This window comes from Salvia splendens, chromosome 2 (assembly GCF_004379255.2).
Source record: "Salvia splendens isolate huo1 chromosome 2, SspV2, whole genome shotgun sequence".
Classification (NCBI taxonomy): domain Eukaryota; kingdom Viridiplantae; phylum Streptophyta; class Magnoliopsida; order Lamiales; family Lamiaceae; genus Salvia; species Salvia splendens.
Window position 1 is genome coordinate 43,005,328 of NC_056033.1, and position 136,733 is coordinate 43,142,060.

A 136,733-nucleotide genomic window follows, 5' to 3' on the forward strand; every position below is an offset into this window, starting at 1 on the left:
CACCTCATCAAGAGCCCTCGCCTTTTCCTTCTCGACTGAATCCAACTTCTCATTCGCCTTCTTCAGCTCCTCCTGCGCTTGACTCAGCTCCACCTGAAGCTCCGAAGACGGCCTCACCATACGTGTTGGCTTTCTCTGACATGAAACACAAGATCAGCACAATGCAACTACACATTTAAAACATAGTTGCTTCGGCTTACATCAGTTGGGGTGCTGGGCTTAGGGGACATCCTCTCCATTTTAGCCTTGGGCGTGACTGATCCCGGGGATCGATCCATGGAGAGGCGGCCATTTTGCAACGAGGAAATCGCTTCTCCACTAGGCCTAGCAACTCCCCTGCTGATTCGAGGAGTTGCCGGTGATCCTTTAGCATTTGGAGTTCCAGATAAGCTAGATCTACACAAATCAGAAATTCTTCAACTGTTTCAACTTTAAATTTTCTAACTATAGCTAAAAATGCAAGATCCACAAATGCACTATTCATTGCACAATTCAGGCATGAAATCCAATTTCACAAAAATACTACTATAATCCAAAATCCCAAATAAAGAATATTCTCTGTGAATTCCATTTCTACAGCAAATCCACCCAAAAAAATTGAAGCATAAAACCTAAATAAAATAAACAGGATACTATACAAATTCCAAAAACAAGAAATTAAAGTAACAATTTCTAGCTCCAATGTGTGTTTTTCTTCTCAATAAACACATATCTGATCACCAAACACGAAAATGTCAGATTCAATTATGTTCTAAAAACGAAATTCAAACACACAAAAATCAAATCATCAGATCCACCACAAAAGTAGAGCTACGCTTACTTCGATTTAGCAGACATGGCGCAAAATCGAGAATCTATTGCTGCAATTCCTTCAAAAAGATTAGAAACTGGGGTTTATCTATAATGTCGACATCGTGGAAGGGAAGAGAAGAGAAGTGAAAATTATGACTCCATACTCTGGGAATAAACCTGAATCCAAAATCTGTACTTGGACTGGAGTTACCACAGAGTGATAATAGGAAAGAAAAAAGTAAATTAAAAAAAATGGGAATGGAAATATTTGGGGAGGTGGATTTGAGTTGGGGTGTTCTTGTCGCAGATTGAATCAAACAACCGCTGCTCTTTCTCTTTTATTTTTTCTCTACCATCTTTAATTAGACGTGGAATTACCATATTACCCCTGCTTTTCCTCCATTGCAAAGCTGGTCTCAGGTTAGATAAACTGTGAAAGACAAAACGAAGAGAGAGACTGTGAATCTGCTTTTTTAAAACTAAAAAGAAGGTTGACGGAGAACTCTCATGAAGTAGATAAACTTGCAAGATTGAAAATTGTTTCCTTGAAAAAAATGTTTGAAAACCACTAAATTTGATTATATATGGTGAATCTCACAACTTTCGAAATAATTACTAGTACCTAATATTAAATTTACTTATTCCTATAATAGATACTCCCTCCGTCCGCGAATAGGAGTCCCGTTTTTCCATTTTTGTCCGTCCGCGAATAGGAGTCCCGGATCATAATTACCATAAATGGTAAAAAGGCCTCACATTCCACCAACTCATTTCACTCAAATATCATTTAAAACTAATATATATAAGTGGGACACATATTCAACTAACTTTTTTCCACCCACTTTTCTTAACATTTCTTAAAACTCGTGCCGGGTAGAAATGAGACTCCTATTCGTGGACGTTGGGAGTATCATACTTTGCTAATATCATAAAATTTTAGAACATACTCCCTCCGTCCTATTTTAGAAGTGCCAATCACTTTTGCCCACTTTTTTTTTATAAAAATGATAATAAATATTAGTTAAAATGAAGAAATAATGAAGTAAGACATATAATACTGTTGAGAAGAGATAATATTTTTCAAAAAAATGTGACATTTTTTTGTGGAACTAAAAAAAAGTATGACATCTATTATGAGACAAAGAGAGTATAATGGAATAGTCAATATCAATTACTCTTTTATAATTTTATACTCCCCCAGTTCCATGTTAATAGAGTAAAGTTCTAAGTTAATTGAGTCATTTCTATTTTTAGCAAAAAGTAATTCTCTCTCTTACTTTATTCTCTTTTACTTTTTTGACTATCCATTTACACACACTATTCTTAAACTTCATGCTTTAAAGAAATGTCTCTATTAACAAAGAACGAAGGGAGTACTTGATAGAAATGCTCGACTGCTTAATTACACTCAGTCAGTCACTTGAGCCCTTCAACAATTTAAATTTTTAAGTACTACTCTCTTCATCCCAATTAAGATGACACATTTTCATTTTTAGTTGTCACAACCAAGATGACACATTTCTATTTTTGGTAACTTTCTCTCTTCGATTAATACTCTCTCCTATTGAATATTCAACTCTTATTTTCTCCCCATTTAGTATATATACCTACTCTTTATCTTTCCAATTAACAAAATTAGCAAACAACTTCTAAAAATCTCGTGTCGACTAAGAGACGTGTGATCTTAGTATATACTAGTACTAGTATTGTGTATATTTATTCTACAAGTGTAGGTGGTCAGTTGTTCGTCTCATGCACATAGTATGTTGTTTAATAGTACACATTTTTATAAGTTGTGTGATTAATAAAAAATTGTCCAAACTTTGTGGGTTTTTATGACATTTTGCAAAGTTTGTATGTCAAGGTTATGATTAATATGTGGAGTAAGTTTTCATTGGAAGTTTTGTTATAAAAGACATAATTAAATGTTTTCGATTGATGTTTATTGAGATAGGAATAAATTCAAGAAAAAGAAAGAAAATCTTATACTACTCCACTATGCTTCAAGATTCAATTTTTAGACTTTATTAAGAGAGAAACTTTTAATCAAGAATGAACATTTTCTTTTGTTTATTGTGAAATTGAGATTAATGTGTGGATTTATTTGGTTTAATTTGGAAAGTTTTGTTGGAGAAGACATAATTAATTGAGGTAAGATGTGCTATTAATAACTTGGAATAAAATTCAAGAAAAAAGTATGTTACTAATTGATGGGGGTACGAACTAAACCCTAATGGCAAGCCCAATAAACAGTGACGCCCATCAGCCCAGAGCCCAAGAAAGAGTATCTGTTCGGCACCAAAGAGTTTCGGCACGACCAAAGAGTTCGGACTCAGCCTACAAGCTCGGTAAAAGCCGACCAGTCAAGCTCTCCTCTCAGATCGGCAAGAGCTGATCGGTAAAGTCCAGCAGTTCGGTCTCAGCATTCGACCGAACTAGGAGTTAGTGGACTCATGAAAGGCCTCCACGACCTCCGCTATACCCAACGATCTATTTAGTGGTACGAAGCAGTTATTGAGCAGTTATTGCTCACCCACGATCTTGTTAGTGGGGCTGCAAACCACGACCTTAGTTCAATGTATAAATAGAACTTAGATCAGATAGAAAAGGGTTAAGCTCTCTAGAGATAAAAGCATATAGCAAGTCTGTGTTGTAAGCTGTAATCCCAGATCAAGCAATACAATCTTGCCCTCCCTTCTTCCCGTGGACGTAGATTTACTTCAGTAAATCGAACCACGTAAATTCACCGTGTCGTAATTTATTTTTACGAGCATTCATCATCATCAATAATTCGCGGATTCATCACTGGCGCCGTCTGTGGGAAACAGAGAACAAAATTTGTGATAAAGCGAATTTTTGATCCATTTTTTTCCACCCAAAAAATGCATACCAGATCGCAGAGTACCCGTATTTCCTGCCCGTGAGAACCAGGAGGAAGCCAATCCATCCCACAGGTCTGGAAAACAGCCTAGGGATAAATCCACCACCAGTTCTCATGGCGAAGGAACAAGCCGCTCCTCCAAAAATCGTCCCACTGAGTCTTCCCAGCGCCCGATTTGAATGAGGCTGTCAAGCAGTTTTTGGAGGCGAAGCAGGAGGAATTCTTAACCTTCCTGCGAAGAAGCCAAAAGCAGCCGGAGACGAAAACGACGGATTCTCCTTCCCCCTCCGCACAAGAAGTCACTACCGCAGTAGTGTCGCATCTCCAGGAGAAAGAATCCCCGTCCCCCACATATTCCCGCTCCTCCTGCGGTACCGGAATCACAGGAGAACTCAATCTCCTCCATACCGACGAGATATCGGATTCGCCGTGTACGGAGCACTGAAGACTCCGTTCTCGGACGACATCACCCGAACTCCCCTACCACAGAACTACCGAACTCCGTCGATGACTTACGACGGGCTCGTGGACCCTCACGATTTCTTGGGGCGCTATCAATATAACATGGCGAACCAGGGTCTCAACGAGGTCCACATGTGCAAGCTGTTTCCCGAGCTGCTCATCGGAACGCGAGAAGGTGGTTCGATAGCCTCTCCCACAGGGCAGCATCAGATCTTACCGAGATCTAATGGATGCCTTCCACAGGAGGTTCTTTCAGAAAGCGGAAGCCCGAATCACTTCGGCTCAGCTGCTTTCCATTCGTCAAGGTCGCGACGAAAAAATTAGCGACTTTATGACAAGATTCCACAAGGAATGCCTGCAAGTAGACGATCTCAACGATCTGCTTGTCATCTCGGCATTCCAAAATGGAATCCTGCCCGGAGCTCTCTACAGGAAGCTCGTTGAGTGCGGTCCGCAGACAGCTCAGGAAATGTGGGACATTGCGGACCAGTACTCCCGGGCCGATGAGGCAGACCGTCGCAAACGGTCGTTAGACAGCTCATCGTCCCGAGGAGACAGAAGGAAGCCCGATCATAGCGATCAGGGGCATCCTCGCCGGACTCCATTTGAAAGAATTCAAAGGGCTCCGGTGCAAGACAGATTGGGACCTCGTCTCAATCCCGAGAAGCCCGCCCGCCTCAGTTCGTACCGCTGAACAAGCCGAGAGCGGAAATTTTCGAACTGCACTCTGACCTGTTCGAAAAGCCAAAGCGGATGACGAAATCAGCCGCGCGCCGACCACAGGATAACTACTGCTCCTACCATCAAGACCACGGTCACGATACCGAGGAGTGCAGAAACTTGGCTGCAGGTATCGATGTTCTTGTGAGGGCAGGGACATTGAAAAATACCAAAGCAAGCAGGCAAGAAGAATAAAAAGCAGAGTGGTGCGAACTGCGCTCCTCAGGATCCGAAAAGGCAGCCGGATCCCGAAGACGATGACGAGCCGCAATATGATGGAGTAATCCAGACTATTGATGCGCTTCCTGCCGGGAAGACCAAGTCGTCCCTAAAGTCAGAACGCAGAGGCTCCAATCGAGAGGAGCCAACGCATAAAAGGCTGAAGCAGGACGAAGTGATTACGTTCTCGGCTGCTGATCCCGTCCCGGCCATCTCTCCTCACCAAGACGCCATTGTCATCCAAGCCGGAGTGGCAAACAAACTGATCCACAGGGTGTTTGTGGATACAGGAGCGTCGGTTAGCATTCTTTTTAAAGAGTGCTTCGACAAACTAGAAGTGGACCCAGCTCGGCTCAGTCCGGCTCCGCTTCCCCTGAAGAGCTTCACCCAGGAGGACACCCGCCCTGAAGGTATTATCAGCCTTCCGATCACGGTGGGGAAAGCGCCTACTAGCTCCAGTACGATGATTGAGTTTTTCGTGGTGAAAGCTCGGTCCCCGTACAACGTCATCCTGGGAAGAGACTGGCTCAACACAGTTCGGGCCGTTTGCTCCACCTATCACCTCACCATCAAGATCCCTACTAAAGGAGGGATAGCGGTCATCCGAGGTGACCAAAAGAGAGCAAAAGAATGTCTGCAAATTGCGCTTAGAAGTGCCGATCAGTCAGATCGGCACCACCAAGCATAGCAATCACAGCAGCCGGAGTCAGAGGCGATGACCGAAGTCATACCGGAGCCGAACTCGATGACAGTTCAGCTGTACGAAGACGATCCATCCAGAACGGTTAAGATCGGTTTCGCGGGAACGCCCCTACTTCGGGAAAAAACCATCCAGCTCCTCAAGGAGTATAAAGACGTCTTTGCATGGTCTCCGTTGGACATGACCGGAGTGCCCCCCGAGGTAATCACTCATCGGTTAAATATTGATCCTTCAGTCCGGCCGATAAAACAGAAGCAAAGACTCTTTGCGGCAGAACGAAGTCAAGTCATCCATGACGAAGTCCGTCAATTATTGAAGGCGGATGTGTTATTCGAAGTGAAGTATCCTTCGTGGGTGGCCAATCCTGTCATGATCAAGAAAAAGGAAGGAGGATGGCGGATGTGCATAGATTTCACCGATCTAAATAAGCACTGTCCCAAAGATTGCTATCCCCTTCCGAACATAGATAAAAAAGTAGAAGCTTTGATAGGCTTTGAAATTTTTTGTTTTCTTGATCTGTACAAAGGATACCATCAAGTTTTAATGGATGAGATTGAAGCTTCAAAAACGGCCTTCATTACTGATTTCGGCATTTTCGCTTATAAAAAGATGCCATTCGGTTTAAAGAATGCCGGAGCCACTTATCAAAGGATGGTAGACAAGCTTTTTCGGCACCTGATTGGAAAGGAGGTCGAAGTGTATGTTGACGATATAGTCGTCAAAAGCAAAAGCACTTCGGAGTACGAGCACAACCTCAAGTCCACTCTCAACGTGCTCAAGAAAGCCAACCTCAAACTTAATCCCCAAAAGTGTACCTTTTTGGTAGATTCGGGAAAGTTTCTGGGTTGTTGGGTTTCAAAGGACGGACTCAAGGCAAACCCCTCAAAAGTTCAAATCGTTCAGAACATGGCAATGCCGAAGTCCATACATGACGTGCAAAGGCTAACCGGATGTCTAGCCGCACTGAATCGATTCCTTTCCCAAGCAGCCGAAAAGCAACTGCCGTTCTTCAAGGTGTTGAAAAAGGCACCAAAGTTCGAGTGGGGAGCCGAGCAGAAAAAGGCCTTTGACGAGCTCAAAAGTTATCTAGCCGAGCTTCCTATTCTCTCTGCTCCAACCGAAGCCGAAGTAATATTCTTATACTTAGCGGCATCGGATCAAACCATCAGCGCGGTGCTTGTACGAGAAGAAGGCCTAAAGCAGCTTCCCATCTACTTTACAAGCCGAGCATTAAGAGGTCCAGAAACAAGGTATCAACCTCTGGAAAAAATTGCTCTGGCATTAGTAAATGCAGCAAGGAGACTGCGGCCATACTTCTATGCTCACAAGGTATGCGTCTTAACTGATCTGCCACTTCGGCAAGTGTTGACCAAACCAGAAGCATCAGGCAGAATCGCCAAGTGGGCTATAGAGTTGGGAGAGCACACAATTGAATACCTACCTCGGAAAGCCATCAAGGGACAAGCCTTAGCAGATTTTCTTGCAGAAGCAAAGTTCGATCAAGCAATTCCTGTTATTGCCGAACAGAAGAATTCTGCCAATGCCGAACTAGCACAGCCCTTGGAATCCGAAATAGAGCCGCCGGACTGCTGGAGCGGATTCGTAGATGGAGCTTCAAACAAGATGGGAAGTGGAGCTGGTATTTTACTTGTCGCTCCCGACGGACACGAGGTAACCTACTCACTTCGGTTCCTATTCCCCACTACTAATAATGAAGCCGAGTACGAAGCCCTCCTGGCCGGACTCCAGTTAGCGCAAAGTCTGCTCGTCAAATCTCTCAAAGTCCATTGTGATTCACAAGTCATAGTAAATCACATGTTGGGTACAAGTGAAGCCCGTGACGAGAGAATGAAGAAGTATTTGGACAAAGCGCAAAGCATCAGCCGAAGTTTCTCCTATTTTCGGATAATCCGTATTCCCAGAGCGGAAAATAGCCGAGCAGATACCTTAAGTAAGTTGGCCTCAGATCCGAGCTCAAAGGCGGAAGAATTAATGCATCGAAGCATTGATGAAGCCGAGGTACATTCAGTATCCAGCTCGCCGAACTGGATGACGCCGATCTTGCAGTATCTGGATCAAGGACAATTGCCCGAGGATAAGAGAGAAGCTCGGAAGATTACGTGCCGAGCACTTCGGTACGAACTTCATGAAGGAGTCCTCTTTAGAAAGTCTTACCTCCAGCCGTTATTGCGGTGCGTAGGACCAGAAGAGACGGACTACATCCTCAGAGAAGTTCATGAAGGATCGTGCGGTAGCCACATCGGAGCCAGAGCTTTAGCTAAAAAAGTTCTGAGATGGGGATATTATTGGCCAACCATGGTACAAGAGGCAGTGCAGCTCGTCAAGAAGTGTACGAAGTGCCAAATTCATGCAAATGTCCCAAGGATGCCGCAGACCGATCTATACACTATGCAAAGCCCTTGGCCTTTCATGCAATGGGGCATAGACATAGTGGGACCACTTCCTCAAGCTCCTCGGCAAATGAAATTCCTTATCGTTGCCGTGGACTACTTCACGAAGTGGGTGGAGGCGGAACCATTAGCTACGATAACGAGCTCAAAGGCATTGGACTTCGTCTGGAAGAACATAGTGTGCCGATTTGGCATACCCCACATCCTCATCTCGGATAATGGGACTCAGTTCACCGACAAGACGTTCAAGAATTGGTGCCAAGAGCTGAACATTCAACAGCGGTTCACTTCGGTCTCCCATCCCCAAGCAAACGGACAAACGGAAGTAACGAACCGGATTCTGGTGAAAGGGTTAAAAGCTCGGTTAGAACAAGCCAAAGGACAATGGGTAGAAAATCTCCCTCAAGTCCTATGGTCCTATCGAACTACACCCAAAACCTCCAACGGTGAAACTCCGTATAGTCTGGTGTACGGCACTGAGGCCGTAATTCCGGTGGAGATCGGCGTACCCAGTCCCCGAACTCTAAATTTCTCCTCAGAAATGAATGACGACGGACTGAGAGCAGAACTAGATCTCGCCGAAGAAAGAAGAGAATTGGCGTGCATAAAAGCAGCCAAGTATAAGGAGCAAGTAGCCCGGTATTATAACCAAAGGGTGAAAAAAGCTTCAATTTCAAGTGGGAGATCTCGTCTTGAGAAACAACGAAGTAAGCCGAGCAGAAAAGCTGGGCAAACTCGAGCCCACATGGGAGGGTCCGTATCGGGTGTCAGAAGTCCTCGGCAAAGGGTCTTATAAATTGACTCACATGTCAGGAGAACAAGTACCCCGAACATGGCACGTCTCCAACCTCAAGAAGTTCCACTTGTAAGAGACAAAGTCCGGTCAGTCTGTCTTGTGTCTAGTTCGGTCATAGGGGTACATGTTTTTATTTGTTTGTTTTTACTTGTACCTTTTACTTGTCGTTTTATAAAAAGTTTAAAGTTTTTTTCTTTCGTCTTTTTCATTTTTTCCCTATGTGTTTTGTCTCTATGTGCTTGTCGTCTCTTACAAATGGTACCAAGGTATATCGTTCTTTAAAGACTGATCCCCTTTTTAGATCGATTATTAAAGACTATTGTGAGTCCAAGCTTCTAAGGAGGATATAAGACCACAATTCAGCTTAACAAGCAGTCCGTCTGAAACGAACTGCAATAAGCCAACGATTGTGAGTCCAAGCTTCCAAGGAGGATACAAGACCGCAATTCAGCTTAACAAGCACTTCGTCTGAAACGAACTGCAGTAAGCCAACGATTGTGAGTCCAAGCTTCTCAGGAAGATACGAGACCACAATTCGGCTTAAGAAATAAGCACTTCGTCTGAAACGAACTGCAATAAGGGAAAGTCCGATCCACGCGATAAACCTCGCCGAATTAGGACGACCAAGTTCGGTCAAAGAAGTTTACCTCATAAGACCGGGGACGACCATGTCTAGTCAAAGAGGTTTACTGCATAAGACCACTTCGGTTAAATGGGAAAGTCCGATCCACGCGATAAAACTCGCCGAATTAGGACAAGGGAAAGTTCGATCCCGGCGACAAAAATCGCCAAATTAGAACACAAACCAAGTCTGGTCAAAGATGTTTATTTCATCAGACCAAAGACGAGTCCGGTCAAAGATGTTTATTTCATCAGACCAAAGACGAGTCCGGTCAAAGATGTTTATTTCATCAGACCAAAGACGAGTCCGGTCAAAGATGTTTATTTCATCAGACCAAAGACGAGTCCGGTCAAAGATGTTTATTTCATCAGACCAAAGACGAGTCCGGTCAAAGAAGTTTACTTCATAAGACCAAGGACCAAGTCCGGTCAAAGAAGTTTACTTCATAAGACCGAGGACAAGTACGATGAAATTTTTTCGCTAAGCTGTAAATACAGTGTTAGAAGCGAAAACAAAATTTCATTTTTCAAATCTTGTTCGGCATACAACTCAGCTACCCTACAAAATGGCGTTACGCTATTACAAAGGACTATTCTACTGTCCAGGGTTGCTGAAGTTAAGCCACCTATCTGCAAAATCCTCTGGAAGCCGAGTTCGGTTGTTCCGAGCAGATGAAGAATAAGCAGGTTGACGAGATGCTATCCTCGACCCAATGCCTCTTCCCCGAGCCCGAGAAGTCCTAACACCTCGGCGATGAAGAGTCTCTGCAATAATCATCTGCTGATCCTGCTCGCTCATAGTCACAACTCCTCGGCGAATTTCAGTCTGTCCCTGTCTTGACGATACCGGTTGCTCCTGAGCCCGTTCTCGTCTTGACGTTTCCGGCTGTTCCGGAGTTCGTTGTTGACTGGAAGTAGGATTTTGAACAAGGGAACCAGAGGCTTGATCTGGAGTGCGAGCATCTGTTGGCACGACATGCCGAAGGAATCTTTCTATGGAGGGGCGCCGAGAAAGAACAATGTCGTACCGAGAAGCCCAGCGCCGTAATGATTTCACAACTTGTTGGCAAGCCGAGCTCTCCAGCGCATTGTTCCTCCGGAGTACATGATATTCCTCCCACAGTTCGTCAACTCGACTCTGAACATCTGATATGGTCAATCCCCCGCGCACACGGATGTAATCCTCGTACGCAGTCCTCTCAGCAACGGTCGTATTCAGCTCGGCCTCCAGATCCTTCTTATCGGACTCTAAGTCCTTATTATCGGCCTCCAGCTTCACTAAACGAGCCAGAAGCTCGTCATTCTTCGTCTGATCGGCTATAGCTCTTTGCTCAGCTTCGTCTAAAGCCGAAGAGTACAGCCGTTTCCAGTGAAGTATCTCCATCTCCTTGAGTACAAAGCAGCTATATTAGTTCGGCAGCTGTACCGAGCAGATAGTAAAATACAACAGGAATAAAGGCGAGTACGAAAAGCTATACGAAGACAAGTGTAGAGAATTTTTCATTCACAAGGAAAATTTTTACACTAGGAGGGCTTCAAGGCCATTTTACAAGGAAGAAACTAGACTAAGAGAAGGGAGACGAAATCATACTCCAACAGCTTCGTCTCCGGCTCCTTGGTCTGGTTCAGCTTCTTTCTCCTGAGCTACCTCAGCCTCGGCCTCGCCTCCTGCCGGCCTCGCCTCCGCCTCCTGATCGGCTTCCTTCTCCGGATGCCCGGCCCGCTCGACTTCGGCCTCCAGCTCCAGCGGCTCGGCCTCACCCTCTCCGTTGTAAGTCGAAGCGGGTGAAACGGGTCCCACGGAGGCAAAGATAGCCTCCAGGTTCTCGTCCCGATCAGCTCGACAACTCCGGACTCGGTCTGCAGAAAGCAGGACCGAGGATGAAGCGAGCTCCTCAAGGAGCGGCAGATTCTGAAGCCGAGCTGCTATCTCTCGGCTGTACAGAGGCAGCACGACGTCGGCCCCCTGCTCGCCCTTATCGGCAATTAGCCTTACCAGACTACCGACAAAGGCCGAGAACTGGCTGCTCAAAAAGAGTTTCTCCGTGTAAACACGGAGAGTCTCCCCCTGGGCAGCCACGGCGGCAGCATCCCTCCGTTTCGTCTGCTCTCGCTGGATGACGAGCTGGTTTTTGGCAAACTGAGCTTCATCCTGGGCCGAAATCCTAGCAGCTCTGGCTTTCTCAAAGTTAGCCTCAGCCTGTTCGGCCCGATGACAAGCAGCCGCCAACTTCCTCTGCATCTCAGCATAGTCATTGGACGCTTTGGAGAGTTCGACGGCGACGAGCTTGGAGAGCATATCGTTCCTCTGAAAATGGATAAAGAAAAAAGTCAACAAAGGGGCCACAAAAAATACAGGAAAAAAGCAAGGCCAGAAAATCAAGAAGAGAATTCACCTCGGCGAAGTCCGTGGGCCATAAAAACGGCTCACAGATATGTTCCGAAGGAGGCGCCAAGACCACGTCTTTCTCTGGCGCTCTCGGGGGCTTCTGGGCCTTCCCCCTCCCCTTTGCCGAAGTCGACTCCGGCTTCTTCGGATCCGAAGAGGTTTTTTGCCTTTTCGGAGTCCTCTCGGCATCAGACGCCGAGCTGGTGGTTTTCGGCCTCTCCGGCTCCTTGGACTCCGAAGATTTGCGGCTAGCCTTACTCAGCATGTACACTGCCAAAAAGCAAGAAAGCAAAGTCAGATTTTCTTCGTTAAAGCAGTAGAGCATAAAGATAAAGAGAAATCCTCACCCTCGGCCTCTTCGTCCGAAGACGAGATGTTGAACACGACGTCGCCCTTGACGAGCTCAGACTCCGTGTATTGTTTCCTAACTATGGGAATCTTGTTGAGCTCGCCATCGAGCGCGTCCAACGGTTCAGGCCGAGGGTGACGGATAACGGACTCCGGCCCTCTCCAGGGAAAACTAGGAGCCGCGGTCCTATCATAGTAGAAGAAGCGATTTTGCCACTTCGGCCACTTCGTTTTACAAAAGGCCCTAAAGGGCTGTAAAGGGATCAAGTAAAACCAAGACCCCTTCCTCTTAAATTGAAAAAATTTAAGGATCGCCTTCAAAGACAAATCCCTTCCTAACCTACGGAGTTCGGCAGCGAAGGCCGACAAGTGCCTCCAAGAGTTCGGAGTCACTTGGCCTAAAGGAAGCTGAAAAAAATCTAGTAAATCTATAAAGGCGGAAGGGAGGGGGAAACGAAGCCCGCATTCTAAGCAGGCCTCGTACACGGTGGCGTACCCCTCCGGCGGGGAGTCAGCCCTATGATCACCGTCAGGTACCACCGCCTTCCCCCCAGGAAAAAAGTATTTTTCGGGTAGGGATATCACAGTATCCTTACTCAAAATACTATGGAAATACTCTACGGTCTTCTCCCCGGACTCTTTCCGGCCAGAAGACCCCTTATCCCCTTTCCTACCGCTACCCGACTCCGAAGAAGAAGAAGACATTTTTCTTACTTTTTGAAGGTGAAGAAAGTCTGAAGAAGCTCGTGAAAGCGGAAGAAAATTTCTCGAGAAAGAGAGAGTATAGAAGACGCAACAGCAAAGGTGTTCAAATGAGGAAAAAGGAGCATATTTATCAGATTCGGGAAAGATTTCGAGATCGTTGCGCCGTTTCGAATCCCACCTTTTCAGGATTCAACGGCCGGATTTTACTGTCGCATTTAATGCAGGCACGCGCAAGGCACGTCCCCTGACGTCAGCCTCCCCCTTACCATTATCCAGAATGCCGAAGTGACTCACCTCGCCGAAGTGATTCACTCCGCTTTTCGGGGGGGGTAGTGATGGGGTACGAACTAAACCCTAATGGCAAGCCCAATAACAGTGACGGCCCATCAGCCCAGAGCCCAAGAAAGAGTATCTGTTCGGCACCAAAGAGTTCGGCACGACCAAAGAGTTCGGACTCAGCCTACAGCTCGGTAAAAGCCGACCAGTCAAGCTCTCCTCTCAGATCGGCAAGAGCTGATCGGTAAAGTCCAGCAGTTCGGTCTCAGCATTCGACCGAACTAGGAGTTAGTGGACTCATGAAAGGCCTCCACGACCTCCGCTATACCCACGATCTATTTAGTGGTACGAAGCAGTTATTGAGCAGTTATTGCTCACCCACGATCTTGTTAGTGGGGCTGCAAACCACGACCTTAGTTCAATGTATAAATAGAACTTAGATCAGATAGAAAATGGTTAAGCTCTCTAGAGATAAAAGCATATAGCAAGTCTGTGTTGTAAGCTGTAATCCCAGATCAAGCAATACAATCTTGCCCTCCCTTCTTCCCGTGGACGTAGATTTACTTCAGTAAATCGAACCACGTAAATTCACCGTGTCGTAATTTATTTTTACGAGCATTCATCATCATCAATAATTCGCGGATTCATCACTAATGCTTCAAGATTCAATTTTTAGACTTTATTCCCATTACGTTATTATCTCATAATCATGTACAAGTGGGGAAACATGTTTTTTTTGTTTTTATTGGTTAAAAGGTTACGAAGATATTAATCCTATTAATTGAAGATTATATTGATATCGTTATGATATATACTAAATGATATGATCATAATGTTATTGAATTGAATGTTTAAATTGATGGGTCCTCAATCTTTTTCTCTAATCTTAATGGGCCACCATTGTTTCATTTTTAATATTGAGGAATTTATTAGTATGATTTGCATGGTTGCTCAAAAACGAAATTTATTCCAATTTTTGTTGTTAAATAGTGCTCCAACCGTCCCATAATAAGAGTCATATTTTTCCATTTTAGTTTGTCTCGAAATAAGAGTCATATTTAATTTTTATCATAAATGGTAAGTAAGTCTCACATTTCATCAACTTATTCTACTCTCATTTTATTATAAAATAAAACTAATATATATGAGTAAGATTCATATTTCACTAATTTAGTCAACTTAATTTTTTTACATTTCTTAAAATTCGTACCATAATCAAATAACTCTGACGGAGGGAGTAATTGTATGTTCAACTTTCTTCCAATTTAATGTTCTAGAATTAGTAGAGAAATAAAGGAAAATAACTTTGAATTCCCATCCCCTTTTTACTTTTTCACTTTTATAATTATTAATCGTGTTTATTACCATTAAATAATTAACGCATAAATTATATTCGTCAATAGAAGTTGGTAGAGGACTTCACCTACAAACAGTGGCGGACGCAGAAATAAATTTTGGCAGGGGCTTCATAAAAAATTTTCATACTCCCTCCGTCCCCTAAAAATAGAAATTCTTTTGTTTTTTTGTCAGTCCCCTAAAAATAGAAACTTTCCATTTTAGGAAAAAAAATTTCTCTCATTAGGGATCCATTTTCCACTAACACATTTTATTTCTATTCATTTCTTATTTTACCAATTTTGCATTAAAATTCGAGCAGGTGAACAATAGGACATTTATTCATTTATGAATATAATTTTATATTAACAAAAAGAAAAATAAAATTGTTGTGTTTGTTTTGCTAAAGCAATAAGTATCTAATATTACATAAAAAATGCATAATTATCTCGTAAATTTTAAAATTTGAATATAAATATATGAACTTTTGATTTTTATAACTTTTCTCCTAGATCTAAAATCAAAACATAGGTGGCAAATTAAAGCTTATGTGGCAATAAAACTATACAAATATGTTTATATTAATTAAAAATATGAATTTGAATTTGTGAACTATGACAAAAGAAAAGGAAAAAACTGACCTGACCTAACCCATTAAAGTGGTAAAGAAGACAAGTTGTAATTCTCGTTTGAAATTTGTGGGAGAAAAATTCAATATTTTTTTGTTCTACCGTTTGGAATAAATTTAAATGGAGTGTGGCTGTATAAGGGAAATTTTTTTTAGTTTTCGGTAAATTACGTTGTTCAATAGAAAAATGTTTCTTGCAAATTTAGGAAACAATATTTAAAGTTTTATTATTATAAGTAAGATCATTAAAATGTAGTTACACTTGCAAGATCGTGCCACCGTTTAACTAGGGAATAGAGATTCACTTTTTCAATATTATTATCATATTGTATTCATTTAAGTTTAACAACTTTTATTTATTTCTATCTTCTTCTTCCCATTATATGCGGTTGCCATGGTTCCAAGACGTTTTCTCGGTGATTTTATTTTTTCAGCCCCTCCTTCCCATTAAATCTTCTTTCCATTAAACCCCAAAGATATTAGCTTGGGAAGGGCTTAAGATAATTTCTAAGAAAGTTGAAATTTTTTATAGTATAAATTTATTATAAAAAAAAAGTTTGGGAGGGGCTTAAGCCCCTCACCCCCTCCACTTGTGTCCGCCACTGCCTACAAAGATTAGGGAAAGGAAAAAATTGTACTACGTACTCCATATATTTGCTAAACAAAATAAGTAAAGTCAAATTATATAATTTCGTAAAACAGTTATATATGGTGGCATAGTCAATAATCTCAACATTATTTTAAGTTGTGCATAGTATTAGTCAATAAACTCAACATTATTTTAAGTTGTGCATAGTATTAACTAGTTGTAACTTTTATTTTTATACTACTACTATTACGAAATATGAATATTGTTTTATCGAATTAAAGTTTGATTCCATACCTATTCATTGAGGAGCGTGCCAACGAAATAGAACAAATTCATGGAATATGATCAAATGTAAACTCATATATTGTACAAATTCCAAACTATGATTTAGACTATTATAAAAAATATCAACAGAGCAACATAAAATGTCAACACAATGTCAACGGTTGATGCTGTGTTGAAATTGTGTTGACATTATATTGATATTGTGTTGACATCAACGTCTTGAAATTTTACACTGTATTAACATTGTGTTAACGTTGTGTTGATACTGTGTTGAAAAGTTTGAAGTTTATAGATTAAGTTTGCATTTTATCACTACCATTTATCTATAATTATCTAACTTTTATTGTGTCATTGAATAAGCATCACAATTCGACGTTTTACAGACATAGTTTGCGACCATTAAATTTATGATGCGTTTTTATTTTTAAGAAGTGTTTGACGACAATATATATGCGTGTAGTACAACATGATCATTAAAGAAAAATGAATGCTTGTAATTATATAAAGGAGTAAGAAATAACCAAAAAAATTATTGGGGGACTTGTCATAGTTAATAAAATGAATAATCAATAATGTCTGGTCATGATATAGAAAGTGACGTGGAATTAATAAATAAATAATGAGATTATTTATTTCCCACCTCATTTCAACCGACCAAACAGGAAATAACGGTGTGGATGGCCGCTCTGCTGCTTCCAGCCGCCACAGGCCACCTCTTTCTTGTTCATATTTTAGAGCATCCATAGTGATGAGCAGGACGGCGTCCGTCCATCCGTACCAGCGATACGGCACCGCTGTCCGCCGCTGCGCTCTTGCCGCTGGCGCGGCGCTGCTCGATGCATCGAGCATGTCCGTGCCAGCGACAGCATACACGACAGCCTCCCATTGGCGAACGGCATAGCCGTTGCCAATTAAATTATTTTTTAAAAAAATCGGATTTTAATTAAAAAATTCGATAAAAAATGAAAAAAAAAATATTTTTCCACTTCCCAGAAAATTATATCCATTTTCTACCAACTTTTAATTTATTTTTCAATTTTTCCCCAAAAAATACACATTTTCATCTATAAATACCCCCACTTCCACACCCAAAAATTCACACCACACTACAAAATTATCATCTAAATTCTCTCATTCCATTCTCAATTCTCAATCTTTCTTTCACTCTTACTCTTACAACAAAACAATGTCCGGCCACGGCGATCACCCATCCGGCTCCCACGGTTGGAACCCCGATTGGTTCGGTTCACAACCATTTCCTAGTCCGGAAACGAAATATTCAGCCCCTCCTCAAACCCAAGGTTCGCAAGTTTCGGGTGGCTACCGGCCTTACCCGGTCGACGACCAAGATGCCCCCGAAGGGCAATACGGGTGGACACCAAAGCCATCCGTGCCTAGAGCGGGAGGGAGCGGCCCCTCTTAAACTCCTCCTCTTCCTACTCGTGGTGTCCGCACCCTGTACACTCCGGGGGAGATGGAACAATTGTTCAAAGCGTTCTTGTCAATCTCCGAAGGTCTGGAGGTTGGCACGAACCAATCCGATGACCATTATTGGTGGCGCATTTGTCGCCGGTACAATCAAAACTGGCCGGTTGGAACAATTGAGCGCAGCGAGAGTATGGTGCGCAATGCCATATACAGAGCCAACGAAGAAATCCAAAAGTTCCAGGGGTATTACCTCCAGGAAGAGCGGTCGGCGGGGAGCGGCCGGAGTGAGCTTGACATCATCAGTTCCGCCTTGGCGACCTACCAATCCATGAACTACAAGCCGTTCAAGTACCTCAACATTTGGCAGGAGACGCGGTTGATGCGAATCAAATTGTACATTTTCATTCCCATAACTTTACATGATTTATATAGTTTGATGCTTGCAAAAGTATGTTTTATGGTGTAGGAAGAGGAATGAAGCTCGGATGGTGAAAAAGTTGTGCAAAATTGCGTCAGGAAGCTCACAGAATTAGGCACCCGGCCGGGTGATTTTGTGGAGCTAAAATTCCACCCGGCCGGGTGATATCGGCAGAGCATGCGGAGTCCAGATTTACCGCCCGGTCGGGCGTTTCCCGCGATGCACCCAGTAGCAGTTCGCCCGGTCGGGCGAATTTCCTTTTTAATTTCGCCCGGTCGGGCGTTTCGGAGCTTCAACCGCTAATTGGCAGTTTACTCGGCAGTTGAAGAATAAAAAGAAGGAAAAGAATCAGACGAAGGGGGATGATTCAGAGAGATACGGAAATTGGAGAAGGAAGAAAGAAAAGAGAGGAGGAAGCCACTATCCAAATCTCCCTTTGGGAGATCATCCATCATCCTAGAGTTGGATAACACCATGGAGTTCACGGTTCACGGTTCTTTTGGTGTAATTCATTTTAGTATGTTTGGATAGATCTCATTTGTTGCTCCGAACATGTTGTAGGGTGAATTGTTGGATACTTTGATGATTTTTATGGTTTAATTTATGTGTGATTCTTGTTTATGAATTGTTTAATCATTCTACTAATCTTGAGACGTCTAGATAGGTAGAATTTTGTAGCCATTATTCTAATGCCTCTTTAGCTTAGATTTTGGCCAATACTCATATGCAAGGAACTCGAGATTTGATACTTGTTCAGAGAGATAGTCTCGAGTGGATCGATAGTTTTTATCTGTAAATTTGGTTTGGTGTTTGCTGCGCTTCCGCGTGGGCATTAAGTTAATATGATTTAATTATCGTGTTTGACAATTGAATAAACTAATCTAAAGCTTGCTACGCGACCTAGTAGTGATCATAGGTTAGTGAGTAGAACTTGGGAGACGTGTTCAGCTTATCCTAGGTATACAATTCCCTTGAAGTGTTCAACGGATAGGGAGCGTAAAACAAACTTAATCCTCTTAAGCATAGTCTTGATCGTAGTAATCCATCGAAGTATCCCAATTCGTATGCCCGAGACATATAGGAGCAATGCTTTCTTCTTATCCTATTTTCTAATTTTTGTATTTTTTTTTATCTTTGTTTGTTTTATGATCTCTTTATTTTATCTTTATCAAATTAAATAACCTACGCCTCTCTGTGGTTCGACACTCTTTTACTACAACTACATCTGTACTCTTGCAGAAAGGTTGTAATTTTAGAGCTCATTTATTAAGCTTGTGTGTTATTAGTCCATTGATATAAAAGCTCGAAAATTACACATCAGCGGTCGCATCCGAAGTATAGGGGAGGCGTAACATCCTCCTCTAGCTCCTCCTCCAAACGGTTGAGGTCGGTATCCCTATCCGACGCCGGCTCCGAAGATGTGGCTAGCCAATTTACCGAAGCTAACTTGGGTAGCCCCGACGCTGGCCCGAGCGATTTTCAACGCCGGCCGCAAGGAAGGAAGAAGGCGGCGGCCAACCGCCGTCGCGCCGCGACTCCATCCGCCCCCGCTCCCTATGTGCCACCTCAACCCCCCACCAACTCGTTGTGGGGGATTTTGGCCCAACTCAATTTGGCTGATAGGTCAAATATGACCCCCGAACAACTTCGATCGCACATGGCGATGATACGGGGTTTCCAAATAACATTGGGGGTAGAGGCGGATGAATAGTCTTCCACGGGGGTAATTTTTATTTTTTAGGTGTTTAATTATGTAATTTTTATTTTTTAGGATTTTAATTATGTAATTTTTAATTTTTAGTATTTAATTATGTAATTTTTAAATTTTTTTGTAATTTGTAATATTATTCTGGGTATTTTTAATGCATTTTAATTTTGTGGAAATGTTTTTATTTAAATTGAATAATATAATAGTGGGACCCTTGAGCTTGTCCTTGCGTAAAAGCACGAATGTGAGTGTTGTGCTCTTGCCTAAGAGCAGATAGTAAAAGTGGAATCAGGTCCACATCCATGCTCGTTGGCAAGAGCACGGATGTGGATGCTCTCAAGTAGTTTTTATAGAATACCAAAGAAAATTGTAAACAAAGTTAAATGCCGATATAATGAAACATTCAACCTTAGTAATAAATTTTTTTAACTAAACACTAAAACCTTTATAAATCATAATCAAATAGTACTCCTATAACTAATTCTGATGAATAAATACAAAATTAATCCAGAATAATAATAATAATAATAATAATAATAATAATAATGATAATGATAATGATAATAATAATAATACACATGCAAATCATAAGATATATTCCAAATAAAAAGTTTTAAAAAATATAAGCTTATAAACACACATAAAATTATGCCGTATAAAAACAAATCTATTTTCTCCATCGTTATTAATACTACTAGTATAAACTTTAATTTACCCGCCATTTTTGAGAAATGAAGAAGTTTCCTTTTTCCCGCATTCAACCCTCCGCCGCCAACTCCTCCACAAGATTCAACAGCCTCGCCGCGATTTCCCCGGCGCCAGGCCGCGCCGCCGCGTCCTCTTCCACACAACGCCTCGCGAGCCTCGCCATCTCCACCGCCGCATCAATCGAGAACCTTTCCCCCATCTTACAATCCACCCACCCCCTCAATTCCTCTTCCGATGCCAAAACCCTCTCTATCTCATCGGAAATACTCCCTCCGCCGCCGACACTCGCAGGAGCCCGCCCCGACACGACCTCCAGCACCACCACACCGAACGCGAACACATCGCCGCTTGGTGAAACAATCCTCTCTCTCTCATACTCCGGCGCCGCCACCAAACATCCTTTTCCCTCTCCCCTGTTTTCCACAGAGAGAGAAATCCCCAAACATCCGATTTTCGCGCCAAATTCGCCGTCGAGGAATATATTCCCCACGCTCAATCCTATGTGGAAGAGATTAACCGCGTCGTGAAGAAACCGCATCGCATTCGCTACATCCAGACATATCTTCAACCTCCGGTTCCAATCCAAAAACCGATCGCACGACGCGATGAATTGATTTTTCATCGCCAATCCTCCATGGATCCAATCCCTCACCGATCCGTTGCTTGCGTATTCGAGAATCAGGAACGAATTCGATCCATTATCCTCCGCGGTGCCATAAACCCTGATTAAATTAGGGTGATCGATCGCCCTCTGATTCGCGATCCTCGAAACCACATGCCTCGGGAGGCGGCGGATCGCGACGTCTCCACCGTCGAGGCGGCCGCGGTGGACGGCGCCGGAGATGAGGTTGCTCGAGCTGAAATGCTGCGTGGCCTTCTGCAGCTGCTCGAAGCTGTAGGTTCGGAGGAGATTTCTGTTTGCTTCGTAGCTTGGTTCGTCGAAGCTGTGGCGAGATCCGTCGAAGGAGACTTTGTTGTCTGTCGCGGTGCGGAAGCTCAAGCTCAGCCTCTGCAGCTCGGAATCCGCCTCGTGCTTGATCGAATCCTCTCTCCTCAGCTTCTTCATGTTGTTGATGAGAAAGAAAACTGTTGCTGCAATGGCGGTTATGAGGAGAATCCCGGCCGCGGCAACGGCCACGTAATCTGCCGTCATCCACATTTTGGGGGGATGGGCAAATCCAAACCCGGTCCCGATCAATATTTTTCTGCGTCCGGCCCTATATGTACACTAATGGGCGAGTCTATACTCGACCGATATTTCCGTCCCTATATATATAGACACCAATGACCGAGTTGAACTTGAGTGATAGTTTTTCTGCGCCGTCACGATATGGACACTAATGGGTGAGTTCGAAATCGATTGAATTTTTTTCTGTGTCCGTCTCTGTCTCGACAATCGTCTGAGGTGACATTTAACTCAAGATGGGCTAGTTAGAGCAATGAAAAAAAAATTCTTGATTTCGAGATTGGCGATTGAATTGGATCTATAACCTGGATTTAGAAGGGAGTTGGGAGACAGAAATCTTGGATTTAGCTCTAACAATATTTCTATATGCATTGATAAATGTGAGAATGATTATTCATTTAGGTTTAAGAAATGATGGGGGGAGGGGGTTGCTCTTAGTAAATCTTTGATATATGAAATTGATTGGTTGTTATAACTTATGTGATTCTTACATGGGGTGTAGTTAGGGATGTCAATCGGGCCAGCCCACCGGGTTTCGGGCCAACCCTATTCGGGTTGCGGGTCAATCGGGTGCGGGCTAATCGGGTTGTTATTTTTTCGGGTTATAAAAGTTCAGCCCTAACCCTAAAAGCTCGGGTTTCGGGCTAGCCCATCGGGTTAATCGGGTTGCTACCGATAAAATTAACATGCGATCAATCCAATAAATAATGGTGAAAATTAGTTATATTTATAAAATATAAAATATTTCATTATGATAAATTTGAGATATATGCGTAAACTCAAATATTAACATGATCAAATACTAATATTTGAGATTTATGCAACATAAAACATAAACATCAAGAAATTTTAAAGCATGTTTAGAAATTTAAATATATTTTTTTAGTGAATTTGAAGTTTCTAATTCATTTATCTATTATTATATTAATAAAAACTTAATATATAATTTATATATTTAATATATAAAATGGAAAGTTATTTTTTCAGTAATCTATATTATAAAATAATCAATGAAGTGTCGAATTAGAGTCAAACAAATAGAACAATATAAATTTTATCGGGTTTCCGGGCCAGCCCATTGGGTTTTCGGGTCTGGCCCTAACGGGTTGCGGGTTAATCGGATGCGGGCTAATCGGGCTGTAATTTTATCGGGCTGGAAATTTTCAGCCCTAACCCTATAAATTTGGCGGGCTATTCGGGTCAGCCCACGGGTTGCGGGCTAAATTGACATCCCTAGGTGTAGTAATTAATAATCAAGCACACATATAGAGATATCTCAACAGATCTATCCAGGGACGGATGTACATGCATCCTACTAGGGGCAAATGCCTCACCTCAAAAAATTTCATTTGTGCTATTTTGATCATTATTTTTAAATTTTTTTTGAAATACCTTTATAAATGCCCCTTCTAAAATCCTTAAAATGTCTTTGTTTGGAATTTTGCCCCACCTATATAGAATTTCTGGCCCGTCCCTGGATCTATCAATACTTGTCGAAAATATGGTGATTTTATAATGTTAGAATCAAGAATTATACACCATAATATATTAGCTCATGATCTGTTACGTTTTGAACATGATCCAATGGACGAGGGTGATGTATGGGGCCAATTTCACATAGATGTCGGTTTAGCCGAAACCCCACTTGTCGGTTTAGCTAAAAAATTATAACCTGACAAAATTTAAGTCCAATTAGCCACAATCGAAAAGCTAGACCTGATCATTAGAATGTGATCTGATTTCACAGAGATGTTTGGTAAAGATGCCAATACACTCTGAAACCCAATTCCTAACTTGAATTGTTTGCTAAATTTAGAAAGTTAATGTAAAAAAAAATCAGTTAGCCCACGAGTGAGTAGAGCCCTTAACTTTATAACACTGATATAAATATGTGAACATGGTAATAAACTTGACATAGAGGTATATTAATTATTAAATAACTATAATCCCAAAATAGACAGTAATAATACAGTTCAAAACAATCGATTATAGGTCGCCATCCTCGTCCCCCGGAGTAGCTAACTACTTTTCTGGGCATTCTCTACACTCTTGTACAGTAGTGATATAACATGAGCAGGATCTGGAGCTCCAAATACTGAGCTACCTGCAACAATGCAGTTTGCTCCTGCTGAAGCAGCCAGATCGATTGTCGAAGGTCCTAAACCGCCATCGACCTACGGAGAATCAAATTTTCATCATTGATCAAGTGGTTAGATTTATAACGCAGACGACTCAATCATACTGCATGCCATCTGACAATAAATGCTTCTGAGTTATAAACTATGAATGGGCATAACTCATGCTGATATTCATTTCTTTCTGAGAGTATAGCTATGAATTCTCTAGCTTTAGTTCTAAGGTAAATGTTGGCAAGCCTAGTAAGAAAATATAATTCAATTTAAAATACAAATATTTTTGTACCAAGTAGTGGATTTGAAAATAAAAGCTCTGAATGTAAATCCACACCCTCAATTCCAGGGTTGTAAATCAAACAAAACTACATATAATTATATAATGTATATAATATATATTTATACAATTATACAGCTTGAATTCTTAGGTAAATGCTGGCAAGCCTAGTAATCACTGGCTGTCAAAACTATGGTAATATTTCATTGAAATAAAATAATATTATGATGAATACTAACATAATTTAGGGACAGGCAGTCACCTCTATGTCGAGTGATGGATACTTCTTCCGCAGAACACGAACCTGAAATTTGATAGTTATTGTGTTATGTGCCACAAAAAAATGGTCCGCAGGAAATAAAACGTTGGAGTGGGGAATGATGGTTCACTTACCTTATCCATCATTTCTGGCATAAACTTTTGCCCACCAAATCCAGGTTCTACTGTCATAATGAGAACCATCTCCACAGGATTTTCACACTCAAGCTGTCAAAGTGGAAAGCCAAGTTAAAGACGAAATCTTACTCATGAACTCATTTATATGGAGTACCACCTAAGTAACTATATTCAGAATCACATACCAGTGGGAAGACCTCTTCAACTGGGGTTCCAGGCTTCAAGGAAATGCCAGGCTTCATACCCTTTGCCTTGATCTTCTGCACAAGTTCTTGCCAATTATCTGCAGGACTTGACATGTTTAATTAATCAATCATCACTATCAGCAGAATCCGATTATAATTCTAGACATAGAGTATCCAGAATAAGAGGAACAGAGAAAGTTCAGAGAGCAAAAATCCACCTTTAGAGACTTCTACATGAAACGTAAAACCAGAAGCACCTGCTTTTCCAAACGGCTCAACATAATCTATAGGATTTGTTACCATCAGGTGGCAATCTAAATACGCTCTGTAAAGTAAGAATTTCCAATATGATCGTCAAAGGGAAAACATCAGATATTCAGAATGTGAGAGTTGATATTTGAGGAAGAGATGAAGTCATTACTTTGTGTGCTTTCTCAGGCTCTCTATCACTGGAGCCCCAATTGTGAGGTTTGGCACGAAATGACTGTAAAACACAACACCGGTATCAGTTCAAATAATCAAATAGTTAAATTCTGATTGAGGTCAAAGATTCAGTAACATCTTGATTATTTTGCAGGCTTGGTATATGATCATCAGCAGCAGAATGTGAGATAGATGACTCTTTAAACGAGTAACAAGTAAGAACCTACCCATCCTGCAATAAACCAGAAATCAGTTATAGCGCATGCCAAATTCACAGCGAACGTTCATTGCTACAACTAAGTTAGCTGCAGAAACTAGCATAAGATTCGCAAAAATATGCAACACAGCAAGATCAACATCATCAGTCTCTCACATTTTAATGCCATAAATCGATGATGTGTACTGATTTATTGCACCTTTCCATGTGTAAATAATGCCACGATCTATGAACAATCATCAGTCAATCATTTCAGAATTTTGATCCAAATGTTGGACCGGTTAGAGAATTATCAAATAGGTATTTCAAACTCTAACTTAAGGATGAGGTGGTCATTTAACAGTATATTCTTCATCAAAACAATTTGAAGAGATGTAAACCTCGACCCTGTTGAAATTAATCGAATTGAATACTAACTCGAACTGTTCGAACTCAATTTCAGTTCAGTTCAATAACAATAAGCTAACTACTATTAAGCTACAAAATGCAAACGATTCTAGCTCAATTTCTCTTGGCTCTATTCAAAGTGATTTCTGGAATAACTCGTGCTTTAAACCTCAAATTTCAGTTCAATTCAATAACAATAAGCTAGATAGGGAGTATTAAGTTACAGAACGCAAATTATTCTAGCTCAGTATCTCGAATAAATCGTGCTTTAAACCTCAAATTTCAGTTCAATTCAATAACAATAAGCTAAATATTAAGTTACAAAATGCAAATGATTCTAGCTCGATTGCACTTCGTTCTATTCAAAGTGATTTCTCGAATAACTCGTGCTTTAAACCTCAACTTCAGTGGAATACCAAAAATCAACCGGATCAATACACACAAATCGAGATATAGAAAATGAAAATACCATAATATCCATATGCAGCCAATCCGCGCCGCATCGGATCATCCGTTCCGCCTCCGACGCTAGATTTGCGAAGTCCGACGATAGCATAGACGGCGCGATTTTTGGCTGCACCATTTCGTTGATTTTCTTCAGCTTCTACCAACTTCGCCGCAGCTACCAAACTAGAAAGAGATTTAGAGAGGACAGTTAATGAAGATTGCAATTACAAATGGATTTAAACTTTTTCAGCCGATATTACGAAATTGATCTGATTGGGCCGAATGTATTTTGGTATGATTGGGCCATTGATGTAAGTTTAAGACCCAAATATAATCAATTTTTTGGGCTAATATAATGATTTATTTATCAATGTCATCTTTTGATATACTAGTAGTTAAATTTGAATCGATCTGAAAATTCGAATTTTCATGAAGAATAATTCTGAACTGAACCAAATTGTTTGAAAGCCCGAATCCAAAATTATAAACTTGTCCAAATCTAGTTAGTAAGTGATTTTACCCAAATTAAGTGAATCTTTGGTGAGATTTCAAGTATCTCTCTTTATAGGACATATTATGAATTATGGAAGTTCTTCAACTTTCATACTTTTTCCGTCCACTAAATAATATCCACATTTAGCATTTTGGTCTGTCTATAATTATTTCTTTTTATTTTTAATAAATGGATCTCACTTTTCATTAACTCATTAGTCATTACACTCAAATTTTATTATAAAATTAATATATAAAGTGAGACTCACATTTTACTAACTTTTTCAATTCAATTTCCTTCATATTTCTTGAAACCAGCATTGAGTTAAAATGAGACTTTAAACCATGGATGAAAGGAATACATCATTATATACCGTCACTGGTGTGAATAAAGAATAAAGCATGCTAATCAAACCTCGTTTCGAGCTCCTCTTGTGGATGTTATCAAACGAGACTCTCCTCGCGCACGGTTCAACATAATAGCAATCCTAGCACCTCTAGATAATGATCACTACTACCCAATATACCTGGATCGTTGAGTTACGAAAAACCCGCACCTTTGGTAAGTCAAAGTAGTGGATACTCAATATCGTATGCTCAATGCTAACGTACATTGATTAAGAAATTAATTCTCAAGACCTCGTCTTTCAGTAGATAGCATAAAGACTCGTCTTGCTGTTAGATCCATTCAGTGCTATACCACACCAACGTCATCTTATTTCAATAAGGTTTAGAAATAATCGGACTGACATTGCAACCTTTCGCGATAGGTAGTCTAGGCCTATCTAGGTTGTGAAATTCTTATTTTTTCTTTGTTTAGAACTGACCGTGTTACCTTAAATTGGACGACGCCCACAACCGGTCTACTAAAACAAAGACTTAGACTTTGTTACGTTTGCTCATACATTTAAATATGCAATAAACAACCATTAAATGTAAAACATAACAACATTATGACAAAAATAATCTGTTGCATTTATTGGAAAATAACCATTAGAGTTTTACAATATCCAATCACTCGAAAGGTGATTTCTAGTATACAAAACCCTAACAAGACTATTGGTCAACTCTATTAATAAGAAAATTATTTTTATCATATTTCATAGATTTAGTTTGTGTCTCAAATTTTAGTTTTTCAACACTATCTAAATTTTTTAAATTAAAGCTTAATTAATCTATTGGAACTTAGGTAAATCAAATATAATTCTCAATGGTCAATTGGAGTTTCATTTAATTATTTAAGAAAATTTATAATTTCAATCTTATATTGAATATAGACAGTATATTGTTACTTCATACTCCACAACTTATTATATAAATTATTATTCAGTAAATATGATATAGTGAAAATAAAATAAATTGAAATGAATAAAAAAAACAAGAATGAATGATAATTAACTGAAAAAATAAATTAAAAATGAATAGAACATCACATTTTAGAAACTGCCACTCTACAAAATACAAGAATATAGCGGGAATTGCTCCACTAATTAATCCTACACGATAAATATTTGCACCAATATATCTTCTAACTAAGGCAAGATACAATTAAATCTTTTCCTTTAACATATAGCCAATGGTGATTGCATTTATATAGAGATACCTAAAAGCTAAAGTTATTTGTCAAATCACTTGTTTTCAAATTCTAAATGACGAATTATCCAACCAAATACCTCATTATACTCCTCATCTCCCACTCCATTTTCTTGGGGTTCGGGATTCGACAATCCCGAGCTTGCCACCCTACAAATAGGGAGGCGCTCCTCGAAATCAAGAAAAAAAGTCACTTCCGATCCATCGGAATTGCTTAGCTCTTGGATTCCTAGCGAAGATTGTTGCACTGCATGGAAGGGAATCAAGTGCGACTCTTCAACGGGTCGAGTCATCAGTTTGACTTGTCTCGGGTCTTTTTACGACGACGCTAATGGCTCACAAACACCACACTGTCTGGAACATTGTCCCCATTTCTTGGGAATCTCTCCTCCCTTCAATCTCCCACTCTGTCCGACCTGAAGAACTTAACGGGCCCCATCCCGTCTGAATTAGGCAAGCTTACTGACTTGCGCCAAATGTTTCTCGATTCAAATAGTCTCGAAGGATCAATCCCAAGCACTATTGAGAGCATGAGTCTACTAGAAGTCTTGGTTCTTGTCCATAACCATCTAATGGGCCCCATCCCCAATAATCTTTTCATGAAAAAGACATCGCTAACATACTTGGATTTCAGCAACAACAATTTGAGCGGAAGCATGCTTGAGTCCATAGGAAACCTATCCAATCTCAAGTACTTGCTTCTCACAAACAATCGCCTCAGTGGAAGCATCCCACCGTCCATCGGAAACATAGAATCCCTCACTTCGATCGAGCTATCCAACAACGACCTTTCCGGCCCGATCCCGAACTCTATCGGCAACATCAGACCCTGAGTCTCGAAAACAACAATCTTAGCGGCAACATCCCCACGAGCATCCGCAACATGAACAGTCTCAACAACATATACCTCCTCTCTGGCAACTCCCTCACAGGGAATATTCCGGAGGGAATCTTGAATATTGAGGGTCTCGTCCAGTTAAATTCGATTTTTCGGCTTCGGGGTTTGCAGGGAATCCTGGTTTATGTGGACTGTCACTTGCTCCGTGTAACAACTAATTGTGTGTTGTTTTCAAAAGAGAATAATATACTAGTAATTGATTATCATCGTATTGCTCCAATCACATTCTTTCTGAGTACTATTTTATTTGTTAATCGATTATAAATTGCAAGTTATAAGTTGTATTTTGGTTTAAATGCAGGGGCTTATAGCCACAATGCGGATTTTTGAATGATATTCTTTTGAGGTTAATTTATTAATAAATAGTCACTAAACTATGATACTTGTACCAAATTGGTTACTACATATTTTAACTTTTTTTCAAATGAGAACTACCGGTAGTTTATACTATTAGTTGGGATTTAATTCATTTTTTATTAAATATTATTTGACTATGTAAGTTAATTAAATAACCTATTTACACATATGCAGAAAATCAATGAACATAGAGTGAGCAAGTGCATATTAATGTGGGAATGAACATCAACGAGGTGAAGCCATCAAATACGGTGACGTATTTAACGTCTCCGGTGAGCTATGTTAGAGCTCAAACTATATACCAAATACAGGAGAACTGAGAAATTTGCACTCAAAGTGTGTGTTGAATTAAGAGACAACTTTCACGTGCAAGGTCATAGCCATATATGCCAATTACATAAATAAAAGTTCGACTCCTCCCCTTCAAACTACATCCTCCTATATAAACTAAGGATTCAGAACTAAAATTACAAAAGATAAATATAAATGCTGCATATCTCTAAATAACTATTCCTGTTAAAATTGGACCACTTCTAGTCGTGGGTTCTAGTTGTGGGTTGTTATTAATATTAGCATGGGCCAATATTATGAGGAGCCCAACTGGATTAATTATTGGGGCCCAATCCCTGGTGGCCCAAGTTCAGGCGTCTCACTTACCTGATGCGCTGGATAGCCGACACCTGGCACCTCCACACGGATCCTGCATCTGGGTCGTCCGATTTATTTGTTTGTGCTTGTTTAGGAGACGGTTACTCTCATCTCTCAGTCATTCAGATGCTCTCTCTCTCAAGTTCCTCCGCCTTCTCTCTAACTTCTCTCTAGTTTTCGACAGTTTTAGCCGGCGATTTCCTTCAAGCTCTCGTTTCCACTGACGATTCTCAGTTCTAAAGAGATGTATCGGTGTAGTTTGTGAGTTAGGTCACTTCTTCGGTTCCCTTCTCAAAACTAGGGTTTCGGTCTTCTCAGGTGACCGATCCTCCGTGTGCTTGAAAGTGTTGTGTGGGAGTTTCTTGTGAGCAAGGCTGTGTTCGAATGGTGTTTGTGGATCCGTGTGATGAGAAGGTCGTGGTGTACGGGAATCGATGAGATCTAGGGTTTCACTGATTTCAGATTGGGTGGTCTGTTCAGCGGTGCTCGTCTTTGTGATTTGTTGTGAGGATTGGAGAGGTCTAAGGCCTAGTGCAGTCACTGCTGTGACCTGAGCCATTTGTGACCGGATTCTCTGATTCTGTTATGTTTCGTTTAGCAATTGCTTAGATCCTTAGGGATCATTTTCTTGTTATACTAACTCTTCTACTTAGCGTGCAGATGGTGTAATCGACATAATCTAGGGGTCTGGAGCCTGACGAGGATCAAGTTCTAGTTAGGGTTTCTCGATTGTAATCTGTTACTAGTTAGATAAATTGTGTACCAATCTTTTGTATTGTGGCTTGTTCTTTCTGAGTCTAGCCAACTCCTAGACTATATAAAACTCTATAGTTTAGTATAGAGTTGGATCCCTACAATTCCTAGACTATATAAAACTCAACCACACAACAGCTCATTCTAGGAATTGTAGGGATTAAACCACCATGACACTAATTACTAGGACCTCTTTTGTTTTACACAATACAAAGCGGCCAAAGCGTCAGACGACAACGCTATTGAACCGGCCACGGCGAAGTTGACGCCGTGCCCGAACCCCGTCCCCATGTTTTTGTACGGTGGTAGCAAAGTCACCCCAATTGCCATTGCGACTAAAAGCAAGTAATTAATTAACAACAAATATTATTATGATTCAGATTTTTTTTAGAATTTCTCGCCAACAATTTTGAGAGTTTCAAGATCTTCAATATTTGGTGATAGTTTTTCTTGAAGCACATCCTCCAAAATTGTTATTCAATCCATTAATATAACTGTAATTTTTTGCCGGTGGAAATAACAAACTCGGGTAAAGTTCGTAATATTATTTGTCAAGTTGAAAGTTCATGAGAGGACTGCCCGATTCGTGCGCGAGCTGACCAAAGTTGCACGGCCGTTGCAGCACCTGTGAGGTTGGTAGATACGAAGAACGCACACCATTTAACTAAATTCAAATAATGTCTTAGAAAAATTATGTGAAGCAGCCAACTCTATCTGTGATGGCAAAATTGGCTTTGTTTCAAAGCTAAGTCTTCAAATTCATACCTAAATTCGCTTAACTGATAATTAAATTCAATTGCTCCTAAATCACTAAAATTGCAGCGCATGCTTCTAGAAATATCAATATTAGTATTTTTTTTATAGTAACTTTTTTAATAAAAGAAAAAGCTAATAATCAAAAAATAAAAAGTTCAACAAGCAAAGCAACAAGCAATCAAGTTCTAAAAATTAAAGTATCAATCGATAACTATAAACTACAGAATAACGCATTATTTATGAAATAGTATGAATTTTGAGATTGATAAAAAAATTAGTAATTATATTAATTGTACCTAAGTCCAACCTATCGGGTTTTGGACCAGTCCTACTCAAGTTGCGGCCTAATAGGGTAAGGGTTGCACCCTCAACTCGAACAACAATCAAAAGTCCACAGATGCGATTGAGATCTCTTTGAATCCTCTCCATATCCTTAATAAATGGCAGTTGAACTGTTATTTCTTCGATAACCTTTTAGCTACTTTTTTAGTTTTTGTAATTCTTCACCAATACTTCTCATAAAAAAAGGGAATTAGGTTAATGACTTCACAATCAAGTTCCATAAATTTGGTGCAACTAATTAACTACAGTTCTTCATAGTTAACTAAAAGAATGTTTATATAGTTATTTACAGTAACAGACAAAATATACCATATCTTTGGATTGAAGAAACGACTACTACATTTCTATATATAGTTGATGAGATCGATAACTCGGAATCATCACAAGATATTAAAGAGTAGATCACATATATACACACATATATAATCAATTTTGAGATAGAAATTAAGATGGTAATTTCATTCAGATTCATAGCGGTAGTTATTGCCACAGTGTTTCTCCAACAAGCATTGGCAGCGAAACATACAGTTGGAGGAAGCCAAGGTTGGGATGAATCCACCGATTTCGACACGTGGGCTTCTGCTCAAACCTTCAAGGTCGGAGACGAGCTCGGTATGTATGATGGTTTGATTTCTGTATTACATTTGTTATGTTTCAGTTTGTTACTGAGTCTGCCGGTGGATACCCTTTGTAATTACTAAAAAAAACGTGAGTCTTTTCATGTATTGTGTGATTGTATCGGAACATTGTAATGCATGCAATTGGAATTTTAAATTAAAAAATGAAAGGCGCCTTAGTTATTTTAGTGAAGAAAGTGAATATACAAGGTGTCAATATATGTTGAACTAATTCATTTAATAGCTCATGTAAAAAATATAATTAAATAAACACTCTCACTCGAATTAATTGAATTGTGGTATAGCATTTAGTAAGTTGAATATATAATATACTCCTATAATGTATTTCACAAGATTCATTTAACAGCTCATGCCAAAATATATTATATGTGCTCAACCTCAATTGATTAAATTGTATTCATTAAACATAATTAATTTTCTCAGCAAAATCAATCATTTTAATTTAATTCTACTATTATATTCCCTCATCTTAACTCATCAAACATCATTTTTTAAGATTCTAAGCTGAAAACAAATGTCTCAAATTAGTATCAAAATTCAAATAGCTTGACGAATAATGTATTGATCAATATATACATGACCCAGAGTTCAAATATAGTTCGTTGCACAGCGTGGCGGAACTACCTAGCGAAAGCGCTTTTAAGAAATGCGACATCGGCGTTGCATCGAATTCATTAACCGGTGGCGACAACAAAGTGAAACTAACCAAGGCCGGTACACGTTATTTTGCGTGTGGTACATCCGGCCATTGCGAGCAGGGGATGAAGGTCAAGATCACCACCGTGGCGGCCGATGCCTCGCCGTCGCCAGCCTCCCCGACCGACGGATCAGCCACTCCGGCGGCGCCTGACGCCTCGCCGTCGCCACCCACCGGCGGATCCACCACTCCGGCGGCGACCACCCAATCCACCTCTGCAGCCGCGCCGCGCCACCGACTCCTCCGCGTCGTTGCCTTTGTTGCATTCGTCGCAATTTTCGTGTAGAAAAAAATGCGACTATAATTTTGTACATTATGGATACGTTTTATTACTATTCTATTTTTCTTGGATGACAAATAATTTGATTATTGATTATTATCTTTAATATAGACGATTATACTTTATAGGTGTCCGTATTAAATTTGTAAGTTTTTGTTGTTGATATTGCCTAAATATTGCAATATTTATATCGCTCTATAACGCGAAATTATAGGAGTACTAATAATTAAAAGAAAACATTATAAGTGGGCCTTTATACGACCTTTTAATACTTTAAAAGGCCTTGAGACATTTTGGTAGTTCTTTATGAGTCATTCAATTGGGTTCGGTGATGGGCCCAAACATGGACTAATAAAAAATAGAGGGAACATCATTTTTGGTCCACGAACTTTGCCAAAGTATCATTTTAGGTCCGTGAACTTTGAAAATATCATTTTAGGTCCATGAACTTTGAGTTAGTATCATTTGAGGTACTTTTTACTATTTCCAAGTTTTTTTGGACAAAAATACCCTCAATACCTTAAAGTGTATATATTTTTAATTAATTTATCATATACTTATAAATTTTTATAAATATCTTTACAATATATTTTTGACAAATTTTCTAAATATAATTTGACCTTAAATATTATCACTTAATTTTGTGACATGCAAGTAAAATTGCTTCTTCAATTTTTTATATTAATTTTTTAAAATTGAATAAAGAACTTTTCTTTAATAATAAAAAAATAAATAAAGATCTTTTCTTGCATGTCACAAAATTAAATGATAATATTGAAGGTGAAATTATATTTAGAAAATTTGTCAAAAATATATTGTAAAGATATTTATAAAAAGATCTTTATTCAATTTTTTTATTATTAAAGAAAGTTCTTTATTCAATTTTTTAAAAAAATTAATATAAAAAATTGAAGAAGCAATTTTACTTGCATGTCACAAAATTAAGTGATAATATTTATGGTCAAATTATATTTAGAAAATTTGTCAAAAATGTATTGTAAAGATATTTATAAAAAATATGAGTATATGATAAATTTATTAAAAATATATACACTTTAAGGTATTGAGGGTATTTTCGTCCAAAAAAACTTGGAAATAGTAAAAAGTACCTCAAATGATACTAACTCAAAGTTCACGGACCTAAAATGATATTTTTAAAGTTCACGGACCTAAAATGATACTTTGACAAAGTTCGTGGACCAAAAATGATGTTCCCTCTAAAAAATAAGAAGAGTAATGTTTGCTTAATCGCATGCATACACCCACAAATCTTAAGAGATATATTCACATCAATTCCGAAGAATGTAATATCTATATTATATTTATCATTAAACACCCTAATTCTTAATCATTATAGTAATATTTTTTTATTATATCACATCTTAAAATACAACTAAGAAAAAGGAGAAATAAGGACAAGAATAGCTCCAAAGCTTGCGGCATATTCTGAAAGCACCAAACTTATGTGCCGTTCTCCTTGTTTGCCTTGTATTTTTGTAACTATATATTAAAATGTTAAAATATTTTATTAATTCCTCATGCATAGACCGATTTGTAGGAGTACAAAATTTCACCAAATAATATTAACCACACTAATAAATAGCAGTAATAATATAATATGGCAAACACAGTAGTAGTGTAAAGTCAATATTATACAATCATCAAAATATAATTATACTGTACAAGTATATAAATTTGTTAAAGAAAGAAAAAAAAAAGATTAACAAAGCGGGAGTAGAAATTGCTAAGAAAATCTCATTAACAGAGTCGCCACCTCTAAACCAAACAGTACCTTATTCTCTCTCTCCACCAAAAACCCCTTCCTCAGCTAACGCCACTCATGCCGGAGGAGACGACGGCGATCGACTACGTCATGGAGGCGGCGTCCGGCCCCCATTTCTCCGGCCTCCGCCTCGACAGTCTGCGCTCCGCCGCGCCCTCTCTGTCGTCCCCGCGCGCTTCGGCCCCTCTCACTCCGCCGTCGTCCGCTTTCACTCCCACCGATTCCTCTGCGGCTGCGCAGAAGCAGCCATTCGTGATCGGTACGTCTATTTTTTTTAATCTACGCGGCGGTGTTGGAGAAGTTGCTTTTGAATTTTGTTTTTTGAGTGTTGTTGCTTGATTTTTGCTCTCGGAGCAGGGGTTTCGGGAGGAACGGCGTCGGGGAAGACAACTGTTTGCGATATGATTATTCAGCAGCTTCATGATCATCGCGTGGTGCTCGTCAATCAGGTGTGTTTGTGTGTGCTAACTGTTTCTTTTGATGCTATTGTTGTTGTTGATCTTCATTAGCATATTTTGACAAGCAATCGAGATCTCAAACTTTTTTTTTTTGATTTATCCGTTGCTATTTGCGGAAGTGTGACGAGAATTATAGTCAGATGTGGCTGGGCTTTCAATATTAGATTAATGAACTTCATTTGATCCCAACATCTACTTTTTCTGAACTTAAATTTTCTGGAAATAATCTTAGAGAGGGTCTGTGCATCTAACTATATATTTGTATATACATATCGTGTGGCAGAGTAGCATTTATAAAGTTCCGAGGTATAACAGAGAAAACAATTGCTATCAGTTTGATAAATCCCCCTTTTTTTCTTCTTTTTTGTGCTCTGTTTGTCCAAATTACCACCAGATAATGAGACTGACTTCGCATCTAACTGTTCATTACTATAATACTATCTTTATTGTTGGTGTTGAAATTTATTAAAACATGTAATCCTGGTGTAATGCAGGATTCTTTCTACCGTGGCTTAACTCCTGAAGAGTTGGAATGTGTGCACGAGTACAATTTTGATCATCCAGGTACATTACTTCATGATCTCGAACTTAACCTTTAACTGAACTATTCTGTAATCAACCTATTATGCGGCTTCTACATTTGTGAGAAAACTCAATGCCTATAAATATATCCTTGCAGATGCTTTTGATACTGAGCAGCTTCTTGAATGTGTGGGAAAGCTAAAGTTGGGGCAGCCCGTCCATGTCCCAATATATGACTTTAAAACACATCAGAGGTGTTCGGACAGTTTCCGCCAGGTAGACATCTAGACTGGTTGCCTGCAAATTGCGCTTCTGTTTTACTCTAAAACTTTCCTTGTGAATGCTTAGAACTTGCATAAAACATGGTACTACTGGTATAACAATATGCTGAATTTTGCTGGTATGTAAAAATGTAGAGTATCTTTTGTTTTCCCAACATGAAATTCCTGTTATTCCAGGTGAATGCATCTGATGTAATCATACTGGAGGGTATCCTTGTTTTCCATGATCAACGAGTAAGAAACCTGATGAACATGAAGATTTTTGTCGACACAGGTGAAGTTTGAATTATCTGTTCCGTATTTCATTTATTCCTAGTTGAGCTATACTTACAACTATGGTTACATTAATAATTAAATTCAGATGCTGATGTGAGGCTTGTTCGTAGAATAAGGCGAGATATAGTGGAGAGGGGTAGGGACATAAACTCTGTGCTAGAACAGGCAAGCCTCCCACCCACCCACCGTATTTATTTCTTGAATGCTTAAGATTAATGTTTTTCATTTATTTTATGCCGTGCAAAGATCAGGTCACCAATTGGTTAAATTCATTTATTATTTATTGGGCATTTATTTGAGGTCCCCCATGTTCTGTTTGTCTACCTCAAATTTTTTTTAAATATTTCCTAGATAGAAGCACATGGAAACTAATAACTTTAATTCATTATTCGGAAGTAAACACTACTAGTTCTTTTTCATCATTTTGCACTTTTTTACTTACAGCCTTCATAAACATGTTTTTTGACGATTATCCTTGTTACAGTATGCGAAATTCGTGAAGCCTGCTTTTGATGATTTTGTTCTGCCATCCAAAAAATATGCTGATGTAATTATACCTCGTGGAGGTGACAATCATGTTGCAATTGACTTGATTGTCCAACATCTTCGCACTAAACTTGGGCAGCACGACCTGTGTAAAATATATCCAAATGTCACTGTCATACAGTCAACCTTCCAGGTATACTTTCTAGCTCAGCCTTGTTATAGATTTCATTCTATCTTGCAAGCAATTGAATTTTACAAGATAATTGTTTCCTCCAACTTAAAGTCAGATGTTTTTTAGTTCAGTTGGCCGGATTTGATGAAATGAAAGGAAAATGAGTAATTATGACTGGGCTGTAGCCTGTAGTAGAGCTTCATCTTTTGGAAATGCTATGAACACACTTAAGTATTAGTAACATCTAATTTCTGTTACATGATAGTTGATATTCAAGGACTTAATAGCCACTTTTCTTAATGTCGTAGTGCTGTTAATCAAACAACTGGATTTGGGACTTTTATCTGTGAACCTTATGAGTATAGTTTTCCTTACTTGTAGCAGCCTTTATTTCTTTCAATTGGATAATTGTGATAATTATTAATCTATAGGCTTTGATGTCCGTGATTTTGTCAATTGTGCTACAGATTAGAGGTATGCATACCCTGATTCGAGATCGAGACATTTCAAAACATGATTTTGTATTTTACTCTGACAGGCTTATACGTCTGGTAATTATGAACACTCTTGATTCGTAACGTTACTGAATTAAGTTCTTCCCCAAACAGAAGTTTGATTATGATATTTCAGGTTGTAGAACATGGTCTTGGTCATTTACCTTTCACTGAGAAACAAATTACCACCCCGACTGGTATACTTGAGAACGTGATCTGTATTTTGTGTGTGTGTGTATGTTCATGCATAATCTTTTTTGTTGTTGCGGGTTTGGTGCCTCTCGTTTTTGTGTTCATGTATGCAGTGGTTGCGGATATCACTAATTATATTATGGAAACTTACTCTAATGCAGGGTCGATATACACTGGTGTTGACTTTTGCAAGAAACTTTGTGGGGTTTCCATTATTCGGAGGTAAATAAATATACTAAATAACTGTGTAGCATGCTCTGAATATGTCAAAGTACTGAAATAAATTTTCAAAGAGGGTAGAGCTTGGATTGGTGATGCTTACCATCAGAATTTGGTAAATATATAAACTATGTGTGATATCTCATGTATTTCAATTTCATCTTCACCAGTGTCCATATTTCTTACTTACCATAGTAATATGGAGTATATGCAAACTTTCCGCTAATCTCCTTGGAGATGGCTTTTTGTTGCTTTTTGTTTATCCACATTCCTCGTGGAAATGAGATCATAATATCATCTTATCTTTCACTTGTATTTTCTGCAGTGGGGAAAGCATGGAAAACGCATTACGTGCTTGTTGCAAAGGGATTAAAATTGGGAAAATCTTGATCCACCGTGATGGTGACGATGGGAAGCAGGTTGCATTTCTGTTGCTTCAGCCTCCTCATATCTAAATGTGTACTAGAATGGTAGCAAAATCTTGTGAAATGTTCCTTTCTGATTTTCTCTTGCATAAACAGCTCATATACGAAAAGCTTCCTAATGATATCCGTGAGCGCCATGTTCTCCTCCTCGACCCTGTCCTTGCTACAGGTAGACAAATCTACTCACATTTATCGATAATTGCTAGTTGGTAGTGATGTTTTCCCCCAAATTTAGCATAAATTATCTTTTCTGCCAGGTAACTCTGCTAATCAGGCGATCGAGTTACTCATACAGAAAGGAGTGCCAGAATCTCACATCATATTCCTAAACCTCATATCAGTGAGTCATGTTCTTCTCTCTCTCGTACAAGAAACGACTTTATCATCTAGTTCGGAACAGGGGCGAATCCAGCATATTGGCAGCTGGGGCATTTGCCCCTCCTCACCCTTCTTTTACCATTATATTTCTATTTACACATATTCAATTATATAGATCAAATACACTAAATGCCCCTCCTCAAATGCATAAAATTTTTCTATATGCTATATTTTTGCCCCTCCTCAAGAAAAATCCTAGCTACGCCCCTGGTTCGGAATTCTTATGAATCCCGTGTATGTATATAGGCACCCGAGGGCATACATTGCGTCTGCAAACGCTTCCCATCCTTGAAGATCGTGACATCAGAGATCGATGTAGCCCTGAACAAAGAATTCCGTGTGATACCGGGTATGGGAGAATTCGGCGACCGTTACTTTGGCACAGATGATTGATCGTTGCTGTCTAGACGAGCCTATCGTCCGTATTTTAAACTGTATATTGTATTATCCATGTTTGCTCTGTTCGAGCACGAAGCTTTTGTACTTGCTCTTTCTCAACCAATGGCTTTTACCAGTGGATGTATTTTTCTAATATGCTCTTTTTTTTCATTTTAATTTTTTTCGATGTTTGGGTTTAACTTTTAGCTTGTTAATGACCGGACAAGATCGGTAGATTTTCGCAAATTGGAAAAAGCGAAATTGGAAATATTCATACGACTTTCATTCATGCTTTATTACATATGAAACACTATTTATGCTTATAAAAAAAAGGATGTAATCTTGGTATGATACTTGTATGAATCTGGACAAAAATAGGGGAAAGAATCTCATGAATATTGTCATGTGGTGTGACTTGAAACGGTGGAGAGTTGGGAGATGAGATCAAAGGCCCTTCTTTCCCTTTGAGGTAGTGAGATGAGGAAACACATCCAAAATGTTGTGAGCTATCAAATCTTGCCTTGACAAGATCCCAACCACTGGGAAAACCTACAAGTTGGCCAACAACAAACAGGTTAGAGTTACATATTTTTGTCAATTTTATGCAAGAAAAAGTACTGAATTTATTAAGTTTGTGTTATCTTACTCCTGCAGCTTGATACTTGGGAAGAACGAGCATGTGCCGGAGCCCAACTTGCCGGAACAGAACCAGGGCCTTGGCGACGGACATGCTCTCAACCACCGTGTACGGTGTTGTGTTGGTCAAGGGATGCAGGTCGACGTACATGTCCATCTCGGCCTTGGTCACGGTCACCTCCTGTATGGTGATTCCCCTCTCAGCCAGGTCGATGGACGTGAACTCCTTCCGCACCTCCCAGTCCTCCGTCCTCCGCGGCTCAGGCCGGAACCACTTCTTCTTGAGGGCTAGTACGAGGTGAGCCCTCAAGATCAGCCCGTGTAGCTCGTTGGCGCTGGCACCGTCTGGAGACGAGCCTAGTGGCGGAGAGACGGTGATCCCGCTGTCCACAACTGGGAAACCATTGTGTGTCGTGTTTTTCAGGACCTCGACTATCCGTCCCACCCTCTCGACCCCACTGAGGGTGACGACTGGTGGCTTGACATCAGCGAGCTCGCCCACTGTTATGTTCCTCATCCAAGTCTCAGGGTGTGCATCCAAGAATGGCAGCCCTTTCAGCTCGAGGATTATCTCGTAGATGCTCGGATTGAAGCAGTCCCCGACTGTCTTCGAAATGAGCAAGACGAGCATTGTGATGGGGAGCAAAAGGAGGTTGTTGGTGAGCTCGAGGAATATGACACAGAGGGAGACTGTCATTCTCATTGAACCAGCCATGAGGGAGGCGGCTCCAAGAACTGCGTATAGCCCTTGATCGATCTTCGTGTAGGGCGCCATGGCAATGCCGAGCATACGCCCATAGGCCGACCCCATCAAAATGATGGGGAGGAAAAGACCAGACGGAACAGCAATGCCAAATGTGATTAGCCCTAATATGCAATACAATCCAAAGAATATGGCCAGGGAAAGCATGTTGAATTCCGATGGAGTGTTTATGGAGAAGATGTTCCTCACTGCGTCGTCGTTAGTGGTAAGGAGAAGTGTAGCGAGATCGTTGTAGTGCCCTTTGGGGCAGTTGAATTGCTTGAAGTTCCCTTCCCTGCCAGTCGAGGGGCACGAAGTGTCGAGCGGATCACAGGGCCGGCATTGTGCAAGGAACGGGAGCCCGTAGAGGCACACGGATGTGAAAATCGAGACGCTCAACGCAAGGACGAGCTTATGCATCTTGCCCTTCCTGTAAAACAGGCACAAGTGAGAAAAAAACAGAGAGCTTCTTGCCATATTCAAGACAGGGAATGGTGATCATACTTATTTATGACATTGTACACTTTGAGAACTTGGTGGAGAGCATGATTGTAAAGGCTTCCCAAAAGGCCACCAAGAATTCCGATCAAGGCCACAGGGATGAGGTCGAAAGCATGATACCTCACCTCGACCCCACTCACGTCAAACATGATGAGCCCTCCGTGCCCGAAGAGCCCACAGTAGCCCGACTTGCAGACCTCAATCGCGGCCCTAAGCACCACCACCACAACTGCTGCACTGAAGAAGGTCCTCCACAGGAGTGCACTCCTCCACCATGTGGCCACCTCCTCGAGGGCGAAGAGGACCCCACCAACTGGCGCCCGGAAAGCAGCACAGACCCCGGATGAGGAGCCGCACGTGATCAGATCACGCCTGTCCCTATCGTTGTTGAAGTACCTCAGCCAACGCCATTTGACCCGATAGTTGTCTGGCCCGCCTTGCCCCAGCAACGAAGCAATGCAGCTTCCAATGTGCACAAGAGGCCCCTCTTTCCCGAGATCTAGCCCGGCAGAGACAGCTCCGATGCTTCCAATAATCTACAATTTCGAGGTAATGTATATCACATCACGCTTCTATTCTATATTTCATGATCATAATCAAGAACATTCACAAATCATTACATCAAACTAGTTGCATTTCCAATCTTATAAAGTCATAGTAATTGTCATTCATCTCAAAATTTCATGGGAATTACTTGAAAAATGAATAACACCAAACATATCAGGAGTGTCAACTCCATTGATATATGCTTTTATCACAGGAATTCTAATCATGATCAACCACTTTGCACACAATATATATCAAACTAGTTGCATTTCCAATCATATAGTAACACATAATTATCATTTATCTCAAAATTTCAAGGGAATTATTCGAGAAATGAAGAGCACCTTCACAATCAATGTTGTAGCACCAAACATATCAGGAGTGTCAACGCCATTGAGATATGCTTTGATCTCAGGAATTCCCGGGCCAGCCGCTGTAGGTGCAAATAAAACACAGAGAAGTGCAGCCACCAAGGTAAGAAAAAAATTTGCTCCAGCCATAACTATAAATCCCATCATATATCTGCAAAATAAACACACATATAACATATTGATCCACATCACACAACTTTTCTTACACAATCAAGAATCTGTTCAAAAAGAATAACATTAACTAACCTTTCTTCATCTATGTAATTGACCACAGCCAGAAGCTTGTATCCAGCTATATTCTCAACAGCAAGATTGATCAAAGTTGCTATCCCACCTGTGAGAATCCCAACCAAGAATGCCAGCAGCCATTTCATCAGTATGTATTGCAACACTTGAACTTTTGATCTGCTTCTCCAATCTTGCTTGAACAGATCATTCTCATTGATCCTGATACCAAAAGCCCGCAACACAACAAATTCAAGGAAAAGTCAAAACCTGTGAAGTTGAATTTCTCAAATTCTCAATAAATCAAAGAGGTATTTTTCTTACTCATAATCCAAGCTCTCAATATGTGAAACCTTGGTTCCAACAATGGCGAGTGGGCTTGATGAGAGGGTTCTGTTTCTCTTGAGGAGAGGGTGGTGAAGATCATTGCTTTCTGGGTCATTGAAATCATCATATTCCTGTTGATATCTTTCTGCTTCTGATTCTACAAACCTGTTGACCTCCTCCATCAGCTCAGTGGCCGAAGAGAGAGAGATGTTGGGAATAGAAAGTGCACTATTTCTTTTCCTCTGATATTGGAATATATATATACATAAAAAAATAATGGTGGTTTTGGGCGCCGTGGGTGAAATGTCTTCTTGCGAAGGATGAATGTGTTTTTGTGATTAGTTCTGTTGTCGGAAAGCTGTCCTATTAATTTCCTGAAAAGGCTTTATTATTTGATGAATATAAAAAAACCTTAACTGCAACTCTTCCCTTATCTGTATCTTTATGAATTGGTTTTGGAGTTAGTAAATCTATCAACATAACACTTGCACCTTTTTTAATTCTATTTTTGATATGTAGATAATTAACGTGAAAATGATTGCTTTCAAGATAGTTTTAAATCCAAAGAAATAGTACTGGTATTGATGAGGTAGATTGTTTGCTAAGGCTAATGATCTATGGTTTGGATTGTGCATTTGAAGAAGCAAGTTCATCATTCTAGGGATATTACAAAATTATAACAATATTGCTGAATTTATTTATATGATAAAAATTATGTTAGTACACTATCTGTTGAGTTTGATATGGCATTAAATTAATCAAGTTGGATAAAATCTTTCTATTAATTGCTGCATTACATTTGTTTCCTTGAAATATTGATTGCAAGTGGTGATGTTGTTTGCTCCATGTTGGAACTTTTTTAATATAATTGTTGTCATATATAGGTCAAAAATACTCCTATATTACATGTTAGTGTTGACTGTTGCATATAATTCCAATTATTTAAATTTTGACCATGTGGGCATTTTGATCCTGCCAGATAAGCAAAACATGTGGAAGAATCAGGTTGCTTAGATTTTCAGATCCAACGGCGGAGATTTAAGTGGCCTTTCGAATGGTCGATGGGTTATTTTATCCAAAACTACAATAATTTAGCTTTTTTTATGAAGCCCAAATAATCATCAACCACGTGCCATTGTTAATTAGGTCCAAATACTCATTTAATTTACATTTAATTTTTCCCTTGATGGACACATGTGCAGTCCAGTGATTGCATCAAATTGTCGTTTTATTTAATTAATATAATCATTTATCAGAGGTTAAAATCATAAATGATGAAATAGTGCTTTGAAATTATAATATAGACCATTCATTGATTATGATTAGTATATTAAACACATTGTTTTTCTAGTCTTTATGACATTATCTTGCAAATACAATTTTATTAAAAAAGACTACATTTCTCTATTACGGTCAACTTTATATAAAATTTCCAAAATAGTATTATACACTCTAAAGTGAAATCGAATAACATTTCACACACGTAACCTATGAAATCTATTAAGTGGGAAGTGCAAAATAAGTAGAGGATGATGATCACCCTAATTTTCTCTCTCCTAATTTTCGCTCTCTAGAAAATCTACCATTATTGGGCAATCACTTTCTTGAATGTGAAGGCCAATATTTAAGCCTGATATGGGGCCCACTCAAATAAATTTAAAGAAATTTTGTCCACCCACAAATCCAGATGCTTCACGTTACCAAATATATAAATAATTATAGATTATAATTTTTACAACTATATACAAATAAAGGAAAACGATTTGTGATAAGATATGCTAGTGTGTTACCGAAATTGATCATTTATAGGGGGCGGTTATAAAAAAATTATATTCTATAAATTTAAAAGTTGGCTTGACTGAGATTGATCAAGATTCGGATCCAATTTGTATTATTTACAATTACATTAATATTTTATTATGTTTGGATTTAATCTCGACCCATTTTAGTAACTGCTACTAATTTTTATTAAGCAAGATTTAACTAGGGTATAATTAATAAGAGACGTAGAATTACTATTATCTTTTTTTTTAGATTTAGAGAATGGGAATGGGTTGGTGACTTGGTGGATTGAAACACGAGATTCATATGAATTGATAATATTGATTAAAGCAAATGGCAATAATCCGATGTTTCAATAGTTAGGCATCTACTATCAACCTCCTTTTTAACCACCTTGACCTTTGCTTCTTGATGTTTTTGTCACTTTATGTGATTCAATAGTTACTTTTTCTATAATCGGAGTATATGAATTCCAAAAGTTGAGGTCACGAAATTACCGAGTCCCTTAACAATTACTTTAAAGAAAAATCTTATCTCTATCGCAAACTAATTAATTTTCCACAAGTAATTTATAGTTTGTAAAATGATTAATTTATAAATTCTATTCATAATTCCACTAAAATTGGTCACTCTTTTCGTCCGTTCACAATAAATATGTCATTTTTATTTATAATGGCAGGGTATGCAATCGCAATAACAAACAATTAAAGTGAGACTTTTAGTTCAATCACAATTACAAATTAAAATCTATTTTATTTAAAATATGCTGTCCCCATTAATTTTTTGTGGGCATTTATTTCTAAATATTTTTATTTAAGTTTTTTTGTCCACGTCAATTTGTGGAAATTTATTTATTTTTTTCATCCTTCCCCTATATGAGGAGTTGGAGGTGGGCCCACGGATGTGTATATTCTATTTTGTGAGAAATTATTTCAAAATATTATTATTATTTAAGACACATATATATGTTTTGGTAAATTGCATCAACATCTTAAAAGTATGTTAATTAATGTATTATTAGTGATTTATGTTATTGTCACAAGTTTGAATATTGGTACTTTCGTCATCATAGAATTTTATAAACGTGACTAATTACATATTAACTGTCTTGAATGAATAGTTAATTAGCTAATTACACATCGAAATGAAGTTCAAATCTTGATACCGATATTACTAAAAGAACTACTACAACAATAAACTAATTAATTTAAATAATGCTTAAGAAGAATTCAAGAATAATAATACTCTATGTCCCAAATAAGTTGAATCAAAAACTCTTGGACATGGAAATTAAGAATTTATATTAAAAAGTAGGAGAGAGAAAATAAAGTAGGTGATAAAATAAAGTAAGAATGATTGGATATTTTATAGTACTACGTATTTTTGTAAAAAAAACGACTCAACTTACTCAGTTAGGACATTCCAAAAAAAGAATAAGACTCCACTTAGTTACGGCGACGAGAGTACTAGTATAAATAACTATCTCATGCATATCCAGAGAATAAAAAAATGTGGCCCACGATTGGAATAATTCTTTTTTTTAAAAAAATATTAGACATATTTGTGACATCTACATTGTTAAAGTTTGATTCAATGTCTATATTCTTATAAAACATCCCATTTTATCTGACCCATACATCTGGAAATAAAAACTGAGTAAATAAAATGACAAAAGAATCACGTGAATAGAAAAAAGTGGATGATATGCTAAAAGGTAGGTGTTATTTTGTTTGATAATCATTGGTCAATCCACAACTAATTATACTTTTTTTATAAGAACAATATATGTCTTTTTTGTCGGTAATTTTAAAATAAGTATGCATCTCTCTTAATACTACTAAAATCAAAGAGATTGAAATTACAACCGAAAAATTTCCAATATATTCAATATTAATTTACACTTTAATACTTACTACTAGTATTCCTTTATCTATATTTAAGAAAGTCACGTTTAATGGATTTGCTTGTTGAATTTCCTAATTTATTAATGGTAGACATTGAATATTTAATTTATACTAGACACTAATAAGTACAGGTTTCTACTAATAAGTCATTATTACATCTGAATCATTGGACTTTCATTTAATTAACTTTATTTTATTTATTTGTTTTCTGCCGTGCCATTATTTTCATGTTATATTTAAGATAATTAATGAGAGATGGAGATCAGTGACCCCATTCACTGCACGAGACTCGTTTCGATCTAAATGATTATCATAAAATATACTACCTCCGTCCCTGAAAATTCGTCTCAGTTTTCTATTTTCGTCCGTCCCCCAAAATTTGTCCCATTTCACTTTTATCATTTTTGGGAGTGAGTCACATATTCCACCAACTCATTCCTACTCACATTTTATTATAAAACTAATATATAAAAGTAGGTCTCACAATCCACTAACTTTTTCAACTCACTTTCCATTATATTTCTTAAAACCCGTGCTCGGTCAAACTGGGACGAATTTTGGGGGACGGAGGTAGTAAATAAAATGGCAAAATGCAGTGCCACAACTTGAGGAGTAAGATTGAGTTTACTATTTAAATCACATGAACGAAATATAGAAAGTCAGATACAAATGAAAGAACGTGTCTACAATTTACAAATTCTTATGTTACAAAATACAGTTATATTTAGAATAATGTAATTGCAGTGTATAATTAATTAATATTGGAAAAGTACGACGTCGTCGAGTTGCCGAATAAATTCAATCACTCCACGCCAAATGTCGGTGGCCGCCCCCACATACTTTTCTCTCACGCGCATAATGCCTTTACACACGTTTACACCAAAATTTAGGGGAATATTTTTCCATCTTTGATAAAATGTCTCATTTTAATTTTAAAATTGATATGTTTACAATTTTTAATTTTATTTACTTTTTCCATTTTGGATAAGTATGCCTTAATTTTACTAAATTGTGATACTCACCTTCTAATATAAAATTAATAGTTCGAAATGAAACACTACTCAAGTAGCAAAGAACAATGAAATATATCTAATTTATCTTTCGTTATTCTCTCTTTCATCTCAATAAACACAACTTTTTATAGTACTACTAAAATATGAGACACAAGTAACGTGAGACTGAGAAAATATGCAAACATGAAACTTTCCACTCGTATAAATATCATTTCACTAACACGTTTCGTAAAACTCAGTCAAACGACACTATAAACAAAAGATGGATGGAGTATTTATTTCATATTGTTTCACCGAGTCTTGGTTAAAAAAAGAGAACTATATTCAAGTGTAAAATCGCCAAAGCAAGTAGTATAAATTAGGTCCAGGAGAAATATATATATATATATATATATATATATATATATATATATATATATATATATATATATATATATATATATATGGTCATGATCTATGGCAAACACCTCTTAACCATATAACTAGAGAACAAATAATAGCCACAAGATCAAAAAAATCAAGGGCTAGTATTAATTTTTGAATTTAATGAGATATTAGTTCCCTCAATCACAAATTTACTCCACAATAATAAGGCGGGGGTATAATGGTCATTGCACATCCAAAATTAGATTACATCATTGGCATTTGAAAAAGAAACCGCATTCTTCTCTTCTCCTCCTCTTCCTTCTTCTGCAAAATAGTTCTCAGCTCTCCTACCGCCGATTCGTCCGATTGAAGAGGAATTCGATTGGAAATTATCAATATTTTCGCGATTCAAGTGACTCTCTTTCCCCGACGAAGGAATCTGCATCGGTGTCTCCAATCATCACTCTTCCAGCGGCCAACAACACCGCCACCGTCAACAAGGCGGCGGCGGCGCTCCGGAAGGAGCTCATCGCGGTGATCAAGGAGAAGAAGGAGGCGATGGCCAAGGGCGGGCCGCTCTACGACATCTTGTCGCACATGATCGTGGCATCTGACCCCGAGCGGGAACACACAGATCTATGATATAATTTAGCCTGCATTTCCCAATTTATCTTCTGTTTTTCTTAGTTTTGATTTCCTTTAATTAGGGAATTAACATTAGGTGATAAGCTATCGTTGCAATTTTTATGATGGGATGTAGTGTAGTATTTGAATTTTGTGAGATTTTAGCTATGCATTTCAGATGTAGCCCCTTTCTGTTTCTTCTTGCTCTGATCTAATTATAATATCAATGTTGAATTGTCCCAAAAATAATCATGCTAAGAGTGAAGAGTGAAGTAAAATCATGCTAAGAGTGATGTGTTTTGTAAACAAGAGTGAAGTAAAATCAGAACAAGAGTGATGTGTTTTGTGAACAAGAGTGAAGTAAAATCAGAACAAGAGTGAAGTGAAATCAGAACAAGAGTGATGTGTTTTGTGAACAAGAGTGAAGTGAAATCAGAACAAGAGTGATGTGTTTTGTGAACAAGAGTGAAGTGAAATCAGAACAAGAGTGATGTGTTTTGTGAACAAGAGTGAAGTAAAATCAGAACAAGAGTGAAGTGAAATCAGAACAAGAGTGATGTGTTTTGTGAACAAGAGTGAAGTGAAATCAGAACAAGAGTGATGTGTTTTGTGAACAAGAGTGAAGTGAAATCAGAACAAGAGTGATGTGTTTTGTGAACAAGAGTGAAGTAAAATCAGAACAAGAGTGATGTTTTGTAAACAAGAGTGAAGTAAAATCACAAGATACATCAGTAACATTAAACGTAGACGGAAACTAACTATATCGAAGACGAATCTTAGAGCCTACAGCCACCGCGCCCCGCTCTTGTTCCGAAACTCCGCTTCTCTTCTACGGCAGCTCATCGTTGCGTCTCCTTACCCGCCGACGCTGATTCCGGTGAGTCTGACGTAGAGGTAGGTTTTGATTTGGGGTTTTTTCAGCATTGGCGCGACGATTGAATCCGCCAACAGCCCCTCCGCCCTGATCGCCTTTGCCAGCTCCCCCACCGCCGCCAGTATCCTCTCCGGCGCCACCCCCAACTCAGAATTACGATTTGGAAGAAGAAAGGATCGCAGATTTGGAAGATTTCGCGTAATTTGATCGCATGTTTTAATTCAGAAAGTAATTTCCAAAATTACCCTCAGCATATTTTCTATAATTAAAATAAATAATATTTGTTCCATTAAGATGTGTGGCTGAGATTTGTTCTCTAGTTATACACTTAAGATTAGTTATACATTGATCACTACCCTCTATATATATATATATATATATATATATATAAATGATCAAAGCCCATTATTAACTACACTAAAATCTCAAGCCGATTCTACAGATATTAGTGTTGTTATTTAGATATTTTAATTAAAATTAAATCTTCTGTAAGCAACAAGCAGCTGCATGGGGTGAATCCACATGATTTATCTATAAATCTGAAAGTAATTAAGAAAACCATATATAAATTAATTTCATATTAACTTAACCTACATCAGTTAACAAAACTCCATGGAGAGAACAATATAATTTCCCAAAGTCCCCATAACTTTTCATAACAACAATTTTTTTAATTATTCAATTTTGAATCCAAAAGCAATCTAAAGGTAGAGCCCAGACACCAACTAAATATAAACAACCACAGGATGATAATATTAACAACTAGTTTACTGCAGACATTTGTTAATCATCCAATAAGCATCTCGATATAATCAGTGGTAGAAAGAATACGAACCGACATCATCCAACCAGCGAATTCATATCAAATCTCACATTACCAAAATCGGTTCACGAAAACTGTGACTGGGTTAGAAAGAAACGTCATGAGACCTCGAAAACTCACAATTCACTGAAGCAATATGAAAGTGGCGAAAAAGGCTAGCAGAGCAGCATTTAAGTAAACGACGTGGTCACTTGGGAAGGACTCCTTCAGGAACATCCCAGTTATCATCATCGTCTTCCTTCTTGCTCTTCGAAACCTCTGGCTTGTCTTGTGTCGCGAATCCTGCTTGAGGTCGTCTGTAGATTATTCATGAAAAGAATATGATCAAGAAACATGGTTTCAGTATTTGCTTGAGTCTGCAATGAATCATCTTCAAATTCACAGAAATGCAAACATTGTGATCACTATGGAAGGTTCATAGAAAGTTATCATGTAACAGATGTAAGATCACTGAATACAAGCTGATTGTGCTAGCATGCAATGAACAAAAATCCCATCAATCTAATCCATTTATGAAAATATTCTAGGAATTCCAACAAATAAGCATCTATAGACATGCACTAAGGTCTAAGCTCTGAGCAACAGGAGGGCCATTTAAAATATCATGATGTCTTTCTTGTGTGAGGTTGTCTGATTTAAATTTACCATAAAAGAACTTGATCAAGGAATGTGGTGGAAAACTTTATGAAAAACTATACTGAATTATCATAGAAATTAGAATACACAAGCACTCAAGCAGGTTCACTTGGGAGCACAGAATCGAGTATTGAACATAAGACTACATCCATATTATCACAATAACGAAATGAAAGCCAATAAATGTACATCTAAAGCCATGCCAATTTGAACAAAAACATAGCAGGTTCACTTGTGGCTACATAATCGAGCATTGAATGTAAAACGACATCCATCTTATCACACTAATGAAAATGAAAACCAGTAAATGTGCATCTAAATTCTAAAGCCATGCCAATTTCAACAAAAGTCCATTGTAGTTTAAGACTTCAAAGCTTTGAGTTGACAGGGACAGTCGCCATCCACCAACCTCGGTGAACAACAACTCAGAAGAAACTTAAGAGTTCTAATTTCTAAACCCTTTGTAGCTTTCTGTGCACAAAAGCAAAGTCCCAGACTCTGAGTTCAACCGTGGATGATATGCAGATTGAGCTACAACAGGCACAATTAGACACAGTACGTCCAGAAAAAGGTCAGGATACTCAATCCACTAATAATAGAGTATATTATCAAAACATTATTCGGATGAAGTAAAACAATTCTCTTAAAACCACTAAATTTTCAGTGTCCAAAGAAGCATGTGCTTAATCTGCCTACACCAATACTTAATTTGGATGATCAATTAGATCTCTCTCACTCTCACAGACACACAGTCACAAATTCTAAACTACATATGTTATACATACAAAACGGTGGAGAGAAACACCATACACCTCTTCATTCTCATATTGTATACTCGAGCATCAACTACAACTGCATATACATCTTTCTCAAGTTTGCAAGCTACAATAGAATAATTCACTAACTAGTCAATTACCACTGATTTTTCTTCTAATTCAATTATACTCAATCGATCCTCATCAAGCACTCACGAATTCCAGAAACATAAGAGAAATAGAAACATAGCAAATAGCAGAGCGCAAACAGCAAATATGAGAGTGAGAGTGAAAGAGAGAGACCTGCGACGGTTGCGCTTGGCAGTCTCTCGCTTCTTCCGCTTCTTCTCCTCCTGCTTGTTCTCGAAGAACCGGCGGCGCTTGCACTCCTGGATGAGTCCGACGCGCATCACCTCCCTCTTGAACCGGCCGAGCAGCTTCTCCTCCGGTTCGTTGTCGTCCACGATCACCTGCACATTGTACGCGGATCGGAAGAACATCGTGTTCGCGTAGGCGAGCGAGGGGCACACCACCGCCGCAACGTCGGCCGAGTACGAAGACCGCGACTGCGCCTCATTGGAATGCACCAGCGGTTCCCACCCTGGACGCGTGTCAGACGCGGCGGAGAGGGGACGCGGCGGGAGTTTCAGAGCTCGAGAGGGTGGTGGTGGCTTTGAGGGGTTGAAGAGAGAGAAGAGATTGGCTAAGGATGAGGTCGCCATGGATGAAATCTAGGGCTCTTTAATTTGGATAAGTAATAATAATAAATATTTCGAAAATGGGCCAGTGGCCCAAATATTGAAGTATCATATTTCAAAACGTTTTAACCATTAAATTGTATATTTTGATACTTTAACGGTTGTCAAACACCCCTAATTCTCTCCAAGCAATTTTTTGCTGAAGCATTCCCGCCGATTCATCTCGCCGCCGCCCGCCGCAATGACACCACGTCACCCGTGACGGGACCAGAAATTTTAAGAAGCCGGGGCTGAAATTTAGTAAGACAGTGCAGCGCCAACACCCTTCTAGTTCTTCTGTCCCATTAAAAATGAAACATTTTCCTTTTTAGATTTTCCCATTGAAAATGAAAAGTTTCCTTAAATAGAAATAACTCTATCTCTACTTTTTCATCTCTTTTACTTTTTACCCTCTCTTCATTTACTCATAAAACAATACTACATAAAATTCTGTGCCAATTCTCAAATGTTTCATACTATTTAATAGGACGAAGGGAATATTTAGAACTTCTTTCTGAGACGAGACCCATTTTAAACCAACACGCTTTTTCTTTTGATTTCTCTTTTATTTTAATAAATTTGTATTAAATTTTATGTTATTTCAAAAATGCATATTTTAAAATAAAAGGAGTAATAATTTTTTTATACAGATACATAAAAATTGTGGTATTGCAAGAGTATTGCAAAATGATATTAAGAAACTATAAGTAATTCGTGTATAAACTTTCTAGCATAAATGATAGATACAAGTCACATTTAGAATTATCATTTTAATTGAAGATATGTACATATAGTGAATAAAATACTTAAAAAATAAAAATACCCCTTAAATGCACAAAAAGACAAAAATAATTACTAGGACAGTACTCTCTTTCCTCCGCCCATTTCACCCTCATTTATCTCTCTCTCCTCTACGCCCAATCTCCCCCCTTTTCAACCTTTCCAGTCCTAAATTCCTCTGTATACATGGTCGGACGGTTCCAGCAAGCCCCCGCTCAAGCGGGGGCTTGGCCTATGCTGGTTCCGTCAGTGCACGTCACCACCTAAAGGGTGGTGTCCGTGGTGAAGCTATGATGAAGGGTTGGGTACGGCAAAACTCTAGTCATAGCCTCACCAGTGATACGCCAAGGGGAATCGAGTGGGGTTGTGGGACATATGAAACTCTACTCATACTTCAAATCTTCTTGCTACTTGCTAAATCATGCATTAATTTATCGTAATTTACAATTTTATCTTATATTTGACACGTTTCAATAGTGTCTTCATTTTTTATTTGATATGAATTGGAATTTTTTTTTGAATTTTTTATCACTCAAAGTTTAAAAAAACACATACAAAATAGTGTTCATTCCAGTACTCCATTAACCTCACTTCAAACATATTAGTATTTAATTAATAATGATTTAGGGTCAAGCTGTTTCCCCATTGTATAAGTGCAGTTAATTAGTTTATTAGTTCCAATTTATTTTTTGGATGATGATAGAGTATAATTGTCATAAGCTCACCACATACAAATATAATCCCATACAAATGGAGAATGAGTGGAGTGGGGATCCAGCCCATTTGTGATCTTAAGTATAATATTAAAATAAACATTATAAAGATGAAAACACTACTTTACTACAAAAGTATTCATATTTATATGGAAATGATTTTAAATGCTCATACATACGTAATGTCTTACGTCACAAATGATGACAAAATAATACCGTGACGCTAATGCTTAAATCTCGAAGGGTTTGAATTTAAGATAATATGCAACTATGCATGTTTATATTAGTATAAAAATAGATATATTATAAAAAAATATTACTTTTGGTCAAACTTATGATTAGTCCAATAATTTATTTTAATATTTTCTTAACTTTTCACTGAGTTCAATTTGGTGAAATTGTATGTAACGTGATATTCAAAAAATTCTACAAAAATAAGATCATCGCTTATGTATTTTTATCACGTTTGTCACCACTCTTAGCAAATAGCTCAACTACTTCATCAATTTAAAACACATATGCATCAAATTAACAATACAGAGTACTTCATTACAAATAGAAAATCATAATCTCAATTCATGAGACGATTCTTAAATTTATATATGGAGCATATAGACAAACAAGTCGATATGATCCTATGAGAGCCACATGATAAATTTCAATATACATATAGATTAGTTTTATGCCAACTTTTTAATGAATACGTAAAAATAAATTTAAAAGTCGCATGTCAATGAACTCGAATTTGATGTATCTTTTGCGTAGGAACTAACCACTCATCATTAGACCAACACACAGTTGACTTGTAATGCGATTATCGACTTATGACACAATTCTCAAAAGTATATACAAGCACATAAACAACCAAGTCCATATGATAAGAGGAGAGCTGATACATCAATTGTACACTATCTTTTTTTAAAAAATTAATGGATAAGTAAACAAAAATTAGTTGTTTGGTGATAAAATTGAGTTCAAGACTTTTTTTGACTTTGGTACTTTCATATCAACTCTTGTTAAAGAAAAATGAGGACAAAAAACTAAATAAATCAAAATATGAAACATGAACGGTCGTATTTTCCATTCCAGTGAACTAAATCCGTGGGCAATTGGGCTTAAAGTTAAAAGGGTGACAAAGTTAGGCCTAGTTCCATATTTGGACTGTACTTATATAAATTTATAATTGATGTTAATTTATTTAGGACAAGGCAAATGCAATGCCACGCTATTGTGACAGTGAAACTCGAATTTTATTACAAGGAGTGAAAAAGGAAACGCAAAATCCACCAACTAATGAGAGTGGAGACACATCGCATAAAGTGTTAAGATTAAATTAAGATAATATTATCGAACACTATCAAGTGGTAAAAACAAATTATCCAATCATATTTCCACTTCCTATTGCTTCAATATTACTAGCTTCTTTGATACGATTGTTTCTTATTTACCAACACTCTTCTATTTTTTTATTCCAGTAAAAGAACATGGAGTATTAATATTTTGTATAATTAACTTACAACATTAACCTCGCATTAAAAAGTGCTTCATATTGAAGATATCTGTAGAGTTTTACTTCATGGAGCAATTTACTACTCAACTCTCAAGTGCCACTAATATAAAATGACTTAATTTATGTAGTATTACTTTTTTTTTAATCTTGTTTAATAAAATTTCATCACTCATTAATTTTATTTTCTTTTATTTTTTTGCATTCATTTGTCTACTTTCTTTCACTTTTCATTGTGAATCTTACTCTACTTAAATCATTAAATAAGTTTTAATTATTAAATTTTGTGTTTAAAAAAAACGTGGCAGCGAAAAATTGCAGGAGTATGAAAGAGAGATCATATGCTAATGAATCTTTGCCATTATTGCAAAAAATACTCCCTTCGTCTCTAAAGAAATAGACAACATTTGTAACAGTCGAAAAGAGGATTCCTCAGTTCTTTCTCTCATTCAAACACTTTATTGTGAAATACCAGATTGGCCCGTTATGCCATAAATTCCTCCATATTCTGCTGAGTACGATTCGACAATGCTCATTGAATAAGCAATTCAATAAGAGAGCTCGGATCGAATCGGTATTGATATACCGACCTGCACCCACCCCAGAGTATATGCTTCAACAGGAATCACACAAGGGTAGATTAGAAACCTCTGGTAAAATGCCCGCCCGTCACCCAGCGGATTAACACGAGGTTTAATACTTAATTGGTAAAATAAGAGAGATAAAAAAGAAAAATTATTGGAATATTGTAATGGAGAATCAGATCCATCTCATAAAAAACCCTTTTTTAAATAGAATTAATTTATTTTTATGAGACAAGCTAAAATGATAAATAATTATATGATCTATATTTAAGGGGAGGGAAAAACAAATGTATCATTGCACATATGCAGGCCAAATGCGGTATGATTATGAAAGCTCAAAGAAATGAACAATGAAAAAACATGCTTTCACACACAAATACTGATACACAACCAAGTCAGCACACTCCACTCTCTCTATTCTTTCGGTTTTTCACTTTCAATCACTCTGCTTTGTGCAGAGCCAAAAAATAAAAACAAAAGAGTAAAAATGCTTTTGAGAAATTTGAAGAACACATATTTTAATCCCTTTCGGCGAATGGGGTTTGTTCCATTACTAAGAAGAATCCACCATCTCTTCCTCCTTCCCATTATTTTATACCTTTACTTGCTCAATGCTCGCACCTTATTTCCAATTTTCTATATATACATACACTTTTTCTGTATGTATATACTGGCACTTGTATTTTCCCTTTTCAGGGCTTCCAGAGTCACTTGATTACTCATGTGAGCTCTAGCTTTTGTGCAGCATTCTTGAATTTTTGGGGTATGTTCTTCTTTTCTTCTTTAAAAAACAATTTATTTGTAATATATGTTAAGTATTTCCTGTTTATGTAAATATGTGTATGAATATGGCTTATAGTTGTTCATGTAAATACTAGTATGGCATGGTTTGATGTTTTTTATTTATGCATCCTGATATTTCTAGTGATTGCTTATTCAAGTTCATAAAAGAAATGGTCAAGTTCTTGAATTATTACTTCATCATAAATTGTTAAATGAAGCATATAGTATTTAGCTGGAGTTTGATGTTTAGATCAAGACAGCTTCTGAATTTGGATAAATGGACTCTAAAATGTTGATTGTGGGGATCAAGATTTAATCTTTCCCCATTTGTTTTAGAGTAAGTTGCTTCTGAATTTGGACAAATGGACTAATAATCATTAAATGAAGCATATTTTTAGCTGCAGTATGATGCTGACTGCGGAGATTAAGATATAATATTTCCCCATTCGTTTTGGAATAAAGTTGCTTGAATTTGGATATGTAGTGATTAAATGAAGCATATTTTTAGCTGCAGTTTGATGTTGAGATCAAGATTTAATCTTTACCCGTTTGTTTTGGAGTGAAGTAGCTTATGAATTTGGATAAATATGGATAATTAACTGTAATTTTTTCCATTTGTTTTGGAATAAGCCAACTTCTGAATTTGGATAAATGAACTGTAAAACGAAGCATTTTAAGCAGCAGTTTGATGTTGAGATCAAGATTTAGTCTTTCCTCATTTGTTTTGTAGTGAAGTTTCTTCTGAATTTGGATAAATGGATGATTTAAAGCATAGTTTTAGCTGCAGTATGATGTTGAGACTAAGATTTAATATTTCCCATTTGTTTTGGAGGAAAGCTTATTCTAAATTTGGATAAATGGACTCTAAAATGAAACATTTTGTAGCTGCAGTTAGATATTAAGATCAAGATTTTGATCTTCTCCCCTTTGTTTTGGATGAAAGCTTCTTCTGAATTTGAATAGAGTGATGCTATCTCTCACTATGCTTCTTTATCTTGAACCCTTTCATCTTGTCCAAGTATATAGTTGAACAAAAATGTTCGTATTCGTATATTGTTCTAATTCAATCTTCGTTTCGAGTAGATGAAGCTCTGGAAAATTTTTGGTATTGGAATTGTTACATCAATGGCTGTAGGGAACAACATAGCTGATGAGGAGGAAGATGAGCACGATATCCGGGCTGGCGATCACCACTGGCTCGACTTGAACTTCAGCTACAACGACTGGATCACCCTCGGTCCATCCGGTCCGAAGAGGATCAGGATGCCCGAGAGCGAAGTCAGCCTTGTTTCTGGCGGTTCAACCAGTGAAGAATCTCAGGATGCAGATTATGTAAGCGTTCCGTCTCTTAGCCACGAGGTCGAGAATCTGATCTTCGCCAGATTCCCGCGGTCCGAGCTTTGGAAGACGAGCTTCATCAACAAAAGGTGCTGGGCTCTTGCGAGGAGTGGGGAGCTTTACAAGATCAGGAAGGAGATAGGCGTGTATTCGCCCTCCGTGCTCATGTACGCCTCGGGACAGAGCACTTGGTGGGAGTTCGACCGGGAGTTTAGGTCGTGTAGGAGGCTCCCTTTCTTCCCTTCGGACCCTTCCTTCCTTAATGGGGACAAGGAGACGCTCTGCGCTAGCACACACATGCTTGTCTCGGGGAACGAGATGGGGGATCTCGTGATTTGGAGGTACGAGCTAGCTAAGAACGAGTGGTGCAAAGGGCCATCGATGATCACACCAAGATGCTTGTTTGCATCGGCTACTTGTGGTAGCTACGCTTATGTGGCCGGTGGGATGGCTGCAGGGCTGAATGCTGAGGTGTTCGATGTTGCAGAAAGATACACACCTGAAAATGGCTCGTGGGAGCCGCTCCCTAGTATGAGGAAGCGTCGACAGCTCTGCGCTGGCTGCTACATGGATGGGAAATTCTACGTGATCGGGGGGAGGGACGGGGATGTGGAGCTTACTTGTGGCGAGTTCTTCGATGAGGCGAGGAACACGTGGGAGCTGATCCCCGACATGCTTAAGGATGACCCGGTGCAGTCGTCCCACTCCCCGCCCCTCGTTGCTGTGGTCAACAATGAGCTCTACTCGCTGGAGTCTTCGTCGAACCACCTGAAGATGTACCTGAAGGAGAGCAACACGTGGAAGCAGCTAGGGCAGGTCCCGGTGAGGGCCGACTGCCACAGGGGTTGGGGAGTCGCGTTCAAGTCCTTGGGAGACGAGCTACTCGTGATAGGGGCGTCCGCTGCCTCTGGCAATCGGGTGGCTGTGTACACGTGCTGTCCGAGCTCAGCTGAGTCGGGCGAGCTGAGGTGGAGGGCTTTGGACAGTGGGAGCAACTGCCTTACCAACTTCATCCTAAATTGTTGTGTTATGGTTGCTTGAAAAATGGGTGGTTTTTGTGGTGGTGATGTGATCTTTTTTTCCTTGCTATTGTAGATGTCGATGTTGTATTTCTGTGTTTTGTGTGTTTTTATTATGTTAAGTGTTTGATCAAGAATTGCTGGGATTGGTGCCTTCTAGTTTTGTTTTGTAATGTTATAAAAATGTCTAGTAATTTATACGTGGGAATTAAATCCTTTTTCCTGTTACAAGGGATTCAAGCAATACATTCTAAACATCCATCTTTATCTAGTAGCTGAGCTAGGATTTTGATGATGGGGTTAAAGTTTAGGAACAAGACATATAGATATGTAATGAGAAAGAAATAATTAGAGTATTAGTGATAGAAACAAGAATTATGTATGTTGATTATCGTTAATAGGCAACGTCGAAAGAGCCACTCCTGTCGAGTAAGCTTCATAATACCAAATAAGTTATGGATGGAGAGTAATATTTTTTTCAATTTATCCATGACATTTACTAGTAATTTGAACTTTTGTAATATTATATAAAAGCATAAACATAAAATGCAAGATAAAATATACTCCATATATGGATTAAGAAAATGCCAGAAAAAAACAAATTGAGGAAAACTGAAAAACAAGGGTTAATGATAATCATATTAATTTATAGTACTATATACTATTAATATTTTTTTGTATAAAACCTATGGTGCAGAGAGAAAGAAACGACGTATGCATGCCGATTGGATAGCAAAGCAATTACGACGGCAAAAATAGATGGCAAGTACCGTGACACTCTACCAATCTACTCCCTCCTTAAATGAGTTAAATGGAAAGATGAGATCATTGAATAAAATAGAAGAGAAAAGAGAAAATAAAAATTAAATCTGATTAAAATATAAAATGAATCTATTAACTTTGAATATTCCGAAAAGAAATAAAAATCAATTAATTATTAACCGAAGTACTCCGTATTTAAAAAATTACATTATTATTTTGATAATTGTTTTAGAAAACACAAGAAAGAGTTCGTAATTAAAAGGTGGACGGGCCATGCTTGCTCTTCAATTCGAATTTTGTTCGGGCCCGGCCCATCAGATTTAAAGCTCGTCGTATGAGAAGACCATCAGAAAACTGATGAACTCGAAGTCGCTAACTCGCCGAGCTATCAGAAACGGCGCGTGTGAAGCCGAATTCATCAATACGAGCCCTAGTTCTTCGTGTAAGATCTCTTCTCTGAGCTTTAATTGAACGTACTTTGTGTTGATTTTATAAATGCGGAACAGCTAAGACAGCGTAGGTTGAATTGGAAAAGTGTCATCTGTAATTATCAAAGATGAATTGTTTTGTTTTCTGGTTAAGCTCCTTCGGTTCGAAGAAGTAATTCTTATGCGATCCAGCTGCTTTTCTTCCGTTTTAGTCGTTTTCTGTAGGATTGATGTGTAATTTCCATGAGTTTTGCGGGATTTAGGGTTGCTGAAACACATTGCCTTGTTTATACTGGTTACTATGATGTGAATTCTCCTTAATTGTGTTTATTGCACTCATTGTAGCTTGATTTATCTGATGCGCGTGTGAGTGAGCTGTGTGTGCAGTTGTTTCTTGTGATGATTGGACTACTTGATTTCTGAATCACTTATCGCTGAAAATCAGGAAGGCTTCTGGAAATGCTTTGGTAAAACTACGGATTCACTTGGTTTTACCGTCTGCACGTAGATATAGCCATGGCCGCGAATAACAACAATCTTCAAAAGAACATTGGGGGTTCGTCTCCTTTTGGGAATTCTATGCCTGTGAATCCATCACTGCAGCAGCAATTGGGGTCTGGTTTCCCAGGCCAGTTTCAGTTTTCCGAAGCTCAGGCTCAAGCGCTTGCTCAGGCTCAGTCGAAGGCACAGGTGCAAGCTCAGGTGCAGGCTCATGCCCATGCTCAAATGATGGCAGCTCACGCGCACCTGCAAGCTCAGTTACAAGCTGCTCAGGGGCTTGCTTTCAACCAGGCACATCCTGGAGGAATGGGGAGTTTGGGTTCACAATCTCCTTCTCTTTCAGGAGCTGGAAGCATGGGAGCCAAACGCTTCCCGCAAAAACCACCTGTTCGTCCACCGAGCTTTGTAACATCCAACGTGGCCTCTCCATTGCGGCCAATGGATGCCTCAGCTGCTGCTCGTAGGAAAAAGCAGAAGCTCCCAGAGAAACAGTTACACGAAAGAGTCGCAGCTATTTTGCCAGAGTCAGCTCTTTACACTCAGCTCCTTGAGTTTGAGTCTCGAGTAGATGCTGCCTTGACAAGGAAGAAAATTGATATCCAAGATGCCCTAAAAACACCAACTTACCTTCAGAAAACCCTCCGTATATATGTCTTCAACACTTTTGCTAATCAGATCCGCACCATTCCTAAGAAACCAAATGCGGAGCCACCTACATGGACTCTTAAGATCATAGGGAGGATTTTGGAGGAGGGAATGGACGCCGACCAGGCAGCAATGATGCAGAAAGCAAACCCTTCGTATCCAAAGTTCTCCACATTTTTCAAGAGAGTTACCATCACCCTCGACCAGAAAATATACCCTGATAACCATTTAATTATATGGGATAGTGCTCGTTCACCTGCTCCTCACGAAGGTTTTGAGGTCAAGAGGAAAGGAGACCAAGAATTTACTGCAAGCATAAGACTAGAAATGAATTATATGCCCGAGAAGTTTAAACTTTCAGCACCTTTGACAGAGCTTTTAGGTATTGAGGTTGATACTCGTTCCAGAATTATGGCTGCAATATGGCATTATGTTAAGGCTCGAAAGTTGCAGTGCCCAGATGACCCCTCTTCTTTCAACTGTGATCCGCCACTTCAAAGAGTCTTTGGGGAAGGCAAAGTCAAGTTCACAGCAGTCACACAAAAAATTACGCCCCATCTGTTTCCTCCACAGCCCATACATCTGGAGCATAGGATAAAACTTTCAGGTAATAGTCCTGTCGGAACTGCATGTTATGATGTATTGGTCGATGTACCCTTCCCGATACAGAGAGAATTGAATGCTTTGTTGGCCAATACTGAAAAGACAAAAGAGATAGATGCTTGTGACGAAGCAATTTGTGCTGCAATAAGAAAGATCCATGAGCACCGAAGGAGAAGGGCATTCTTCCTTGGATTTAGTCAGTCGCCTGTAGAGTTTATTAATGCTCTTGTAGATTCTCAAAACAAGGATCTGAAGCTTGTGTCTGGAGAAGGTAGTCGCAATGCAGAAAAAGAGCGCCGTTCAGAATTCTACAACCAACCATGGTATGGTTTATATTTGCATTTACACGTTCACTTGAACATCGTGGTGTTTTTAATATTATCAGCCCAAAACTATTGAATGAATGTGACATGTGTGTGGTCATATCTGATCTTAAAACTAGTTAACGCAAGAATCAAATTGTTATAACTTGAAGTACTTATTTAAGTTCAATGGGCATTTTGGTCATGTTTTTCCAGATCTTGTTTCCAAATCAGAGCTTTTTACTTACATTTATGTAATATTTCGCCTGGTATTTGCCAGCGATTCAAAGGATTTTAAATGTGTTGAAATGCTCCTCCTTGACAGGGTTGAAGATGCTGTCATTCGCTACCTCAACCGAAAGTTACCAGCAGATGCCTCTGGCCACACCTAGCTCAGCAGCAACGGCACAACTTGCTAGTGAGTACTACGATGCAGTTGCATAACTGCTCTAGCTTTATTATTCGTGGAACGTCACATATGCATCACAATCCAAAGGAAGAATGCTGATTTGGGCATAGAAAAACGGGCATTCAGACTATCTTGCTTTGCTGGTTTGGTTTCATAAGTCCCCATTGACTGTGCTAGTTATAGTTGTGCTCTACTTTGTAGTTATACTTCCATGGAAAATGTGTAGTAGCCGCAGCCTAGATAGAAACCTGTTTATTCACTTTCGTTTCTCGGCAACCAACTCAATTTTATGTGTATGGAATATTATGAGTCCTGGTTGGTGTGATTTTACTTGAGCTATAATTTTATCTTAAAATAAATTAGGCAACATATGTGTACGTGTATTTTTTTTTCATATTACTCTATTTTGTCATTGATACTATTGTGAAGCATGGGTAGTTTGAAATGAAATATAAACGATGTTTTATTAGGCTTCTTGCTATTAGGGCATCCACTATAAGGCGAACACTTTCAATAGCCCCGCCCGCCCCCTTTATTGTCCACAGTCCCAGTTTATTTGTCCGCGCCCGCAAAAAAAGTGTCTGCAGCTATAGTGGACACTTATTAACCACTTTTCATTTTATTTCATTTTTCATTTATTTTAATTCAATTATAATTAAAATTATTGAACTATACGTAATTAGAAAAAAAACGGCTATAGTTAAATAAATTAAAATTAAACACTAAATTTTCATTGTATTAAAGTAATGAAAAAATTATACAACGAAAATTTAATCAATGGAAAATCACAATGTTCTTCACGTTGCGCCACCTCCCCTACGTGCCCAAACTTCTTCAATCAAATCGGCCTGGAGTGTGGTATGTGCTGTGCTCCTGCGCATATCAGTGAAACGTTGGAGCAAATATTCATTACTACGTGGTACACCCATCTGTATCGGTACGGAGGCAACACCGTGACTTGTACTTGCGCCATCTTCTGGTGCCCAACGCTCTGCAGTAAATCCTTCATCTTCTATTATCATATTGTGCAATATGATACATGTTAACATAATATTCGCGACATCGTCTTCGTGCCAAACTCGTGTCGGGTACCGTATAATGGCCCATCGCGCTTGGAGCACACCAAAAGCTCGGTCAACATCCTTCCTAGCAGCCTCTTGTTTTCGCGCAAAATATTGTTTCTGCGGTCCAACCGGTTGGCGAATTGTCTTGACGAATACGGGCCATCGAGGATATATCCCATATGCCAAATAGTATCCCCTACGGTACTGCGTTCCGTTGGCTACGAAGCTGATTTCTGGACCCTCCCCCTGGCACTCATCATTGAAGAGAGGCGATGACTGAAGACCATTGATGTCGTTGTTCGAACCTGCAACACCGAAATACGCATGCCAGATCCGCAAACGGTAGTCAGCAACGGCTTCCAGAATCATCGATGGACCTTTGCTTTTGAAACCAGTAGTGAACTGGCCTTTCCACGCCACCGGATAGTTTTCCCACTCCCAATGCATGCAATCGATGCTTCCTAACATCCCTGGGAAACCGTGAACCGAACCGTGTATATCTAGCAGTCTCTGGCACTCATCAGAGGTGGGCTTTCGTAGGAACTCCAGACCAAATATTTCCCGGATCCACTTACAAAACTAATTTAGCAACACATGCAAAATTTATAAAGTCAAAGAAAAAGTAATTTAAATATTATTAGCGAAAACTAAACTTATCTCATTTTGATAGACAAGTTTAACATAAAAAGATAATAGGGACTAATAGATTAAAAATGAAAAACAAAACTATTTTTTCTCTATGGACGGTAGTAGTAATATTTTTGGGCATACAAGTTTATGCACTAATCTATTGAAATAAATTGGTTCAGTTGGGCAATAAAACGAGATAACATTACCAGTATTTTTTTTCCACGAAGTGAAATCTAAACTCTCTAGAATTAAAAATCGCTATTTAATTTTTCTTGGAAAAATAGGAAGATGTATAAAAATACTACTCCGAGGAAATGATTATATTTGCAAATTCCAGCAGCCCATTATTTTAGATGAAAATCTTTATTTGGGCCCAAAGCCCCAAACAACCTCATGTGGACTTGATATAAATAATAAGTACTCCATTTATAATCATATTACTATACAGTGTGGTGTTAGATACGAATTGAATAGAGGTGAGAGTGAAAAAAAAATGGCGGGGAATGCGACGATGGCTGCCGCGGAGGCGTCGAAGCCGAAGGTGGACGGCGACTCGGAGGCGTGCTGGAGGAAAGAAGTCGATCAGAACCTCAAGCGGCTGCAATCGCTTCTTTTTGGCGCGGACGTGGCTCTGGAGAAGGGAGATTTTGGCTCGGCGCAAGCGCTGTCCCTCGCGCTCATCGGCTTCCTCGACTCTCACTCGCGAAGTTCGGTAGATGAGGCATTCATCCGACCTATCCGCCGCGAAGCCGTATCCAGGCTCGGCTCGGCTCGCACAGCCTCCCTTCCCGATTCTGATCGGTATGGTTTCCAGCTCTTCTAATAAGTGGAATGGCGTAAATTATGCTTCATTTTTGTATGACTTGACTATGATTTATTTGGATTGTGTTGTGTTTATGGCTGAAGCTGAGTTCATTTGTTCTATACTTTGTTTTATGGAGTACTATAGATTCCATTTCCAGAAAGGAAAATGTATGTGTTATACGAAGAATATGAAGCTCACTGTTGTTCGATAAGGATATTTTGTAATTATGTTATAATTTGCACGTTTAGCTTGACGACAATGAATGAGACTTTTTTTTATCGCATTGTGATGATTAGTTGGCGTAGATATGGTTAGAAGTGGCGAAGAAGAAGAAAAGAAAAACGAAACATGCATATAACCTAGTTTGAGTATCCTCAAGTAAATGAGATTGATCTTATCTTTTTAGTCACAGGCTGAACAGAGTGTCAGTTGATTCTGGGATGCCTTTTATGATGTTTGATAATGAATTTGATTCACATTCTGTACTACTTCAGCCAAGCATTTGCGCAAGCAGGCAAATATATAGGCCCTATATTTCGAAATAAGGCTGGTATTGACTTAGAGAAGATCAAGCAGTCGAGGTATTTCCGGTCACTTTCTCAAGAGTCATGTGAAAGAACTGCGTATGGATTGGTAAGTTGTGCGTGATCATTTTATGTTGAAATGAACTAGTTTTACTCATAGACGGGTATCCAACTTGTGTTTGCTTTTGTACAATGTTGAAAATGATTTTCAGTAATTACATGCTGTTTCTGAAACCTTTTCCTCATTTTTCTCAGAGAAAAGAATCTAATAAGCAGGAAGGTGTGAAAGCCTCAAAAACTCTTGTACAGTCAAAACTGACTTCCTTGTATGGAAATGGTTACAAAGAAACTAATCCAAATTTAATGAAAGATAAGTACTCTGAGGATTGTGTTGTTATTGAAAAAAATTATTCAAGTCACAACTATCGGCAGAACCATTCTATGTCTCCCATCACTATAGCAGAGGATGGGGAAGGAGCTTATGGGGTTAATTTTAGGACCAAACGCTTACATCGGGAAAGTAGTAGTCCTAGAATTGAAAATGTAAAATCCCCGTCATGTGAAGAAGCTGATGTTGATGCTCCTGGTAAAGGATTTGTCACTGCTAGAGCAAAACTGGTATGTACTTCATGTACTGAGCTATCTTCAATATTCTCTTGATTCTTCTATTATTTTTAATATCACGGACAGCTCATCCACAACACTCACTCTCCAGTGTAAATGTATTATGTATTAGAAGGTGACTTTAGTTTACTTACTGTAATGCCTTTCTTTTTATAATCTGAAGCTGATTCTGGTAGTATGTCATATCAAGTGTTCTTATCTTTTGTTAGAAGTAGATGTTGATCTTTCTTCTAGAAACGACTTGGCTGCAGCACAATATTTGCTTAATAATCTAAAAAATTCCAAAATACATTGTATAGACCTATGTCTGTAATCAGACTGATCAAGTTCCATGTTGTCTGTCATACCTAGGAAATGGAGGCTAGGCAAAACAGAGGCTTAAATGGATCCCCAAGTGCATCCATCTCACCCCAAACTGATTCTGGAACTCAGAGAGGCTATGGAGCCAGATCTTACAATTATACCAGACGTGGTGTCAGGGGTAATTTTGTTCCTCCCATCAGGTCAAATGGGAATAACACTGGCCATACGACTTTGCGAAATGCTGGGAAGAATGAAGATGCATTAGACGACTCAACGAAAAGATGGTATAGTTTCATTTGGCTTCCGAAATTTCTAACTTTGGTCGATTTGATCCTGTGTTCCTTAACAAAGCTTCTTGAATCAAAATTGTTGGAGAACACCTACATTATCCCTCCGTATCCTCTCTTGACTCAAGGGAGGAGAGAAATTATTACTCCCTCCTTTTTTTCATAGTTGAGGCAAAACTTTTCGGCACGGAGTTTAAGAAAGGGATGTTGAATGTGTTAAATAAATAGATAAAAAAGTAAGAGAGGGAAAAAAGTAGAGAGAATAAAGTAGAAAGTGAATAAAGTAGAGAGAATAAAGTAAGAGAGAGTAAAGTAAGAAAGATAAAAAAGTTACTATATAGGGAAATGACTCAACTATGATGGAACTTCCCAAAATGGAAAAATGACTCAACTATGGAGAAATGGAGGGAGTACTTCTTGTTACTCATCATGCAAGGTTTACAGTGCTATTATATCTTAATGTAGTATGGAGTTACTTTGTGGCCCTGATGGTCAGCTTCCTGAAAAGTTAAGAAATTTAGAACCTCGGCTTATTGAGCATGTCAGCAACGAGATCATGGATAGGGATCCTAATGTTCGTTGGGAAGACATTGGTAATGCCAAATCATAATAAGATCTTCAATTTTGAGAACATATATTCCTGTAGGTGTTCTGACTTTTCCATATATGCATGTGTAAATACTCTAAGCTGGTTTGGATCATGCAAAGAAATGTGTAACTGAGATGGTGATATGGCCTCTGCTGCGTCCTGATTTATTTAAAGGTTGTCGTTCTCCAGGTCGTGGTCTTCTCCTTTTCGGACCTCCTGTAAGTGTATAATAGTACTCTATGAAATATGTTTGCTAGATAAAACAAGATTGCTGCTTATTTCATTTTCTTCCTTGTTACAGGGAACTGGTAAAACTATGATAGGAAAAGCAATAGCTGGAGAGGCTAAAGCCACCTTTTTCTACATATCAGCCAGTTCATTGACGAGCAAATGGGTATGTTTTTGTGCTGGAACCTCTGTGATCGGTTACACGGATTGTACTAATTTAGTTGAGAGTTATATATACATCTCTTTTTCAGTCAGAATTGCGGATATCATAGCTCTGAATAAAATATATAGGCAACAGATATATGTAATACATGGAATCTTTCGACGGTTATGCTGTTTTATTAACAATCATAACAATCCTATTGCGAACCAGGCGTGATATCTGGATTAATTCTCCAAGATAAATTCCTATACTATATTATACGGACACAAGTAACAATGTCTAAAACTGATGTTCTCGACGATCACATTCAAATTGATGGTTGCAGATAGGCGAGGGTGAGAAACTTGTAAGAGCACTTTTTGGTGTTGCTAGCTGCCGCCAGCCTGCTGTGATATTTGTGGATGAAATTGACTCTCTTCTATCTCAGGTAACATAGGCAACTCCTATTAACAAATTTGGACTTCCTATGAGGAGAGTGAACACTCAACACTTTGCTCCTTTTCTCTTGCTTTTCTTTCTTTGTTGTTGTGTACCTGAAAATGGAAGTTGTTTAAAAGCTGAGTTGATCTAGGGTGCAATAGTGTCCGATATTGTATTTAACATTTACTATGAATCTATGATAGATGTGTGTTACAGTTTCGTAAAATATGTCCGTGTTTAGGTTCTTGTAAAGATGAACAACTATATGTAAAAAATCACTTTGTTCATCCTTGTGGGAACATGTTCTTTGTCATGATAATATCAGATAACCCGGTGTTCTATATTATCTTTTCCTGTTTCAAATTACTACTTGAAGAATGACAATTTAATGTATGTGGCAGCGTAAATCAGAAGGCGAACACGAATCCAGTAGGCGATTGAAAACACAGTTCCTCATTGAAATGGAAGGCTTTGACAGTGGCAGCGAACAAATTCTATTAATAGGTTATTGCTGCACTCTTCATCTGCAATGTTTTTACTTAAGATTTGTTACATTAAACGAGAACTCTTAGCTGCTAAATTTTCACAGAATTTAATCCGAATCTGAGTCATTAAGTTCAGGAATCTTGTATAGACACTGTTAGTTGTTGCTTGTATATGGTTGATAATTCCAATTTTTTTTTATATCTGCATGCTTTTTCGTTTATGTTTGTAATTATTTGTGCTTATTTCCTAACATCACTGATACAGGTGCAACTAATAGACCTCAAGAACTCGATGAGGCTGCGAGACGGCGACTGACAAAGAGACTGTATATTCCACTCCCCACTACAGGTCCACAATAAAACTATCTGCCTGATTTAGAACATCACTTTGCATTGGCCTTAACTATTTTTCTGTTTCTCAAATCTGATACTCAGAAGCAAGATCCTGGATCATAAAGAACATACTTGAGAAAGATGGACTGTTCAACCTATCAAATGAAGACACTGATACTATCTGCAGATTAACTGAAGGTAGAACTAACCACCAAACAACTACTCCCTCCCTCCAGCAAATAGGAGTCCCATTTTGCTATTTTGGTCCGTTCGTCAATAGAAATCTCATTTCACGTGTACTATAAATGTAAATCATGATTTCCACTCCACTAAATTTTTTAACTTAAAACCCGTTCCGGAGAAAAAAGGGACTCCTAATAGTGGACAGAGGGAGTAGCTTTTTTGTCGAAACCCCATTCATTATTGCAGATTGTTTTCAGGCTACTCAGGATCCGATATGAAGAACCTGGTGAAAGATGCCTCCATGGGTCCGCTTAGAGAGGCTCTTAAACAGGGTATCGAAATCACGAAGCTGAAAAAAGAAGATATGAGGCCAGTAAATCTTCAGGTAACAACACCCTCATTCTTAAATGGGTAGTATAAGCTTGCATTAAGTTTGGAGCGATGAAATTGTAAACCATAGTAAACCAATTCTCCTTCCGTCCGCCGTCTTGTCTTGGCAGTGGACGGTATGAGTTTTAATGCAAAACTGATATAGTGGGATGAGGATGAGAGAAAAACTGGTTCACATTATTAGAGTTTGAAAATAACCAAAACAGAAGTTGATTAGTTTTTGCAAACGACCCAAAATGGAAATAACGCGGATTGTTGCTTGTGCACGGAGGGAGTAAATCATAACGGTGTGTGTGAGATTGTTCCAGGACCAATTTCAGACCAGTCTCTCTCGATTTAAACTATTTTTCCGGTATCTTTGGTGGATTTGGATTCTCATTCAGTTAGTTTGACATCTCTCTCTCTCTCTAGGACTTTGAGAAGGCGTTGCAAGAAGTGAGGCCATCAGTCTCACTCAATGAACTCGGAACTTATGTGAAGTGGAATGAGCAGTTTGGCAGCTTGTCGCTTTAGAGGCCATCATTAAATATAAGTTCCCTTCTCTAATCTCTAAAATACTTTGGTGTAATATGTATTGCTGAATTTGTTATAAAAGAATTTGTTTTCGTTTTATGAATGCATATTTTCTTATTACTTGGAGTAATAGTTATAAATAGTTTCATCAATTGAGGGGTTGGAGGAGTAGCATGGGAGAATGCATAGTTTTATATGTAGATGCATACGCAACATCTACATGATGTTAATGATGAAATAGAATAAATCTTGGTATGATACGATTATTAAGTACTAGTGCTAATTATTAATAGAATTGATAGAATATGTAGTATGATTTAATATTTTTATTTTTAAGATTCTTAACATAGGTTCACCGTTGACATATTTATGGGATTTTTAGGCATTATACAAACATTGAGAATATAATCAGTTTCCTCCTATTTTATTGTTTATTACCATTTTAATACATCATGCTGTTCATACATGAAATATGCACCGTTTAAACAAGTAAAATAATCAAAACCAATACCCTATTAGCAAACTAAATACTTGTATTGCAATTTTTTAAACGTTTTGTTGTACATATGATAATAATATGCCTGGTGTATCTCAACCGATGATCAACAGTAAATTTGAACAAATTTTTTAATTAAAAAGCTATGTTAAGCTGTCAAACATTAGAATTAATATAGTATTTAAAAACATTATTCAACTATATATTTCAACCGATCATCAATGGAATATAAGTATATCTCAATTTAAATCGCACCAAGAAATATTGTTATCATAAATAAAAACAGAGTATAACACATTTTTTGTGCTAGGAAAATAAATATTTGAATTGTTATTCTATTTTGTTTTTTTTTCTTGTTATTTTTGGCTACAAATTTATAATAATTAAAATATTAAGATAATGATTAATTATCTTAAGTCATGTGACTACTCCTACAACAAAAACAATTGCCCAAATCCAGAATCCGAAGTCAGAACTATCAAATCGCAGCTTCGATAATGGCGGGAAGCAGCGGCGGGAACCCTAACACAGCCCCTAAGATACTGCTAGCAAAGCCCGGCCTTGTCGCCGCCGGAAAATTCAATCGAGGCGGCGGAGGCGCCGCTGACGAGGACGCCGCGGCGCTCCGCTCTCGCCTCCCCTCCGTTGGGTCTCTGAATCTCCTCTCAGATTCCTGGGATTTTCAGATTGATCGATTTTTACCGGTCAGTAGCATCAAATTGGATTCTCCTTTTCAGCTTATTTTACTTTATTTACTGAAAAAATGGCATTGTGCAGTTTTTGACGGACAACACTGAGTTTACCGTGGTGGGTGTGATTGGGCCACCGGGTGTGGGGAAATCAACCATTTTGAATGAAATTTATGGCTTTGATTCTTCCTCGCCAGGCATGTGACTTTTTACAGCTCTTCAAGATTCATTTTTTTGGTGATTGATGAAACGCATCTAAGTTTCTCGGGGTTCGAGTCATCTCGGGTAGATGGTGAACCATTATTGATCATCTTTTTATTAAAAAAAAAAAAAATCAATTTTAGGGTTATTTGTACAGGAAGTTTTAGAGATTGTAATTGATAGTAATACTTTAGCTTTATGTATTCTCACTGAATTTCTATAATTGAGCTGCTTTACTTGACTTATATCCCATCGAACGGTTAGGATCGGGGAAATCCAAGTATCGTAGATAAAAATAGTCAATCATATATGTTATGGATAGTTTCGAACATAGAATTTTTGTAGTGTTCTTTTAGTTCAAGGAGTGTTCGGTCCTAATAGTTTAGGACAGTAAGAAAGATGGCTGACTGGCTGAGTAGTTAGAGATCGTTACTGGCGTTATTTAGTGTGATGTCATATTCTAATATTATGCTGCAGTGCAGAGTTTAGATTTATGGCTTTCCTTTTGTTTTGGTTACTTAGTTTCGTATGAAGCGTTAGGGAAGCATTCTTTTATGTAGAGTAAAATTGTTTATGCACAGCGAAAAATAGTTGAGTACTGGTGATTGTGGCATGTTTTGTTAACTATGGCGTAAAGATTATTTTTTATGGTTTCAAATGTAGCGTTTCCTTTTGGTTTTTGGTGGTGTTGGAGGCGTTTGGCTGATATTGGAGAATGTGGTAGGTATGCTGCCTCCTTTTGGCATGGAATCAGAGGAAACAAGGGTGATGGCTAGGCATTCGACAGTAGGAATCGAGCCCAGGGTCTCCTCCGAAAGGATCATACTTCTCGATACACAGGTTATTTCACATGTTAAAATTTATTGCAAACGGATATGTGTAGTTTGTACTTTGTAGGAATGAGTTGTGAATAGCTCCTTCGTTTATTATATGCAGCCTGTATTTAGTCCCTCGGTTTTAGCAGAGATGATTAGGCCCGATGGGTCATCAACAATCTCAGTAATAACTGGTGAATCATTATCTGCAGAGCTAGCTCATGAGATGATGAGCATACAGGTAACTGCCTTCCAAAAACATGACTCTAGAGTTGAGCTTCTTCGTCTATTCTTTTCCTCGTAGTTCTAACTTCTAAGCCTATAATGAAGCAATTAATGTTCGTACGAAATCATTGATGGAGCTAGTGTTTTTTCTATCTGTGCTGCAAGGACTCATTCTAGCTTGGCGTTCTGCTTGCATCTGTTTGTCATATTATCATCGTGGTATCCGAGGGAGTTCACGATGCCAGCATGTGGCGCTTGATGATGACGGTACCCACCTTTTTTAAAATACTTTTCTTCATTTTTTTCTTGATTAAAGTGATCATCAATATCTGTTTCAGTTCTTTGTTTTTAATTGGAATTAATTTATGTGCACGAGCCATAAACTTACGAATTTTGCCCAATTCTGACTCTGCACGTGAACTACCAAATCTACTATAAACAACGTATTTTGGTGTCTGCGTCGATCCAGCTAGCCACAATGTCATCAAATCATTGGAAATTGACAATCATGTGAAAAATCTGAGCTATTTAGTGTTCGTGTATTTGGAGGCAAGTTTTTCCGTTCATGTGAAGAATCGAAATTGGGTGAAAGTTTGACCCTTAGGATAAGATAGGGTGATCCGTAATCCACCATATTCATTGATAGATCGAACAAGTTTTGATCTTGTTTGATCCTTTCAATACTCTATTGGGGATGTCAATCGGGCAAACTCATCGAATTCCAGGTAGCCTCTACTCTGGTTGCAGACTAATTGGATCAGCCCACGAGTCTTGTGGGTTGCACTGACATCCTTATATTTTAACTTATCAATGTATTTATCAATCTTATCCATGATTCAAAGTAAACGCCCCCTTATATTTCTCATAGTATTGCCTTTCAAGCAGGTGAATCTATTAAAACACGGCATACCCGATCCGTCTTCCACGACACTGTCTCATCCACAGAGCTCCGACAAAGAAGCTGCTAACAAGCCTCTGATGGAGAGCGGAGACGAGTACATGGCTGCTCCCATTTTTGTGCACACGAGGGTCCGCGACCATGACAACACTCCACAGAACTCTCAGGCGCTGCGGAAAGCCCTCGCACACTGCTTTGGCACGTCCCCGTCTGTGAGTGAAGGCCAAGATGCCGCGAGAGGTGCTCAGGACAAGAAACTGTTTCTTGTCCCGGCCAAGGGTAAAGATGGCTCGTCTAGGCCGCTCTACGAAAGCTATGCATCTGCCCTTTGGAAAGTGAGGGATCAGGTCTCCTCTCTCTCCCTCTGACTCTGTGTGCATTTGTGTGAAGATATGGGATTACTTATGGCCATGAACCAATTTTCAGGTGTTGTCGATGACCACGCAGTCGTTTTCACGGACGGTTTCGGAGCGTGAGTGGCTGAAGAACTCCGGCAAGGTATGGGAGCTGATCAAGAATTCTCCAACTATTGCAGATTATTGCGCTACGCTTCAAACATCTGGTTTATATAGGAAATAGCTCTCTCGGTCGTATTAAATCAAACATTAGTCACGACTTTTCATATTTACTTTTCTCCATATTTTTTATACTAAAGTGAAGTTTGATACATTGGATTATTTCTGTATAATAGCGATATTATGAGCCATTTTTCATACAAAATTCGGGTTATTTAGTTGTAATTTGTGTTGTAAGTAAATACTCAAAATGAGTACTTTAAATTATTAGTTGATTTTTTTAAATGCTCATAATTGCAAATGGATACCCTTGTATTGATAAAATATTTTAGCTAAAAAAAAGAAATTGAAGCCTAGTTGGCTAGAAAATTCATGTTGTTCGTCCCATAATAAGAGTTCATTTTTGTCATTTTAGTCTGTCTCCCAATAAGATTCCACTTTTACTTTTACTATAAATGAAAAGTAGGTCTCATATTTCACTAACTTATTCCATTCACATTCGTTATGAAACTAATAAATAAAAGTAGAATCCTTACTTTACTAACTTTTTCAACTCACTTTTTTTTACATCTTTACGGACTAATATTCTAATTAGGTCAAAATTTGGTTAATTGTCGTTGATCGTTAATTTTTTGACGGCTGCGTTAAAAAGGGACGATTTAGGCAACGTTTTCATTTGTTTGAGACTTGATTTTCAAAAAGTGAATATTTTAGACTAAATTCGTAAAACAATCATATGTTTAGGACCAAAATAGAACTTTACCTCGTATCAAATTCGAGTTTGTAAATTGTCTGTGCAATTAAAAATTGTCTGTGCAAGTATAATAAAATTTTATAGAGTAGTGAGTTATGTATAATAAGAATAAAAAATAAAGAATAATTAAGTCACACAGAAGGAGTCAACAGTTTAATTAATTCCGATAGATAAAAAATTTGGGTTTTTGGTGGTTCCGAGGGCTGAACTAAGTCCCTTCTAAAATACATAAAATTTTAAATGGACTTGTAGCCCTCATCAAATGGATGCCTAGAAATTGTTGCTGAACACATTGACCTTTCTAACCTTGTAACCGACAGTAGATCTCATCACACAAAGACAAACTATGTTGGGGGTAAAAATGAGAATGCAATGTAATAAGCATATCAAAAGGGTGACAGTTGAATAATTGCAATCATTGATTAGAATAGGTGGGGAAAACATGGTAACATTATACTCCATTTGATTGGTTTAAATTTTAAAAAAAAGTCCCATTCATAGTTGTATTATCACATTCACACATAGTACCTCTCATGAAGTTGTTCCAAACAGCATGTTCATAACATGCTTCCCAATTTGTCAACTGTTGATTTAGTCAAAATAACTCAGGGAAAGAGCCTTCCATCTTCTTATATTTAGAGAGAGAGAGAGAGAGAGAGGGAGAGAGAATTCAGATGGAGATAAGGAATTTTTTCATCACATGCTTATGGTTAGCTTTAGCTTCAGCAGGTAAAAAAACTTCTGCTCATTAATCAAACCAATTCAATCACTTAACTCACCATTGTTTTGTTTCTTCTCCTTCAGATACTCTGCAGAATTCGGATTTCGAACTACCACCAACAGACTGGAACGAAACATCCTCCGCATTCTTTCCACTGAACGGCAGTAGCATCCCCGGGTGGACACACGATGGCGCAGTGCAGTATGTCACGGCTGGAAGTGAGATGTCACTGCCAAGAAACGGGCATGCTATACTGCTGCAGGAAGATGGCAAGATCAACCAAACTTTTGTGGCTAATGGGGAGGAAATGCAGTACCTTTTAACGTTCACTCTGGGGAGGAGGGCTCAGAACTGCACTGCCAACGCAAGCCTTGTGGTTTCCGCGCCGGATAGCTCTGCTCAGTTTTCGTTGACGCTGAAGTATGGGAAAGAATCATGGGAGGTTTACGGGTATCATTTGGGAAGCTGGGGAGGTGGAGAGTCTGTAAACTTGGTTATAGAAAGTCAGGATATTGATGCAGAACCTGAATCCACGTGTTGGCCCGTTGTCGACGCGGTTATGTTGAGCACTGTGGGATCACTCAAGCAAGGGGATGGTATGCGCTCTCTGTCTTGTATTCCTGATTTACTTCACTTCGATGAGCAAAATAAAATCTTACACATACACAAACACAAACACACAGTAAACAAAAGCTGCAATCAGGTCAGGTTGAGTGGTAGTTGTGCACTATTCAATTGATAATATGCAGACACACACACATACTCACACACTGCAGCTAGTCAAGCATTATGATACCAAGAGAGATGAATATTTTAATATTATGCTTCTATTCAGCCAATACTTACTTCTGTTGGGTCGTCACAGATAATCTGCTGCCAAATGGTGGATTTGAGCTCGGGCCAGCTTTCCCAGATTTTCCCAATGATGGAGTTCTATTGGATTCAGAACCAAGTCTGATTGAATCTTCTCTGCAGCAATGGACGGTAACAGGAACTGTTAAGTACATAGACGCAAAAAACTTCTTTGTCCCAGAAGGAAAGGCTGCTGTTGAGATCGTATCAGGAGTCTCTGCAGGGGTGCAAACAGCTAAACAACTCAACCAAGGATCAGAATACAACTTGGAATTCATGCTGGGAGATGCAAACGACTCCTGCTCAGGAGTTCTTGTAGTAGGGGTTGCAGCAGGATCATCAGCGCAGAATTTCACTATCCAGAGCAACGGGACTGGTTCAGCCAAGAAATATGAAATGACATTCAAGGGTGCCGGGCCAAGTCCAACCTCGATAAGCTTCCATAGCTACACAACTACACAGAGAGATGATGGTGTATTCTGTGGCCCTGTCATTGATGGTGTAGTTCTAAAAGCTTCTAGTGGGCACAAAACATATATGCAATTTTCCTTCCTAATGACTGTGCTACTTGCAACAGTTCTGAAATTAGGCAAGCTAATATAGCCAGATATTAATTCCCAGAGTGTTTTCATTGTTTTGTATTGCTTACCAATGTATTGTACATTTGGATGGAACTTGGAAGAGAACAAACAAGTCGGTTGAAATTATAAGAAGCATACAAACATACCAATAATCAAAATAGAAACTTCCAAAAAGATGGTACTCAAAATATATTAAAACATTCCAACATCATATACATGTTATAATCATTTGAATATTTCGATAATGTTCAACATAACTTAAGGTATGGCAGGTGTATAATATATGAAATACGACCTGATGGGGTTAACCCAAATCTGTACTATGGGGTAAGCCCCTGTGACATTTCAATAACTTACAGTACAGCTCCATGCTTATCGAACCTTGATTCAAGCCTTCAATCATCTACATAAATAAAGGAAGAACATGTAATGGTATATAAGGGGGGTGGTGCATAAGTGGACATTCCAAATAAAGCAGAGAATAGCACTCTGATTTGTGCCTGTGCCTGTGCCTGTACCTGTACAAAGACTCGAGTGTCCTCCGCTAATCCTGTGTTATGTACTGCTAATCATTTTACACAGAGTTACTCCACTTCACGCGCTTAACCAAAGATTGGTACTCTTGACTTCTAGACCATTCATCAATCTCACGTGCACGGAGAACAGGAAGAGGATGGGAAAGTTGCTTCGTTTGAGCATTTCTGAGCAAGAGTGTTGAACAAGATGAATATGTAGCATGGATTCAGAATCGGAATTCAAGCACGCCATCAGCTTACCTTATATACCACCCAACTGCGCTAGAAGACGCCTTTTCATAAGATCGTGCTTGCTCCAAGAATGCATCCACATTTAACTGATCCGCCATTGAGGGGCAGCCACCAGCTAGTTTCATCAGGACAGAGATGACCACCTCTTGTGAGGGAGGGTGTGAAAGGATGATTAGAGAATAATAACTATATAGGAGTATGATTGTATAGTGATAAAATAATTCTATTGGAGAAGTCTTGTGAAAGACGGTCTAATGGGCCAAGACCCACCAGACAGGTCATGACCCAGAAACACTAAATCAGCAATATTACTAAAATGTCATTGGAGATGAACTTGAACTCAATTATATCTACCTTTGGATCCCGAGCAACCAGAAGAGCTGCCCTATCACAAGTAAGTTCTGCTGCCCGAAGCCAACGGAAAAGCTGTTCTTCTAATTGTTGAGCAATAAAACCACCAATACCTGTGAATGGGGTAATCACAAAGCTGGCCATTTTTAAAAATCTTCATAACTAATCTAAAAATGTCAACTGATCTGACAAAGTAGAACTTACCAGGCACAGAATATGCTCCAACAGTGAGAATATTAGCAAATGTAAGCCATACACCATGGTCACACTTGAGATGACCCAACTCATGAGCCAGAACAGCCTGCATATGAGACGGAAAGGAAATATCAATACACTGAAAATTTCCACCCAATACTCTCCAAATATGTTCCAGAAAAGATAGGGTTTTGAGCACTGCTAGAAGTAATATTGGTTTACTTGACTGATAGAATGCTGACCTGCAACTCCTTTCTCGACAAAAGTTCCACTAAGCTTGTATGAACAACAACAAAAGGTTTCTTCCCACTGATAGCCAAAGTGTATGCATTAGGCACAGGGCTTTGGCGTAAATAAAGGTCCGGTGCCTCAAGGTTGAGCATACTGGCAGCCTCTATCATCAACTCATGTAGTTCAGGAAGCTTTAGAAGCAAGCAAAACACATAAATGAGTACACAATGATAAGAAAACAAACTTTTAGGTCTGATTTCCACACTGAAGCTGCTAAGTTTTACGCAAAAGGAAAATTACAACTGGCATGCAGTTGGAAAATGAATGAAGTTTAATAATGAAAGTCAGGAAGCAGAAATTTAACACCATCAGAAACAACTCAAAGGTCCTTCCTGATCAGAGAAACTCCTATTATGTGTAAAGGACCTTTCTGTGTTGGTGAGTTGCAGTCTGTTCAAATTTTTAGCAAACTTTAACATGAAAATTGGAAAAAGTGGAGTAAACTCGGAAATATATTCACCTGATTCTTGGAAACAAGAACAGATGTCCCAATATTCTCCAGAAGCATGACTTGCTCAGTGACAGATCCTGGGACCATAAATTGCAATTAACATTCAACCATATCCATAAATCAATTTGCTACCACGATGTATATTGCATTACCACATGTTTTAAAAGCTCAAGTTGTTGGAAAGACAACCATCCAATATAAACTCTCTAAGAACATTTACCTCAGGTGATAGATAGAGTTAACAATACACAGGATAAAGTATTTGAAGGATTACATGATCCATAAGTTCAAAACTGTTCAATTCATCAAGTAATCAACCAAGCCTTGCACATAAAAACTTTTTGATGAGCAAGAGATTAATGATACATCAAATCAAGGTGATGATGAGATTCCACAACAGAAACTTGTGAAATCTCTCAAAATCAAACATCATCAAAAGAGTGAATTTCAAAACGCATTTCTAAAAATTTCACTCCCAATCAGTGAAACAGCTTACTAGCTTAGTTCTCTACTACCTCAGAATCACAAGAATAGCTCAAAGAAGACAGCGCATCAAATTAGCTACTAAATCAGAAAGAAGAAATCCATTTCTGATAGCAAAATTGCATTACCTAATAAAGCTTTTCCGATTTCATTTAATCCCGGAATCGCTTTCAAAATCAGCGTATTCTGAAACCGCATAGAAAACACTAAGAGAAATCAAACAGAAATACGAGAGCTTCAGCAACAATCACATAAAATTAATTAAAAACTAAATTACTTGTCGATCGAGAGGATGTCTGATATCATCCGCATCAAGGTCGCGAATAGCAACAGACGAAGCAGCTCTACAGACGAAATTACCACTTCTCCGCTCACGCTTCAGCTGATTCAGCTTAAATCCGGCGGAAAAGGTGATTAGCGGCCTATCTGCGGCGCTAGAGCAGAAGCTAATCGGGGAGAGCTTAACCGAGAAGTTGAGGGAAGAGAGAGAAACGGCAGCCATCGGAGGAGGGCAGAGAGAGAGAGAGAGAGAAGAGGCGCAAGTTAGCTTATGCGGTGAGGAGACTGTTCCGTTGGTGTAATGCGCACACACGAGGGCAGTTTTCGTTTTGTTTTATATCGCCGTACGTTTCCGTCCACAACTGCAATCCTGGTAATTATTTGCCGCCATTTCGTTTTCCGTTGACTTAATTATCATGCCGATTTTAATTTATTAACTTGTTAATGAGTGGTTCATTCAATTAAAATAATACTGACAAATTGTATTCATTTATCTATTTCTATTCTTAGTTTAAGAAGTACAAATGTTTAGGACCACAATATTAAAGTCTTATAAAATATATGGATATTATTTTATTTTGGTATTTTACTTGACAATTTTTTTATATGGGATGACTATACACAAAATTAATAGATTTATGCTAATTCTTACTGTGTTTGTGTGTTTTATCTGATCGCCTTATTAATATTTTTTTACTTTAACATTTATTATTTTATTAGAGTTAAAAGATTATGTTTTCATTTTATCACATTTCATATATAGCATTCATTTTATTTTCTACCTTCATCACCAATTTCGCAATATCTATGTCGCCTTCAATTCTTATCTTCATTGCTACGACCACCATTATTACATTGCTATTGGGTTATATATCCTTCCCTATATACTTGAACTCTTTTGTGTTGTCATCGCGTTTTTCTCACTTTTCATATATAGCATTCATTTCATTCTCATGCCTTCACCACCAATTTCACAAGTCTATGTTGCCGTCAATTCTTACCTTTTACTTCTAATCATGTTTTCTCACTTTGCATATATAGCATTCATTCCATTCCCATCACCAATTTCGCAAGTCTGTGTCGCCTTCAATTCTTACCTTCATTACTATGACCACCATTATTACGTCACTATTGCGTCATATATCCTTCTCAATATACTTGAATTGTTTTGTGTCGTCATTGCATGGTTGTCGTTGTGTTACTTGTGTATTATGTATAAGGTTTGTGTCCTTATCGTGCCGTATCAACTTGAACAGGAACATGCCATTAATGAGTGGCTTCATTCTCATATCTTATAATTCAACAAGAACGTGGCAGCATGTAAATTTTATGAGTTTTTTCAACACGTGTAACAAATAATTCAACCACTTCGTCAATTTAAAACATGGATACACATTAGGGATGTCAATGTAGCCCGCAACCCGTGGGTCAGCCCGAATAACCCGACAAATTTACAGGGGTAGGGCTGAAAATCTCCAGCCGATAAAATTACAGCCCGATTAGCCCGCACCCGATTAACCCGCAACCCGTTAGGGCCAGACCGGAAAACCCGATGGGTTGGCCCGGAAACCCGATAAAATTTCTATTGTTCTATTTGTTTGACTCTAATTCGACATCTCATTGGTTATTTATAATATAGATCACTAAAAAAATAGCTTTCAATTTTATATACTATTAAATATATAAATTATATATTAAATTTTTATTAACATAATAATAGATATATAAATTAGAAACTTCAAATTAAAAAAAAACATATTTACATTTCTAAAACATGCTTTCAAATTTCTTGATGTGTTTGTTTTATTTTGTATAAATCTCAAATTAGTATTTGATCATGTTTATGTTTGAGTTTAAGTATATATCTCAAATTTATCATAATTAAATGTTTTACATTTTATAAATATAACTAATTTTCACCATTATTTATTGGATTGATCGCATGTTAATTTTATCGGTAGCAACCCGATTAGCCCGCTGGGCTAGCTCGATACCCGAGCTTTTAGGGTTAGAGTTGAACTTTTATAACCCGAAAAAATCACAACTCGATTAGCCAGCACCCGATTGACCCGCAACCCAAATAGGGTTGGTCCGAAACTCGATGGGCTGACCCAATTGACATCCCTAGATACACTAATTCAACATATTAGAATAGGGAATCGTAATAATTCTTCAAAGGAAAATGAGAAAAATGTTTAAGTTGATAATTTTGCGACTAACGTTGAAAGTTGCTTGACGACCCAAAGTTTGACTAGAATTCGTGATTTTTTTCTCGGCAATATGCCATCTTCTTGTATAAGAAAGAGGATAAAGTGTTTATTTTGGAAATACACAGCCCATAAAATATACTCATAAGCCCAACAATGGACAGTTCTCAGTTACAGTTGAGAAGCCCAAATATTGGACCCGACAATGGCGAAATCCCATTGTTTGAGGGCCCGAACCCGAAGAATCGGTCCAGAGTTATAAAACTAGAAACAGCCCTAACTTCATCTTTAGATTCTTTTTCTCCGTATTAAAGTTAGAAACTGTAGCGAAAACTGTAGAGAATTTGCACCAATCGACCGAAAAAATGGAGTTGCCCAACGATTTCGATCGCCTTCTTTTCTTCGAGCACGCTCGCAGAACCGCCGAAGCAACCTACGCCAAAAACCCTAGCGACGCTGATGTCAGTATACACTCCTTCCACACACTGTGTGTGCGATTTTTCATTTTTGCATTTCGTTCCTCTTGTTGATTTCAACTGTGTTAATGTCTCAATGATTGTTCGAGGATTGCTTGTTTTCAATATGTAAATTATTGTTCGAAGTCGAGTGAGTATGTAATTATTTTTTGGAGTTTGTGATTTTTAAGGTTGATTTGTTTGACTGTTGTTTGAAATTTTGTTGCAGAATCTGACAAGATGGGGAGGTGTGTTGTTGGAGTTATCGCAGTTTCAGAATGGACCGGAGTCGAAGGAGATGGTTCAAGGTAGAAATTCTGGTGTTATGCTCTGGATTGATCCATCATTTGCTCTTGCGTTTTTTATTAGCTGTGTTCTGAAATTTGATTTAGTAGAGTTTGCTAATATAGTCATATTAGAGTTGTGAAATGGAAAGGATTTGCAAACTGAAGTTGATAGAGCCTGGAATTGATTTGTGAGTAGTTTGAAAGAGTGACAGAGGAGCTGCAACTCTTAGTAGTACACGGAGGATAGATATAAGTCGTTAGTCGATAGAGTTTGTATTTGTGCATAGTTCTGAATTAGTATTCTCAAAATGTGTAATACGCAGTGAGAGAGATATATATCTTTGAATTGTATCTTTGAAGGATGGGTAGTATTGGGAGGGTTATTTTGAGAAACAAACTCTCAGCTGCTTAGTTATTTTGTAGATGCTATTGACAAGCTGGAAAAAGCACTGGTAATTGACCCTAGCAAACATGACGCACTCTGGTGCCTTGGGAATGCGTATACATCTAGTGCATTTCTGATTCCCGAGCTCGAGGAGGCTAGGGTTTACTTCGATAAAGCAACTCAGCACTTTGAGCAAGCATTTGAACTGGTATATATGTCTACAAGGAATTTTTTGTTTGTGCTATCATATCTCTTTCTGAACTGCTATTTATCTAGTTATTGTCTCGCAGGAGCCGACGAATGAACTTTACAAGAAATCCTTAGAAGTTACCAGCAAGGTACATTTGCTTTCCCTACCCTTATATGCTCTTTTAAGGATCATGACTTTAATTTATAATACCCGTGGAACAGAAGATTATAAGATGGCATTGGCAGATATTTTTATTGTATAGTTGGGGGAAAATAAAAGGTTTAGTTGCATTCTTTTCATCATATTCCATGGATATGCTAGTGCCAGGATATATGTGAACCTTCTCCAAAACTTATCCTCCAATACATAGTGGTTTGTGTATATTATGCCGTTATGGTTTGTCAATTCAAGTTCAGCCTTCATCCTTGGTCTTCACGTACTGCACGGACAGATTTAAATGTTGATTAGAATTTTCATATTTCTGTATGTTCCATGCGAGGCCGAAGATACGAACAATGGTTTTCTCTTTAATCTATTTACTAATGGTTTTACATCCCAATATTTTTGAATTTTTTATTAACCAGCATGGGCTATGTATATCTACGACATGTGGTATTTTTGTGCCCTATTTGTCTAGGAGATAAAGAGTCGCAATGTAGCCATTCATGGTCAATTGATGAAATGCTCTTTCAAAAAGATTGTATCCTGTAATCCTGGTGCAACTGTGAAATGAAATGTTTTGTTTTAATGCGAACTAATGGCTTATATGTATGGATATATGATGTATCCTATGTGTTCTACTAAGGCGCCTGAATTACACGTGGAAATCCACAAGCATGGTGGGCTGGGTCAGCAGGCTATGGCAGGAGCACCCGCATCATCATCAGCCAGCACCAAGGTATATTGCATATTCTTTGTTTTGTTAGGCAAAAACTTAGATATTTTGACGTGAGTTTGGCTACAAATTACATTTTGTTTGACATGTGGAGATCTCTCCTTCAAACAAATTCCTCAGTCCTCGTTCTTTTCTTCCTATTCATGCCAACTTCAAGCCTCCTGATCTTGAAATTGGTCACCACTTTTAACACAATCCGCACTCATGAGGTTATAATTAATGTTTTTCCACTTTGAAGGTTTTCCCCCTCCATAGTTCACTATTTTCACCAACCTTTTTATTCCTATTAGCTCTTGTTGGATTTCCCGTATGTTGCTAATCAAACACTTGGTTCGTGATAGCAATCCTCATTTCACAACTGAAAGCCTTTGTTATACGCAGCAGCAGAGTACAAAGACGAGCAAAAGTAGTGATCTCAACTACGACATTTTTGGATGGGTAATCCTTGCGGTTGGTATCATTGCATGGGTTGGATTTGCAAAGTCGAACATGCCTCCACCTCCTCCTCCAAGATAAGCAGCTCGCATCATCTTGGCACCAAGAGGTACTTCGCTCTAGTAGATGGGATAATCTTGAGAAAGCTTATCCGCCTTATCAGTTGAAATTTTTACTAGTTCGTTATTTTTGTGTAACTCATCAGGCAAAAAGATCGTCTCTGCACTCGTTTTTAGTTATATATAGTTGGAAGCACACTTCTATTGTTCTTGTTCATTATTGCTTTTAGTCTGTTGTTTTTAGTTGTGCGCGTAAATTGATTGATGCTTTGGTGTCTTCTTTTTCCTTTTCTGAAATTTCAGCTATAACAGAATTGGTCATTATGTTGGATACTGCCAATTGCCTATTAAAACTTGTGACGTTTTGAAAGTGACAGTATATTTTTATGGGATAGAGGGTGTATTAATTTTGGATATTAGTTTCGCTTTTTGCTTATGCCTTTGTTACTTCCCATAAGATTAAATTAATTAGTTTATATATTTGATTTAGTTTTGAATTACCATAGCTACCAACAATTGTGGCTTGGCTATCTAATTTTTGTCTTTCTTTATCATTCTGCGTTATTCATATATTTTGTGTTTATTTTATTTGAGTTCTATCTAATTTCTTTTATGTCCTCCACATTTACTTTCAATAATAGTAGTAATAATTTTGACTCTGCTCTATAGACTCACTGCATTATTAATGAGTGCGACAAGACCACACATATATATATATAGTATATCTATGTATACATGTTAATGAGCGCGACAAGACAACATATCTATATATCTATTTACGCTATAGGGGTGTGTAGGTACGGTATACCTTACCGAAACTATCATACCGTATACCTTACCGAAAATTCGATATGAGAAAAAATCATACCTTTACCTTACCAAAATTTTCGGTATACCCTATTTTCGGTATGACAAATTTCAATATCGATACCATACCTTATTTTCAGTATGTCATATCTAAATTCGGTATACCGTACTTTTGTGGTATATCAGAGTTTTACGGTATATCGGACTGCAATACGACATACCAAAATATCATTTTTTGAAAATAATTCTAAATACAATCACAAATGAAAATAAAATTTCAAAAATACTTAGAAAATATGAAATTTAATCAAACTCAAACATATTCAATAAAAAAACTGCAACAATTAAACTCCACGCAATTACATAACGTTCAACGATATTTGTTTGGAACTAATTTAACTAAAATTTTATATTTGTTTGAAACTAATTGATTCAACGATATCAAGTTTTCCTAATTGAGTTTATTTGATTTTATATTTACATGATTACCCACAACTATAATGATGCAAGATTTGATTTCTACATGTAAATATTTATTTGTTTGGTAAAAGTATGAATTTATTTGATATAATTTGGCATATATTGATATCGGTATATACCGAAAATTATGGTATATACCATATTTTCGGTATATACCGTATTTTCGGTATACCCCGATATACCTCGGTATATGAAAATTCATACCGTTACCGTACCGAAATAAATCGGTAAGGTATGATACCTTACCGAAAATTGCGGTATACAAAAAATCCGGTATTTTCGGTATTTTTTCGATACGGTAAGGGCGGTATTTCGGTATTTCGGTATTTTTACCCAGCCCTACGCTAAAGTACCTTGGTAAAAATAATAAATTTTGATAAGATTTTAGTTCACAATTTGAAAAGCAGTAGTAAAAGAATTATGGTTTCATATTTGTAATAGGAGAATATTATATTGGTTTGACTCAAAGATGTTTTAAATGGATAATGAGGTTGAGTTATTTGCTAACATGCTGAGTATAAATCATGAATTATATAAGTAACATTTTCCCAAACTTTCTTATGACAAAACATTCAAATTTTGTAGAATTTGTTTGATTTGACGAGTGTCAAATTGACAGTGTGATTGAATTATTTGTTAAGTGGATTGAGAAAATTGATATGGAGTAGAATTCTCGAGACACAGTCCTTGTAGATGGGGTGCCACATTACGTGCATTTTCAACCAAATAGACTCCAACCAAATAGACTCCATCTAAAAATTGTAAAAAAAAAAGAGGATAAAAATTCATAATTTACGATTAACTTTAAAAATTAGTCCATGTAACGAACCATCCGTACATGATTTTGAGCGCCAAAAATTAACGCATTTAAAATGAAACAACCAACAGTTGTCCGGCAATGGCGTCTGTAGCCCTGAGCCTAGTAAAACACGTGCGCCAGCAATTCACTATGCATTCCTCCAAAACCTCAAAACGACGGCGTTACGGCACTTGCATTCGCTTTCTGATGAAGAAAGACTGTTTCAGCTTCATCCAGCTGCTCAGCCCGACACCGCGAAGGAGGAGGAGGTTCCGCACGATGTTTTCCGACAGCCTCCTTGTCAGCGACCTCATCGCCGAAGGTGTGTCGGGAGGGGTCGCTCTCTCGCTGCTCAAGCTGTGGGAGCACACGGCTAGGAGAGGCGTCTTTGACCAGGTTTAATTAATTGTTCGTTTCCATCTTCTTCAATTTTGGATATTAATGGTAAGTGAATGTTGCCTCTTTGAATATGTTAGTAGAGAAACTGCTTTTTTTTAACTCAATTGATGCTTGATTAGGTTTTATTCTTTGGCTTTGCTGTAGAAACAAATTCCAGCTAAATGCTGAATTGCATGTCCAATAAGGTTTACAGTAGAAGACTTATACTAGTGTATTTTACTTACTCCACATAGCTGAAACAAGAGCTCTCGTGTTTCGTATTGATAACTGGATCGAAAGAAATGCACAACACATGTATGTACAATGGCTTGAAAAGAAACCTTAAAAACTGATCTTGTTGATCAGATGAACTTGTATAGCTGTATTCTATCACACGTGTCTATGGTTGAGAATCCCATATTCTGGCATTTGTTAGTCTGTGTATGCTGTTTCTGAACATATTTTTCTTTTGTAGAAACTAAATAGGAAGCTTGTTCACATAACTGTGGGACTAGCATTCATGCTTTGCTGGCTTATGTTCAGGTAACACTCTCTGTCCACTGATTTAGTCGACGCGGTCTAAGTCTATCTGATTGAGCTCATAATAGATACTATGTTGCAGTTCTGGCCGACAGGGAGCACTTTTCGCAGCTCTCATTCCCGCTGTTAATATAATAAAAATGCTTCTGACCGGACTTGGAATATTGAAGGATGACGCAACTGTCTTGTCCATGACCAGATATGGGGACTATAGGTATGTCTCAAATGTCATACAAACCAATTTGTCAAGAAGAAACTGTCTAATGGTAGAATAGTGGCATTCAAGTTTTCTTGGTACTCTCCGAATTCTCATGTTAAATAAACCACGTTAGTTTGCTCCGTGCTGTTGACAAGTGTGGAAAACATAGCCTGTTTTTGAAGATTAAATGGAAACTTTTTCTGAATATTAATTCTTCTTAGTTCAACAGCATGATGTGTTGATGCTGCAAGATATGGTGACTCGAAAGCAACAGCTTCCAACAATACGAATTAGTTGATTTAAGAAGAAATTGTCTAATGATAGAATAATGGCATTCTAGTTTTCTTGGTACTCTCCGGATTCTCCTGTTATAAAACCTCTTCACTTTGATGCATGCCATTGAGAAATGTGCAAAACATAGCCTGTTTTCGAAGCTTCAACAGCATGATGTGTTGATGCTGCAAGAAATGATGACTCGAAATCAAGAGCTTCTTCTAAGAATCCGAATAAGTTGATTTAAGACCAATGCATGGGACTGTTCAGTTTGTAATCAGAAATACTTTAATCCCAATGTCGACTCTCTGTCCAGGGAACTCCTTAAGGGGCCATTGTACTATGCTGCTACTATCACTTTAGCCAGTGCCGTTTACTGGAGAACGTCTCCTATCGCAATCGCAGCAGTGTGTAACATGTGTGCTGGTGATGGTATTGTCTTTTATTTGGCTTCTGGTTCCGCACGATTTGTTTCTCCAACGTTGTTAGTCGGATAACCATGTTCTTATCAGGTATGGCTGATATTGTGGGACGTCGTTTTGGTGGCCAGAAACTTCCCTACAATCAAAATAAATCAGTCAATGGCAGTATTGCAATGGCGAGTTTCGGTTTCTTGGCTTCTCTCGGGTAACATACTCTCCCTCATCCTCATCCTATGCCTTAAACTTAATGACATTTATGCATCAACAGAATCATGATGTACTATGCATCTTTCGGGTTCATGGAAGAAAGCGCGAAATTGGTTATTGGGTTTTTGGTAGTGTCTGTGGCTACTGCTTTAGTTGAATCACACCCTTTGAGCACTGAGCTCGACGACAACCTGACCGTGCCACTGACCGCGGTTTTGGTTGGCAGTTTCGTCTTCTGAGTAGGGGTGATGTAACGGACTACTATTGCCACGAATGTGAAATATTTTTATTAAGCCTAACCAACCTGTTGTAGGAATTTCTTGTTGTAGATGTAACTTTTGGTAGTTAAATCTGTTGATTATTTATAAATTTTGTTGAGCAGCTTTAAATAACAAAAAAGTTAAGGTTGTCACCGTTGAAGAAAAAGTGTTCCCTATGTCCTATTTAGTTTTATATTAAAATTTAAGTAATAATAAGTTAGTGGAACGTGGGGTCTATTATTGTTAAAAGGTAAAATGTGACAAGTTTTATGGAACAGACGTAAATGAAAAAATGTGACAAAATTTCAAGGATGGAGAGAGTATTTTCCCTCCTCTCTTGCCACCGAACCCTAGATCAAAACTTTAACTAGTACTAGATCTTAATCTTATCTTTATTTTGGTCGTCAGAGCAAAATGATTTTATTACAAAAATGCACATATGTGAAATCATACAAATTTATCGCGAGTAGCATAATTGTTTTAAACTGAATTTGTATAATTCAATATCCGTTATCGAATTTTATGAGAGAGTACTACTCCTACTCCTAGTAATTTACGGTAAAAATCAGGTGCTTGTAGCTCACAGCTCTGCTCCACTCCACTCCACTCCACTCCACTCGATAAGGTAATTGCATTTGCCATATATGAATAGTACAAAAATCCTTATCTTTTTAAACTGTAAATTGAGTTTCTATAAATTCTTTCTTTAAGTTTGCAGAGACAACAATGGCGGCAGTGAGTTTGAGTTTCAATCTGGTAGGGGCGTTCAAGGGGCTCTCCATCGGCTCCAGCTCCTCCTCTTCCTTTTTCAGAGGCGATTTTGGTTCGATTCACGTCGCTCAGAACGCCGCCGTTCTGCTCCCGATGAAGCCGCCGATGACGATTGAGTCGGCGCACAAGAAAGGAGCTGGAAGCACTAAGAACGGCCGCGACTCGCCTGGGCAGAGGCTTGGAGTCAAAATTTTCGGCGATCAAGCGGCCAAGGCTGGCTCCATTATCGTCCGCCAACGCGGCACCAAGGTCTCTCTCTTTCTAATGCTGCCCTTTTTTTTTCTTCAGAATTTAGGTTTTTTTTCTGAAGATTAGGTGCGTAATTTTGTGATTTTGAGTAGTGATTCTCTGAACTGTTTGGAGTTGGCAAGGTATGAGTTTAGGGTTTATTTACGTTATTATTGTTGGATGAATGAATAGAACAATTGGAGGATGCAAATGTCGAAATACGTTACTGCAACATGCATTTGTGAATGAATGTCAAACCTTATTTGTGGAAGCTAGTTTGTTTGAAGGGATTGTTTATGAATGAATGGAACAACTATATGCAATTGGACAGTGAAAGATTGAACGTTGGAGCGTAGAATTGTCGAACCTTATTAGCGCTCTTTGTTGATTTCTTGGATGAAATGTCAACCTTACTGTGCTATATGAACTCGGAGGTGAAAGATTAAACCTGCTATATGCAATTGGAAACAGCAAATTTTATCTGTGAAGTGAGAGATTGGAGATTGAATCTTATTACTCATATTGCTATTGGAAAAAGTAGCAAATTTTATTTTTGATGTATGCAGTTAGAGGGTGAGAGATTGAACCTTATTCCTAGTGCTATATGCATTTGGAAATGTCAAACCTTATTGGTGTGCAATATCCTTTTTGTGAGGCCTTCTCATAGCTTGTTTGATGGATCAAGATTGTCACTGTTATAAAACTCTCTTGGTGCTGATTGCTTAAGATTTCATGAAAATTACCTATCTTCTAATGTTTCAAGAACTTAGCCTATGCTGGCAAGAACCTCATCATAACCTCACGGCTTACACTCGATTATCTTCATCTTCGTTCTTTCAACTTGTTAATCATATCACTATCCCCACAATTTTGTGCAGTTTCATCCTGGCAACAACGTTGGGCTTGGCAGGGATCACACTATTTTCGCCTTGATAGATGGACTAGTGAAGTTCGAGAAGTTTGGACCAGACAAGAAAAAGGTAAGCCTTTTCATCTTCACAAACTTGCAACTTGTGTGAATGCTCAATATCACTCAAAACTACTGCTGCAATAAACAGATTAGTGTCTACCCCCGAGAAGTGCAGCCCGAGAACCCCAACAGTTACAGAGCACGAAAGAGGGAGTCGTTCAGATTACAACGCGAGCGAAGAAGGGCTAGAAGAGATATCAGAGAAGGCCTTGTGGCTGAACCTCAACTGGTTCTTGCCTCTATTCCTGAAGCAGATGAAGATGCAGCGGATTGTTGAGTTTGGTCTAATTAGATGTTGCCTTTTGCCTTTTGCCTTTTGAGTTTGGGTGTATGTAATTTACATTTGGTATTATTTTGATCAAATTTCATTGTATATCAAGAAACAATGAAGGCTTGGTTGATTACAGTTTTTTTTTTCCTTATATTTTATTATATTTAAATTGTTAATTTGTTAGTTTCGACACAGTTACTTTCAAATGTATACCAACATAAAAAGAATAGTGAAGCCAGCCTTGATATTTGAAATGAAATTATACCAATACTATTTAAAATGCAAAAATGAGTAATTTGCAAGTATTTGAGTTATTTAACAACTCGATTATCAGTATTTGAATCAATTATATATATGGAGAATTGAAATAGGCGCTTAGAAGAAAAACAGAAAATCACCAATATACTACTACTACTTAGTATAATAATTATGCCAATTTTAGAAAATTTATTTGCCTCTCCCCCTGATTTATGAAAAATATTTATATACTGTATTAATTTATTTCATAGTCTCATTCATTTAGCATGAGAGAGAGCTATTAATCACACGAAAGCAAGACTAATCTCATACAACAATCAATCTTTGGTCATCCATATCTTCCAAAGAAAATGAGGAGAGCATTACCAAATACAATAGAAAACATCATACTCTCACTCAAATAATTTGATCCTGTAATCAAAGAATACATCAAAAGCTATTCAACCAACCAAACTTTGCTGCTAGGGCTTTGATTGGTGAAGAAACGATACCAAAACAAGATAACACTGCACCAAACTGCAGACGCAGTAATATTCATCACCTTACCTCCGAGAACTACCGTAGAGGTTACGGTACACTGACTTCGTTCGATGGACAAGAATCAAGCTCAAGATGACGGCAACCACACAGAGCCCCGACAGGGTCAAGGAAGTCACGAAGAAGCAAATGGTACCTTTGCACTTTAGTGTTTCTTCAGCTCTCAAGAAGTTTGGGAACGAGAAGGATATACCACGATGTATGTAATTTTGTCCGTGAGCTTGTTTCTCTGCTTCACTGTCGTATATGGAACTCGCGAGAACACCTGACATTATCAGAGAACCTGCAGGGTTGGCAAGGGTGAGGAAATTGTATAGAGCTGCGAATTTTTTCAGACCAAACAATTCGGAGGCTGTAGCAGGTATGATAGCCCAATGTGCTCCATAGCCAAGGCCAACGAGGAGAGTTCCAACGTACATCGAGCCAGGCCATCCCATAGCGAAGAGAAAATGTCCAATCGCCATAAAGACTTGAGCAACGGCTATGGCTATAGGCCTTGGGTATGCATAGTCACTTTTACAAGCAAAGAAAATCGAGTGAGAACGAATACATGATAGACATGATATACTGCTAATCAAGGATTTATTGATGAGTATCGATGAGATTTGTTACCTGACGACTATCTCAGAGAAGTAGCCACCACCAACGCGGCCTAGAAAGTTAAAGATGCTGATCATGGAGACGAAAACTTGGGAGTTGTCATACCCGAGAGACTCACTCATTTGGCCCAAGTTATCAATCACAGTCAAACCAGAACCGGAACCTAGCATAAGAGAGAAAAAGATAAGCCAAAGATCAGCCTTAACCAATGCCTCCATCATAGTGAAATCCTCTCCTCGGTGTGGCCTTCGTTTCTTGATTCTCACTGCTCCTTCGGCAGCTGCTTGGGCAAGTCTCGACTGAAGCTGAGCGATTCTCTTTTGCCTCTCCGAAGCAGGAAGAAGATCTACTTCTTTTGGCTTTTCATCTTCAATTTCACTGAATATGATATCCGGAGACTCATCTCCGGATTTGCTCGACTCTTGATTATCTGGCCTGAGAAGTGACTCTTCTTCGGGTGGTTTTGGTTCCCGAAAGTTCAAGGTGATAGGGATGACAATAGGGAACAACAGAAGGACAAACAGAATCAGAGTGAAGATTGTAATGACAGTCTCGCTCACGGAGACAAGATCTTGTACGAGCATGACCCCCATCAAATAAGCAGCCAAAATGATGCAGACGCCGTAAATGGTTGTGAAACAGTACCCGTCAGACGATCTTACTTGCTTGTGACCTCCTACAGGCCTGATGATGAACATCAGCGCAATGGCCACTATTGCCGGACCAACTGCAATCATAAATATCAGAGAAGCTTGGTCGGGAGAGTGCAGCAATGCATATACCTGAGTCAAGATTGCTCCACTCAGCCCAGCAAAACCCTTGAGTATCCCCACAACTGGACCTCGGTTCTTTGGGAAGTTTTGCACACAAGATACAAGTGCAGCTGTATTGAAATAGGTCTCACCATTCGTTCCCACAAAGATAAGAATGCACATCTGCATATATGAAAGGATATAACAGTCAAAACAGGAAGAGAACCGCGTCCCTACTGTGGAACCGGCTGCAACTATAAAATTTCAAGAACTTTTAACAACTAGAAAGATGCCGTCTTCTGCTTCAAACTTTCATATCGCCAATTATCAATTGATCAAGACCACCAGAAAAATTGACTGATCGGCTATGCCTTCAGACGATTAGCCAACCATTTACATTTCCACTTAAACAGATTTTAGAACTAGTTTTATTGCAGATAAAGCACAAATTACCATTAGCATATGATCCTCAACATCTCCACAGAAACGGAAAGTTATAAAAACACTTTTCTTCAATTATAGGTAGCATCACCAAAACTCGTTTAAGAGAAAAATTCATAGCATTTCATGTGGATATGAATTCATCCCATGTCTAACAGTCATCAACACAACACCTTCATATCATACATATTCCATCTTACTATCACAAGTTCTCAGTAAACACATCCAGAAAACAACCGATTCCAGATAAGGCAAGATCGATTTCATTAATCCTCAACGAACAAATTATCCCAGGACAAGCACAAACATCAACCCAAAACTAGCGGCAAGGAGCTTAGACCTAGCGGCAAGGAGCTTAGACATTATTGCATGAGGTGCCGAGTTCGGGCCCTCTTGATATCAGTTGTAATTTCCTCCTATCTAGAGTATAGGAGTTTATTTGTAATTTCATCCCTTATATAGGCGTTAATTTTTGAAAAAAAAAAGCACAAACATCAACCCAAAACTAGCTAGGAAAAGAAGCAAGAACTTGAACTGAAAAACAAAGACCAAAATCATTCCACATTAGTCACAAAAACATCAACCTCAACTCAGCTGGCATCATTCAAGTTCAACGCCTTAAAATCCCCAAAAAAAGCCCAACAACCAAAACTTCATCTTCAAACCAATTTAACACACGCACACATATACACAGAAGAACACAATATCTCGTTCAAAATCCAAAAGTCAATAGATCAAAAAGTGAAGAACTTGACAAAAAAAATAAGGTAAAAGAACTAGCACTCACAGCCCACAACGGCAAGACAGGAGTTCTTCCAGTGACAACCAGCCAAACCCAACCATATCCAATCAGATTCTGAATCGCCCCAATCAGCAAAACACCCCACAGCGGCAGAAAATCCGTTAAAATCCCAGGTAAAAACCCAACGCTGTCACCCAAATCCTTGGCCACCCCCAATCTCGCAACTTGCTTCTGATTATAGCTCAAATTGCTCTTGATCACCGGCGATATGCTCCCGAATACATAACCAACGCCGCCGCATGATTGCAGCCACATTGCAGCCACGAAAACCAGCCACCGATTGTTATAGAAGGATGTGAACTTCTCTCCGAAACGGCCCATCATTTTGCTTTCCCTCTTTACAATCAGCTCTCAGCTGAATCTGAAAAGCTTTGAGCTCTTGTAGATATTGTTATCTCTCTCTCTGAGACAATTTCACAAACAGTTGGCGTGTGTCTGAGCTGATCTGCTTTCTTCGACAATAAAAGGGATTAAATAAATCCTTTCCACATCCACATTTTTCACGATTGACTGTGTGGAAGGCGTCGAACGACAATCGTTGTAGTTTAGTGGAACAGCTCGATTGAAACTAACCCACGATTTTTATTTTTTTATTTTAATTTTTTTGTGATTATCGTACAATCAAAAATAGAATGAAGATGACATTTAAATAATAAAAAGAAAAATCATGAAATATCTTCTATAATGAAATAAATCAAGAAATGATATGAAATTCGACCAATCACGTGTTTGTAATCTGAATTTACATTACGTAATTTTGTCTTTTATTTAATTGTGTCGTCAATATATAATATGCTGTCATTTAATTATGTTCAACATAGCATGATTAATTACAATAAGTATAATTTTTTTTATCTCTTATTATCTATATGAAATAACTTTATTTTGAATATCAACAAAAAATTACAGATTATATGTAGATGAGAAGATTAAGAAAATATAAAGCTCGAGATTTAAAATTTCTGCTTTAAAATTTCGTATGATTAACAAAAATTCTATCAAGCTTTATAATTTCTATACTAAATTGATGTGTTTTCTTCAAGTATTATATACATTTATTAGTGAGAGACTAAAATTATTAAAAATGAAAAGATATTAATGATTATAAATCATAATGAAAAATAGTGTCATTGACATGATTATTCATACAATACATCCATACGATCAAATTAAAAGGAGAAATCATGAAAAAATAATTACTCGTATATTTTTTATTTTGAGTTATCCACTAAAATTAGTCTTATTTTACGTTTGATTAACTTATTGACATTCTTCCTTTTATTCCAAGAATACTTCTGGAAAATTGCAGAAATTAAATCTTGCGACAGTCAAGCCTCTACCCCAATTATCGACCCTATTTAAGTGATGAATTTTGATCCTACTACTTCCATTTTTTTGGATGTGTGTCTAAATGTACACAATCACAGGTCATTATTACATGTTTCTAAATTGATGCCATATTTATATTACTACCACCTACCGACAATATTACTCCATGTGTTTATATATAGAGATATAGCTCCAGACATGTGTGATATGATTACGTTGCTACCTGTATAACTACTAATATTTATCACGTGTTGTACTTTTTCTATGTATTTATTTTCATTCTAAATTTTAATAATAATAATAATAATAATATTATAAAATTGTCATTAACATTAATAATTTGTATATTATCATAAAATAGTTGAGACTTTATACATTAAGAATTCATTTTACTTTACCATTTTATAATCAATTTATAAAAACTTTTCCAAATTCAATACAATTCACTTGAAAAACTTGCGAGCCATATTAATGACATCAGCTTCTCAAGCAGAGACAAGCTCCAAATAATAATCCATAATATTATAATCTTAATTTCCATTCTTCTATTAAAATCGATGTCCTTTAATTACAATAAACGCTTCAACTTTAAGTTGTAAAATATCTGATGAAAAACCATGAAAGTGCAACAGTCATGTATTTTAAAAAATCGTACATTTACAAGCAAATTACCTCCATACTATATCAAAAATCAATTTGTGGAAAACATTAAAAAAAACTAAATTATATTTAAAATAAAAAATAGATTAAAAAAAACTACTACAAAATAGCAAAAGTTCTTATATTTTCTCACTGCTCCAACATATAACATCATCACCTTGTATGCTTTATCCATAACGAATTAATTTGGACCATTCATATAATAATATCCTTTCAATACTTCACTCTTGGAGGCATTTGTATTACTCCATGTATGATTTGTTCTTATCAATTTCACATTCAAATATGGTATCATAGATGATACTTCTATATGTATATTGTACATAAAAAGTAAAATTTATGTAACTGTAGGACTATTTTTTTTATTTATGTCACGTTTATAAAGTATACTACCTCTCTATGGATATTATACTTGAAAAATTAACATTTATATAATTGTTACCCGAGGTAAGCTACACATGAATAGGTGGGTGGGGCATACATTAAAACTGCATTATAGTATGGGAATGTCTTCATAGGTGTCTACATCGATAAAATTATTAATTATTATACGGGTAGGTATCATTTTTAAATAATACGATATTATAGAACAAAGGGATCCAAAGTCCAAAATGATTAAAATTGAGAGAAATTATACTAGTAGTAATTAATATGGGTTAGGTATCATTTTTCAAATAATAGCACGATATTATGGATGAAAGGGGTCCAAAGTAATTAAAATTTAGAACATTATGATGGAAAATAAATAAAAAAACCTTAAGAAGGGGGGATAATATAATTTCACTATGGTTTATCAAAGAGAAAAAAGATTGATTTAAATTTCGTGATGCAAATATATACCATCTGATATTTTCATCATCACTACCCAGCATTTCGTAAATCTTTATGAAAGTAAAATGATTATGCTTTAACAAAATCTTATAATTAGACGAAGGAGTATGTTGAATTGTGATCTGAATATATTAAAAAAATAATGATTATTTCGTAAAAAAGACGATGAATATTATTTTTGGATAAGCGCATCAATTGTTGCCAATTATTCATTCAACAAAATAAAAATGGGTCATCTGCCCAACTAAAGAAGTCCAATTAAGAAACGTGCAAACCACTCGATAATCAAATTATTCGAAATGTGAGGTCGTAAATGTCTACTAATGTTTTTAGATTAATTTCATACGCATTATTTGTTGCAAATGGTGACAAGAAAGGGCGACAACCCATTTTTTCTATAAATATAAAAATAATTAAATTGGCGAGCATAATCCACAAAAAATATTAACAATATACACGAACACAGAAAATACTAGTAGTAGTAAACAACAAGCAATAACCGCACACTACAAAGGCAGGTTCACTCATCTTCTTTAGCAGTGGTATAGATCAGTAAAAAAACACAATCTCCTCAAACCATTCGACTGAAAATGAATCTAATAAGTAATAACAACAAATAGTAAAAAAATAGATGACACATCAAATAACAAATGTAGCACTATTAAATCAAAGTCCTAAACTATTATACTGTGCTAGTCGACAGCTTTTGTAGATAAAATTTGTCATATTTTGTATTCACCCAATAGGGAATTCAAAAGTAAATAAAATTTAGCCAATTTAGCAAAGTTAAAGATCGATGCATCTCTCGTATCTGAATGGCATATTATCTGCTTTCTTATTTATATAGCACTAATACTCCATGCGTACCATAATAGATGACACACACGAGTAAAAACATGAGAATTTAGAAGATGTTGTTTTGTGTATTGAGTAGAGAGAGAAAATAGTATATTTATATTAATGTGAGATTTTTTTCTTCCAAAAAAGGAAAGTGTGACATTTATTATGGGGCGAAAGGAGTAGTATAGTACTCCCTTCATCCACCAATAAACTTCCCATTTTGCCATTTTCGTCCGTTCACTAATAAATTTTCCATTTGTTTTTCAATACTTTTGGTAATTAACCACACATTCTGTAAACTTTATCTCACTCGCATTTTATTATTAAATTAATATATAAAAGTATGACTACTTTCCACTACCTTTTTCAAGCAACATTCTGTTACATTTCTTAAAATTAATGCCGGGATAAAACTCCCTTATATCGGTGGACGGAAGGAGTATGTTTTGTTGGACGGCTATAGGTAATTATCATTTTATCATAATACGAGTATAAACTTGGACTTATAGAGCTATATATCCTTAAAAAATAAAAGAGGGTTATTGTTACCAAAAAAAGAACTAGGCACAGGGCCCAATTTTCAGGCCCATATTTATTAAACTAACATTAAGCATTCCTTACAAGTAATTTTCTGTTCAAAATTGGCCCAAGGCCCAAACAAATCGACCCTTGCACTATGATTAAAATCAGAAAAAAATATAGAAAACCATGCATGCGGGTCCCACGCAGACGAAGCAATCCCCCAATCAATTAATTATATTTTGTCCATTTATATTAAGAAAATGATAAAATAAGTTTCACTGTCTTCTTTCTCTACTCCGAGTCTCAATCCCCTCTGTGTGAGTGAACGATTTGAGAAATTGACTTGCAGAAAGCAGACTTCAAACCAACAGAGAGGGAAAAGAGGCCAGCGATGGATCCAGATTCTGTGGCGAAGGCATTCGTGGAGCACTACTACTCCACCTTCGATGCGAATCGGGCCGGCCTCGCCAGCCTCTACCAAGACGGCTCCATGCTCACCTTCGAGGGCCAGAAGATCATGGGATCCACAAACATCGTCGCCAAGCTCACCAGTTTGCCGTTCCAGCAGTGCCAGCACCACATCAGCACCGTCGATTGCCAGCCGTCCGGCCCCTCCGGCGGAATGCTCGTCTTCGTCTCTGGAAATCTGCAGCTCTCCGGCGAGCAGCACATGCTCAAGTTCAGTCAGGTAATTTCGTCGAATTCTCATCTGTTTTGTGTTTTTTTTTGGGTTTCTCCTTTGTTTTGACGAGATTTGTTAATCGTGTGATCGGTGGCTGGATTTTGGGGATTGATTAGGTTTTGGGAATTGATTTTGATTTTTGTGGTGTTACCTGTTGGTTCGCGATTGATTTGTGGAATTTGGGGAAGTAGTATAGTTGAAATTGAATGTTGAGTGATTTGGTTTTAGTGTGTTTAATTTTGTTAAGTGTGCCTTATCCGATGGAAATTTTGGAGATAGATACCGTAGAATTGATGAAAATACTTCATTGAGATTTGGTACTCATTAATAGGAAATAAATTGAATAGGATTCAGAGATTGAAATGCAGGTTTAAAAGGAATTTTCGTGAAGTAGTTAATTTTGCTGAATGTGCCAAATGCATTTAAGGTTTGAAGCTGGAAATATCATCTGAATTTCTCCATGATATCATTGTGGTGTATAACTGAGAGATAGTTTGTGATCTAGACTTTAGTGATCTACTTATCTTTAGCTTGATAGCTGTGGGTATTCTCTGTTTTCAAGTTTCTACCTGTTTGTGTATTCATTATGAAGAAGGTTATTGCAGTTTGAAATTTATAATGTGATATCATCCTTTATTGCATGTTTATTGGAGCAAAATGTTGATTGCTCTGCTCTTGTAAAGTCCAGTTAAGTGAAATGTTGTTTGATTTAGAACTATAAAGATTTTAAGTTGACCATCATTGTAGTCACTTTGAGAATATTAATTACTGCAGATGTGATAATCTAACACATAAACATTAGGCGTTGTATGGAGTATCTCTGGAAGATTGGAACTATGTTTTCATGGTTGTAACTGTGCTCGCGTGCTTGTGGAATGTGTCAACATTGGTCGTTAATGGTTTAATATTTAATTAGTCATGTCACTTTGTTGATACTTTGAATGCCGTATAAATGATGAGGTGAAGTTCATGTGAACTCAATTATTTCATCTAGGTGCCAAATGTCCTACTTGATGTCAAGCAGGGACTAGGATTTGGATTTTATCCCAACTGCTCATGTTTTGGCTGATGACTTAATAATAAGAAATGAATCTGCATAATTCTTATTTAGTGATAAATAAACTGTGATGTGGAGAACTTTTTTGGTTTTGCAAGCGTGGTTAACACATTTTCTTAATTGAGTGCTAGAATCTTATTTTTATTGCCTTTTTTTTCATTTTCTTCCTTGTTTTTGCTCTCCATCATCTGTGTAAGAAAGATTTAGATTTAGATTTTTTCCCAACTTGGAGTGTTGGATTTTACGTGTAAGAAAGTTTTCTAGTTCCATGATGCATATATTTCATTGCATGTATTAACGATGTTATTAACATGGATATGCTCAAATGCGGCATTGTATGAAACCACTAAGTTCTGGCAGGCAGGCAAAAGTGTTACCGTCTAGAGACAAGTGGCTTAGCCATCTTCTTATTCACGCGATTGTGAAAGCATTGCATGTAGTAATAAATTTAATAATGGAATTTGAAATGTTCTGCATCATATTACATGTACCTAGATGGATTGTGAGGCTCATTTTCATCGTAATCATCTCGCTCAGTATCATCATACCGGCAACTGATCTTCAAGATTTCCTCATGAAAATACTCTTGTGTTCGTCTGAAAATTATCATCTCACTCTCGCCCCACGTGTTTTTGATGTGCAGATGTTCCACCTGATGCCAACTCCCCAAGGAAGTTTCTACGTGCTAAATGATATTTTCCGCTTGAATTATGCCTGAGGCCGGCAGTGCAAATCAACAGAAATAGGGGCTTGACCAAAATTTGTTTGCCTATGCTGTTTTGTGTTTTAAAGTAAAAAACAATGCTGCTATTCCAGAAGTTGGATTTAGCTTCATCTGCTTGGGTGTTTGTGTATTTTTACTAGTTATTCGTAATGATTTCTGTTGAGTTTCATTACCATGACTCTCTCTTTACAACTTTCTTAGATGAACTTGAATATGTTTGTTGGCATTAAGAATTGAAGATCACAGGCAGTTGGATCACATTGGGACAGAGCAAAAATTGATGAATTAATCCATTTTTATTTTAAGTAAACTGAGATTTGGGTTTCATTTTTTTTTAGCATAAATTCTTAGCTTAGAGTCCATTTGTCACGTTATTCTAACTTGAACTATGCAAGAAATGCTTTTCTTATTTGGTTATGCTACGCCTATCAGCATGGAATCTTCTTGCGAATAACTATGAACGATTAATTTATTTAATTGGTCTTGCCCAAAACAAATATTGAGCCTAACTAACCCAATTGAGTTAGATGAATGTGATCGATTTTTATCGAAAAAACAATATTCCGATAAACTGATGGAACAGAGTCGAGTTTATTGAATGGTGTCGGTCGATTTTCAATTCTACAATCACAATTAGTCAATAATCAACATTGAACAAAATTTAGCGGAAAATATGAAATTTCGACTCAAATATGATAAATTTGATTTCCCAATTCAGTAAATAATACTCCCCCCTCCCTCCCTTAAATATAATCTAATTTTTCCAACTTGATCCGTCGATTAAAACTAGTCCACTTTTATATTTATAAAAAAATTTCTTAACACATTAACGCTATACATATCTTATTTACAATATTTTTAATCTTTTCTCCTTTTTCTTCTCTCGCAAAATAAATACGCGTAAGAGCATCCACTATAGGGGCGGCGCGCCGGCCGGCCCCGAACCGCCGTCGCCACGCCTACCTATAGCGTGGGGAGCGTCCGCCCCGAGGCGGACGCATTTTTTGGGGCGGAAGGCGCCGATAGGCGCGCCGGCAGAGGCTGGACACTTTTTTTTAATTATTTTCAAAAATTTTATAATAAATACCACTCCTCCACACACATCTTCACACTCCATCCATTCATCCACTCTCAAAATTTTCACTCTCTAAAAATGCACGATGGAAACGATTATTGTTATTCTAAGACATCATTAAAACAAGAAACCAGGAATGGTCTAAGCAATCTTGTTTTTCTGCGTCCGCCCTGACGTGAAGAATGTCTGTCCCTAGGCGTAGATATGAATGTCGAGCATAACGAGGAACAAAACAAGAAGCAAGCCATAAATCACAGCATGCAAAACAATGGCTAGAACACTGGTTTTCATGTTAAGGAATTCAACTGGCTTATTCTTACCAGGAAGCTGCAAAACTAGTCCTGGACACAGAAATGCAAATAGTGCAGTGGCTATCATCACTGCTGCAAAATCAATCATTTTTACTATTTTTGAAAATAACTGTGTTGCGTGTGTGTGTTTTTTTATAAATAAAATGGTTTTCGGGAGTTCTGTGTTGTTGCAAAGATATAAAGAGCTGCTGCAAGAAGAAGAATATCTAAAAGGGTGTTTGGGATCAATTGGAGAGGTGAGAATCCCATAAAAGAGAAGTGGAATATTTTAAAAACAAATGCTACTTCAACTTTTTATCTTTGAAAGTTTTGTTTATTTTTCCACATTTTTTTTTATCTTTTAGATATCTTTGGATCTTCCTATCAAAGAACTGGCTGGCTCTTTTGGTGGATGGTTATTTTTGTTTGGATTTTGGATTTTCGGACAATTTAATTTGGATCAGATTAATTTTTTTACTTCTGATTTCCAGAGCAGTTCGGATTAGATAAAAATCTGATCTGAAATTCGAATGCTCATCCCTTGTCTGGTTTTATAGTAGCAAATATTGAGGTCTACAGTCTACTCCATTTTGTGTGCTGGCCAAGGATTTGGGTTTTTCATAAGATTGAGGTTGAGATATGTCGAGATATCTACGATTATGAGACGGTATGATGTCTCTATTAATTATTGATTCATCGTGCAAAAGGTGTGTGACTTCATGATTTTAATTTGATTTAATGGTGATTCATCATGTGTGCAGATAGGATAACTTTTTTTTGTTGATCTTCTATTGTATTTTGTTTCGTTTTCATAGAGGCTCCGTCATTGGATCTCGGTAGTTTGTTGCACGGTGAATCTATGATAGATCAAGTGTTTTTTATATTCCATTGTTTATTACTCCCTCCATTCCATAGTAATGAAGACGTTTCTTTTTGGCACAGATATTAAGAAAAATTATGTTAGGTGAGTTAAATAAACGGATAATAAAGTGGAAAGTGAAAAAGGTAGAGAGATGAAGAGAGAAAAAAATAAGAGAGAGTAAAGTGAGTATGGAAAAATGTGTTATTTTTACTAAAAAGATAAATGACTCTATTACTATGAAATGTATAAAAATGGCAAAATGACTCTATTATTATGGAACAGAGGGATTACTCTGTAAAAGAATTATTGGGCTGCATTAAATATCTATAGCCCAATAACTCACAATGGCCCATAAAGCCCGATTCCATCCAAAGCAAACAAGCCTGCCGGCTCGGCTTGACAAAAATATTATTATTCATTACTATTATTATAAATATAGGTGACAAATCCAATGTTCATTTAGGCATTGTTTATAAAGTACTCCAAATAGTACTGTACACTTCATTCTACAGATAAAGCTTCGAACATAAAACTCTCAAGTCTATCAAAGCACGGCAAACATAGTACTAAGGGAGAAGAGATAAAATGTCGGTAGATTTGGCACCGATCCTTATATCGGTGATATTTTTCGTGGTACTGTCACCTGGGTTATTGTTCCAACTCCCTGGAGGCAAGAGGGGGATAGAGTTCGTCAACATGCGGACAAGCGGCCTCTCGATCTTCGTGCATACGATAATCTTTACCGCTATACTTTGCATCTTTCTTCTTGCCATTGGAGTGCACATATATGTTGGGTAGCTAGATGCTCAATTTACTTGTGTTTCACTTGCCCTAGCTACATTATTGATTTATATTTTCTCTTTTTTGCTATTTTGTTGATTTTGGAATTTCTCTTTTGCGAGTTACTCCACTATATATATCAAGAAGGGCATGAAATTGAGTTTTATTATTGTCAAATTTGCAATGAATGATGTAGATTCCACTTTACCTTAAGTCAATTTATTTCTAACATAATGCAATGTACTCCTAATTTAGGGGTGGCAACTCGGATATCCGTAAGAGTGGGAGCCGACGGATATCAAGTATCCAATACTCAATTTTATGGGATCGAGTACAAAATCATATAATAGGATTTGATATGTGAACTACGTATATACTCAATTAGTACACAATTTACTTTTTAGGGTGTTTTTAAAATTATATTTAGGGCTAATATTATCGTGTGATGTATGACGTGCAATATTTTAAAACGAGAGTCAATACCGCAATTTTGTTTTATTTTGTTTACAATGGAAGTTGGTGACAAAATAAATCATCTCCAAATATGGAGATTTAGATATAGACAAACATACAAAGAAATCCTTAATCGACAAACATGGTGCTCTCATATCTTCTCCAACTCTTACATAGGCCGGCCGCACCATATCTTATCTTGAATAATTCCACACTGCAATATAACACAATAATAGTTTAGTATATTTATTTTTTATAATAATCATTTAAATCAAAGAACTTGATCAAATTATGACAAATCCTATAAAATTTTAAAATAAAAAGTATTAAATGAGAAATTTTAATTTTCACAGTTGTCACCTCCGTAATAAAATAACAATCTTTTTTATTAATCATTCAAAATGCCCCTCCCTTAGGCACGAGTTGGTATCACGATTTTCCCTTCTTATCGAGATAAATTTGTGATAATTTGAAGGAAGTCACTGAATAACTGATAATACTTAAAAAGGAACACAAACTTTTGAGGTTAAAGTTGATGGCTTATATTTCTGTCGGGAATTGTGTCTCTGTTTGAAAACCTCGCTTCATTAAAATAAAAATAGAAAAAAAGATTATACTTCACATGCATAAGTATAACTATAAAAATTCATACTGTAAACGGACAAAAAAAAAAAAAATTAAAATTCATGATTTAATCCGTTTTCAAACTTTTTGCGACTGAATTATCGATTAAAAGAAGATGAAAGTGTGTGTTATTAGTTATTACTAACCTGAGACAAAATTATAACGAGGCGCAGGCCAGAAAATGGCGCGGCTGATTCTGGACAAATTGGAAAGAATTTCGACAAAATAAAACAAAAACATGAGCGTTATGACGAGCGGCATGAGCGTGATGCCGACGACGAAAGCGACGGAGATCCCGATGAAGAGCAGCCGGGGATATCTGGTTCGGCGGCGGCGGCGGCGATCGGAGAATGTCGATGAACATCGAGCACAGCTCCTGTAGAGCTCTTGTTTGCTCATCGTTTTCACTCATTTCTCTTTTGCTTTCCCTCTCTCTTCAATTATGAGATTTGAAGAGGGAAGAGGGAAGAGGGGAAGGATGCATGGTGCCTGCTACAGCCATGCCGCTTATATTACTAATATTTGAAACTCTCTCCGTCCCCAAAGAATATGCATTTTGGGTTCGTCGGCACAGATTTTAATGTAAAATTGATAAAGTAAAAGAGAAGTAGAGTGAAAAAGTAATTAACGTATTGTTATTGGAGATTGAGTCTCACCTTATTAGAGTGAAAAACTTTCCATAATTAGAAAATGCATATACTTGTGGGACGGACTGAAAAAAAGGAAAGAATGTATATTTTTGTGGGACCGAGGGAGTAATTTGTACCGAATATAAGAAGGACAAAAATTAAATAATAAATATTGTTGTATGATTGAAGAATTTTAGATAAAAAAATTTGATGGATTTTTATTGGATATATATATATATATATATATTAAATACTCACACTAAACATGAAATTAGAAAATGTGCTTGGAAAAGAAAGACATACCAAACATTTTTCGAGCACATAGAATGAATGTATTGTACTATTACCTTGGTTAGAATTTTATTTTCAAGTACTTCTCAAGTGCAACATTTAAAACTTCCAAGAAGGAAGAAATCACGACCGGTAATATAATTCCGAGAATCATGTCATCGGAAATTCAAATTAAATCCGAGCACACCTGTGGTGCTTGTATAAAACTTCAAGAATTAGGCAAAACTTGGTGATTTTATTCTTTCGTCCATTTTCATCGTTAGTTGATTTTATATTTTTATGTGTTTGTTCCATGATTTTATATGCTTGGTCGTTTTTTTATTATTGGCAAATAAAATTTAAAGAAAAGGGAAATGGTGATCCATTAAAAAGAGCTAAATAAAAGGCTGAAATTAGCCCAATAGCCCGTTAGGACCAGGCCAGAAATGATTCTTGTATTGAATTCCGCTTCTCCCCCAATTTCTTTTCTTCGAAGAAATTTTCATTTGTGCAAAAAACCCTAGAAATCTAATTAATTGGTTTATGATATCACGAAACGATCAGTCTTGATCTCCATTCAGTGGAATTAATCGTATTGGAAAGAAAAATGGCGTTGACTAATTTCATACTTACTGTGGCCGGAGTGAGCGCCGTCGTGCTGCTGCTGCGGAGCGATGTGAAGCAGTCCGCCACCATCTTCCGCCGAAACGTCCGCCAAATCCGCAGCTGGCTCGAGGAGGAATCCGCCTCCGCCGCTAAGTATGCACCGATAGTTGCTTTGTTTTCTACGAATTTTATTCATGCCGTTTTTGTTAGAATTCGTTTGCTACTGTGATCTCTGTACTGCGTAATCCGGGGAGTGTGAGTGCAAAATTTCCTATCTTTTTTTAATCGTCTACTAATTTGAATGAAGGCGAATAAATTCGAATATTTCTGAATTCTAATCATTTTAAATGTTTTTTTTGGTATTGATTCAATGTGATGCTGAGGAAAATTTCTTTTTTTGTTAATGGGTGTTAATAGAATTTCAATTTAATGAAGAGCATTAGATATATTCCGGCTCAGTGAGTGACGCATAAGAGTTGTGCGTCGTTATTAATGAAACGCACAACAGTTATGCGTCTTTAGGGAACGACGCACAAAGGTTATGCGTCTTTAAAGAATGACGCACAAAGATTATGCGTCTTTAAATGACGCACAAAGGTTATGCGTCGTTAATGAATGACGCATAAGGGATATGCGTCGTTTAAGAATGACGCATAAGAGTTATACGTCTATAAATCGGGCTTAAGAGGGCAGAAAGCTCCCAATTCACAGACAGAAGCAGCGGAGCATCGCGAAGAGGCGATTTTCTCGACGATTTTCGGCGATTGGAGACGTTTTCCGACAAATTTCAACCAAACTCCAAACATATTTCGGTAATTGTCCTTCCATTTGGCTACATTAATCAATTATTGCTTAATTTGAGGAGCTTTTCCCTAATTTAGCAAAGTTAGGGTTTATAATGAAATTGAAGAATTTATGGTCGATTTTTGTTATTGTGTTGCTTATTTGTGTTGTTTTGTTGCGTATTTGTGTGTTTCACATGTATGTACGGTCAATTGTATAAGTTAGTGGTTCAATTTGACATTGTATACACTAAGTGTAGAAAATAGATATATTCTTGTGCAAAAATGCAAACATTGTAGTAATCTAATGATAGTATATATCGGGCAAAATTGTAACATTAAAGTTATATAATGCTAGTATCTCTTGGGTGAATGTTTTGAAGTAGATGGCATCTGCAAGTTCCGAACAACAGTTATGTTATGGACCTGAGGATCCATCACTACTGTTTCATCAGAACGAACACATTTCAGCCTCCTTGTTGGCGAATGGCACAACAAATGTGTTGAGAGTTCGTAGGACGGAGAGTAAGGTTTGGGCACTGCTAATACATGAAAATGTGATGTATTGGCTTGATGTATGGGGGTTCAGAGGCGTGGTGCAATGTGGAAGGCCGATGAGGATGGACAATGAGCTAATAACTGCCTTGATCGAGCGCTGGAGGCCTGAGAGACACTGTTTCCACCTTCCAGTTGGTGAGGTTACTGTAACCTTACAGGATGTGCAAAGCCTGTGGGGTTTGAGAGCAGGCGGGCATGTTTTCACTGGCCGTGACTACCCTGTTGGATTTGAAGATTGGCCAAGCAAGTGTAGAGATTTGTTGGGATGGATACCTGACGCAGAAACAGAAACGAAGCACGGTGGTTTGTTGATGACGTCTCTGATCCACCAAGCGACGATGCCGTTGGGTGATGGGCTGCCTGAGTATGCTTACATCCAAAGAGCACGTATAAATGCTCTGATCTTGTTAGGGGGGCTTATTTTACCGGACACCACAGGGTGCAAGGTCCCCTTTATGTGGTTAAATGCCTTAGACGATCTGGAAGATGTGGCTAATATCAGTTGGGGTAGTGCTGCTTTAGCATACATGTATCATTATTTGTGCGAGGGTCTGTAGGCAGACAGAGAAGAGATGTGGGTGGACCTATGGTTCTCTTGCAGCTGTGGGCGTGGGAAAGAATGCCTACATTGAGGCCAGCCTTCTTGATATCGCCTATGCACACGCTGTATACCCCGTGTGGAGCCAAGTAATGTTTTTGTTTAAATTAACTCACATAATTATGTATTTTGTTAATAACTTTTGACATTAATATTATGTATAGGTGGCACGGAGTTACTGAAATTGGAAATGCTCCCCGACATTCAGTAGCTCATTATCGTGATCAGTTATCACTGATTCGTCCTGGCCAGGTGAAATTTATTTGTGTTGTCTTAGTTAATGAATTTACTTACTATAGTATGAAATTAATCGTGGTTTTTATTTTATTTGTTTGTAGTTTGTGTGGACACCCTATGCAGACTGTATCCTCCCTGAGCACTGCATCGATTCGACTGCATCGTACTTGTGCGATACTTATTTGGTGTGCTGGTCATTTGTCGAGGCACAGGAGGCTGGACGCGTTTGCCGACAATTTAACCGCTACCAGCGTATTCCTCAGTACTGTGATAGGATGCTACATAGCTCCGGCCATTTGAGTAAAAGTCACCGCCGTGGGAGGAAGGGCGCTGATTGGGCTAAGGTACATAAGTTCTTCATTGATGAATGAGACTTGCACCACGATAGGTTCCAAGCAACTTTTGACCATGCCACGGCGACAATGGATGGTCGCATTAATCCGGGCTATATGGCGTGGTACAATAGGATCACCGTGTCGTACCTAGTTCAACCTGGGACACAGTCAACTGAAGGGATGAACGAGGCAGCCCCTTCTAATTTATTGGCGGTATGTGATGTTTTTGTATATAAAAATGTCTTTAGTTTAAAGTTTGTATTGCTCACCGTGGTATGATGTCATTTGTATTTGTGTTATGTAGGTTGAGACCCTTCAGGGGATATGGCATTTGACCTCTGAACATGACACAGAACCTCGGTTACGGCAGATTCGAGACATGGCTGCTTCGGCACTTCGTGTGATGAACCATGCTGATGTGATGGAGTATCCATCTTCTCAACGGCGAAATGTGGTCATGCCGCCACGCCCACCAACTTCTCTTCGTCATGGACTGCCGGGTGTCCGGACGGGTGGGCACGGGATTACACGACAGCATAGGTTGTCGCAGCAGCAGCAGCCGCAACCTGAGTATGCGGTACCAGAGCCCTTGAATCCGGAGTACGATCCACCAGGATGGTCTCAGTTGAGTGGTGCAAGCCACGAGCCCACGCAATGGGGAGCACTCGTGTCATGTGATTCATTCTTTGGCGGTGTGTCTGATTAGGATGCAGCTCAACCAGGACGTGATACTTACTTTCAGAATTATCAATTTATGGATCCTGTGGGGGAAGAAGAGGGTCAGGAAGAAGAGGGTCCGGAAGAAGAGGGCGGGGAGGAACATGACGAAGTAATATTCCGACCACCGACCGTGGGATCCTCACGACCATCAAGTACGATTGGGAGGGCTATGCACATATGTTGGTAGTTCTGATGATGAGACAGAGCCACAACCTGTTTCGTGTTGAAAATCCCCTGAATACATTGTGCATAGCCCTCCCAATCGTACTTGATGATCGTGAGGATCCCGCGGTCGGTGGTCGGAATATTACTTCGTCATGTTCCTCCCCGCCCTCTTTTTCCCTGCCCTCTTCTTCCCCCACAGGATCCATAAATTGATAATTCTGAAAGTACGTATCACGTCCTGGTTGAGCTGCATCCCAATCAGACACACCGCAAAAGAATGAATCACATGACGCGCGTGCTCCCCATTGCGAGGGCTCGTGGCTTGCACCACTCAACTGAGACCATCCTGATGGATCGTACTCCGGACTCAAGGGCTCTGGTACCGCATACTCAGGTTGCGGCTGCTGCTGCTGCGACAACCTATGCTGTCGTGTAATCCCGTCTGGACACCCGACAGTCCATGACGAAGGGAAGTTGGTGGGCGTGGCGGCATGACCACATTTCGCCGTTGAGAAGATGGATACTCCATCGCATCAGCATGGTTCATCGCACGAAGTGCCGAAGCAGCCATGTCTCGAATCTGCCGTAACCAAGGTTCTGTGTCATGTTCAGAGGTCAAATGTCATATCCCCTGAAGGGTCTCAACCTAGATAACACAAATACAAATGACATCATACCACGGTGAGCAATACAAACTTTAAACTAAAGACATTTTTATATACAAAAACATCACATACCGCCAATAAATTAGAAGGAGCTGCCTCGTTCATCCCTTCAGTTGACTGTGTCCCAGGTTGAACTAGGTACGACACGTTGATCCTATTTTACCACGCCATATAGCCCGGATTAATGTGACCATCCATTGTCGCCGTTGCATGGTCAAAAGTTGCTTGGAACCTGTCGTGGCGCAAGTCTCATTCATCAATGAAGAACTTATGTACCTTAGCCCAATCAGCGCCCTTCCTCCCACGGCGGTGACTTTTACTCAAATGGCCGGAGCTATGTAGCATCCTATCACACTACTGAGGAATACGCTGGTAGCAGTTAAATTGTCGGCAAACGCGTCCAGCCTCGTGTGCCTCGACAAATGACCAGCACACCAAATAAGTATCGCACAAGTACGATGCAGTCGAATCAATGCAGTGCTCAGGGAGGATACAGTCTGCATAGGGTGTCCACACAAACTACAAACAAATAAAATAAAAACCACGATTAATTTCATACTATAGTAAGTAAATTCATTAACTAAGACAACACAAATAAATTTCACCTGGCCAGGACGAATCAGTGATAACTGATCACGATAATGAGCTACTGAATGTCGGGGAGCATTTCCAATTTCAGTAACTCCGTGCCACCTATACATAATATTAATGTCAAAAGTTATCAACAAAATACATAATTATGTGAGTTAATTTAAACAAAAACATTACTTGGCTCCACACGGGGTATACAGCGTGTGCATAGGCGATATCAAGAAGGCTGGCCTCAATGTAGGCATTCTTTCCCACGCCCACAGCTGCAAGAGAGCCATAGGTCCACCCACATCTCTTCTCTGTCTGCCTACAGACCCTCGCACAAATAATGATACATGTATGCTAAAGCAGCACTACCCCAACTGATATTAGCCACATCTTCCAGATCGTCTAAGGCATTTAACCACATAAAGGGGACCTTGCACCCTGTGGTGTCCGGTAAAATAAGCCCCCCTAACAAGATCAGAGCATTTATACGTGCTCTTTGGATGTAAGCATACTCAGGCAGCCCATCACCCAACGGCATCGTCGCTTGGTGGATCAGAGACGTCATCAACAAACCACCGTGCTTCGTTTCTGTTTCTGCGTCAGGTATCCATCCCAACAAATCTCTACACTTGCTTGGCCAATCTTCAAATCCAACAGGGTAGTCACGGCCAGTGAAAACATGCCCGCCTGCTCTCAAACCCCACAGGCTTTGCACATCCTATAAGGTTACAGTAACCTCACCAACTGGAAGGTGGAAACAGTGTGTCTCAGGCCTCCAGTGCTCGATCAAGGCAGTTATTAGCTCATTGTCCATCCTCATCGGCCTTCCACATTGCACCACGCCTCTGAACCTCCATACATCAAGCCAATACATCACATTTTCATGTATTGGCAGTGCCCAAACCTTACTTCCCGTCCTACGAACTCTCAACACATTTGTTGTGCCATTCGCCAACAAGGAGGCTGAAATGTGTTCGTTCTGATGAAACAGTAGTGATGGATCCTCAGGTCCATAACATAACTGTTGTTCGGAATTTGCAGATGCCATCTACTTCAAAACATTCACCCAATAGATACTAGCATTATATAACTTCAATGTTACAATTTTGCCCAATATATACTAGCATTAGATTATTACAATGTTTGCATTTTTGCACAAGAATATATCTATTTTCTACACTTAGTGTATACAATGTCAAATTGAACCACTAACTTCTACAATTGACCGTACATACATGTGAAACACACAAATACGCAATAAAACAACACAAATAAGCAACACAATAACAAAAATCGACCATAAATTCTTCAATTTCATTATAAACCCTAACTTTGCTAAATTAGGGAAAAGCTCCTCAAATTAAGCAATAATTTATTAATGTAGCCAAATGGAAGGACAATTACCGAAATATGTTTGGAGTTTGGTTGAAATTTGTCGGAAAACGTCTCCAATCGCCGAAAATCGTCGAGAAAATCGCCTCTTCGCGATGCTCCGCTGCTACTGTCTGTGAATTGGGAGCTTTCTGCCTTCTTAAGCCCGATTTATAGACGTATAACTCTTATGCGTCATTCTTAAACGACGCATATCCCTTATACGTCATTCATTAACGACGCATAACCTTTGTGCGTCATTTAAAGACGCATAATCTTTGTGCGTCATTCTTTAAAGACGCATAACCTTTGTGCGTCGTTCCCTAAAGACGCATAACTGTTGTGCGTTTCATTAATAACGACGCACAACTCTTATGCGTCACTCACTGAGCCGGAATATATCTAATGCTCTTCATTAAATTGGAATTCTATTAACACCCATTAACAAAAAAAGAAATTTTCCGTGATGCTGATTGAATTTTCTGACCAATTTTTTGGAATCTGATGCCGACTACATTGATTATCACAAATTTGCATACCTTTTTGTTCATATTAAGCAAGCAACTATGATGAACTGCTGCATGATGTTCTGGAATAGAAGGTGTTAGAATTGGACGAGGGATATGAATTTCCAATTTTGGATATATCTTGTGAGCTGTTTTTTTCTTGTAAGCCTAAATAGAAGCAAAGTTTTTGTTTTGATGTTATTACAGGGAAATAGAGAAGAAGGCAAAACCCAAGGAAATTTCAGAGAAAGATATCCCCAAGAAAGACTAAGCGTTAGGTTCAATTTACGTCTAGCACAGGTGATTCTTTTTAATGTTTCTATGTAGTTTCATGTGAAATCTCAATAAATCCTTAAGCACATCTCCGAAATGAATATGTGCTCTTTAAGAAATCTTTAATGTGGTTCCTGCATCCTGTTGCTAAAATATTTGTAGCTCCCGTCTTTGTCTTTTGATGATCGTTAGCGTCACAACCAACTTAGCTTTAATGTGTAGATTGTAGAATCTATGGCAGAGGAAGTGGAGTTTGCTGTTGAGAAATGCAATCTTGTAATTAGTACCTCTTTTTTCCAAGCTGGTTGAGTTTTGGTGTTTTACTGCGACTTTAACTGAGTTGATCAATATGAGTGGTTTTACCTTGGCCTCGTACCTATCTATGTTCCCATGTTTCAGGACTGCTTCAGCTCTTTATGCTCATCACTTGCTCTTAGTTTCTTGTTACATAAATGTCACGTTCAAAATCATGTTTTTAATTAGTAAGAGTGGCATGTTCAAAATGAGTCGAGTAGATATGAGCTTCGTCACTGGTCTTGTTGTGTCGGACGACAGAGGTTCGGTTTTTTGTAATGTAAGTATAATACTTGCTACTCCATATTAGATCTGGTGGTGACAGTTAACAGTGGGTGATACGCTAATTTATGAAACTATGAGTACAAGATTTTACTATTAGTTACACATATTGTTGCAGTTAATATATTTTTACAGTTTTAATATACTCCCAACTGTGTTGAAACCACTCTGCATATGTAACATGGAATACTTAAAGTACGAAAACATGACTATTTCCCCCTCAATTTAAAGAAAATCATGTCTAAAACTTCTGCATGGGCAGGTCGATCAATTCTACCGTTGGTTCGTGAGCACCTTCGGGAAATTTCGTAAATCGTCCTCCGCTCCCTTGGTAGCTTTGTCTCTGGACTAAATCTTCTCTTGCTATTGTGCGACTTCCACAGCCCAAATTAAAAATGCCTATTCCAACGAAGCGGTGACGACTGACGACCTTCTTTGGTCAACTAGTTTCGACCCTATGAGTTTTGTTTTCTGAATCCGATACTAGAGAATGAGTGTGATCTACAAAGTTAATAATAGTAGTAACATTTATTTAAATTTCTACAAATACAATATTTTGACAATTTTAATTTTTAGAAATTGGTTTCTAATATCATAAATTTTGCACAAATTCTGATTTTTTCCATAAACTTTAAAGTTTGTGCCGTAAATTATGAATTTTGCACATATTTTGTATTTCCCCGACCCGACCCGAATTCTAATTTTCAGAGAAACATTGTTCCAAGTTGGTGTATGTATAAGCAGGAATCGTGATTTTCTTCCTCTAATTCACCTTTCACAATTAACACCTCTTGTTTTCGCACTGTAATTGCTCCCTCTCAATTGCGAATTTATTCAGGGATTGTCGTTGATTTCTAACTCCGTTCAGGTAATCTCGACTGCACACTTAAATAGGTTACATTTTTTGTTCCTTTTGTTGGAATTAATTTCTGCAATGCAAACCTTTGCTTCTTGTTGCGCGAATTTCTTCAAATCAACAATGGAGGTATAGATAAAAGTTGGTGTATCTATAAGCAAGAATTGAAGTAATTAACAGAGGTTTTCTTTTGCTCCTCCTTGCTGCACGAATTTCATCAAATCAACAAATGGAGGTATAAGATACAAGTTGGTGAGTATAAGCAGGAATTGAATAATGGAGGTTTTCTTTGGCTTTTTCTTGCTGCACGAATTTCTTCAAAGAATTTCAAATTCTTAATATTTTGTTTTATTAAGTTGTTTCATTTTCAGATTTTGCTTTTAGAATTGTGTTTAAAATTCAGCCGAACGGGAAATGTCACATGAGCTAGCCGGGTTTCACTCTTAACCCGCCATGTGAAATGACTACCGACCTTAAAGTTTCCAACTTAAAAGTTTATGGGAAAGATCAAAATCTGGGCAAAGTATGTGATTTCAAGAACCAATTTCCCTTTAATTTTTAATTCATATAAAGAGAGTAATCATCAATAGTTTTCCCACTATTTTTTCTCTCTTATTCTACCTTATATACGAAAAATAACTTTGAATAGTGTATAAGACACATATTCAAACGTTTATATTTTAAACAATATTTGGAAACAATATTTGGAAACAATAACTTTGAATAGTGTATAAGTTCATAACAAATGCAGATGAGAAATATACTAATTTTCTTTTCATTCACATAAGAATAATTTGATGTATGGATCGAAAAAATCAAAGAAAATATTAAATGATAAAAATTTACTAAAAGAATTAAATAGAGAGAGAATTATTAAATGAATTGAAATTACTATCGGCTGAAATTCAGTTGTCATTTCTTCGCAGCTCTCTAATGGAGAGCGTACGAATTTCCTCGTCGTCTCTGCTTGCTTCGAAACCGCCGATTAACAGTTCTTCAACTGCGTTCTCCCCTCGACATTTCTACAGGTTTAGATTCATTTTTGGTTGAATTTGTAGAGGATTAAACCGATGGCATAAAATTAGCATTTCAATTCTTCCAATTATCACCTGCTTCTAATTTGATTTTATTCGCGCGTACTCGTTTGGCTTAATTGCAGCTTAAATTCGAAAAGAATTGGTGCGTGCAGAATTGCATGTGATCATTCCTGCTTCGAAGTGAGTATGGAATTTCCTTGTAGTTTTATTTCATATTTCCCTTTATTTTTTGGATGAAATGCTTTGGCGTTTCCCTTCTATAAATTGTTGCAATTAGATGCATATCATGCATTTGTGTTTTACTGTGTCCGTAGTCCGTACTTTGTTTGGAACTTACTACTAGTATTATTTTGTGGTGCGTGCTATTGGTTCTAGTGAAAAGTGTGTCTGATTTTGTTGCGACTTCTACTGATATTGATTGATTTAGGTGATAGTTTTGAGATTTCATGATTTTAGTTCGTTTTCATGAGAAAATAAGGGGTTTACTAGTATGTTTTTTCCTCCCTTTGTTCGTTCACTAAATTCTAATGTCGAAAATATTTGCATACCATTTGTTTAAACTGATTGGATTCCTGATTTAATTTCTTTTCAATAGCACTCATATTTTTGCCAGATCAAAACGAAAATGCATTGGTTTATGCTTGTGTATACGAGCGAGCAGGAAAGTTTTATTCAATACCATTCAGTTGCATTCCATTAATTTTCACTTACTAGTAACTTGATGGAGATCTTGAACTGTTCTGGATTTGTTATTATTGATTTTCTCGTGTCTTGTGTTGCATGTAATGTGACCTTTTCCCTGTTGGCGTATCCATTTTTCTGCTGCTTAATTTTACCATTTCTTGTGTAGCATATTGGTAAAGTGCGATCCACTTTCTGTTCATCAATGCGGGCTTAAATTTTGTTTTGTTGATTCCTCTGTCGTTAATTGCAAAGTACGGCCATTAATGAAAGATAACGATTCCCCTGTCCCCTATCAGATAAAGAGCGTCACTTATCGACCTCCGGGAACTGAGGTTGATCTTTTGAATGGAGTCAGCTTCTCCTTACCTGAGAAAAGGTGCCTTTTCCATTGTGGAGCCTATTATCTATTTGTCCTTTTATCTTTTTGCTCAGTTTAACAGTCATATAAGTTGCTATTTGGGACTCAAGCCCCAAGAGTTAGGAGAACCAACATAAATTTTGTGAAAAAATCATTGCTGCAGTTTCGAGTAATGTTTCGTCAGCTGTAGATACATGTAAAAGTGTAGCTATATAATTTTTGGGTACTCCACCAAAAGAAAGCTTATTCCAGGTTTGTGTAGAACTATGAGACTAAGCTTAATAATATCTCTATAGGTTGGCTTTCTGGCAAATTTAAGCTTCGTTACTCTTGAATTGTTATTGTTTTCTACTTTTTATTTATTTCTTGATAGGTCTGTACCTAGAAGTTGACGAAGCACTCTAAACAGATTGTATTTTTTCGTGTTATACTTGTAGTTTTGGTCTGATATTTGGACGAAGTGGAAGTGGGAAAACAACACTTTTGCAGGTTTATTTCTTAATTGATGACTTCTCTTTTTCAAGCTAAAATTATGCATTTCAGTATTCGTCTACTGTTTTTTTTCCCACATGGTTGCCATCCCAAGCAGCTGATTGCAGGACTAAGTAAACCAACATCAGGCTCAATCTATGTTCAAAGATATGGTGAAGATGGTAATCCAAATCAATGTCCCACACTGTTGCAACCCAGAAGAGTTGGTATTGTTTTCCAGTTTCCGGAAAGGTATATATTACCCTTTCGGCCTTTCGTAAAGTTGTCTATCTACACTTGATAGAGTTTTTTTTGGATATATGTTGCTTTTGGAAAGGATCTTAGATTTTGAGATTATATGTAATGCCAACTCATCCGTAACGAGAGAGGGGGTCAGTTTTACCATAAGATTATTCTGCTGTCATTCTTTCTTCCTAGTTGAGTGTAATAATAGACTTTTGGTTGATTGATGTTTGCTTCGTTTACTTGTTTCTGTTCTAAAACTATTGGTTATATTTGTAGGCATTTTTTAGACAGTTTCATGGTGACATTTCTTTTTTTACTTGTATGCCTTTGAATCTCAGAATATCTAAGGTAAGAGATTGGTGTAGGTTTTTCATTGCAGACAATATTCTTGATGAAATTATATTTGGGTGGCCAAGACAAAGAGCTGGCCTGCAATTGAGAGAGATTCTTGCTTCAAGGCTCCAAAAAGCTATGACCTCGGTATCAATTTTAGGAACAGCAATTAACATATGCACTACATCAGTATTAGTATTTTTTCTCAGCTAGATGGAGATGTTTATACATAATCCTGACCAACCTCTTCATGCATGGAATCTATCAGGTTGGGCTAACTGGAATCCCTTTGGACAAAGATCCCCAATCACTGAGTGGTGGATACAAACGTCGGCTTGCTCTAGCAATTCAGTTGGTAAGATTTTTCTTCTGCACTAATGGCATGCCTGTGCCATCAGAAAATAATGATTGCATGTCATTGCTACGTTCATGATCAATTATCTAAGTATAGAGGCATTAAAATAGCTTTATTTCTTCTGAAAATGGTTTCTGCATACAAATAATCTAATTCACCCCACATAAGAAAAGCCTGATATGCTCTACCTTGGCCCTAATAGCAGCAGGGATTGCTAGCCAGTTCTAGCTCTGGTACCAAGTATCTAGGCCACAATGGACCAAGCATATTTTTGGCTCAAGGCTTGTCGTATTTTTAGGTTTACTAGTAAGTAGAAATGTAACGGTTTGCCTTAATTTTTCAATTGTGTTTCTCAGGTTCAAACCCCAGACCTATTAGTACTGGATGAGCCTCTTGCTGGTCTAGGTATGAATGTACAGTCATAGTATTTGTTATGTTCTTAATTTTTTCCTGAATACTTGGTTTTCTTTACCATGCAATAAAATGTTAATTTGTGATATCAATTTTAACCCTTCAGCATATTTTCCTATATGAGGTGCATTGATCATTGAAGCATATCAACTTTTTATGTCCTTTGGTCAATATTATCTTTCTTATTTCTGCATTTTATATAGTTTCTTCTCCTGTTGTCTTTCCATTCTAAGAAATTCAAGCACTTCTATAAAGTTTAAACTTTATCTTCTAATCTTTGTATCATTACCTCATGCCCCACCGGTCAATTTTTAATTGGAACTCTTTCTTTCATTGACTTTTCCATTTCTATTATGGTCAAAATTCATCTACCTAGATTGGAAGGCCCGTGCAGATGTGGTTAAATTGTTGAGAGACCTGAAGAAGGAGCTGGCGTTGCTTGTTGTCAGCCATGACCTTAAGTAAGATTATAGCTACATTTTCAACTGCTAATTGCATTTTTCTTCTCTCTTTAAGAAAACTATCTGTTTTTCCAACATATTGAGTAACATGCGAAGCTGTATCCTTTTGAAAAAGCCCTGAACATCTGCTGTTTCCCCATGTGAATCCTCCCTTATGTCTCATCATACTTGCCATTCACATGTAAATGATAATAACAATCCGACACCTTTTATTCTAAAAAAGTGGCACTGGTTGCTATCCACAGCAGTATCACAAATCCTTCACTTTAGCATCCTTAAGCTAGCTGGTTGCTATCCATGTTGTAGGTGAACAGAGAGTCAGATCATTATGCATTGAAGTAAATGAATGTTTTACTCTGTTAATGCATTATTATGTTAGATCCAACTTTTGATTCTTGTTATGCATCTCCAGAGAGTTGGCACCTCTAGTAGATCAGTCATGGAGGATGGAAATGGGTGGAATACTGAAGAGAGAATGCCTGCCTATTTAATTTTGTGTCGTCACCTTCTAATCAACTAATGTTGCTGTAATTAAGGTACGACAATGGAGGTTCTAATTCTGTGCATAGTCTCATTTCAAGCATGTTCAAATTAACTGGAATGTAATGTGCAGTGTAAGTGGTCTTCATAGTAGTTCCCATGATGATCACCTCATACCAAACCAGAATCTTTTGAAACATTTGACATGCAAACGAGAATGGTAATGGAGATCTCAAATATGATATCATTCTATGCTTTCTATACAATGTAATAATCACACAAACACTCAATGCATTGAACATAATAGCTTTTAGTACAAACATTTATTGTTTTCGAGAACTGAGATACAAATAGAACGGGATACAAATAGCGTTACCATCTGCTAGCATAGCACTTCACTGTAGATCAAACTGGCTAGGAGAAACATACATAACCGAGCAAACTCCACACATGACAGTTGCTATTGGATAAAGTCGCAAACATACATACCCAAGCAAGCTCCACACGTGATAGTCGAATTAAACGAGGATGCCCACCTTGATTTTTGTGTTTTGCTCCCTACAGCTCCAGGACCACATCTTGTAATTTAGATGCCCAAGACAGGAAAAGAAAAAGAGTCAGGCAACTGTATGAGATCAAGTACAGAGATTCCATAACTGATGCTAATACTAATGCATGTTATTTCATATTTTAACTTACAATCAGAATCTGTCTTAATCCAGTGCCCTCCATTAGCTGTTGAAGAACCATTGCAGATATCATCTGAACATAGTTTCTTAGTGCTATCCCTCTTTTTTCTGGCTGCTGGACCGACCATCTTATTTCCATAATCTTTATAGGGTTTGTGTTTCTCAGCCATCTGTTCAGGGTGAACCTTCCGTTGCAGCATTTTAAGAACCTGCATCCAAATCCATTAGTGGCAACTGGCAACTTAATCTACTGTATAAAGTTTCAAAACGTATTCTCTGAAAAATTTCATTTCATTCTCAAATGAGCCCTCAGCCTGAGCAAGCAACAGGTGTTAAACATGTCTAAATTATGGTCGTAAAAGTTACTCAAACTGACTGTTGGTTTTTGTTGCTGCAAGTGATGATTACCTGAAACCCATAGGAGCCAAATTTTACGTAGGATGTTTAGTCAACCTGTCGCAAGTGTTTTAGAATGCAGAATATCTTCTGCTATACATTCTTTATGCATTAGCAAATAAATATGTTGCAAGTTACATGGTTCCAGTTTGTTGATGCCTATAAATTTCAGTCACAAAACATGAAAATTATTATCTTGCATTTATACATCCCCTATCATGCAGCGATTGTGCTATGAAATAATACCTGCCTCTTCTAATTACTACTATTTGTGCAAGAGTTTTTATTGCTCTAACAGAATCTTCATGCATCAGAATATAAAATATTTGAATTAGAATGCCATAATGAGTGATTGTTTCATTTTCATTCTTCATAGTAAATTATCTACTTAATTCAGACAAGAGTAAGTAAAATAATTTACTAAGAATATCAAATCAGGTCATAATATTTTGGAAATACTAAGATGTTGTGGAACTTAGACATGATTCTAATAATTTTGAAACTAGAAAAAAGGAAAGATAAAATACTAAAAATACTATGCAACAAACTGCAGTTCTAATAAATGAGCAATTTAGCATGTTTTCTTGTGATGACTTTGTAAAGGAGTAATAGTTTATGGTATTTGCTATTGAATTGGTGAACACCAGAACAGAAAAAAGTGGTATATATCTTTAGGCTGATGTAGTAGGGATAAGCTGACCTTAGAGATTTTTTTCTTCATTGAGATAGGCACAGTAGCTTCATCCTTAGAAGTGGCTGTTGAGCTGCTGGATGAAGAATGGAACTTCTTTACCACTTTCTTTATGAAACAAGTGACATTTCTTTTCCTCAGGTGCTGTTTTCCTCCTTTGAATTCCCTTGCTTGATCATCATGGGCTATCATATTCCTCTTAAAGAGATCTTCAAGGGATGTCTTTTCTTTTCTTGTATCATTATTTGTCTCTGCAGCTTCAGTTGAATTGGCTAAAAGATAATTTTGGAGAGGAAAATCTATGAAGTGGGTCTGACAATCAGAATCTTCTCCGTCTATCGGCTTATTGCTGAGGGTTATAATGCTAGCGTAGCTACTCCGTCCAGATGTCTCATTGGCTAACTCTTTATCCTCAGCTTCAAGAAACTTCTCAAGCTCACAGTTTATTAGCTGGATATCATTTTCTGTTATCTCTGTCCAATGATCAGTCAAATCTTCGGAAGGCATTGGCAGGGTTGGGGTTGGGGGATCTGTACCGTGTAGTTCCATGCCAAAGGTGCCAATTGCAAGAAACTCAAAAGGGTCGAGCAATTCCTCTTGGGAGATCTGTTCAAAATCATCATATCCATACCGGTTTGAAGATTTGTGAAAGTTTGTTTTCGAGTGAGACAAATTTTTTATTGGTTCTTCGTAATAGTTTTGCTCATCAAACAATGTCTCCACTGAAAAACAAGCACAAGGGTTTCCTGAAATCATAACAAAAATGACAGTCTTGTTAGCAAAACCTACCTTGTACTTTTGTATTCTGTAGCATGGATGTCACTTGTGTTAAAGGGAACCGAGCTACTAGATAACTTCTCCAACTAGGGTATGCAAGGGTAGGAGTTTCCTTAATTACAACACATATTTGCAAATTATGCTCAGCTCCTTGTGTTGGCAGTTTTAGGCAAATTGAGTCTGTCTCAAATAAGTCAGAATGGTATGCATTTAAACTCTCATTGTTATATGCTTGAACTCTAGTTAAACTCAAATAGCACGAGTGAGAGAAGATTTAGTGTCCTAATCTATTTTGTGCTTCATTAAACAAGGATATCTGATGCCGCTTAACTTACCTATTATGGAATTCTTCATTGGCTCCATGCTGTTGTGCGTTAACTTACGATGCATCCAACCTAGGAACTGTAACAAAAGACAAAAGTTAGAATTATTTCATCCTAGGGGTTCTTGTCATTCCATCAAGACCTAGGAGTTCAGGACATACCGTCATATTGAGCTTTCCTGTGAAAGCAGGATCAGAGATCGTTATCTCAGAAAAGTAACTCAAGACTGAAAAGGCTGTGGGTATTAAATAGATGAATCTTTTATTAGAGGAGGATACCTAGAAGTCCTTATATAGAGGGACATATTGAGTTCCATTTCGTCATCTTGTTTTAAATGGGAAGAGTAGAGTGCCTAGAAGGGTCTAAGTTGGATTCAGCAGAGAGGGAACATTGGAAAAATTCCAAGACTATGGTTGGAAATACTTTGTCAACATTGTATCAGTTGATAGATGGACCTCAAGACCCACATGTAGATGCTATATTTTCCATGAGCATATATGATTTCTCAGAGTTGGTGACATGGCGACTATAATGTAATTTGAATAGTAATTTTGTACGTGACTACGTTTTGTTATCATGATGATTTGACATATGTTGTGCACGTAAATGAAAATCTATGGATCTGCTAGCCACGTGGATAATAGGATTGGCCATGGGGAATTGCTTGCTGCATACTCTTTTCCAATTAGTTTATTCTGGAGTTGTATTGTACCACAGTAGTTGGTAGGGCTACACAGAATGATTAGATACCCATACCAAAAGTAGTTGATTTGTGGTCAATATGTGAGAATGTCTCATGGGTTAAGGCAAATAAGATGGTATCATTACCTGGATAAAAACTCATATTACGTGATATATCTGTAAATTTGATGGTGTTTTGGTGTGTTTGGATCCGGTTGGTTCATACTTCACACAAGACGTGCCCTTCTGATTGTGTTTTTTGGAAACCCAAATTCATGTAATATTACATAAGATGACAAATCGTAAATGTGTGTGAAATCTCAATAGTCGTCCTTGTGTCAACGCTTCGCTTATACATGAATAACACTAGTTTACGCAGGGACAAGAACAGAAGCATCCAGTAGTAATTCCTGGCCACATGAATATTGCTAAAGAGGTTATTTAAGAAGTCCATTTGGCAATTACATGCTGAAGAGAGAGTGGCACGCTAGACAGCTGTGTGAATGTAAACTACTGTTCTGTTCCATCAAAAAAAATATTTTTCAGCTGATAACCACAACCATGCACTGCCCATGCTCAATGTATAAAGGTACATATCCTTTATTTGTTGTTATTGCCTTGTCTTTGCTTCCTTGCATGAAATTTAATCTGATTTCCTTATACTATTAAATTACTACTTGAGAATTGTTATCTGTAGAGTTTATTGTAGAAGTTTTCTTAAGCTGATGGCCGTCTATGTGGATTGATTGGTACTAGTGTTTATCGAGGTTCTCAAACTAAATGCCCTAGCCTGCCCTTAGGATATGATGTTAAACCACTCTATATTCTTTTTTTTCTTTCCATAATTAATCTCGTATATCATATCAATACCATTAGAGGCGTATGATTTCAAACTGGATTGTCATAATAATGTGCTTTACCCTGTTTTAAATGGCAATCTGTGATGGATACGACAACTTGATTTTCATCCCATCAATTAGTGCTGATGCTTTTGGACTTTTATGCTTGACCATACTTTGACGCCTTATTGTGAAATGCTATCTTACAAATGTTAATCGTTATCAGTAAGTTGGGTAGTCATATCTTGTATTATCGTTGTGAAATATTTGGCTCAATGCTCTCTCTCTCTCTCACACACACACACGAATCTCATGCTCGTATGAACTACATATCATGACAGGTTTGCTGTACCTCATCCATTCAAGCGTCAACACTTGAAATATTTGGCTTAATGCTCACTTCTGTCACATTGTGCCTGCTAGGTGTATCCTAGTTTCGCTCAGATAATCCTAGTTACCGAGCTAGGTGTATGACAGGTAGAGTAATCGAGAAAAATTCCACCATGCAAGTTCAATATAATATTGTCAGCCGCAACAGCAACTTGCTATAGGCGGATAGTGACTCCACAGGTTGGTAGAAAAAAAGTCGATTCATGCGTTCCCCAACGTGTTTCTGTCTGGTATACGTGTTATAGGTCCATTATTGTAGTTATGGAACTGGTGAGACAAATATTAGCTGAATTAAGCAGGCATGGAAGACTCTCGTTTTCAGCTACACTACAAAAGGGTAACAAACATAAAATGTTGCCTTTTTTGGTTGGACAGGAATGAGTAGGAGTAGAGGGCTAGGGGGTGAAATGATGAACAAATCCCTACAAACACTAGCCTCCACCTTTGCTAGAATTCTGTACTCACATGAACTTAGCGATAATAAGAGAGTTGTGGCTGTGGCTCCCACATTGTGTTGCTAGTATTGATTTTCTATTAGATTATGATGCACTTATCTCTTTCAAGTCTGATAATTTTGTGTGGTTAACCACTAATTTTCTTGTGTTAAGTGATTGTCTTCTTGTGTCTAGCTTTATATTTGCTGATTAGATTAGTTTAGCGGTGCTACACCTATAAATTATATTGGTCCCGCTACTAGACTTGTCAAGTGGGCCAGTCTTGAGAAATTGAACGGATTTGGACTGGGCTCAATAGTCATGTTGGGCTTTATGGGGCCTTCTTGTAAACGCAGGATCAGCCTGTGCCCAAGGCCATTAGACCCCTGGCCAGGGCCAGCCCAATAATGGCCAAATTAAGTACTACAGTACTTCCTCTGTTCGCGATTAGGAGTTTCAGTTTTCGGTATGAGTTTTGGGAAATGTGAGTTGAAAAATCAGTGGAATATGGGTCTCCTTCTATTATATAGTTTTAAACTGTGTTTATTTACTATTTATAGTAAAAAATGAAACAAGATTCTATTAACATATGAATCAAAATGACAAAATGAGAGTCAGTGTGTTGGACGAAGGTAGTAATTTGCTCCTCTGCTTTTTTGAGTTCATTTTGCTTCTATAAGCTTCTATGAAAGCAATTTAAAATCAAACTCGACTCTGTTAGGCTTACTTACCAAATCGGTTGGGTTTGGGCTGAACTGGGCTTAAAATTAAAAGTCAGGTTGGCCCAGCCACTCAGACATGAGCCTTATGAGGGCTGTGTTAGGCTGGGACTGGCTCACTTGACCAATCTCTACCTACGAACATACTCCGTCTCTAAACGATTATCGTTAATTGGAATATTATTGACAAATGATGCCAAACGTTTCATTTTTATCACTGACCCAAATCCTCTAGTTATGCTCTATGACCACCAGTTTGTGCTATTGGGCTTCTTGGCCCAACTATTGCATTGTACTCTATGATCTGGTTCTCTCACTCATAGAGTGAAAAGAGCTTTTTATGGCTTTTTTATGACAAAAATATGTAAATATAAATTAATGTTTAGGATCAGGACCACACGGTGATTGAAAAATTTATGAAAGTATGATACAGTAGTATTGATAATTGGTTAGGTTATTGTAGTAAAAATCATGTCATGCGTTAGAAATAAGAACACAGTCGAACCACTGTTGACATTACACATGTGGTTTGGATTACTTGACTATGGCTTGTTGCATTCTCCTTTGAAGTGGATTCGCTTCTTTGTTGTCTAGAAGAAACAAAATGACAGATGTTTTATTTATATACGTTAAAATAGATGAAATTTCGCCTCCAAAAATATGGATTCAGTTTTTACTTTTTAGCCTTTATATATACCCGATACCTTTTATATTTTCGTGCATAGAAATGAAAAATAATGGCATGTTTAAAGAACAAACACGTCGATCTTGATGGTGTGTTTCATTTAAAATTTGAATAAGAATAGAGTAACGGCCAAAATTGGTTCTAAATATATGTCCGTTTTAAGATTTTTGTCCTAGACATTATCTTTTAAATTTTTGCATCTCAGACATTTCAACTCGTATCACAATTGGTCCAAAATTGACAGTTCCGGCAAATTGTAACAATTAGCGTTTTTTAACCCGATTTTGACCCAATTATAATTTTCGTAGTTAAATTTTTAATAAATTCGACAATAATAATTATTATTAGAATAAAATTACTTTTATATTTAAAATAATATACTCCATCCGTCCACGAATAGGAGTCATTTATTTTCCGGCACTGGTTTTAAAAAATGTTAGGAAAAGTGGGTGAAAGAAAGTTAATGGAATATGAGTCTCACTTATATATATTAGTTTTAAATGATGTGTGAGTGGAATGAATTAGTGGAATGTGGTGCCTCTTTACCATTTATGGTAATTATGAACCGGGACTCCTATTCGCGGACAGACTAAAATGGAAAAATGGGACTCCTATTCGCGGACGGAGGGAGTAATTTTTATTTCAGAAATCCTAGTTCTCATTCATGATATTAATAATCTTCTTCCTCTTTCAGTCAGCACAACTGCGTCAGAAGCGAAGCACCCTAATTCTTGAGTGACTCAACTGCGTCAGCTATGGAGCGTTCGAGCTACAGTCGAGGGTCCGGTGAGAGTGGCAACCGACGTGACCTTTGATTCCGGTACAAGTCTTGCAATTGTAAGAAACTTGCTTCACTCCGAATCGTCAAAAGCCATGACCCCTTGTGAGAGAAAATAGTGCACTTTTTTCGAGAACAAAGTGAGCTCTCGTGCGCCGTCGTCCAGGACTAGGATTTGCCATCCGATCGCCGCTCGGAGAAAAAGGGTTCCGTCGAAGTGAAGGGGAGGGTGAGAGAGAGACGTTTCGAATTTTCTTCTCAAATTAGCTGTTCAACTCACTCACAGTGTGTTTTTTTAATAATCGTTCTATTTTATTTCTTTTTTAATATGATTTGTTTTGTATTTTAAATGATAACTTATTAAAATAATTAAGGATATAATTAGGGAGTTAGTAATCACAATTAACTACTTAATTTGGTCAAACCCGAGTTTAAAATCGTTGACTGTTAAAATTTGACGAAATCGTCAATTTTGGACCGATTGTGATCCGAGTTGAAATGTTTAGGATATAAAAATTCAAAAAATAATGTTTGGGACCAAAATCATAAAACGAGTATATATTTTGGACATTTTGACCTTTTATAAGAATATGGTCAATACTAAATTTTGAATCCAAAATAAAAGGGTAGGTAGGGAATTGTATTGTAACCGCAGCGTGGAAACCGGAGAGACATGCCTCCCTCGCATCCCAATCAGCATGAGGAAACGTGAGGCGGAAACCTAACTGCACTTCACTTCATTTTTCAACTACCAAAAAATCCAAACCCCATATCTTCACATCCGATTGCGGAAATCCGGGTCAATGGGAACAGCGGCGGCGGAGATTTCGGAGTCTCTGCTACAGCATGATGAGGCGGCGGCGGTCGATTTGGACGAGCTGATTCCCGACTGGAAGGAGCAGATTACAATCAGAGGGCTGGTAGTAAGCGCCGTCTTGGGCGCTCTCTTCTGCATAATCACGCACAAGCTCAATCTGACGGTCGGGATCATCCCGTCGCTCAACGTCGCCGCCGGTTTGCTCGGCTTCTTCTCCGTCAAATCGTGGACCAGCTTTTTGACCAGATTGGGGTTCTCGTCCAAGCCATTTAGCCGCCAAGAGAATACCGTTATTCAAACTTGCGTCGTGGCTTGCTATGGACTCGCCTTCAGTGGTAAATTTTTATTTATTTACTTAAAAATTCAGCTGTAGTTGTAATTGATATAGCTGCGAGTGTTGAATAATGCGGATTACGGAATAGTTATGTGATTGTTTGTGAGCTTGCAGTGGCGGAACTGTTGATGAATCGATGTTAATCATGAGGAGATTTTGGTTTTGTGTTACTGTGTTATTGGATGGGTTGATGATTTGTTGTGATTGTTGTTGGCAGGGGGATTTGGATCTTACTTGCTGTCTATGGATGAGAAAACGTATAAATTGATTGGCGAAGATTATCCAGGGAATCGTGCAGAGGATGTGAAGAATCCTGGATTGTTGTGGATGATGGGCTTCATATTTGTTGTTAGTTTTCTGGGGCTCTTTAGTCTCGTTCCGCTTCGAAAGGTAACTTTCGACACAATGTGACTGATTTAAAGATGAGTTGATATGGGAGATAGTCACATCATGGCTACTCCAGTATTTTCGACAAATTATTGTTTGAGGTTGTAACATCATGGCTACTCCAGTGATATCGAGTTGCCGTGTTGTTATGTTACATGATATTTTTCTAAAGTCTTGAAATCTACCCGTGCTTACAACTTTTGTATTCGCTTGAATGTAGGTTATGGTATTGGATTATAAGCTCACGTATCCCAGTGGAACTGCCACAGCTATGTTGATCAATAGCTTCCACACACAAACCGGAGCTGAACTTGCCAAGTATGTATTTACCCTGTTTTTATATGCTCTTTGGACATTGATAACTATCCACTGGGTACTTCAGTCTGACCAATTATTTCATTATTCTTTCTCAGGAAGCAGGTGAATAGTCTTGGGAAATATTTAAGCATAAGTTTCTTATGGAGCTTCTTTAAATGGTTCTTTAGTGGCGTTGGGGATTCATGTGGATTTGATAATTTCCCCACTTTTGGGTTGGCACTGTTCAACAATACGTACGTTCCTTTTCATTTGCAACATCTTATAGAAAGTTTGTCTGTTGCGTCTAACACATGCTTTCAGATGACATACTTTTATTTGATAGTTTATTCTAGATTATTGATGTTGATTAATGCCATATAGTATATGAATATTGAGATTTCCTGCAGGTTTTATTTTGACTTCAGCCCTACTTATGTTGGATGTGGACTAATTTGTCCTCACTTAGTCAATTGTTCGGTTCTTCTTGGTGCCATCATATCTTGGGGTTTTCTTTGGCCATTTGTTTCTTCCAAAGCAGGTGATTGGTATCCAGCTGGTCTTGGGAGCAATGATTTTAAAGGTCTCTATGGATACAAGGTACTAAGCTGTGTTTTTCATTTATTACGCATATCTTAACCCTTAGTAATTATCCTATTATAATTATTGGTGGTATTCTTCTAGCCAACCTTACAATTTAGAGAGATAGAGAGGGGGGGGGGGGGGTATGTGCATAAAAACTAGAGGTGTAGTGTCCTTTCTGCCCAGCTCCCTCTAGGGATTTGCTCTGACAAATGCATCTAAGATCCTCAATTTTGGAAACTATCAATTCTACAAGTGATGTGTGGTGGAGTGGGACAGGACATAAGAAGTCAATTCATACCTTTTGCATTTAGTTCTGGGGTGTACAATCTGCTCCATTCACTTGCAATCTTCATTTCTTGTTATTCATACATCAATTGCATGTTCTGGCAATCATGTATTGTTTCTATCCAGTTTAGTAATTTTGTTTTTGGTTCAACTTTTTGGTTGCTGATGAAACTTCTATTAGCTCTTTTAATTTTGACTGATTCCTATTCCTATATAACCCTATTTTCTGCACAGGTCTTTGTAGCCATTTCCCTTATTCTTGGAGATGGGATCTACAATTTGATCAAGATTATATATGTAACTATAAAGGAGATGAGTACCAAACGCCAAAGTCTTCCTACCGTTACTGAAGTTATAGGTAGACTTATTTATCCAAATTTGATCTTACTACTTGTTTATGCTGTTTATTGATGGATCTGCATGTGTTGTGCACAAATTCTTTTGCTTCCCTCCCTCTGAAATACCAAATCCCTCAAGGAGCGGCAATCGTGATTCATAGTGGTACACAAAGTCATTCAAGCTCACTAGATAAATCTTCTCATTAACCCATACTTTTCCCTTAACTCTGAATCTTGTTAGGACAAGACACAAGTGAAAATGGAGGAAAAAAAAACAACATTCTCTCAAGGATGTTTATATTACTATTTCATAGGTCTTTTCTGTTGTGAATATGCTGCATATGTGCATACTTAGATCAATGACAGTTTCATGGTAAAGGTCACATGACTCACATCTAACTGCAAAGAGAAATGTTGATGTTCCATTCCCTCCTCTTATGCTGTTTCTGTTACTTTGAAATTGACAGATAGCAACACTTCCAAGCTGCTATTGGAAGAAAAGAAACGTGATGAAATTTTCCTTAGAGACAAAATACCACTTTGGGTTGCTGCTGCTGGATATGTTTGTTTGGTGGCAGTATCTATGTCTACAATGCCACTCATCTTTCCACCTCTGAAGTGGTATTTAGTCCTTTGTTCTTACATAATTGCCCCAGCCCTTGCATTCTGCAACTCATATGGTACCGGACTAACAGACTGGAGCCTGGCTTCCACATACGGAAAAATTGGTCTTTTCATTATTGCCTCAATCGTGGGGAGCAATGGTGGGGTTTTGGCTGGTTTGGCAGCTTGTGGGGTTATGATGTCCATTGTCTCCACAGCTGCTGATTTAATGCAAGATTTTAAAACTGGTTATCTTACAAAGTCATCAGCTAAGTCTATGTTTGTGAGCCAAATAGTAGGAACAGCCATGGGATGTGTGATTGCTCCTCTCACATTTTGGATGTATTGGACTGCCTTCGACATTGGATCGCCTGATAGTACGTACAAAGCACCATATGCTGTTATTTACAGGGAAATGGCCATTTTGGGGGTTGAGGGCTTCTCTGAACTTCCTCAGCATTGTCTAGCCATGTGTACTGGCTTCTTTGTGGCTGCCCTGGCTATAAACCTTTTGAGAGATCTAGCCCCGAAAAACATTTCCCAGTACATTCCCATACCGATGGCAATGGCAGTGCCATTTTACATAGGAGCTTACTTTGCGATCGACATGTTTATTGGTACTGTTATATTGTTCATATGGGAGCGCATAAATAGAAAGGATGCTGAGGATTATGCAGGCGCCGTTGCCTCTGGCTTAATCTGTGGTGACGGGATATGGACAATCCCTTCTGCTATTCTCTCAATCTTCAAGGTTGATCCACCCATCTGCATGTACTTCAAGCCTTCTGGAAGTAGCTGAACAAGTAAGCCGTGTTTGTTTCAAATCCTTAATTTCATTAACAGACAAATCTTGGCCTGTACATACTTAATATGTTCATGTTCACGTACTGTCTCGATCTGCTACCTGCAAATTTTAGCTATTTTCCTTGCAACATTTGTTTCTGCAATAAAATTTCCATGATATTTAGGAATTAAGAATGATCTTATCGCATTTGTCTGCATTTTAATTAATACATGCAGTGATGCAGTTCCTGTAAGTCCACATGCAGAACAGAAGTTAGACAATTACTTGAGATATTCGAATAGTAAAGAATGAATTATTGAAGCTAGGGGTGAAAGGGACATAAATGATAAATGTAGCTAAAGAAATTGAGTAAAAATCTTTGGAATTTTCTTTCTCATTGATCCGTGAACCCCCCTTTCCCACCTTTAGTTGCACCCATCACAAATCTTGAGAACTCTGCTGTTTTTGTATTTATTTATTGCTATTTTATTTCTGGGTAAAAATGTGAATAAAGCTAGTGGAATATGTTGTACCACTATTATCCTGTTTTTTATTGAAAGAAAGATATGTCCATGGTCCTTCTTTTCCCCCCATCAATAGTTTTATATAAATATAAACTATCTATATATTTTGTTAGGGATTGGATGTTACTTGTCAAAATTATTCATGACTTGTAAAAGGGAATCTCTGGTGTGCGTTTACTGATGCTACAGGTGATGAAAATTGAAATACAGAGTTGTAGTGTTCATTGTTGGTACATACATCTTATTTGATGATTCAGACATATTGTCATATGGTATGCCAATTACGGTTGTTGAAAACTCTCACATTCTTCAATCATAATTAACTAAACACATGACAATATATTCAAACCTATCAAAATTTTACTCATTTCATAGATGCGAAAAATGTAAATGAAGAAGATGTAAATGTTGAATTTTGTTTGGTTCTTTTCCCTGATCCATAGGAGAACTGTCCCCCATTTTATCTCCTTTTTCTTTTTGTGACCTTTTCCTTTATTCTTGCCTTTTATATCTTGTATGCATAATGTTTTTTCTTTGTCACCCATTCTTTGAAATATGCATATATATACATTTGATAAAATTTATTTTTTGAATATATAAATCATGGATAAAAATGCACTGAAATCAGTCACATGCCTATAATTTTTTACTCTCTTATGGAATCTTTAGACATCCATTATATGTCTGTACATTATTAAACAATCAAGCGTGGCAAAAAGAAAAATAACTTTTAATTTCTTTATCTGATGTCTTGCCTAGTCATTAATGTGAATAATATAATGAGACAAATGCAAGATTTTAATTGCATTATGATGAATAGTTGCATTCAAATTCACGGGTTACAATTACGGATCACAAATTTGGAAAACAAACTTTTTTCCATGTTTGGTTAGATCCAAATTGATATTGTTTTGTTTTTACTAGATAACTTTTGTAGATCTAACATTCATTATTTCATTAAGTAGATCTTATTGTTGTATCTTTGAATTCTATACTATGAATAAATTAGATGCACCCAAAAAAAACTAATTAAAAGTTGTGAAAAATGGCAAAATGTCGATTTTTGAATTGAAACTAGATCTTCCAGTATTTGTACTGAAATCGGAACCCCTTGGACCCTTCACGGTCCGATTTTGATCCACCTTCCGTCGGACCTGAGTTGTCGGTTTAGAACCAAGAACCTTTTTTCTAAATCGATTGCATCACTGACATAGCACCCCCTATTTATTTATTATAAGAATAATTTAAGAATATAGCTTCTCTACACCACAAGAATAAATATCTAAAATCAAAGCTCTTAAACCTAACCTATATGATTCCACTTGAAAGCAAAAATCCGATTAGTGAATTTTTTTTTCGTTCAACAAAAAGAAAAGAAAAATATGTACCAAGTAATTGATTCATTTTTCAATCGGAATACTGTAACAATATATATGTATATAAAAGTGTTATAATCCATATACAGTAGTATAATATTAAAAATTTTATGGGAAATTACACCATCAAATGAACTATGCATATTTTAATTTTTAATAGAAGGAAAACTAAACGTAAACTTATTACTACCTCACAACTAATATCATTAGATTATATAGCTCCATACATTTTCTTTCTCGATCTTTACTTTATAGCCATGATTGTTGGCGTGGATTAATGTGAAGTGATTTGTGTGTTTTTCAATAGCTCTTTTTCTTTAAAAATTGAAATTGACATCTCCACCCTATGAAATTAAATAACACGAGAGTTAGTGGTGGGGTTGTTCAATCATTGGAACTAGCTAACTTCTTTTTAATGGAATATAAATAAAATAAAATAAATAAATGATTACATTTGTTTGCATGATCATTTCTTTTCCATCTTTTTTAACAATAGATAATTCAAATATCGGCACCTAAATCATTTTTAATTATGCATCACTCTCCACTATGCACATATGTGGTGTTGACTTCATCACTTAATATTGTAATTATAAATAAACATTTGAGGTTATAACTGTAAGGAGTGTTTCATTTTGTAACCTATTTATTATTTCTCTGTAGCCAGTGTATATATAGATGAAGTTAAATAGGAAGACATATAATGAGATAAATTAAAATATGGTTTGTCTAAAATTAAATTAATTATATGGGTGGAATAAGAAGATATATAATGAGATAAATTAAAATATGGGTTGTCTAAAATTAAATTAATTATATGGGTGGAAGATAATAGTGAGATACAAATTAATCTTAGCATTTGAAATGAGCTAACATATATTATTACGAGCCAAACTTTTGAGGGAAAAAAGGCGCCACAATCAAAGGAGATAAGAATAGACATAACCTTTAAGTTAAGAATATATAATAGCCGAACAACCTTGTAAACACAAACACAAACTGCGCAGTATGAAGACTCATCGTTAGTTATAACTGTTATAAGCCATCTTACAAATGTTAACAAGATTTTTGTGAGTTTTACCATTTTAACTATTAAAATTGAGTGAAAGGATTATACACATGTATTCCAAAATCTTGAAAATGAAAATTATATTTTGATGCAACTTTCAAGGTCCAACATATGTGGAAGATGAACCATACAGTACTAGGTTAGGAAGCACTAAAGCAGAGACCCACCCAATTTTCTTTACTTGAGATGCCATAATTTTTTGGTTTCAAACTGTCTAAATTATTAGAATGATGGATAGTGTGAGTCTTAAGGAACCCCACAATCCCAATCATTTCTTACCAGGTGTTCATATACAATCTCTCCATGATACACACTCATACATATATAGGTACATCTGAATCATTGAATTTTTAGATCTAATGCCCACAAAATACAGTTTAATGCTCCCCTATAATACAATAGTGTGTATGTGTGAGAGAGACAGTTATAGCCTCTTGCAAGAGGTATAGTTGAACCAATATTACTCATTTCTGTTGGTTGTAATAATGCAACCAAGCTACATTAACACAAGTTAGAAGCATATTTCTTAACAACTTCTACTTAATGATTTTGTGATCCACTCTTGGTGCAATTATCACAGTTCTATTTCTATACACATAAAATCTTTCAAACTTCATGTAAATGTATACTGATTTTCTGAGTTCATTATCTGTTTATACTATGAATGAGCAAAAAATGTTCTCATTCCAAACAACAAAGTCAATTGTCAAAACAGTGCAAAAGTGGCACACACACACTAAATAAATTTAAAGCGCATAAAGTGGTTCTCATTCATACACACTCTAATTAACCAACATCCAATTTTTCAGACAAAGATGCCATTTTGCCCTAGCCCTAGGGATTTCAAGATTTTACCTTTTGTCCTTCACATTCCTAGGCACTTTTGCGAAAAGCAAAAATACCAAAAAAATTCTACTACTACGAATAATCATAATATAATAAATAAACCTTGAAAAAATCAAACCAATCCAAAAAATACACACATCCTCTGTTTTTCTCTCTTTTCCCCTTTTTCTCCTTCAAATCTTCCCACCTTCTTCAATCAATCAACTCCACTCGCATAGTGAAAAAAAGGTCATCGAAATTTCCAAAGAAGACGATGCTCCGACCTTGAAAAATTCTACAACAAAGAAGGGGTGAAGATAGGAATCGTTTGTGGATGGATCCGAAGAGCTCAGAGCAGCCGCAGAGCAGCGCCTGCGGCGAACCGAAAGCGGCGGCGGAGAGAGACGACTCGAAGAAGCTCGCCCTCGCTCCAAAACGGAGTTCGAACAAGGACCGCCACACCAAAGTCGAGGGCCGCGGCCGCCGGATTCGGATGCCGGCTCTCTGCGCCGCCAGAATATTCCAATTGACTAGGGAATTAGGGCACAAATCGGACGGCGAGACCATCCAGTGGCTGCTGCAGCAGGCCGAGCCGTCGATCATCGCTGCCACGGGGAGTGGCACCATCCCCGCCTCCGCCCTGGCCGCCTCGGGCGGTGCGATTTCGCAGGCCAGCTCGATATCGTCGGGCCTCCACCACAAAATGGATGAATTAGGGGCTAATCGGAGCTCATGGCCTATGATTGGGGGAAATTTGGGGAGGAGTACGGCGGGGATGTGGCCTCCCGCGGGATTCGGATTTCAAACGTCCTCTTCTTCCTCGTCTTCGTCTGGTCCGTCGATGGCGGCGGCGGCGGCGGCGGAGAATTCTGCTTATCTTCAGAAAATGGGCTTCCCTGGATTTGAGCTGCCCGGAGGGAATTTGGGGGCAATGAGTTTCACCTCAATTTTGAGCGGTGGAGGTGGTCAGCAGCTGCCCGGAT

General features: G+C 37.9%; 22 protein-coding genes, 1 long non-coding RNA gene and 1 pseudogene across 35 annotated transcripts in view; 15 read left to right on the forward strand and 9 right to left on the reverse strand.

Moving 5' to 3' along the window:
- LOC121793023 overlaps positions 1–1,236 on the reverse strand; it is a 3,703-nt pseudogene extending 2,467 nt beyond the window's left edge.
- A 19,232-nt stretch (positions 1,237–20,468) lies between these two features.
- Positions 20,469–21,572, reverse strand: LOC121780273 (protein LYK2-like). Its single transcript, XM_042177816.1, has one exon. The coding sequence runs from the start codon at positions 21,570–21,572 to the stop codon at positions 20,469–20,471; it is 1,104 nt and encodes a 367-aa protein (XP_042033750.1).
- Positions 21,573–23,457: 1,885 nt separating this feature from the next.
- LOC121767564 (ribulose-phosphate 3-epimerase, cytoplasmic isoform) lies at positions 23,458–26,280 on the reverse strand. Its single transcript, XM_042163867.1, has 8 exons — positions 26,092–26,280; positions 25,246–25,250; positions 25,017–25,079; positions 24,814–24,920; positions 24,596–24,693; positions 24,408–24,500; positions 24,277–24,318; positions 23,458–23,779 (listed from the first exon to the last, which is right to left on the reverse strand). The coding sequence occupies exons 1-8, from the start codon at positions 26,203–26,205 to the stop codon at positions 23,624–23,626; spliced, it is 678 nt and encodes a 225-aa protein (XP_042019801.1). The 5' UTR covers positions 26,206–26,280; the 3' UTR covers positions 23,458–23,623.
- A 6,000-nt stretch (positions 26,281–32,280) lies between these two features.
- On the forward strand, positions 32,281–33,650 carry LOC121767573 (mavicyanin-like). The gene is made up of 2 exons (XM_042163877.1): positions 32,281–32,520; positions 33,132–33,650. Exons 1-2 carry the CDS (start codon positions 32,358–32,360, stop codon positions 33,527–33,529), a joined length of 561 nt encoding a protein of 186 aa, XP_042019811.1. The 5' UTR covers positions 32,281–32,357; the 3' UTR covers positions 33,530–33,650.
- Positions 33,651–35,258: 1,608 nt separating this feature from the next.
- On the forward strand, positions 35,259–39,741 carry LOC121793026 (uridine kinase-like protein 1, chloroplastic). Its single transcript, XM_042191212.1, has 14 exons — positions 35,259–35,565; positions 35,664–35,755; positions 36,259–36,328; positions 36,444–36,562; positions 36,745–36,841; positions 36,929–37,008; positions 37,328–37,522; positions 37,969–38,052; positions 38,132–38,192; positions 38,349–38,409; positions 38,732–38,825; positions 38,928–39,000; positions 39,089–39,171; positions 39,456–39,741. The coding sequence occupies exons 1-14, from the start codon at positions 35,364–35,366 to the stop codon at positions 39,600–39,602; spliced, it is 1,458 nt and encodes a 485-aa protein (XP_042047146.1). The 5' UTR covers positions 35,259–35,363; the 3' UTR covers positions 39,603–39,741.
- Positions 39,742–39,848: 107 nt separating this feature from the next.
- On the reverse strand, positions 39,849–43,304 carry LOC121793025 (chloride channel protein CLC-a-like). The gene is made up of 6 exons (XM_042191211.1): positions 42,933–43,304; positions 42,630–42,830; positions 42,357–42,534; positions 41,470–42,002; positions 40,234–41,395; positions 39,849–40,136 (listed from the first exon to the last, which is right to left on the reverse strand). The coding sequence occupies exons 1-6, from the start codon at positions 43,115–43,117 to the stop codon at positions 40,032–40,034; spliced, it is 2,364 nt and encodes a 787-aa protein (XP_042047145.1). The 5' UTR covers positions 43,118–43,304; the 3' UTR covers positions 39,849–40,031.
- Positions 43,305–50,228: 6,924 nt separating this feature from the next.
- LOC121767582 (30S ribosomal protein S21, chloroplastic-like) lies at positions 50,229–52,461 on the reverse strand. Its single transcript, XM_042163886.1, has 2 exons — positions 52,016–52,461; positions 50,229–50,617 (listed from the first exon to the last, which is right to left on the reverse strand). The coding sequence occupies exons 1-2, from the start codon at positions 52,432–52,434 to the stop codon at positions 50,509–50,511; spliced, it is 528 nt and encodes a 175-aa protein (XP_042019820.1). The 5' UTR covers positions 52,435–52,461; the 3' UTR covers positions 50,229–50,508.
- Positions 52,462–56,419: 3,958 nt separating this feature from the next.
- On the forward strand, positions 56,420–59,381 carry LOC121767591 (F-box/kelch-repeat protein At3g27150-like). Its single transcript, XM_042163898.1, has 2 exons — positions 56,420–56,796; positions 57,900–59,381. Exon 2 carries the CDS (start codon positions 57,900–57,902, stop codon positions 59,193–59,195), a length of 1,296 nt encoding a protein of 431 aa, XP_042019832.1. The 5' UTR covers positions 56,420–56,796; the 3' UTR covers positions 59,196–59,381.
- Positions 59,382–60,242: 861 nt separating this feature from the next.
- On the forward strand, positions 60,243–63,190 carry LOC121793027 (SWI/SNF complex component SNF12 homolog). Of its 2 annotated transcripts, none has more exons than XM_042191215.1 (3): positions 60,243–60,377; positions 60,809–62,435; positions 62,740–63,190. In XM_042191215.1, the coding sequence occupies exons 2-3, from the start codon at positions 60,880–60,882 to the stop codon at positions 62,804–62,806; spliced, it is 1,623 nt and encodes a 540-aa protein (XP_042047149.1). In that variant the 5' UTR covers positions 60,243–60,377; positions 60,809–60,879; the 3' UTR covers positions 62,807–63,190. The 2 variants fall into 2 exon arrangements, with proteins under 2 accessions (XP_042047149.1, XP_042047147.1); XM_042191213.1 differs by having other exon boundaries at positions 60,250–60,377; positions 60,751–62,435.
- Positions 63,191–64,983: 1,793 nt separating this feature from the next.
- On the forward strand, positions 64,984–70,457 carry LOC121767595 (ATPase family AAA domain-containing protein FIGL1-like). Its single transcript, XM_042163903.1, has 13 exons — positions 64,984–65,318; positions 65,817–65,955; positions 66,102–66,464; positions 66,822–67,057; positions 67,526–67,653; positions 67,749–67,867; positions 67,951–68,043; positions 68,366–68,467; positions 68,862–68,964; positions 69,211–69,294; positions 69,381–69,476; positions 69,719–69,846; positions 70,263–70,457. The coding sequence occupies exons 1-13, from the start codon at positions 65,011–65,013 to the stop codon at positions 70,362–70,364; spliced, it is 2,001 nt and encodes a 666-aa protein (XP_042019837.1). The 5' UTR covers positions 64,984–65,010; the 3' UTR covers positions 70,365–70,457.
- Positions 70,458–71,290: 833 nt separating this feature from the next.
- Positions 71,291–74,428, forward strand: LOC121767601 (protein SMG9-like). The gene is made up of 7 exons (XM_042163915.1): positions 71,291–71,564; positions 71,638–71,746; positions 72,475–72,590; positions 72,687–72,806; positions 72,968–73,057; positions 73,676–74,035; positions 74,115–74,428. Exons 1-7 carry the CDS (start codon positions 71,358–71,360, stop codon positions 74,265–74,267), a joined length of 1,155 nt encoding a protein of 384 aa, XP_042019849.1. The 5' UTR covers positions 71,291–71,357; the 3' UTR covers positions 74,268–74,428.
- Positions 74,429–75,551: 1,123 nt separating this feature from the next.
- On the forward strand, positions 75,552–77,171 carry LOC121793028. The gene is made up of 3 exons (XM_042191216.1): positions 75,552–75,686; positions 75,762–76,274; positions 76,544–77,171. Exons 1-3 carry the CDS (start codon positions 75,632–75,634, stop codon positions 77,131–77,133), a joined length of 1,158 nt encoding a protein of 385 aa, XP_042047150.1. The 5' UTR covers positions 75,552–75,631; the 3' UTR covers positions 77,134–77,171.
- Positions 75,633–76,548, reverse strand: LOC121793030. Its single transcript, XR_006048977.1, has 3 exons — positions 76,203–76,548; positions 75,995–76,093; positions 75,633–75,934 (listed from the first exon to the last, which is right to left on the reverse strand). It is a non-coding gene; the product is annotated as an uncharacterized LOC121793030 (long non-coding RNA).
- Positions 77,172–77,303: 132 nt separating the features above from the next.
- On the reverse strand, positions 77,304–80,299 carry LOC121793029 (protease HtpX homolog). 4 transcript variants are annotated; one of them, XM_042191217.1, is made up of 9 exons: positions 79,927–80,295; positions 79,778–79,835; positions 79,176–79,243; positions 78,667–78,846; positions 78,434–78,530; positions 78,233–78,342; positions 77,888–78,021; positions 77,630–77,812; positions 77,304–77,514 (listed from the first exon to the last, which is right to left on the reverse strand). In XM_042191217.1, exons 1-8 carry the CDS (start codon positions 80,149–80,151, stop codon positions 77,686–77,688), a joined length of 999 nt encoding a protein of 332 aa, XP_042047151.1. In that variant the 5' UTR covers positions 80,152–80,295; the 3' UTR covers positions 77,304–77,514; positions 77,630–77,685. The 4 variants fall into 4 exon arrangements, with proteins under 4 accessions (XP_042047151.1, XP_042047152.1, XP_042047153.1 ...); XM_042191218.1 differs by having other exon boundaries at positions 79,778–79,855; positions 79,927–80,039; XM_042191219.1 differs by lacking the exon at positions 77,304–77,514 and having other exon boundaries at positions 77,671–77,812; positions 77,888–77,993; positions 79,927–80,299.
- Positions 80,300–82,424: 2,125 nt separating this feature from the next.
- Positions 82,425–85,084, forward strand: LOC121767607 (mitochondrial import receptor subunit TOM20-like). Of its 2 annotated transcripts, none has more exons than XM_042163929.1 (6): positions 82,425–82,596; positions 82,820–82,898; positions 83,301–83,470; positions 83,553–83,600; positions 84,258–84,350; positions 84,729–85,084. In XM_042163929.1, exons 1-6 carry the CDS (start codon positions 82,501–82,503, stop codon positions 84,861–84,863), a joined length of 621 nt encoding a protein of 206 aa, XP_042019863.1. In that variant the 5' UTR covers positions 82,425–82,500; the 3' UTR covers positions 84,864–85,084. The 2 variants fall into 2 exon arrangements, with proteins under 2 accessions (XP_042019863.1, XP_042019870.1); XM_042163936.1 differs by having other exon boundaries at positions 84,732–85,084.
- A 1,974-nt stretch (positions 85,085–87,058) lies between these two features.
- On the forward strand, positions 87,059–89,263 carry LOC121793031 (probable phytol kinase 3, chloroplastic). Its single transcript, XM_042191221.1, has 6 exons — positions 87,059–87,323; positions 87,781–87,848; positions 87,928–88,059; positions 88,634–88,749; positions 88,830–88,944; positions 89,008–89,263. Exons 1-6 carry the CDS (start codon positions 87,078–87,080, stop codon positions 89,183–89,185), a joined length of 855 nt encoding a protein of 284 aa, XP_042047155.1. The 5' UTR covers positions 87,059–87,077; the 3' UTR covers positions 89,186–89,263.
- A 405-nt stretch (positions 89,264–89,668) lies between these two features.
- LOC121793032 (50S ribosomal protein L27, chloroplastic-like) lies at positions 89,669–91,629 on the forward strand. 2 transcript variants are annotated; one of them, XM_042191222.1, is made up of 4 exons: positions 89,669–89,831; positions 89,918–90,226; positions 91,084–91,185; positions 91,264–91,629. In XM_042191222.1, exons 2-4 carry the CDS (start codon positions 89,933–89,935, stop codon positions 91,450–91,452), a joined length of 585 nt encoding a protein of 194 aa, XP_042047156.1. In that variant the 5' UTR covers positions 89,669–89,831; positions 89,918–89,932; the 3' UTR covers positions 91,453–91,629. The 2 variants fall into 2 exon arrangements, with proteins under 2 accessions (XP_042047156.1, XP_042047157.1); XM_042191223.1 differs by having other exon boundaries at positions 89,670–89,831; positions 89,925–90,226.
- A 355-nt stretch (positions 91,630–91,984) lies between these two features.
- Positions 91,985–95,428, reverse strand: LOC121793034 (protein NUCLEAR FUSION DEFECTIVE 4-like). Its single transcript, XM_042191224.1, has 3 exons — positions 94,822–95,428; positions 92,854–93,776; positions 91,985–92,754 (listed from the first exon to the last, which is right to left on the reverse strand). The coding sequence occupies exons 1-3, from the start codon at positions 95,158–95,160 to the stop codon at positions 92,247–92,249; spliced, it is 1,770 nt and encodes a 589-aa protein (XP_042047158.1). The 5' UTR covers positions 95,161–95,428; the 3' UTR covers positions 91,985–92,246.
- A 3,858-nt stretch (positions 95,429–99,286) lies between these two features.
- Positions 99,287–101,650, forward strand: LOC121767621 (nuclear transport factor 2B-like). Its single transcript, XM_042163948.1, has 2 exons — positions 99,287–99,706; positions 101,401–101,650. The coding sequence occupies exons 1-2, from the start codon at positions 99,410–99,412 to the stop codon at positions 101,473–101,475; spliced, it is 372 nt and encodes a 123-aa protein (XP_042019882.1). The 5' UTR covers positions 99,287–99,409; the 3' UTR covers positions 101,476–101,650.
- A 5,232-nt stretch (positions 101,651–106,882) lies between these two features.
- LOC121793036 (ABC transporter I family member 11, chloroplastic-like) lies at positions 106,883–125,499 on the forward strand. Of its 6 annotated transcripts, XR_006048981.1 has the most exons (15): positions 106,883–107,223; positions 113,794–113,886; positions 114,698–115,303; positions 116,218–116,319; positions 116,451–116,508; positions 117,309–117,388; positions 117,808–117,859; positions 117,960–118,093; positions 118,453–118,567; positions 118,689–118,775; positions 119,132–119,180; positions 119,563–119,647; positions 120,060–120,183; positions 124,064–124,273; positions 124,865–125,499. XR_006048981.1 is itself a non-coding variant. In XM_042191228.1 (12 exons), exons 1-11 carry the CDS (start codon positions 115,789–115,791, stop codon positions 120,136–120,138), a joined length of 867 nt encoding a protein of 288 aa, XP_042047162.1. In that variant the 5' UTR covers positions 115,733–115,788; the 3' UTR covers positions 120,139–120,183; positions 122,045–122,179. The 6 variants fall into 6 exon arrangements, 1 of the variants encoding a protein (XP_042047162.1); XR_006048982.1 differs by lacking the exons at positions 106,883–107,223; positions 113,794–113,886; positions 114,698–115,303 and adding an exon at positions 115,364–115,543; XR_006048980.1 differs by lacking the exons at positions 106,883–107,223; positions 113,794–113,886; positions 114,698–115,303 and adding an exon at positions 115,721–115,814 and having other exon boundaries at positions 119,581–119,647.
- Positions 107,230–108,993, forward strand: LOC121793037 (protein MAIN-LIKE 1-like). The gene is made up of 2 exons (XM_042191229.1): positions 107,230–107,882; positions 108,211–108,993. The coding sequence occupies exon 2, from the start codon at positions 108,239–108,241 to the stop codon at positions 108,965–108,967; it is 729 nt and encodes a 242-aa protein (XP_042047163.1). The 5' UTR covers positions 107,230–107,882; positions 108,211–108,238; the 3' UTR covers positions 108,968–108,993.
- Positions 120,346–124,048, reverse strand: LOC121793035 (protein LAZY 1-like). 2 transcript variants are annotated; one of them, XM_042191227.1, is made up of 5 exons: positions 123,165–124,048; positions 123,016–123,082; positions 121,913–122,649; positions 120,827–121,025; positions 120,346–120,705 (listed from the first exon to the last, which is right to left on the reverse strand). In XM_042191227.1, exons 1-5 carry the CDS (start codon positions 123,168–123,170, stop codon positions 120,686–120,688), a joined length of 1,029 nt encoding a protein of 342 aa, XP_042047161.1. In that variant the 5' UTR covers positions 123,171–124,048; the 3' UTR covers positions 120,346–120,685. The 2 variants fall into 2 exon arrangements, with proteins under 2 accessions (XP_042047161.1, XP_042047159.1); XM_042191225.1 differs by having other exon boundaries at positions 120,346–121,025.
- Positions 125,500–128,180: 2,681 nt separating the features above from the next.
- Positions 128,181–132,147, forward strand: LOC121793038 (probable metal-nicotianamine transporter YSL6). Its single transcript, XM_042191230.1, has 7 exons — positions 128,181–128,681; positions 128,898–129,070; positions 129,288–129,385; positions 129,481–129,618; positions 129,772–129,961; positions 130,466–130,589; positions 131,037–132,147. The coding sequence occupies exons 1-7, from the start codon at positions 128,333–128,335 to the stop codon at positions 131,969–131,971; spliced, it is 2,007 nt and encodes a 668-aa protein (XP_042047164.1). The 5' UTR covers positions 128,181–128,332; the 3' UTR covers positions 131,972–132,147.
- A 3,555-nt stretch (positions 132,148–135,702) lies between these two features.
- Positions 135,703–136,733, forward strand: part of LOC121767630 (transcription factor TCP20-like) — a 1,500-nt gene continuing 469 nt past the window's right edge. Inside the window, exon 1 of the mRNA XM_042163959.1 lies at positions 135,703–136,733. This exon is cut by the window's right edge and continues 469 nt beyond it. Within this exon, the coding sequence (XP_042019893.1) occupies positions 136,085–136,733 (649 nt within the window). The 5' untranslated portion in view covers positions 135,703–136,084.

Excerpts from the sequence above, each read along its gene's own strand:
- LOC121780273 (XM_042177816.1), bottom strand. The coding sequence starts at position 21,572 with ATGACGGCAGATTACGTGGCCGTTGCCGCGGCCGGGATTCTCCTCATA.
- LOC121767564 (XM_042163867.1), bottom strand. The coding sequence starts at position 26,205 with ATGGTGCAGCCAAAAATCGCGCCGTCTATGCTATCGTCGGACTTCGCA. Across the intron at positions 24,694-24,813 it reads TCATGTAGAAGTCTCTAAAG|ATAATTGGCAAGAACTTGTG; the intron begins GTGGATTTTTGC and ends CAAGTCCTGCAG. Across the intron at positions 24,319-24,407 it reads TGCCAGAAATGATGGATAAG|GTTCGTGTTCTGCGGAAGAA; the intron begins GTAAGTGAACCA and ends ATCAAATTTCAG.
- LOC121767573 (XM_042163877.1), top strand. The coding sequence starts at position 32,358 with ATGGTAATTTCATTCAGATTCATAGCGGTAGTTATTGCCACAGTGTTT. Across the intron at positions 32,521-33,131 it reads CAAGGTCGGAGACGAGCTCG|AGTTCAAATATAGTTCGTTG; the intron begins GTATGTATGATG and ends TACATGACCCAG.
- LOC121793026 (XM_042191212.1), top strand. The coding sequence starts at position 35,364 with ATGCCGGAGGAGACGACGGCGATCGACTACGTCATGGAGGCGGCGTCC. Across the intron at positions 35,566-35,663 it reads GAAGCAGCCATTCGTGATCG|GGGTTTCGGGAGGAACGGCG; the intron begins GTACGTCTATTT and ends CTCTCGGAGCAG. Across the intron at positions 36,563-36,744 it reads GTTCGGACAGTTTCCGCCAG|GTGAATGCATCTGATGTAAT; the intron begins GTAGACATCTAG and ends CTGTTATTCCAG.
- LOC121793025 (XM_042191211.1), bottom strand. The coding sequence starts at position 43,117 with ATGGAGGAGGTCAACAGGTTTGTAGAATCAGAAGCAGAAAGATATCAA. Across the intron at positions 42,831-42,932 it reads ATTGAGAGCTTGGATTATGA|GATCAATGAGAATGATCTGT; the intron begins GTAAGAAAAATA and ends TTTTGGTATCAG. Across the intron at positions 40,137-40,233 it reads CCAAGTATCAAGCTGCAGGA|GTTTTCCCAGTGGTTGGGAT; the intron begins GTAAGATAACAC and ends GCCAACTTGTAG.
- LOC121767582 (XM_042163886.1), bottom strand. The coding sequence starts at position 52,434 with ATGGCGACCTCATCCTTAGCCAATCTCTTCTCTCTCTTCAACCCCTCA. Across the intron at positions 50,618-52,015 it reads GCCAAGCGCAACCGTCGCAG|ACGACCTCAAGCAGGATTCG; the intron begins GTCTCTCTCTTT and ends AATAATCTACAG.
- LOC121767591 (XM_042163898.1), top strand. The coding sequence starts at position 57,900 with ATGAAGCTCTGGAAAATTTTTGGTATTGGAATTGTTACATCAATGGCT.
- LOC121793027 (XM_042191215.1), top strand. The coding sequence starts at position 60,880 with ATGGCCGCGAATAACAACAATCTTCAAAAGAACATTGGGGGTTCGTCT. Across the intron at positions 62,436-62,739 it reads GAATTCTACAACCAACCATG|GGTTGAAGATGCTGTCATTC; the intron begins GTATGGTTTATA and ends CCTCCTTGACAG.
- LOC121767595 (XM_042163903.1), top strand. The coding sequence starts at position 65,011 with ATGGCGGGGAATGCGACGATGGCTGCCGCGGAGGCGTCGAAGCCGAAG. Across the intron at positions 67,868-67,950 it reads TTCTCCTTTTCGGACCTCCT|GGAACTGGTAAAACTATGAT; the intron begins GTAAGTGTATAA and ends TCCTTGTTACAG. Across the intron at positions 68,965-69,210 it reads CGAACAAATTCTATTAATAG|GTGCAACTAATAGACCTCAA; the intron begins GTTATTGCTGCA and ends TCACTGATACAG.
- LOC121767601 (XM_042163915.1), top strand. The coding sequence starts at position 71,358 with ATGGCGGGAAGCAGCGGCGGGAACCCTAACACAGCCCCTAAGATACTG. Across the intron at positions 71,565-71,637 it reads AGATTGATCGATTTTTACCG|TTTTTGACGGACAACACTGA; the intron begins GTCAGTAGCATC and ends GGCATTGTGCAG. Across the intron at positions 72,591-72,686 it reads TCATACTTCTCGATACACAG|CCTGTATTTAGTCCCTCGGT; the intron begins GTTATTTCACAT and ends TATTATATGCAG.
- LOC121793028 (XM_042191216.1), top strand. The coding sequence starts at position 75,632 with ATGGAGATAAGGAATTTTTTCATCACATGCTTATGGTTAGCTTTAGCT. Across the intron at positions 75,687-75,761 it reads GTTAGCTTTAGCTTCAGCAG|ATACTCTGCAGAATTCGGAT; the intron begins GTAAAAAAACTT and ends CTTCTCCTTCAG. Across the intron at positions 76,275-76,543 it reads ATCACTCAAGCAAGGGGATG|ATAATCTGCTGCCAAATGGT; the intron begins GTATGCGCTCTC and ends GGGTCGTCACAG.
- LOC121793029 (XM_042191217.1), bottom strand. The coding sequence starts at position 80,151 with ATGGCTGCCGTTTCTCTCTCTTCCCTCAACTTCTCGGTTAAGCTCTCC. Across the intron at positions 78,531-78,666 it reads TGTCGAGAAAGGAGTTGCAG|GCTGTTCTGGCTCATGAGTT; the intron begins GTCAGCATTCTA and ends TCTCATATGCAG. Across the intron at positions 78,343-78,433 it reads TGGAGCATATTCTGTGCCTG|GTATTGGTGGTTTTATTGCT; the intron begins GTAAGTTCTACT and ends CCCCATTCACAG.
- LOC121767607 (XM_042163929.1), top strand. The coding sequence starts at position 82,501 with ATGGAGTTGCCCAACGATTTCGATCGCCTTCTTTTCTTCGAGCACGCT. Across the intron at positions 82,597-82,819 it reads AAAACCCTAGCGACGCTGAT|AATCTGACAAGATGGGGAGG; the intron begins GTCAGTATACAC and ends ATTTTGTTGCAG. Across the intron at positions 82,899-83,300 it reads GTCGAAGGAGATGGTTCAAG|ATGCTATTGACAAGCTGGAA; the intron begins GTAGAAATTCTG and ends GTTATTTTGTAG.
- LOC121793031 (XM_042191221.1), top strand. The coding sequence starts at position 87,078 with ATGCATTCCTCCAAAACCTCAAAACGACGGCGTTACGGCACTTGCATT. Across the intron at positions 87,324-87,780 it reads GGAGAGGCGTCTTTGACCAG|AAACTAAATAGGAAGCTTGT; the intron begins GTTTAATTAATT and ends TTTCTTTTGTAG. Across the intron at positions 88,945-89,007 it reads GGTTTCTTGGCTTCTCTCGG|AATCATGATGTACTATGCAT; the intron begins GTAACATACTCT and ends ATGCATCAACAG.
- LOC121793032 (XM_042191222.1), top strand. The coding sequence starts at position 89,933 with ATGGCGGCAGTGAGTTTGAGTTTCAATCTGGTAGGGGCGTTCAAGGGG. Across the intron at positions 90,227-91,083 it reads TCCGCCAACGCGGCACCAAG|TTTCATCCTGGCAACAACGT; the intron begins GTCTCTCTCTTT and ends AATTTTGTGCAG. Across the intron at positions 91,186-91,263 it reads TTGGACCAGACAAGAAAAAG|ATTAGTGTCTACCCCCGAGA; the intron begins GTAAGCCTTTTC and ends TGCAATAAACAG.
- LOC121793034 (XM_042191224.1), bottom strand. The coding sequence starts at position 95,160 with ATGATGGGCCGTTTCGGAGAGAAGTTCACATCCTTCTATAACAATCGG. Across the intron at positions 93,777-94,821 it reads CTGTCTTGCCGTTGTGGGCT|ATGTGCATTCTTATCTTTGT; the intron begins GTGAGTGCTAGT and ends TCATATATGCAG. Across the intron at positions 92,755-92,853 it reads TTCTCTGAGATAGTCGTCAG|TGACTATGCATACCCAAGGC; the intron begins GTAACAAATCTC and ends TGCTTGTAAAAG.
- LOC121767621 (XM_042163948.1), top strand. The coding sequence starts at position 99,410 with ATGGATCCAGATTCTGTGGCGAAGGCATTCGTGGAGCACTACTACTCC. Across the intron at positions 99,707-101,400 it reads ACATGCTCAAGTTCAGTCAG|ATGTTCCACCTGATGCCAAC; the intron begins GTAATTTCGTCG and ends TTTGATGTGCAG.
- LOC121793037 (XM_042191229.1), top strand. The coding sequence starts at position 108,239 with ATGGCATCTGCAAGTTCCGAACAACAGTTATGTTATGGACCTGAGGAT.
- LOC121793036 (XM_042191228.1), top strand. The coding sequence starts at position 115,789 with ATGGGAAAGATCAAAATCTGGGCAAA. Across the intron at positions 119,181-119,562 it reads TGAGCCTCTTGCTGGTCTAG|ATTGGAAGGCCCGTGCAGAT; the intron begins GTATGAATGTAC and ends TCATCTACCTAG. Across the intron at positions 119,648-120,059 it reads GTTGTCAGCCATGACCTTAA|AGAGTTGGCACCTCTAGTAG; the intron begins GTAAGATTATAG and ends ATGCATCTCCAG.
- LOC121793035 (XM_042191225.1), bottom strand. Across the intron at positions 122,650-123,015 it reads AATGAAGAATTCCATAATAG|GAAACCCTTGTGCTTGTTTT; the intron begins GTAAGTTAAGCG and ends TTATGATTTCAG. Across the intron at positions 121,026-121,912 it reads TGAAGAAAAAAATCTCTAAG|GTTCTTAAAATGCTGCAACG; the intron begins GTCAGCTTATCC and ends ATTTGGATGCAG.
- LOC121793038 (XM_042191230.1), top strand. The coding sequence starts at position 128,333 with ATGGGAACAGCGGCGGCGGAGATTTCGGAGTCTCTGCTACAGCATGAT. Across the intron at positions 129,386-129,480 it reads ACCGGAGCTGAACTTGCCAA|GAAGCAGGTGAATAGTCTTG; the intron begins GTATGTATTTAC and ends ATTCTTTCTCAG. Across the intron at positions 129,962-130,465 it reads AAGGTCTCTATGGATACAAG|GTCTTTGTAGCCATTTCCCT; the intron begins GTACTAAGCTGT and ends TTTTCTGCACAG.